Below are 121,896 nucleotides of genomic sequence, written 5' to 3'. Positions count from 1 at the left end.
AGTAAAAGGTATTGAATGCATAGTATTGGGAACACTTTATTTTGCTTTTTATCAAGTACAATTATGTTTCATGTGATAGCTAACATCACAAGAGAATAAGATGGGTTGCCTATATTTCACGATCCTCTCATTCCTATGAGTCCAGTTTTAATTTGTCCCAATAAAGATTCCTCCATTATAACTTAATGCACTGACCTTTTAACATAGAATCATTTTGCATTTTAATCTTAAAACATCTGAGATGTATTTATTAAATTTGAATTTAATGCCTGGTATTATTTCCTTGAAAGTTATTCTTAAAGATAGATTCCTTTTAAGGTTTTGATAAAATATAAATACTTGCTTCTTATTAGATCTTCATCTTCCTTGAAGTTTTATAAGTCAAGTGAGTAACAAATGCTTCCCATTTTAGCCTCTCTTGAGAAATATGCTAACAATATCACACATATACAAATAGGCTAAGATGTGAAGAAAGTAACAAGACCGGAATTAAATAAAAATTAAGTGCCTTTGGGATTCAGAACTCCTAAGAAACCTTAAAATCTAGGTTAAAAACATCAGGCAAAGATATATTTGAATTCCTACTTAGTTTATTAACAATCTCCAAGTTGGAGTGGTATGTGCTCAGCAAATTCTGACACAGAGAGCTATCTGTTTAGTTTATTTTGATTCATATGAACTTAAGTCAGCTTTTGTGAGTTTATAAGTCTCTTTGCAACTCTGCGGGAACTTAACAAACCTTATTTCTGCACTTAAACACAAACACATAAAATCTTGCATACAATTTCAGGTATTATGCAGACTTGCTGAAGCCTGTCCATTAACTGTGTCATTAGGACTTTAATATTGCAAGCATGAGAAAAACAGCTCGTGTTATCTTAAGGCAAAGATAAATACAGTGGTCCTTGTAGCTGGAAAGATGTTGAAATAACACACAAAAATGAATAAACGGCTATAGGAAGCAATACGTAGGGGAAGAAGTGGGCCTGGGAACTTAACATACTCTATCTACTGCTCTTTCCTGATGATCTACATTTCTCTTGGCACATTAATTTAATTTTCTCCTGCTGCAGAGATACCTTCTTCGTGTGATATAGAACATATCTGCCAGCAGATCCTGCTTAGCAACCCTAGGAAAAACAGTCTTCCTGCGTATCCAGGTACCAAAGTCAGAGAAGGAATCTATCTCTGCTTAGGTCACTGTCAATCCACTAATCAGTTGCTGAAACTAATCAAATCCAAACTCCATTGCCACCTCTGTGGCAAGGGGAACAGAGTCTGTAACTGAAAAATGAGGCTAGATCACCTTAAATACTGTGACCAATATCCATGAGTCCCTGCATCAAAAATCTAAGACAATAGAGATAGGGGCCAAGGAATTAGCTTTTTCAATCTCATCTGAGAACTTTTTCAAGTCTTAACCAATTAATTGTGAAATGGAGGCGAGGGGAATAAGCTGACAACCGATGGGTAAATTGAGGCTATGTGAGGGAGTGTTCATGGTAGACGGTGGTGAACTGGTAAACTGGCTCTCTGGAAAAATAGTGCATGCAACTATTTATAGATGCATATAAAATTATTATAGATTTTACTGATATAAAGAATGAGTGGCACACAATTTATTAAAATGATACAATCTACACTAATAAAAGAGAAAAATGGTAATTGGCGTACGGCAATACCTTTTTCATTGGCTAATCAGGGCTATATGCAAATTAACTGCCAACTAAGATTGGCAGTTAACTGCCAACAAGATGGCGGCTAATTTGCATATGTAGGCACAATGCAGGGAGGCGAAAGGGAAAGCAGGAAGAAGCCCCCTGCCACTGACAGTGATCTGAAACCCAGGGGGGAGCTAAGAGCTGGGGGGCAGGGCAAAGGCGGCCCTGGGGCCCCCTTTGCCCTGCCCCCCAGCCATGATCAGAGAATCAGGCGCCTTTGCCGCCCTGGCCAGTGATAGCAGGAAGTAGGGGTGGAGCCAGCGATGGGAGCTGGGCATGGTCGAAGCTGGCAGTCCCAGGAGCTAGGGCTCCCTTGCCTGGGCCTAAAGCGAAGCCCACGATCGCGGCGCCCCCCGCTGCCACTGCAGGTCCCCGCTGCCTGGGCCGGACGCCTAGGCCAGAGGCGTTAGGCCTGGGCAGGGGCGGAGCCTGCAACCGTGGGGAGCTGGGGGTCCCCTGCCCAGGCCTGACACCTCTGCCGGAGGCCTCAGGCCTGGTCAAGGGGCCGATCTGGTGATTGGTGACCGGAGGGTGATGAGGGTCAACTCCTCTGGCTGAGGCATCAGGCCTGGGATTGGGGGGATATGATGGTCCCCTTGCCCAGGCCTGAAGCCTGGGTCAGAGGCGTCAGGCTTGGGCAGGGGGTGGAGCAAGCGATCAGAGGGAGATGGGAGTCCCCTGCCCAGGCATGATTCCTGGGCCAGAGGCCTCAGGCCTGGGCGGGGGCCAGAGCCAGTGATCGGGGGGAGATGGGGGTCCCCTGTCCAAGCCTGACACCTCTGGCGGAGGCGTCAGGCCTGGGCAAGGGGCCGATCAGGCGATCGGAGGGTGATGGGGGTCAACGCCTGAGGGCTCCCAGTATGTGAGAGGGGGCAGGCTGGGCTGAGGGACACTCCCCCCCCCCACACACACACACCCAGTGCACGAATTTCATGCACCGGGCCCCTAGTATTAAATATTTGCTTTCAGCCAATTGATTCTCTTCTAAATTTTTTGAAGTTTTTTTTAAATCCTCATCCGAGTTTTCCCATTTATTTTGTTTTTAGAGAGAGTGGAAGAGAGAGGGGAAGACAGATAGAAATATCGATGTGAGAGAAACACATCGATAGGTTGCCTCCCGCAAGTACCCAAACAGGGAGGAGCCTGCCTGTAACTGAGGTACATACCCTTGACCCGAATTGAACCTGGAACCCTTTGATCCACAGGCCAACGCTCTATCCACTGAGCCAAACCGGCTAGGGCATGTTTTTGAGTTTTGCTGAACTCTTATATCCTAGCTAAATGATGGTTGCAATTAACACAAGTGTCTGATAAATATGAATGTTGGTTGGTATTTACTTCTTCATTAATAATGAAGATGTTAGAACTTCATTGATTTGTTAATGGTGTGAACAATTTCTTGCTGAATTGGGTATTTGTTTTTTAATCCTCAAAGGATAATTCCAAACTATTTTGGTGTTATTCACAATGTAACAATTAGCCATGATGCCTTTTTAGTTTAATATGAATTATTAATATATTCTTGATCACTTTCTTAACTCTAGGAAATCAACAAGACAAAAATTCAAGCATTGGTTTGTAATATTTTTCAATGTCCATGGTATAAATACTGCCACCAGAGCTCATTTAAGCTACCAACACCATGTCACTGAACAGTCTGGAAGAGATGTGAACTAGCACAGTATTCTATGGTATCCTATATAATAAAAGGCTAATATTCAAATAGACTGAACAGCGGAACAACTGTACAACTGGTTGCTATGACGTGTGCTGACGACCAGGGGGCGCATGTGGAACAGGGCAGCATCGGCAGCAGGCAGCAGAACTTAGAACATGGCGGGCATCAGCCACAGCAGGATGGTGGAGCAGGTGAGTGGGGGCACCAGACCAAGCTGGGTGCCAATCACTGTCATCAGGGCAAGCCTCTGGTGGTTACTGAAATTTTTTTGTTCCCGCATGCCGCAGTCCCACCCAGCACTTGCCCCCGCTGCCCCCGCCGGCCCTGTTCACACCCGCTGCTGGCACCTAGCGGCAGTCCCCATCCGATCGCTCGGTGCCGTCAGGGGGTCCGAGCTGTGGCTGCCAGCCCCGATTGCCTCTGAAGTCTTCTCTATCTCCCCCTGCTCCAGAGGGGTGATTGGGGCAGCAGCCTCCGCTCACACCCACTGACAGCACTGGCCCGGCTTGCACCCACTGCTGGCATTGGGCCCAATCGCTCTGGGCTGCCAGCGGGTGTGAGCGGAGCCTGTGCCTTCAGCATGTGGGAGCAGCAGTGGTGGGAGCGGGGCTGCTGGCAGACAAGGGACCAGAGACCACGGCAGGCAGGGCCGGGCAGGGGCGTGGAGGATGGGCCGACACCCGCCCCTGTGCCTACCACAGCCTCACAGCCCACAGTTCCTTTCAAGATGCACGAATTTGTGAACTGGGTCCCTAGTTTTACTATAAACATAATCTCAAAAACAGATAATAGTAAAAAGCAGTACAATAACTAGAAAGTGAAGATTCTGATTATTTAACTCCTTTGTTTTATATATAACTTAATTATAAGTTTATAGACTTTAAACTTTTAATAACGACTATATCTGAAAAATGGCTAATAAAATTTCAAGAATTTTAAATATTGCCCTAGCTCATGAGCCAGTCTGAGCCAGCTCCAGCATCCCACTAGTGATCGTTTGCATGATGCCTGTGACGGAAAGGTAGTTAAGAAATAATGACTTGAAGTTATTGTAACATAGAGAGCTGACATGTGAAATCAAGGTTCTGTCATGGCATCAGTATGATTTATCTAAAACAATATGTACAATAAATAGAGCTAGCTGGATATTCAGCATCAGATACACTCAAATTTGAATGGCTTTACTTTATAGTTTGGCAAGTTTTAGATTATTCACCATTTTGGATTTTTCAAATCCACTCGTCTCTTTTATTAGTGCAAGTGATTGAGAGGTTATTTTATCACATTTACAAAAAGTGTAATTTCCATAAGCTTTATATTTTAGTCAGAAAAGGAAGCAAATGCTGAATCTCAGAAAGCCTTCTCTGCTCCTTCATTCATGTGTGTGATTAAAATCTGACTTCCATTTCTTCACATTATAAACTCTATCAGAATCTCTTTCACGCTTTAATAATCTTCTGAAAAACTATACTAGACAAAGTGGGACAGTGAACACTAGGAATATGCTGTTTATCTCAGATATACTGCTGTCTTTCAGTGAATATTGAATATGACTTGGCTAAGAAACAGGAATAAAGGAAATAACAGTGAAAAACGCTTTTGATATTTTTACTTTATGTATTTGGCATTGAATGCAGAAGTGTCTGCTTGTTGGCTTTCTGGTGACCCAAATTCTTACGTGCTTCAAACAATGAAGCTATGGATAAATGAGAGTAATTGCTGAACAAATTAAATTGAAAACTGTACAGTAATAGTGTCATTTAGTAATTATTTTGTCTTTGATGCTATGTTGAGTGCAGATTTGTTACTTTTAAACATTGCGCAGTTGTGAAGACCTATCAGTTTTCTCAGTATACATTTTCAATTGCAGTGTCTTAATCTCTTAAAATGAGCAAAGAAAAACATATGTGAGTTACAGTGCACCAAACGTGTTTCTAAGGAGTTGGCTCAAAAGAAAAGAAATAATGAGTGAGACTAATAAACAAGAAAAAGATAGTCTGGAGCTCAGGAGAAAAATCATTAGAATTGCCTGAAAATAATGAAAATAAATCTACATTAGTTGTCCGCAATGTCAAAAATGGAAGATTTTGCAATTAACTCTGGACTTAACTTCTTGCCAATGTCCAGGTGCTGCAGCAATATAGGCCTGCTGTTGAAGTTAGTGTAACATCTGTAGGTGGTGGTTTGTTCTTTTTGGTGATTACAGAGCACAGGGTCATCCCTTTTTGCTCTAATAGGGCTCAGAAGCAGCCTGTAACCATGGTCACAGAGGATACTTGAGGGACTAGGGATTAGCCTAAATGAGAAAGAGAAAGATTTGATTAATGCTAGACGTATCAATGTCAGGAGCAGATGAGGAGTGGGAGATGCAATTGGTCTAGAAAAAGAGGAAAGCATAATCCTTTGAGGGAGGAAAGTAAAGGAGAATAGAACTGCTACAGCTGGCAGCTCACATGGAAAGGGAAGCAGAATGAAAGAAATGGACCAGAGACCTTGGGTTACAGTCATAGGCATGGCCTGAGGCAGGGGCCAATAAGCATGAGGCAGGCATATGAAGTCATATTGATGTCAATGATAAAGACACCTTGAGTGGGCTCGGTAAGACTGGCTGAATGTATAATACATGTCGATCAAGGAGAAAAAATAAATAAATATGTGAGATTAGCATTTTGCAATCAGGATAGGTAAAATGTATTTATATCAGAGTAGAACTATGGTTAGATTTTGACAAATTAACAGAAGAAATCATGAAACTGTTGGACTCATACTCTTTTCTTATATAAGATGTGGGATGTGGGGGTAGGGAGGCAAGTGGGTAAATGGGAAAAAACAAGTCATCATGACAGTTTATTTCAAGAGACCCTCATGAGACCTGGACTGTAAAAAGCAGGAAATGCTTGGGGAAAAGCGATAAACTTTTATTGGCTATGCAAAAAGTAGATTAACTCCTAGGTCTGAGGCTGAGCTTGTGAGAGGAATAGTAGGGGAAAAAAGTGAGTTTCAAAGTCAGGAAAGTCTAGACTCGAATTGATTTGCTATTTATTAGCAGAGAACTCTTAGGAAAATTAAATAATCTGAGCATTGATATCCTCATTTTAAAAATGGGACTAAAAATAAAAGTACTTACCATGAGGATTAAAGGTAACCAGATATGCAGTGCACCTGGCACAGAGGAGGAGTTTAATAAACAGTTCCCTTGTTCCTGAGTGGACTGCTCCGTGTGGGAGACTCTCTCCATCAGAGGTGAGGAGCACTTTTAAGACATCCCCAGGGCAAAACCTGCCCCACAGTCCAGGTGATCAGAAATTCCTGAGCCGAACACCTGACCGTACTCCCTTTTTAGTTCCCAATTTGGGCCCTTCCTTTTGTAATGGCTATTAAATTCTAGAAAGGCTCAGGATTTTCAGAGCAACTGGTCCTTGATTCTGGTTCATGCCTGTCTTATTCACTCTTTTTCCTATTCCATTAATTTCCCTAGTTTTCTTCTCAGAGTTCACTGGATGAAATGAGATCTTTGGCCTGTCCCCTACCCCAGAAATCTTCAGGTGCTCTGTGAGTGTGTGTGTGTGCATGCATGTGTGTCTAATCTGTAACACTCAGGCCAGACTTATTAAAGCCGTTCTCTTTTATTTATTTTTTAAAAAATCTTTATGGGTGAGAGTATTACAGAGGTCCCTCTTACCTCCCCCCCATCACCCCATTCCCCCCTGCTCCTGCCTGCCCCAGGCTTCACCACCTTACTGTCTGTATTCATAGGTAATGCATATATGCATATAAGATTTTTAGTTAATCTTTTCCAGCCCCTCCCCCACGTTTTCCCTCTGAGATTTGTCAATCTGTTCCATGTCTCCATGCCTTTGATTCTATTTTTTTTTATCAGTTTATTTTTCATTAGATTTCTTGTTCACTTATTTTGATTTTTAGAGTCAACTAGAGGCCGGGTGCATGAATTCGTGCATGGGTGGGGTCCAGCCGGCCCGCACCAATCGGGGCGGATCAGGCGGGGCTGGCCGGGGGAAAAGGAATGTGGGAGATTGGCTGGCCGGCCCCACCACTGTTCAAACTCCCAGTTCAGGGGACAGTTTGCATATTAGCCTTTTATTATATAGGATTGTTGATAGATATGTATTTATTGCCATTTTATTGTTCATATTTTTATCTCTCCTTCTTCTTCGTCTTCATCTTCTTTTTCTTTCTCTTCTTAAAGAATACCTTTTGCCCTAGCTACTTTTGCTCAGTGGATAGAGCTTCGGCCTACAGACTGGAGATTCCCATGTTAGATTCCAGTCAAGGGCACATGCCGGATTGTGGGTTCAATCCCAGTAGGGGAGAATGCGGAAGGCAGCTGATTAATGATTCTCTCTCACCATTGATATTTCTATCTCTCCCTCTCCTGTCGCCATTGCCACTTGCCCGGCCCTGGCTCCTGTCTCCCTCCGGCGGCCACTGCCTCCCCACGGGCCGCTTCCTTCGTGGTTTCCCTTCCACGCTGCTCGGTGGCATCGTGGGTGTCTCCATCGTGGGTGGAGAGAGAGAATTGCTGCATTCCATGAATCTGAGCTAGTTATACTACTCCACCTAGATAGGCAGGATATGTAATCTCCCTCAATGCCCAGGAGGAAAATGAAATGACTAGGAAAGTGAAATGAAAGGTCAACACAGCATCATCATGCCACAAAATGATTCAGAGAAATATTCTGAAATATTCCCTCTTTCCCCAAAGCCAATGGCTTATAGCATAACAGCTTGCTTCTGAATACAAAATGAAATTTGGAAGACAGAAACTCTATTATATTTTCACAGCATAGTGTTCCAATGCACCCGAAATTTCTGGCATAACCATAAAATAAAAATTTGATGAATTACCCAGAGACACAGCTTCAAAAAAAAAAAAAATAAAAGCTCTTATTTAAGACATCAACACTATTTTGACACAATTAAGATGGAGAGAATATACAACTTAATTTCAGGTTAATAAAATTACATTAGAAATAATTCTGTAGTTCTTATTTTAAGCTTAGGATAGCCAGAATGGCCTTTTTTTTCCCCCCATGTAGTTTTAAGCGTAGAATATACTACAATAATCTTTTGTACAGATTTGCTTGCCTGTGATATTTCCTTCATCAGTCTCCTGGCCTAGACAGTGCAAACAATAATACATAAAGATGAAGAGCAAGATGGCTTGTATTGATCATAAGATTTGAAGGGAAAGCCAGATCTCATCTATCTGCACCCCGTTTTGAGGCTAAATTGTATCAGACAAAAACGTATTATATCAGACAAAAATATAAAGATGATCAATATCCTCTTTGTACCTTCTAACCACTAGAGGTTGAGTGGTAATAGAGGTTTCAACATGAATTCTGTAACCCTCTGATCTTTAAAATTTGAATAGTTAACCCATTTAGGGTTTAGTGAATAAAATAATGTGTAAACGAATGAGCAAATTTCGTGATTATATGAAAGGACTCTCTGGTAACTAGTCAATCATATGCATTTACCCAGAAGGAAATATCTAACTTACAGAAACACAGTTTTAAAAAAAAATGGCTCCCTTCATTCATCCTTCTACCACACCTATCTATAAAAACAAACACGTCCCATTCAAGGAAGAACATTTAGCTCTCTGTTAGCAACAGAAAGAACACTTCCCCAGCAACAGGAAAATCCGAAAAGGACATCTATTTTTAAAAATAAAATGTGAAGCCCTCAGCATTTTGCCGATTTAGTGAACAAGATAAATGTTATCCATTTAAATTAGGTGAATGTCCCATAGCTTTCAAGAATAAATAGCCTGATTTTACATACCTTGTATTTGATTATTTAGTTTGGTTTTTATACACTAGACCTTTTCCTGACATTTCTGCTGATTTCTCTGTTCATGTGTATTTACACACATGACCATGATTAGGTAGGAGGTGTTTCATTTTAAGTGGAAATGTGGTAAGTCAAGTTCATTACCATATGCAAAAATAGTTCACAGCAGTGCGTATCTGTGCTTGGTGGCAAGGTTTTTTAAAAAGGTGATGATGAATATACTCCTTGAAGGAAAGAGACAGGAAAATGATCTGCAACTTACTTACTATTATAAGCAACACAGTTTTAAAATTGAAAGAAACCTTAAGGATCATTTGATCTTGATCCACAAGGCATTGCCCAATGCTTCAAATAACAACCGACCTCTTAATGTATGTAGCATATTAGTGTTAATCTAATTACAAGTTTAAAGTTCTTAACTTTACAGAAAAAGACACTGCAGCTTAACCAATGATGAATTTTCACTGTAAGGTTTAATCCTATTTAACTGCAAAGACAGAACCAAAATGCAAATCTTCCCCAGCTTTTATTCTTTTCATTCCACAGTCAATATTACTGGGCATATATCTATTAGTTCTTCCACTTAATTGTGTGTACAGATATTACAAATAGTTTTAAATTAAAAATTTTTATTGAAAACAGAAAGATCGCTATATATGTAAGGATGAAGGCAGGTCAAAGTAACTTTGTTTTTTCTATTACCATTTAAAACCAATAGTGATTCTTAGAACAATCTCATTTTTTTGCCTTAGTCATTAAGTTTAGTAAAGTAGGAAGCAATATAACAACAGTCTTTGATTTCACCCTTATTCTGTAAAGATGGAACTAGCTGAGGTAAGCCTTAAATATGGGGATGTACTAGGTTTTGTCTTTGATTCCTTTTCTCATTTCCTCCTTTGGCTGAAGGCAAAAACAGGTCAAAAGCTCATTACAATTCTTTTGATTCACATTAGAAATTGGGGACAAGATCATTGAAAAATTTTAGTTTTTTAAAGTTAACTGATTCATTACACTTAAAGACACATTATATACATATATAATTCTGAATTATGTAACTATATAGCATATATATATATATATACATATATATGTATATATTTCTTTTTTTTCCATTCAATATTGACTCTACTACTAGTTGTGTTAACTTGGGCAAAAAAAAAATTAACTTTCTGAACCTGTTTTCTCATTTGTAAAATGGGAATAATAACAGTTCCTATCTTATAGGATTGTTATAAAGCACTTAGCACAGAGTCTGGCACATGGTTAAAACTTAATATTAGTTATTATAGAGAATTATATATGTACTAGTAGCCCTATGCACGAATCCATGCGCCAGTAGCTCGCCAGTAGCTTGCTGCAGCCCTCCAGTAGCTCTCAGCCTGCTGCCGCGCCCTCCTGTAGCTCCCCCTGCCTCCCTCCTCCCCGCCCCCCTCATAGCTTGCTGCCCTGACCCCTCCTGTAGCTCTCTGCTGCCTGCTTGTAGCTCGCTGCCCCACCCTCCTGCTGATCTGTGATCCTGTCGTTATGCGGTTGGTCATTATGCTTCATGGTGCAACAACCATTTGCATATTACATCTTTATTATATAGGATTATATATGTATATATATATGTGTGTGTATATATATATATATATATATATATATAATATCCTTATTTATATCTTTATATACAAGTGAAGTTTTTCTATAAAATCATCAGTTGTTTGGGTATGTAGATAAAAATGTAAAAGTAATTTTATTATGCATTTCCCTTTATGTTTTAGGGCTATGAAAATAGTCTGTATGATATAACATACATTTATCAAAAGTCAGCACAAAGAGTGACACAATTTTAAAAAATCAAATCATTTAGGAGGTTGGGGAATCTCAAGAAAGAAAGTGGACTGCAACAAGAGAATCTAACAGTATTACCAATTTATGAAACAACCTCCCTCACTCACAAGAGGGTGGGGGAAAAGGCGCTAAAGTAAGCAATTTTTGGAAATGATTTAAGTTTGTAAGACAAAAACAAAAGGAACTGTATATAGACATTGTACTCTGGTTGATGAAGTTGTTTTGCAAGGGGGTATTGGTTATCAATTCTATTACTCCTATATACGTGTATACTGAAATTGAACAATTAAGTAAATGGATGGCAGATGGTAGGAAACAGGTTTGTCACTGTTGGAGTAGGATTTTACAGATTAGCAAAGGGGAGGTGATACATCCTAGAATGATTCTTCTGGTAATGGGTTCAAGTTGGATACATCAGTAGAATGCATGTTTAGCCTAATATAGATCCAGATAGTTCCATACAGAAATATTCACAGATAGGTGTGTACATGTAGATTAGTGTACATCCATATATTTCCTTGTCAACTGCAAGGGCTGAAAAGAAAGGACACCCTGAGTAGTAAAGAACACATCTAATCCCTACTATAGCTTGATTTCTAATGCCATCTATATATATAAAAGACTAAGTAACCAACCATCCGTCTGTCTGACTGACCGGTACATATGATGCATGCTGACAATCTATATATACAAAAGCCTAAGCAATCATCCAACCATTCAACCATTTGACCATCTGACCAGTAGATTCACATGCAGTGACCATCAGGAGGCAGATGCTCAACTCAGAAGCTGCCAACCTGTGGTGATTTGGCAGTTGCGGTTCTCGGGTGATGCACCCAGAACCAGAGAGGAGGGAGCCCGATTCCAGGGTGCATCACTTGAGAACCGCCCTCTCACAATCCTGGACCCCTCAGGGGATGTCGGAGAGCCAGTTTTGGCCAGATCCCCACAGGCCAGGTCAAGGGAACCCACTGGTGCATGAATCCGTGCACCGGGCTTCTAGTTTAAAAATGAACGTTGACTCACTCATGCATGATACATATAAAGCTGTTGCTGGTGCCAATCGCACACACGTGTTTCAATTTGTCATTGTCGGTCATGAATTTGGTTGTTTTTGTTGACATTCTGAAGCTGAAAGAGTCATCATTGACAGAATATGTCTAAAGACCAACTATTGGCACAAAAGATTGAGAGCTAACATAATCGATGCTGAAGTATTAACAGGATCTGTGGGTGGAGAGGTGATTCTGATTCCAAGAATTGATTTCTCCCTGTCTTACATTGGTCTCCCATTTAAATTAATTCCAAGAAAGTTTCCCATGATGCCAGCATTTGCAATGACTATTAATAAATCACAAGAAAAACTCTAGACAGAGTAGGAATATTCCTACCTGAACCTGTTTTCAGACATGGTCAGTATGTGTTGCTTTCTCTCAAGTTCAAAGGGCGTGTGATGTTAAAATTAAAGTTGTAAATACTTCATCACAAGGGAAATCAGTCAAGCACTCTGAAAGTGTTTTTACTCTTAATGTGATATACAAGAAGATATCAGAATAAGTTTAATCAATTTATCAGTCATTGTTTTTATCAGTTGTTTTTATATTATTTTTTGTTGTTTTTGATCATGTCTTTGTTGTTATATCATGTTGTTATTGTTTATTTATTAATAAATTTATATATTATTTTCATATTCATTTTACTAATTTTCTTTCATCTCTGACACTTCTATTATAGAGAAGTGGCAAATAGCAATATTAAAATATTTTTTCTAATTCATTTCCTTTCAATGTGCATGAATCCATTCACCGGGCCACTGGTTTTCCAATAAAACAACCAAAGTGCCCTAGAGAAATGGTTGATTCTAGGATTAGGGCATGATGTATTACCAGAAAGTAAGGAAGTGCTCAAAAACCAAAACAAACAAAAAAGCACCTCACATAGATGGATATTTTAAAAATATAGGACAACTGAAAGAGCTCCCAATGTCCACAGCTGGGACAATTTGAGTAACAAAATAAAATAGTACTGGATTTAACCCAAAATCCTATATAATAAAAGGCTAATATGTAAATAGACTGAACTGCAGAATGACCAGTTGCTATGATGTGTACTGACCACCAGGGGGAAGGCACTCAATGCAGGAGTTGCCCCCTGGTGGTCATTGCCACTCAGCCAGAAGCCCTGAGCCGGGCTCACGGCTGGCAAGCACAGCAGCAGTGGCAGGAGCGTCTCCCACCTCTGCAGCAGTTGGACATCCCCCAAGGGCTCCCAGACTGTGAGAGGGCACAGGCTAGGCTGAGGGAGCCCCCTGAGTGCACGAATTTCATGCACCAGGCCTCTAGTATAAAATATCTATAAGTCCATACTCATATAAACAAATTATTGAATCCATGAAATGGAAAAGAAAATTTTCCTATGCAAAATAATTCCAAATAATTAATGTAGATTACCCTCAAGGAGGAGGAGCATAAATACCTGATTGTTAAGTGTGGGCTGCACAAAGTGAATTCCTTCCAAGTAGTATAGTATGGAAAGGGAGAAAAAAGAGTTAAGTTTGCAGTGGAGAAACCTGGCAAACACTACCTCAGCCAGGTGGTCTAAGCAGTGGTCAGCAAACTCATTAGTCAACAGAGCCAAATATCAACAGTACAATGATTGAAATTTCCTTTAGAGAGCTAAATTTTTTAAACTTAAACTATATAGGTAGGTACATTGTTATTAATTAGGGTACTCCTAAGGCTTAGGAAGAGCCACACTCAAGGGGCCAAAGAGCCGCATGTGGCTCGCGAGCCACAGTTTGCCTTAGCCTAAGGCAACATCAAGAGTGATAAATCATGTTGATAGTATGTATCCTTGATAGGTAACTTGGGGCAAGTTACTAAACCTCTCATGGCCTCTGAGGGTAACATCTACTGTGATGGTCTTTTTCAATTGTTAAGTATATGTAAAATGCCTCCCACAGCACCTGGAGCATAATAGATACTGAAAAATAATATTCATAATTGAGAATTGAATGTTTGAAAAGTGCTCTAATTTTTGTGATGTAATAATATTTTATAAACTATTGACTGAGGTTGCCAGTGATTTAGTAATACTTTTGAAATATACTACAGACCTCTACATACGTATATGTATATATATAAATAACATGGTCCTTTTGCTTTAGATCTTGGTATCGTTGTGGAGCTATTATTGAAGACACTTGTGAACATTATTATTATGGCTGCATCTGCTGTTAGCAAAACTTCATATTATTCATCTATGTCTTTTAGGCTTAACTTGCCTCAATATTTCCTCAAAAAATACAAGAAAAAAGTGCATGCTGGGCTATTTGAAGCTAGATATCAGATCACACATAAATGCCCTGAGATTTCTGCTTACTGTTGCCCTACTAAAGCAGTAACAAAGAATCGGGATGTCCTGCTGTTGTCTGTTCTCAGACAGTGTCTCCTCTGTTGGCAATGCATTACTTCAGTACTGCCTCACTGGCTTTGACACTGGACCTTGTCATTGGATGCATCCTACTATTTATGCTCAGTGTTCAGTAGAGGCGGTAAATGACTCTGCATTATGAGAAACTGGATTAATAATGTGGCTTAAGAAATCAAAATATTAACTGTGACAATTGTTTGATAGATGCAATTTGCTTGGAAGGTTGATTCTACACTTTTCCAGTTTCTCAAAATGAGTTACAGCAAATTTGTGACACTATGTAGAATTCTTTTGCTTTAAAACTAAAAAATTAGCAAACTGGACATTGTAAATTGTTCTTTGGAGGTTCAGAAATCACTGGCAGTGACCTATTTGAAAGCATCAGACGCTTGATCTTTGCCCCGACCTCTTTGTTAATCCTCACCCGAGTGAGGATTTTTCCCTTTGATTTCCAGAAAGTGGAGGAAGGGGGGAGAGACACAGAGAGAGAAACATCAGTGTGAGAGAGACACTCAATTAGTTGCCTCCTGCAAGGCCCTGGCCAGGGCTGAGAATTGAGCCTGCAGCTGAGGTATGTGCCCTTGACCAGAATTGAACTGGGGACCCTTCAGTCCACAGGCCGATGCTCTGTCCACTGCCCTTGACCTCTTTTGTTATCCTTTCCTGTGTTAATTGGACAGATTGGACACTCTGTTGGCGAATCAAACCTTTTGCAATGATAGACACAGATGTATCCTTATCATGTGTTTCTTTAAGATGGATTGTTTTGTTTTGTTTTAAATTTCTGATTGATAGCCAAAGAATCCAGCATCTCAGATCAGCCTGTCTCAGGTTTCCTCTATAACTGATATGATGTTTTTAAGACCACATAGAATAAAACTGCAATCTGTACCAAATTAGGTGCTTACTTTTTTTTTTTTAAAAAAAAAGCTGTTTCTGTGAGCATTCTTTCCCAACTATGTAACTCCTAAATTTCCATAACACTCTGAAATGACATTCCTTATTCACTTTGTTGCTTCCCTTGCTAGCAAATATCTTTGATGTGTGCTTAAAATAGGTTTGTTTTTAACATATTTTATCTTTATAATCTCCCACTCCTATTACCACCACTGAAAATAGATGCAGTGGATAAGGTGAAGGGAAAGGAATAGGTAACAAATGACATAAACTTTTCTCCAGCATTCTTAGTGACAATAAAAGTAATTCCCCCATAAGTGCAAGATAAAAACATGCAATGACAAATTTTTTTAAAAAATTAACCTTTCAACATTAGGACTTAAAAAAAATCAATATTAATTAGGTCTTTTCTTTTTGGGATCTTTTAGGAAGTGATTTACCCATTCATTTAATAAATATTTATTGTCTACTATATGCCATTGCACTATTCTTGAATTGTAGAAAGGTGCTGAGGAAATATCTTTGAACAAAACAGAAAAATCCTGACCTCATGGAACTTAACATTCCAATGGAAGGAAAACGGACAGTAAGAAAAACAGTATTTATGTTAGAAGATGTAAGTGCTAAGAAAAAAAAAAAACTGAAGGGAGTATGCTGGGGGAGGGGCAGCATTTTAAATGAGTTGGTCAGAGTAGGCTTCCTTGAAAAGGGTGACATTTGAGCAAAGATGGGGCAGAAGTGAGGGAGCTAGTCATGAGGGTACCTAGTGGCAAGATCTTTCCAGATAAAGAGAATATAGTCAGTGCAAAGACCCCAGGGCAAGAGGATTCCCTGTGGTTCTAGTCTAGGAGCAAGGTGCTGGAACAAAGTGCTTAGTAGAAATGAGGTCAGAGAGGTGACTGTAGGAACTCGGTAGGAATGTTTTTTAGGTCACAGAAAGGACTCTGGCGGAAAAAGCTGGGAGCTGATGATTTTGGCTTGATCTAAGGTCCACAGACACACTTCTAAATGCACATCCATGTCATGTTACAGGTTGATATAAACCTCAAGTGGTGTCTAGATCACCCTTAAAATAAGTGAAAATGCCTTGCTTGTGGAATTGGAAAAACATGTAGAAAATTAAATATCGGGTCAGACACCTAAATTACAGTTTTAATTCACTAGCTAGGAACTTAAATATTAATGCGCCTGCTGCTCTGTTTTATTTACAGGTTGGAAGAGTATCTTTTTCCAGGTTCCTGTTGTCTCTAGTGTCTCTTGGTTTCCCTTAATATCTTAATCCAGGTAGTATTTTCCAATCCAATTTCCTACTCATGGTTTTACTCTGTCACATTTTACCACTCACACATTTTACTGTGTTGCAGAGGCCAGCCTCTTTGCTGGCCCAGAAGTATGGAACTTATGGATCGGATGTAGAGCAAAACAACAAAGCCTACTTGTCCTCAATTAGTAGAATCAAGTAAAATCAGGACGTTCCTTTAATTTCTGGCTCACTACAGAACCATTTTGTTTCCTTGGTGAGGGCACAACAGCATAGCGATGACAGCCGTGTGTTAAGTAAATCTCGCTTTCCCAGTAGCACTGGTGTCAAGGAAGGGGGACTGAGGTGGGGAGACGCTGGCGCAGGGGAAGGAACCACCCGGCCTGAGTTTTGCAAAATGCCCTGTGCGTCCCTTGCAAATAGGGCCTGGAAAGGTTCTCCAGACCAACTCTGGACATGTACTTCCCAGTTCCTGGGGAAAAACGGTTTCCACAATCGGGTGACACGATCGGGCAGCAGGTCCAGGTCAACCACGCACATCGCAGCCAGAGGCAGGTCCAGATGGAGGGGCTCCTGGGCACACAGCGCTCCAGAGTCCAGCCCCGCAGCAGGTGGGAAAGCTCACGATGACACCTGCTGAAATCGGCTCGCCCTGGTAACTCAAAAGCATCCGGTGCGGAAGCCGGCGAGGCTGTAGAGACTGCTGGTAGGCAACAACAGCGTCTTTAACTTTTTTTCCAGAAGTCTGCAAGCCCCCACGGTCGGGCAGGTGCTGGCCAATCCCCTGATCGGCGACCGTGGGGATCCGGGTGAAGATGATACGCCCGTATCACTTCCACGACCTGCCGCGCACCCCAGCAGCGCGCTCGCCGAGGGCTGGGGAGGACACGGGAAAGTTTCTGTCCAAGTTCAGGAGAGCTTGGCGGAGCCGGGAGAAGTTTCGGGTCACGGGCCGTGGAGGGAGCCGAACCTCCCGCGCGCTCCTCGGTCGCCGCCCAGGGCAATGCGCAGGGGAAGCTTTTCGACAGGACACCTGCCGCCCGGTCCCCGAGACTCGCGGGCTCCGCAGCGCCGGCCGACCAGGGCTCGGCCTCTGCCGGGCTCGCTCCACCCCAGGGCCGGCCGACCCCGGCGAGCGGCGGAGGACGAGCGGCTCCCGCAGGCCTGCGCGCCGGCTCCCGGGCTAGCCTGGCGCGGGGCCCTCTCTCCGCTCCCCGCGGCCCCGAGTCGGCCCGAGCGCCCAGCTCCGGGGCCCCCGCCGCCGCCCCGCGGGCCTCCGGACGCCCGTCGCCGCTCCCCCCCGCGCCGGCGCTATGGAGACAGTCACGAGACGCCGGCGGCGCCCGCTCCCGCCAATGGGAGAGCACGTCGCGGGGAGACGCGGACGTCGCTCTTCCAAGATGGCGGCGCGTCCGTCGCGAGCAGCCGGGCCGGGGGGAAGCCAGCGAAGCCGAGTAAAGCCGCCGCCCGGGAAAGGACTGAAGGGGCTGTTGCCGCCGTCGGCGGCGGCTCGGGCAGTTTCCGCTGCTGCTACGGCTGCTGCCATGCGGCGAGGCTAGGGAGGAGCTCACTCCCCCGGGGTGTAATGATGTTAACGGAGGTAAGCGGCGGCGGCGGCGGCCGGTGTTTACCTGTGCAATGGGGAAGGGGCCGGGGCCGTCCGTCCGGAGGACAGCCTTGCCCGCGCCGGCCGGCCGGCCGGCCGACCCTCGGCCGCGGGCCGCGGGGCCGGAGGAGCCGCGGGGATCCTACAAGTGCCCCCCGATGGGAGCCGTGCTGACTCAACAGAGCCCCGCCGCCTCCCGCCGCCCGCGCGCTCCTGTCGCCGTTGCCACTTGCCCGGCCCCCGGCTCCGGTGTCCCTCCGGCGGCCGCTGCCTCCCCACTGGCCGCTTCCTTCGTGGTTTCCCTTTCACGCTGCTCGGTGGCATCGTGGGTGTCTGCGCGGCCGCCGGTCCCCGCTGCCCCCGGTTGGCCCGAGGTCTCCCTTCCCCTCCCCTCCCCTCCCCTGCCCTCCCCGGCCTCGGCCTCGGCCTCCTCCGCGGCCCTCCACCTCCCTCCGTGCGCGGTCAGCATCCTGGGCTGGTCCCTCGGCCCGGCGGGTTCGTGTCCCCCGCACCCTGGGCTGCTCCGTCCTCCGGCGCGAGGGAGCTGGGTCCCCCCGCCCCCGCCCCCGGGCGCCGCTCGCTCGCTCGGACCGTGGGAACGAGAAAGTTCTGCCGCACCTCCACCCTCTGGGTGGCTCTCTCGCCCTCGGGAACCCTTTCCTCGGACCCGGACGGGAAACGGGCAGCCCTCGCCAGCCAGCCAGCTTCCCCTCCTGGCGCCCAGTGTCCGTGGTAGAAAGACTTTTTGGAGAAGTCGAGTTTGCCTTTAACCAGCAGCAGTACGTTCAGGACGCCGTTGGCGTGACCAGGTCCTGGACAGTGGACACGGCTGTGTGCAGGGCGCGTGCTGGTGTGGGCGTCGCGGGAGAGGAATTCCCGAGCTTGGGGGGTTTTGCGGCGGTCGAACGACCCTTTCACAGGGGTCACCTAAGACCATCCTGCGTAGTCAGGTATTTACATGACGATTCATAGCAGCAACATTGCAGTTAGGAAGTAGCAACGAAAATAATTTTATGGTTGGGTCACAACCTGAGGAACTGTGTTTAAAGGGCCAGAAGGTTGAGAACCACTGGTAAGGAAATACCTTCAAAGCGTCTCAGTTGTGAGGATGCCGGGGTCAGCCCAAGGGGACTAGTTTGGGCTCTTTGGGGGCCGAACTAAGGGCAGGAAACGATTGAAATGGGCAACAGGAAGGATTTTTATTTGCGCCCCAAAAGGAAAATAAAAATATTGGTAGAGGCGTGTGAGAACTGGACAGTAAAGGACTTAACTTGCCTTTCCAACTTGGCTGACTCGGAGGAACTTCCTACGTTGGTGGTTATTGGTACCTAATCTATGCACAGACCCTGGCATATGATTTGTTTATGAAATACTTGCTGGTTGATTTTAACTCGTGAGCTACTTATTTCTAGTAGTTTCTAGTTCACTCTGTATTTCTAAATTCCACAGATTTTTCATTCCCGGAGTCTGTTTATTTCATTCCCGAACACTGGTATAGCATAAGCTTCCGTTGTCATTAGCAGTATCAGGTTAGAAAAAACACCTTAGAAGTAGCAGAAGTTCTGTTTTTACCTTCAGTGTGATATTTTGGTGGGCATAATTAGCCTTGTAAGTTTTCACTGTTGTCTCTAATGTACGATCTTTTATGAGATAACCTTTTGATTAAAGCTGGCTTAGGTTAGCACATGAACTCATTGCGTTTGCTAGTAAAATAGTGTCTTGATTTGGAAAGATTGAACTTTCTGAGCTTTTGTATTTTAAAATAATTTTGTTTCAGCGATATATTTTAAGCAGTAAGTCAGTGATAGTGGTAAGATGCACGATAGTGCCTTGTGTGTCCAGGGCATAACTTCTAGGAGGCAGTGCCAGGGTTCCAGCACTGGCAGTCTGTGCGAAGTCTGCTGACCACTACACTGGAGTGGCTCTCTAAAGTGAGGTCTAGAGTAAATGGTACTTGGGTCTTCTCTATGGTGTTAGTAGTCATTTTATAGATTATAAAACTGAAGTCCAGACACTTGTCCAAGGTCAAGCAATTACTAGTGGCCAAGGTGAAACTAGAATCCCATTACCTGACAGTACGGAACTCTGATGTCTCTCAATGAGTAGTTTTCAGCTCTTTTGATAGGTTTTAAAATAGGCTCCTTCCTTGTCTGAATATGGTTGGTAGATAAACTGGAAAGTTATCATTACTTGAGAAAAACTTTTTGCTTTACTTCTAGCTTTTTTTGTTTGTTTGAACAAGGCTCAGAAATAGTCCTACTTTGAAATATTTCAGATATAAAAACTTTACTCCTTGTTAGTTACTAAAAAATTAGTACTGTGGGACTCCTTTTTACTGCTATCTTTAGATAAGCAAATTTTAGGAGGTGTGATTTAATTTATGTTAGATATTAAAATGTATAATTAAAAACTATTTTTTGAAAGATTCTTATGTTCAACAAGCATATACTGTGCTCAGATTGTACCATCTGCTTGGTTCTTTTACATTTTGACATCAAAGTAGGTGATATTATCTCCATTAGCCTGATTAGAAGACCAAGATTGAGAGTTTAAAGTGGCTTGCTTGTAGCAAGTGGTGGAGCCAGCAGTCACACCTAAGTACTCTTCTTATTCCAGATTGTGTGGTGTTTTTGTGCTCAGTATGGAATGCATCATTAAATTTTCGTGGCTGATAAGCAGCAGTTTACTATTTTTAGTTGTTTTTCTTTTTAACCAAGGTGGGGATTCCAAGTATGTAGACAAATAATAACATAGTGATAAACATTTATATGAAACTTCAGTTTTGCTTTTTGTCAAAATTGATCTCTGAAACCTTTTCAGAAATGAGAAACCATGCAAGTGATTAACTAAGGGCTATTAAGTTAAAAGAGAAAATTAGTCAATTGAGCAAATATGTACAATGAACTTTGAAACTTGAAAATATGATAGATTAGCCCTAATGGGTTTGGCTCAGTGGATAGAACGTTGGCCTGCTGACTGACGGGTCCCAGGTTCCATTCCTGTCAAGGGCATGTACCTTGGCTGCGGGCACATCCCCAGTAGTGGGGGTGCAGGAGGCAGCTAATCGATGTTTCTCACTCATCGATGTTTCTAACTATCCCTCTCCCTTCCTCTCTGTAAAAAATCAATAAAATATATTATAAAAAAATACGAAGATTAGTGTGAATTGAAAATACAGCTCCAAAAGGTCATCTTGCTGCCCCCCCCACCTTTTTTTTTTTTTTAATGTCTGTTAAAATTTCCTACCCTACTGTCTTTGCCCCGTTAGGACTTCTTACTCTTAATGGTACTCTTATGACATTTGACAAAAAGTTTGTCACAGTATACTTGAAAGTTATTTGTTTAATCCCCACTCACCTTCTAAACCCTCATCCCCATTTTTAAAGTAAGAGTTAACTTCCACATATCAGAATTAGTTAGCTATGGGATATTTACCTGATAATTTGTTTCATCCTAATTTTCACAACGTTGAATATAATAAAATATTTATCAGTGAATTTTTGTTAAACACACTTTAAACTATTTTTTTAATGTTTCAAAAGCTATGAGGGTTATTCTGAGCATTTATTATCACAGAGAATGAAGGTATAGAAGATGTAGGAAAACATGCTAAATTTGTACTAATGCTCTGGAGGTTGTTTTTGCATAAAAACCAATTACCAGCCTATTGACACTTGCCTTGTGCTTTTAAAAATAGTGAATAAAAATTGTAGTTATTTAAACTTAATGGTTTGGGTTGTGTGCAAACGTGGGGCATTTAGTTAATGTTAAATAAAAATGGTTTATGTTTGTGCTACTTCTATCAGATTTAGTGATTTTTATATATTAGCACTAATTCTTGATTTTGTGGTTAACAAACATGATACAGATGGGAAAAGGTATAAACGGCAGCACTTTTATTTATTTTATTTTTCTTATGTGTCCAAAGACAGGAAACCACAGGCAAGCCCTTGTAGGAGGATTAAACTGCAGCTCTTATAGAAGTACCAGTTTAATAGTTGTTAAGGGGGTAACATTTTGTGGTTCAAATAAATTTGGAATATATTTGCCTGAAAGAAGTTAAATAGATTTCTTGTCTGGAGAAGCGCAGAGCTTTTGATAGGTGATTTACTTTCAAAGATGGTGATAGAATTTGCATTATGTTGCACAAGTTGTTTAACTTACTGGTTTTGGCAAACTCTGACTAACATGGAGAGTTACAGAATTTCTTGTATTTTATTTTAGGAAATCCCGAGTTTTGAAGAGTTGTTCATCAAGGAAGGGGCTCTGGACTTGGACACAGTGTCTCTGTCTCTCTCTCTCTCTCTCTCTCTCTCTCTCTCTCTCTCTCTCTCTCTCTCTCTCTCTCTTACACACACACACACACTTGCACACACCCCCAACAAGGAAAACACCTTAGGTCCATTGGCATTCAAAGGATGTTAAGAGCTAGAAAATGTTGTGAGGAGAGGGAACGCTTAATTAAAGCAAGTGGACAGCTCTTAACATACCATTCTTTAAAAAGTGGTTGAAATTGAGTAAATAAACTGGATTCATAGTAATGCATACTTATATCTATCAACATATGCTGCCTACCACAGTAGGAAGGTAACACACAAATGATCTATATGTTAAACATTATAAGGATGAGTCCCAACTTCACTTATTTATGATGTGACATTGGGGAAGTTGTTTGAACTTTGAGCCTTAGTTTCCTTCTGTGTAAAATTGGAATAATAATAACACCTTTCTAAGCTGTACTCTCATTGTTGTGAAGATCAAATAAAATGAATTAGGGTATATAATTCTTTGTAAACTGTCAGTCATTATACAAATATCAGTGGTTAGTACATCAGGTTTTTCTCTATATGTCTTGTACTAATGTGAATTCAAGTCCTAGGTTCTGTCTAGCTTTATGGCTTGCTAGCTTCTCAGTTGTGGATGGATCCCAGGAAAACGGTGTACCTTGACCATTGGTGTAATTACAGGGGAGGTGTTGTAGGCCTCAGGAATGGCAATAGAAGTAATTCCTAAAATAAATGAGCTTAGGAATCAAGTTATAGAGGTAAAGTATGGGCCCTTGGAGCTTGGGAGTGAGGAACCTAATGGTAACCTGTCTGGGTCAGGAAGCGGGTGGGGGAATGATAAGGGGAAAGGGAGAGGGAAAGAAAAAGGCACTGGTGTATTCCAGGGAAGGAGAGTACACTGGGTCCTTGTCCTAACGGTTTGAAAGGTGGAGATTTTAGGGGAGGTCCCAGGAGAAGATCCTAATAGAATATTCAGCAGTTTTCCAGGTGTGTCCTTCCAGGGTTGTGGTCTCCACTCATTGATTGGCTGGCACCGGGGTCCTGAGGTCAGCCTTGGCTGGTTTTGTTGCTTATCTGGGCCTGGACCTGAAATACAACGGAGGCCTAAAGGCCTAGATATTATCTCTAGCGAAGGAAGGTCAGAGGATCCAAACCACAAGTCCAATGATATGCTAGGGGAGGAAAAGTCACCTGGGGGTGAGGTCCCACCTACAATTGATAGTCCTTACTGGGCACCTGGCGCTTTCCACCCTAGTGACTTTCGGTACCTAGCCCATTGGTCCTTGCTCTGCTCATGTCTGTCTAACTGCCTACCTCAGGAGGCAGGGAATAGACTTCAAAAAGAAATGGGGGGAAAAAATAGACTGAGAGCATGCCCTGCAAACTAATAATGAGGGTAGTGTATTGTGTGGTTGGTAAACTGATGCCAAAGAATTTCTGAAAGGGAAATTCCAAAAAATATTTTGTAGAAGGTTACTTATTTGAATGTTAGCAATGATTTGTGTGTATATATTGAGAAATATTTGTAGGAAATCATTTATTTTTAACCAGTCCTGGTAATCCTAAAAATCCCGGTACCATTCTTAAAAGGAGAAGCTGTTGTTCAGGATAATTTTTATAAGGCTTTGGTTATGACTTGTACTGGACATTAATTTGTGTGCATTAATTTGTTCACCAAACACAAACACACCTACTGTGTGGTAGGCACATGCTAAGTTCTGCTGCTGAAGTGGTGAGTCAGACCTAAAACCTGTCCTCAGGTAAATTGTGCCAGTTTGGCCATCATTCTACTAAAGAGTTGAGGTCTTTTCTCAGAGTAAAACAAATAGCATAATTAAAAGGTGAAAAATGAAGAGGAAGAAAAGGTTGGAGAATGTAATTAAAAGGTAATTACTTGTATTAGTTATATAACTACAGGTAAAGCTACCAGTTTGGATGAGATGGCCACTTTGAGATGAGCTTCTTATTAAAACTGGAGTCAGCCCACCTCTGCTGTCTGTATTTGCCCCAAGCTAATTCACAGTGTGGCATGAAAGAAAAAGTGAGAACAGAGAAGAAAATCTGTGAATTTATCATTTTTTTTCCTAAAAAGATTTTTAAATCTTAAGAGGTCTACCAAATTTTACTGAAAAAAAGCAGCTGAATTCCATTTTTTCTGGTGAAAGTAATACTTGGTCCTGACCCACCTTTCATTTATTTGCTTATTTTTCACTTCTTCCCAACTTGAATGTTAACTCCTGAAGATTGGGCTTACAAGTTGTATTTCCAGTGCCTGGAACAGAGTTGCATGCTTAGTAGTCCTCACTCAGTATCTGTAGAATGAACATTGAGTATTTTCTGTAGTAAAATTAAGGTAAAAGTGAAAAATTACCAAGACAAACATTGTCTGTGGTAAATTTAAACTATCACATTAATTACCCTTCAGGGATTATTTATTATCAGTGTCCATTAGACATTTTTTAGTAGTGCACTGTGGTTTAATAATGTGTTTGGGATCACAAAACACAAAAACAAATTGACAGAAAAGAAAAGTTGAATATCAAACTTTTAGTTAAAATGGAAGTCTCTCAATTTTTCTATAGGAAAAAATCTGATTAGATTGATGTTATTATGTAACCAATTATAAATGCAAGAACAACTTGGATTTTGTCTTGTATCTTGTACTGTTTAAATTTTATTATGATTTCATGTGTACCACTTAAAAATGTATTCCTAAACTAGATAAACGGAAAGCTTTGTTTATAGTAATATTGCTTATTTTTGTGGCACTTTGTTGAATGTTTCACAGTTTGTAACCTTTTTTAAAAAAAATATATTTTTATTGATTTCAGAGAGAAAGGGAGAGGGAGAGAGAGAAATATCACTGATGAGAGAGAATCATCGAGTGGCTGCCTCCTGCACGTCCCCCACTGGAGATCGAGCCCTCAACCTGGGCATGTGCCCTTGACTGGAATCGAACCCAGGACCCTTCAGTCCGCAGGCTGACGCTCCATCCATTGAGCCAGGGCAACAGTTTGTAACCTTTAATGCTATTTTGAAAGTTGCAAGTATAAGTAAAAATTTGGTCCTGGATTTCAACAAGTTGGAAAATTTGGAGGCACATTTTTAAGGAGTGCAGCTGCTACCACAATCTCTCCACTAAAACGCCTTTCAATGTGGCATTATTAGGTCATTTCACCGACATCCATAATCCCATTGCATATTTAAAAATAATGTGAGCTGGAAAAGTTCAGTAGTAATTTCTCTGTTCAACTGTGAAAATTAAATTGTTCTAATGATCTTTAAATTAGTTCCAGAGACTCATATATATCAAGTGGAGTAATTCACAGTTGTGGGCTTATTACACTTTCTCCAGTTTCCTGAGGGACCTTTTTATTCCGATGCCTCTGTGAAATCCCTAAAGTGAATGCTGCTTTGCTTTTGACCTTAGCCCTGCATTGTTGAAAGACTACTTGGATGTTACTCTATTTAATCCTGAATTCCTTTGCTCCTGGAACCCTGGGACTATTTTTAGCCTGGCTGTGGTTTGGCACATGAGTATGTGATTCTTTGTATTGTCACTTATTTTCAGGCTAGAGTTGTGTGACAGCATGCATGTGTGGAGAATGGCTTTTAGATTCACTATCATAATTTCAGGCTTGGAAATTATAGAACTGATTGAAGTTGTACAATTTTAATGAACGAGTTAAGTATGAAGTAAAATTTCATCTCATTTTAGTTATCACATAAATTTTGGGAAATAAAGGTCTGATTTTAAGGTCTTATTTGTTCTCCAGTATTTCTTTAAATCATAATATTGTAGTTTAGAATTTGTTCTTGATTTCTCTTCTTGAGTTTGAGATGACATTTTGTTCTCAGAATTTTTCTCAGGGTGTTTAATCAGTTTGCAACTATTAATAAAATCAGCTATTTTTATATCCAGTGTTATTTTACTTACTAACATCTGATGCTTTTTCTTGGCTAATAGTACCTAAGTGCTCAACACTTAAACTGTTGGAATATTCTAGTCCTCGTAAAAGTTAGCAGAGTAAGAGTGTTGTAGGTGGTGGGAATGGCACCCGTTGTCTGACTGGTAAGGGGTCAGACCAAACCTGGGTTCAGCAACCTAGGTATTTGGGTTCTGGCTAGGAAAGAATTCAAAGTCCAGACCCAAACTGTAAGAGAACATTTATTTGGTGAATTATAGAAGTAGAAAAAGTAATTCCTAGGATAGGCTAGAGGTAAAGGAAGGGCCCTTGGAGCTTGGGAGTGAGGAAGCTAATGGTAATGTGCCTAGGGGGGAAGGGGAGGGAAAAGAAAGGGAAAAGCAATATTCCAGGGAGAGAGAAAGAATGCACTGGGTCCTCCATCCTAAGGATTTTAAGAGCAGAAATTTTAGGGGAGGTGCCAGGGGAAGGTCCCAATAGAATATTCAGCAGTTTTCCAGGTGTGTCCATTCAGGGTTGTGGTCTGATTGATTGGCAGGCACCAGGGCAGAGGGGACATTATTCAATGGAGCTGGTCCTGATGTCGGCCATGGCTGGTATTGTTGCTTATCTGGGCGTGGAGCTGAAATACAACCGAGGCTTAGATGTTATCTCTAGGGAGGAAAGATCAGGGGGTCCAAACCTCAGGACCAGGGATATGCTAGGGGAGTAAAAGTCACCCAGGAGACAAGGTCCCACTCTATAATTGATTATCCATTGCTAGGCACCTGGGGCTTTCCACGCTGATGACCTGTACCTAGGAGAGAGAGAGAGAAACATCAGTGATGAGAGAGAATCATTGATTGGCTGCTCCTGCACGTCCCCTACTGGGGATTGAGCTAGCAACCCAGGTTTGTAACTGGTCAGGGTACCTGCCAGGGTTATAGGCTAGATCCCCAATAGGGAGGGTGGACATGCAGGAGGCAACCTATGGATGTTTTCTCTCATCCATGTTTCTATCTCTCTCTCCCTGTCCCTTCCCCTCTCTCTGAAATCAATAAAAATATATCTTAAAAAAAAAATAGTCGAGCTGGTGTGGCTCACTGGTTGAGTGTCAACCAGGAGGTCATGGTTCGATTCCTGGTCAGGGCACATGCCTGGATTGTGGGCTTGACCCCAGTGTGGGGCGTGCAGGAAGCAGATTATCTATAATTTTCTCTCTTCGTTGATGTTTCTATCTATTTCTCCCTCTCCCTTCCTCTCTGAAATCAATAAAAATATATTTAAAAATAAATACATAAAAATAAAGTATTTTTAATAGTTTTTCTTAAAAATATTACAAGCTTCTTGGAAAGCAAATCAGTGCAGAAGTGTATTTAGTGAAAAGTAAAAGTATGATTTGCTTTCTACATTTTAAAAACAGTCTGGGTACTTCCATACCATTCTTTTTTAAACACATATGAGAGAATTTTCATTCAATTTAAAAAAATTACTCTTAAAAATAGTGATATGAATTATCTTTTCCTACTTTGATAAGTTTCTCAATTGTTTACTTAACTTTTACAATAGTTTTTATTTATTCTTATATTTCATACTCTTCTCCCCGTCTCTGTCCTGTGAATAGTAGTTGCCCAATGAGTTGATTTGACACAGACCAAGGGCATGTGGAATTTGAGTGTTAAGATGCCAATTAATTAATGATCAAAAAGGAAGATAAACTGGTGAAGATTATCACTGGGAAAAAAATCTTGATTTACATAACATTGATTTAGATCAGTGGTTCTCAACCTTCCTATTGCTGCGACCCTTTAATACAGTTCCTCATGTTGTGGTGACCCCCAAACATAAAATTACTTTCGTTGCTACTTCATAACTGTAATTTTGCTACTGTTATGAATCATAATGTAAATATCTGATATGCAGGATGTATTTTCATTGTTACAAATTGAACATAATTAAAGCATAGTGATTTATTACAAAAACAACATGTAATTATATATGTGTTTTCCGGTGGTCTTAGGTGACCCCTGTGAAAGGGTCGTTCAACCCCCAGGTTGGCAACCCACAGGTTGAGAACCGATGATTTAGATGATGATTCCAAAGATCTGTGTATTCAATAATACTTACTGTATGTGTCATATGTTATATTTGGTACTAAGAATACACCATTGAACAAAGCATATACAATTTATGTCCTCATGTGACTTAAGGCATATAGTATATGCAGGAAAATAAACAGGCAATTACAATATAATGTGATAAATGAGGATATTGGCAGTGATGAACCATGGAGTCCAGTCTCATTAGGGAAGTGAATATACTAGTAGAAGTGGGTAAAGTAAGGAGAAAGTAGAAGAATCTAGTGCAGGGGTGGGCAACCTTTTTGTGAGTGCGTGCCAAAACCAACAGAATCTCTGACTCAAAATTCTTCTGCATGCCAACCCTAATTTTTTGAGAACATGTTACGCCTACTTGATATCTCTTAAGGTGTACATATGTGAAGAACCTTGAAGAAATAATAAAATTCATTCGAGCGACAAAAGCACAGTATATGACGATGAAAAATACATTTATTTTTTAATGTATACATGTACACTGATAGTGCGACAGAAAACTTTATGACTCCATTTGATATTATCAGTGGGACTTTTTTTTTTTAATATATTTTATTGATTTTTTTACAGAGAGGAAGGGAGAGAGAGAGAGAGAGAGCTAGAAACATCGATGAGAGAGAAATGTCAATCAGCTGCCTCCTGCATACCCCCCACTGGGGATGTGCCCGCAACCGAGGTACATGTCCTTGACCGGAATCGAACCCGGGACCCCTCGGTCTGCAGGCCACCCCTTTATCCACTGAGCCAAACGGGTCAGGGCATCAGTGGGACTTTTGCTGCTGCATCACTGATGACAGAGATTTTACATCAGGTTTATATTTCGTGACCTTCAGAGAGATGCACGAGCTACTACTTTCGTCCGTCAGGCTACTCCTGTTACGAGACTTAACAAACTTCATCACTGAGAACAAAGATTCACAAGCGTATGTGGATGAAACCAAAACACTGGTCGGATCTAGGAAGGCAGGAAGAGTTAAGACAGAGGCATAGAAATTGCTCTTCCCCTCTCTCGTCAATCCATGCCTATGGTCTTTAAGATAACTTATTATGTAAAATTATTTGTTTATCTAAGATGCACCTACACTGAATTTATCTGAAAAATAAAGAAGTCAATATTAAGAAAAAAATTGTAAATGGAAGATTATAAGAGAGGGTTTCGTGTGCCAGCAAAAGTTACTAGTGTGCCATGTTTGGCACGCGTGCCAGGGATTGTCCACCCCTGATCTAGTGTCTACAACTGTGAATGTATATGAAAAATAGAGGCAGTTGGTGTAACTAATGTAGAACTGGAAGATTGTGGCCAGGGAAAAAAGATTTTAATTTTCCAACTTCTCATTCAGAAGAATATAAGGTGGTGATGAAGTTAGAGGGTGGTCTATAGTGCCTAAAGTGGAATTGCATGAAAGATGGTGGAGGCGAAATGCTTTATGATATTATAAATAGACTGTTGGATGTATTACCCTTATATATGTTCAAGTAATTCAAGGTATGTAGTACTCGGGATAGAGAAGAATGTTGTGTGCCACATGTCAAGAGTTTTGAGTCCTTTGGGGTTTTCACAATGACTGCATATTGGAATTACCTGGAGAACTTTACACACTACTAATGCTCCATTCTAACTTTGCTGCACAGTGGGAATTCTAGTGGTTAGCTCCCATCCCCAGCTATTCTGATTTACTTTGTATAGAGTGTAACCTGGGCAGTGGGATTTTAAAATGCTCCCAGGTAGTTCTACTGTGTAGGAATTGCACATGGAGGACTTTTTTACAGGAAACTGGCTGGGAGCTATATTTGGGACTGTGATCCTGCATCATGAAGTTGAGAGGATTGCAGGAGAAGCAGCTTTTACTTAAAGTAAACTGAAAAATTTGAGGATACTAATGTGTTTGTTTTTTATGGAACATAGTAAACCTAGAGGGAAGCTTTGGTAGGGAGGGAAACAGTGGAAAATTAGAGGAGGAAAAACAAGAACAGTATAGTGATTAGAGTACATGAGAAGACTAATAAATTTAGCTCTTGGGGGTGACCAAAGATAACAGGGCATATTAGGTTCAGAGTTAGCCTGGAAAATAGTTTTAGCAATCCCATAGTGGTTGATAGACCTTAATGGGTTGAACTTCATTGAAAGTACTCTTCTCTTTGTTAAGGGATTTGGCTTCAATGTGAAGGTGGTTGGATCTTCAAGACCCATGGACAGGCCCAGAGTTCCAGGCTGAAGTGGTTAGAGGCCCATCTGTTTTGACACCAGCAGGCAGAGACTAGACTCGCAGGGGTGGGCAAACTTTTTGACTCGAGGGCCACAGTGGGTTCTTAAACTGGACGGGAGGGCCGGAACAAAAGCATGGATGGAGTGTTTGTGTGAACTAATATAAATTCAAAGTAAACATCATTACATAACAGGGTACGGTCTTTTTTTTTTTTTTTTTTTAGTTTTATTCATTTCAAACGGGCCGGATCCGGCCCGCGGCTGTAGTTTGCCCACGGCTGGACTAGAGTGTCAAGGCTTGGTCAGTTTAGCATAGCATTGCTCTGCTCACTTTGACATGCTGCTTGTGAGAGTTTGACACTGCTGTACCTAACAAAGCCTTTACTATTTCTTTACTTTTCCACTACATGCTTTTTAGGAACATTTTTAATTCAGTTTCAGATTTCTAAGCTACGACTGATAGGTGTCATTTTTTTTAATGTATAAGAATTGTTATAAATTTAGAAAAGTGAAAAGGGACCTTATATATTACCTAAGCAAACTTATTTATTTATACATTAGAAATTCATGCATAGAGAATCAAAATGAGTTTCACAATGAAACCACTCAGCCTAGATTAGAGTATAAACTGTATCTGAGCCTAGAAATTTATAATTGTTAAACTGATTCAAATTTGTTTTAAGAATAAATTGATTAACTCATTTTATTAATTTGACATGTAACTCAATTTTTTTGAACTTATAAACTTGGAAAATGAGAAGAACATCAGACATCACTCAACAATGTACAACAAATTTAATTTTCTTTTAAAATTAAAACAAGGTATTTGAAGTATAATACTATCTTCAAGAGCTACCTTAGTTATGCAAATAAGCTTTGAAATCACCTTTGAATGAAGAATTAAAAATTTTTCAATATATTTTTGGTCAGGATAAATAAATAGTTAAGTAGTAAATTTGGTAACAGCTTAATATAGAAATACAAATTATATGCTAAGTGGAAAATAAGACTTTTGCATGATTAAAGTATATCTTGTTAACTAGTAATTAAAACCCACTGCTTTTACTAAGCAAATATATGCTATTTTTTTTCAAGTATTTTTTATTGATTTCAGAGAGGAAGGGAAAGAGAGATAGAAACATCAATTATGAGAAAGAATCATCGATCCGCTGCCTCCTGCATGTTCCCCACTGGGGATCGAGCCCGCAACCCAGGCACTGGCCCTTGCCTTGACTGGAATCAAACTTGGGACCCTTCAGTCTGCTGATGCTCTATCCACTGAGCCAAACCAGCCAGGGCAAAGCTCTTATACTTTTTAAAATTTGTATGCAGTGGCCTTATTTCATGTGTTTGAATTACGAAACTAAAGGTAACTTTTCTAGGCTCTGACACCAAGTAGATGAAGCCTATGATGGGTCATGGGGATTTAGGCTATATCAAAAGGGTGCTTTAAAAAAAATTTGTCTATCGATCTATCTATCTATCTATCTATCTATCTATCTATCTATCTATTTGAGAGAGAGTAAGGGAGAGAGCATTGGGGAGACGGAGGGAGGGAGGGGGAGAGAGAGAGACAGACATCAATTTGTTGTTCTACCCTTTTATGCATTCATTGGTTGATTCTTGTATGTACCCTGACTGGAGATCAAACCCGAAACCTTGGCACATCCAGACAACACTCAAATCAACTGGTTTACCTAGCCAGGGCCAGCGTACTTTTAACAGCTGGGTTAAGACCTGCATTTTTGTATGTATCTTAATTTCTCGTCAAGCTAGGAATAATAATAGTAATTAGCCTAACATTGATCATTGCATCATGGACTCGTTTACTCCCCACAACAACCACATGACAGAGGTGAGCAAATCATACAGTGGCTACACGGCTAATAAATAAATATCAGAGGTGAGATTTGCACTCTGATAACTCTAACTCCAGAGTCCATGCTTTTTGAGCACTATGCTATACTAACTTTATTTCTTAAGTTTTGAGAAGTAAATGAGAATAGGATATGTAGTTTGCCCACGGCTGATCTAGAACACCTGCCAGTGTGGATATTTCAGTATTAAGTATTATATTTAGAGAAGAAAATGGTAATCTATCAAGAATTACTTTAATGTAAATCATTGTAATGTAGATTTATTCCTGTTTTGGTTGGGTTTTTTTTGGCTTTCATTTTAAGTCCGCTCCTGGAGTAATACCTGTTTGAATTTGTAAAAGGTTTCTGATATAGTACCAAATTGTCCTAAATTTTATCCTGTATTATCTGAGGAAATAATTATAACTTAAGCTTTTTAAATGGTATTAATACAAATGTTTTTTTTTTTAAATATACTTTTATTGATTTCAGAGAGGAAGGGAGAGGGAGAGATAGATAGAAACATCAATAATGACAGAGAATCATTGATAGGCTGCCTCCTGCATGCCCCTTACTGGGGATTGAGCCCACAACCAGGCATGTGCCCTTGACTGGCATTGAACCCAGGACCCTTTAGTCTGAAGGCCAACACTCTTATCTACTGAGCCAAACCAGGCAAGCATTTAAATAAATGAGGCATGCACCTGCTGGCCACGAGTTTGACATGCTTGGGGGCAAGGCAAATGTTTTTCTTAATCTCACCAAATAAGATTATAATTTCAGGCAATTATATATATGCTAGAGGCCTGGTGCATGAAATTCGTGCACGGGGGTAGGGGGTCCTTCAGCCCAGCCTGCACCCTCTCCAATCTGGGACCCCTCGGGGGGTGTCGACTGTCGGTTTAGGCCCAATCCTTCAGGTATTGCCCCTAACTTGCCCCCCTGTGGGCCTGAAAAGAGTTTGCCCCTACCTTGCCCCCCTGCCAGCCTGATCGCCCCTAACTTGCCCCCTTGCCGGCCTGATCGCCCCTAACTTGCTCCACTGCTGGCCTGATCACCCCTAACCACCTCTGCCTCGCCCCCGGCCTAAGCCGCAGTCTGGCCTCTCTTTGTAGAAGGCGACCTGGCCAATCGGGAAGGCACCGCTGCCCCCATCACCCCGCTGCTGCTGCCACTGCTGGCCACCATGGCTGCCTGAGCCCAGGCCCTCGCAGCTGCTGTGGCTGCCTAAGCTGCGGCCTACCTCTCCTTTGTCCAGATGGATGCCCGGATGGACGTCTGGAAGATGTCTGCTCTAATTAGCATATTACCCTTTTATTAGTATAGATATACTATATATTCGGCTGGTGCACGAATTCATGCATGGGTGGGGTCCCTCGGCCTGGCCCGGTGATCAGGGCCAATCGAGACCAGTCAGCTGCGGGGAGAGGACTGTGAGAGCGCACTGACCAGCAGGGTGCAGCTTCTGCATTGAGCATCTGTTCCCTGGTGGTCAGTGCGTTGTCATAGTGACTGGTAAACCGGTCATAACAGTCACTTAGGCTTTTATATATATAGACTAGAGGCCCGGTGCACAAAAATTTGTGCACTCGGGGGGGAGAGGGGGTCCCTCAGCCGGGCCTGTGCCCTCTCGCAGTCTGGGACCCCTCGGGAGATAACGACCTGCTGGCTTAGGCCTGCTCCCGGGTGGCAGAGGGCAGGCCCAATCCCTAGGTGCAGCCCCTGGTCGGGCTCAGAGCAGGGCCGATTGGGTAGTTGGGGTGCCGCCCCCTGTCATGAACAGAGCAGGGTGGATCGGGAGGTTGCGATGCCACCCCTAGTCACGCTTAGGGTAGGGCCGATTGGGGGGTTGGGGCACCGCCCCCTGTCACACTCAAGGCAAGGTCAATAGGGAGGTTGCGGCGCCACCCCCTGTCATACACAGAGCAGGGCTGATCAGGGGGTTGGGGCGCTGCCCCCTATCATGCACAGAGCAGGGCCCATCAGGGGGGTTGGTGCTCCGTACCCTTTCACACACAGAGCAGGGCCGATCAGTGGGTTGAGGAGCTCCCCTCTGTCACGCACAGAGCAGGGCCGATCAGGGGGTTGAGGAGCTCCCCCGTCACGCACAGAGCAGGGCCCATCAGGGGGTTGGGGAGCTCCCCCCTGTCATGCACAGAGCAGGGCCCATCAGGGGGTTGGGGAGCTCCCCCCTGTCACGCACAGAGCAGGGCCGATCAGGGGGTTGAGGAGCTCCCCCCTGTCACTCACAGAGCAGGGCCGATAGGGGAGTTGGGGCACCGCCCCCTGTCACACACAGAGCAAGGGGGATCAGGGGGGTGGGGTGCTGCCACTGTCACACTCAGGGCAGGGCCGATGGTGGTGGTTGGGGCGCCGCACCCTGTCACACACAGAGCCGCAGGACAATCAGGGGGTTGGGGAGCTCCCCCCTGTCACGCACAGAGCAGGGCTGATCAGGGGGTTGAGGAGCTCTCCCCTGTCACGAACAGAGCAGGGCGGATAGGGAGGTTGTGGCCCCACCCCCTGTCACACACAGAGCCACAGGGCAATCAGGGCGTTTGGTCGCTGCCCCCTGTCACGCTGATCCCGGTGCTGGGCGGTATATTACCCTTTTACTATATAGGATAGAAGCCTGGTGCACGGGTTGGGGCCGGCTGGTTTGCCCTGAAGGGTGTCCTGGATCAGGATGGGGGTCCTGCTTGGGTGCCTGGCCAGCCTGGGTGAGGGGCTGAGGGCTGTTTTCAGGCTGGCGGGTGACTGAAGCTCCCAACCTGTCCATTTTTCCTTTTTTTTTTTTTTTTTTTATTCCCAGCGTTAGCTCTGAGGCTTGGCTCCAGCTATGAGACCTCCGCTGCTGAAAGCAGGTTTCTGGCCTTTGTTTACCTTCTGTGTTTGAAACAATGTTGCGGTCCTGCTGGCTGAAGCCCGGGTTTTGTTTAGCTTCGATATTTGTTACAGTGTTGCTTAGAATGCAGCTGAGAGGCCCGCAAGGCAGGCGGGGAAGCTTGGCTTCCTCCATCACTGAAGCAAGCAAGCCTCCCTGTTCGGGTCAGCTGCCTGGCTGCTGGCCGCCATCTTGGCTGCCAGTTAATTTGCATATCGCCCTGATTAGCCAGTCGGAAGGGTAGCGGTCGTACGCTAATTACCATGTTTCTCTTTTATTAGATAGGATAGGTGGGAACACTAAGAATAACATAAAGCTTTCTTATTTTTGAACAGTTCCCTATTCTGATGTTTCAATGAGCAGGTTACCTGATTAAATGAGCACCACACTTGCTTGATTGGAATTGTTTAATTTTATTAGTCTCTAGAATATGAAAATTTCTTTCAAACTTACTTAAGGAAAGGGTTGTTTCAAGATTTAAAAGAAATGTGACTGTAGTGTCTGTTTTGTTTACTGTTAAATCACTACCATGGTAGGTATTTACAAATATTTGTTCAGCGAATGAATAAGAGTTTGTTTTTGGTGAATTTGCCACTGTTTTCAAGTGCATAACATACTTATAAGATTCTGAAAAGGAATTTTTAGACAGTTGAGCATCTCCATATTAACTAATTGTTGCATTAAATAATCTTCCCCGCATTAACTTAATTGTGGTTCTTTTTTGATAAGTTTTTTAATTGTGGAAGATATGATTCAAATAGAAGAACAAAACATTTATGTAGTTTAACCAGTTAACTGCCATAAGCGTCTATAGATGCAAGAGGCAAAACTTATTTAATTAAATTCAAAATATCATGGCAGTTAACTGGTTAAAAAGCAAGCACTTGGTTAAGAAGCAGAATACTATGAGTATTTGAAAAGCCCCCAGGTGTTGTCCTCCCATTGCAAGCGCTCTTCCTTTATCCCCAGATAGCCACTTTGCTTGGTTTTATTTTGAAGACCTTTGAATATATCAAAATTTATCCTTAATTAGTTAATTTTGAGAAACGGACTAGCAAGCATAAATCTTAACTGTAAAGAAAGAGTAATATTGCTACTATGAGATGAAGTCTCACTGAAGGAGGTAGGTGAATAGTCTCATTTCTGATTTCTTGAGAGTTGACAAGAACTCTTTTCAGGGAAGTCCATGGATAAGACTTTGAGTGAATCCTGGAAAATAGCATCTGTTTCCCATAGTTGGACATCTGGCAGTACTGTGGTACCAGTACTACATAGAAAAAGTAAAAAAAACAAAAACAAAAAACACTGAGTGACATAAATGGAAAAATAGGAAGAATCAATATTATAATTTCTCTTTAAATCCTGTCTAAGATTTCTGTTCATGTATCATCTAATCTTTGAGAGCTTCTTAGATCAACCAGATAAAATTGCTTTATTTTTCACTATAATGCTTATTCCCATCTAATAGAAATATATAGTTATTTACTTATTTGTCTTTTTTCCCTTTCTGGTGTGTAAACTTAAAAAGATATGTATATATCCTACACCCAGAGTGGAGGATGGCAGAGCCCTAACTGTCCCAACCCACTTCTGCCTCCATTCCCTTTTTCCAGAAGATTGGGGGGAAAAACACATCAAAATGATATGCCTGTGAAGAAAGTGCAACATGTTTAGAAACACTGGTAAGAAAAGCTTTGAAAAACACCATCAAGGGGATCCCACTATAAGGTAATCAGATTCCCCTTTTCTGGAACTCCTGTAGCACAAAGGAGGTCACTTTCTGTTTCCCTTTCTAACAGAACAGACTTCTGGATTAGGCATTTTGGCTGCATATGGACTAATAATTGCAAGACCACAACACAGGGCCCAATTCCAGCTACAAAATTACTCAGTGCCAATGAATGATGTGATGGTACCTTATAATCCTCCAGGAAAATTTTTCCATCTAACCCCAGAGGTGGGAGATGCAGGTCTAGGACATATCCAGGCCCAGACCAAATGGCAGTGCTTGGACTGCAACCAAGTAATCACTGCAAAGTAGTTCCAAGTAGCAAGAAATTACATCCAGATTCTCATGGAGACTACTGTAGGATATAGAGTAGGAGCATGAGAGCAGTCAAACCTCGTGTAAATAATGTTGCTTTGCTTTTTAAAAAAATTAATGAGGGTCTGCTCATCTTTCTCCCCTTATTGAATGTAGACTTACAGGATATGTTTTATGCACTGGTTTCCCCAGCACATAGGAAGCATTCAATGATTGTGAATGAATGAATGAAAATGAATAAATAAATACTTGTACAACTGTCCTTTCTCTCATAATTCACAGCACTTACTGTCTATTCCATAGTTTTTTGGTCATTAATTTTGTTCAGTTTAGCATCTTATAATGCTTTGTATTATTTTCTTTTGGTTCAGTGTCTAATTGTTTCATTCCTATAAGACAGTCTTCTCTGTGCTCCTTGATGGAAAGAGACAAATGCTTCCCTGTATACCTCACAGTGCAAGGCAGATGGATATAACTTGTTGAATTGAATACATGTATTTATTCATAATGACTTAAATTGCTAAAGTCCAGTTTGCCTTCAACAAAAGTATTTTTATTGGATTCTAAATGAAATAGGGTTTTTTTGTTGTTTTTTAAATTATGGATAAATTTTGGAGATGTTTTGTTGCGCTCATGATAAATTTTGCTAAGTGGAAGTTGGAAGTTTAGTGATTATAATTTTACAAATTTCTACACACAGTTTTAATTGAAAATAGCACAATTTTCAGTGAGATACTGATTTCTTACCTGGAAATGTTAATTTAAAAAATAAGTTATACTATAGTTATATTTCAACTTAGCTTTGAAATGAAGCATTGAAAATAAGCACAAATTTAGTCTACATTTTACATATGCTTTTGCATATATAAATACACAAATGTTTTTATAAATACTTTATCATTTCTCATTCCAGCATATTATTTAACAATGTGTATAACTATTTATTTTTGCACCTTTACATTTTCACCAGATTTTAAAAAATCATTACTGATGTTCTATGAATAAATCTCTTCCTACATTCAGGTTTTGTATATCATTTCTTGGAGATAAATTTCCAACAGTGTACTTAACACTTTCAAAAGTAAATATTTTAACAGTAATTAAAACAGTACTATAAATGTACAAAAGGAGAAATTTAAAACTATATAAAAGTTTTGTTGGTTCCTTTATAATTCATATTTATTTTTCAAAACTTTTTTTTTTTTTTTGCTTTATTTCAGACCAGTCTGTCCATATGGGGATGGGGAAGCCTTGGCGTTGTCCTTTCTCTGATAACCTTTGGACCCTTTGTAATATTTTATTTGGCATTTTATATCCTCTGCTTTGTGGGTGGGTAAGTATAATCAGTGATAATTTTGCAATTCATATGTCATGTTCTGTTTTTCAAAATTGAAAAAAATAACCAAGAGAAATGGAAGTATAGTTTATTATGAATGCTATTTTTACAAATTGTTTTTACCAAAGTTTAAAAATAAAATTGACACACTTATAGAAATAAAATGGTAATGGTCATTATTTGTGCCAGAAATATGGTTAGTCATCTTCAAAAATAAAATAGTTGATACAAACTTCTTTGTGATAAAGGAAAATTTTTACGATTTTTAAAAATTCCTTTTGGTTTTATTACTCCTTTAAGGTTGAAATTACTTTATTATAATAGTAACAAGATAAGTTATATGGATAACACATCAAGTTTTACATGGAGATAGTGTGTTATTGATTAGACTTCTAACAATGTTAATTGTTTTGTTAAGAAAATTCAACCGGGGCGGGGGGGGCGGGGGGGGGGGGGGGAGAAGGACACATGTAAAAAAAAAAAAAGAAAATTCAAACACCTGAATTTGCAGTTTTTTCCTTCATGGTTATTTGGTTTGCAGTTTATACTTTTTACCTTGCCTTGATAAACCTTTACAAGAGAGGTTTCAGTCATGATTTTGTATAGCTTCCCATGCAGAATATTTGATATCAGACATGTAAGAGAGTGTATAGATGAGAGATTCTTATTTTAGGTATTCTAATCAGCTTAGCTGAAATGTGCATTTTGTTGTTAACACATATGTGTGTGTGTGTGTGTGTATATATATGTACACATATATATATACACACACACATATATATATAGATGATACATTTCTGTAATTGTGAAATAAATACCTATGAGTTCTTTTAAAATATATTTTGAGAATTCCCAGGTTTAACGGACTTCACTGAATTGAATAGCATATATAAACCGTGGCCTGAAAGAATGTATAAGACACTAAAGGGGTGGCTTCTGAATATATCAACTACCTATTACCTCTTTCACGATATGGGTTTGAAAGTAATGCATAGCCATTTTTATAGGGAGTGCATTGACTGTTGAACAAGTGAGAATTAAAGGACTATTCATACAATTAATTTTTATTTTAGTTTTAGTATTTTTATTAGAATTGCTTAGATACTATAACTGTGTATTGAACAATTAAGAAATAAGTGATAGGAATCAGATAAATGGAGTCCTGAATATCTTTACTGACTATAAAGATGATTGAAGACTATAGATCTGTAGCCATTTGGCTTCTAAATTACATTCCTTAATCGTAAGCTAAGGCCAGAGCTGCATGGTTGCACCTTTCCCGTGTAGGGTTATAACTGATTTTACGTATTGGAAAGGAGATTGTCTTGAGGTATTTCTTTGAAAGAATAGATTTCTTCTATTTCACTAATTGAATAAGCGCTTGGCAAAAGTGAAGGAGAAGGATTTTCCAATACTTCAGAGAAGAAGGAAATTTTAGGTTTATAGAGGAAGGTAGGATCCCTAGGAACCCTTGGAAGATGGAGAGGTGGAGAATTACTTCTTTTTGACTAAACTATTTTACATAAAATTTAGGAAAGAGAAAAGGGTGATGAGTGCATTCATTTTAAAGTCACGGGAGCCTCTGCTGTTTCCTCTTTGCATCTGCTAATTTTTTAAGGAATAATTTTCAAAAACATTTTTGGATACTTGTAAAGTATGTAAACATCCTATATAATAAAAGCTTAATATGCAAATTGACCAAATGGTGGAACAACTGGTCACTATGATGTACACTTACCACCAGGGGCAGACGCTCAACACAGGAGCTGCCTTCAGCCTGCAGTCCCCAGGCCAGCCAAGGCGGGTGCCAGCAGGGGCTTCCCCCCCCTCCCCCCCCCCCCCCCCGATCGCCCTGCCAGTCGCCTTGCAGAGGGAGGCGACTGGTGGCAGTGGTGGGGGGCAGGGCTAGCAAGTAGGTGGTGCCAGGTTGGCCAAGGTGGATGCCAGCAGGGGCCCCCCAATTGCCCTGTCTGTTGCCCCACAGATTGGCCCTGATGACTGGCCAGGCCTAGGGACCCTACCTGTGCATGAATTTTGTGCACTGGGCCTCTAGTTTTTAGATAAGATGGGACATTGGAAAGTGTGGGAGAGCCACTAAAAACTCTCTAGATAATATTAAGTCACATGGTAGGGTGTGAAATTTCAAGTTCATGCTGTTACATAAATTGATGTTCTGTTCCAGATCCCAGTGAAACTCACTGCCACAATAGGGGACTTTTACTTACATATTAGCAATCCTCTCAGAAGGAGATTAGTTAACTATGCACTTCTAGGTTATTCAGTTATGGGCACTGGGTACCATAATTCCTGAAGGAAGTCTTTCTTATTTTGGCAGTAGTTATGAAGAATATTGTCTCTTCTTTAACTTAGTATAGTTTAATGGCTATGAATTTTAAAAGCAAAAATATGCTTTCAAATAACAATCTCAAGTAAAAACATTTCATATAATTAAAATAATTTCTTAATTTTAGTAGGTTTATTGTGTAAGTTTTTAAAAATACGTTTTTGTTCTTTTTTTACTTAAAATGCAAACTTGAGAGGAATTAATACATTTTTCTGTGAAAACCACTATTTTATTTTTTGCTAAAAGCACTTAAGTTTTTAAGTTCTGCAGTTTATTTATAATGTTGTTGAAAATGTATATATTTTGCATATAGTTAGAGCTAATCCCTTATTTTCTAGTTATAAGAATACTTTTGGAAAGAAAAGCACTGATGAATTTGTTTTGTTTTTGATTGTTACTTTGGCATACCATTTATACTGTATTATAGGTTATTTAATGGCATTCTATTATGTTTGTTTGGTTATGCAATCATTTGTTCTACCTGTTTTTACTTAACCTCAGTGCTAAAGCTATTAGGTTCTTTGTAAGATCAGACTTTGCTTTAGCCTACTTCCCTAATTTCATACTCTGGGCAAAGGTTTATATTTTATTAGTCTGTTCCAAGATGATGTTTTTAGAAGTACATTGTTTACTTTATATAGTGTCTGTAACTGTGCTTATAACCAGGTAAAACTGAAATACAGAGCCAATGTGAGTCTTAATATTAACATCAGTTACAACACAGATGAAATTTACTGGTAATTCTGAGACCAGCCTTTTAAAATGAAACAAAAACAGAATTGATGACAAAAGCTGATGTTATTTTATTTATGCTTTCCACTTTCCCCCCCGCTTTTGTGATGCCAGTACTGAAGCGCAGTGAAGTGGCAGGTAGCCACAAAAAGCAGAGAGCCTTGAGAATCTTCAGTAGTTGAATCTGCCTATATATGATTTTTCACTGTTCCCTTCTTGTCCCTACAATCTTTGAATCACTGTAAGATTATTGTATGATTATTACAAAATTAAAATTCAGTTTTCTTTCTGATGGAATTTCTGTCTACTTAGTAGTGCTTAGAGTTAATTGGTAAATTTTAAATATAGAAAATATTGATAGCAGTTAGTCAATACTTGAGTTTAACTTGAGTTTAATTTTCCTTTATTAATTCCAGGCTTATTTAAATAAATAATAAATTGGGTCACTATTTTACATGTAGCCTTTGTGTTTTAGTCATACTGACAAGTTATTAAATCTCATGTTAATTAGCAATACAACGAGGTGTTTTAACTATAGATTTAGATCTCATTTGTTTTTGTCTTTGGTTATTAGCTAGCCTACTTATTTAATGAGGGCTGATTTTCCTACAGTTTGAAAATGTTGCCTGAGATTTTTTTATTTTTTTATTCTGGATGAAAACTTGGAAAGGCATTATTGTGTAAATTTACAAATGTTGATAGTTAATTTAAGTCTCAGAGCATAGCAAAATCTGTCAATTCCTTGCCTTGTCAAAGTCACAAACTGATATTTTAGTGAATGATAACCTATTAAATCTGAAAAAATAGATGTGTTAGAGTATAGTAAAATTTTGTTTTCATATCTATAATTAAATTTTTTTCAGGGGTTTTGTGGTTACTCTTCTGTTTGGAAAAACAAACTCAGAGAAGTACCTAGAGCAGTGTGAACACTCATTTCTTCCTCCAACATCAACTGGAATTCCTAAGGTAAATAGTGTAAAGGAATGTGAAACCTCAGTCCTCTTCTACATAATGATAACTACAAATGTGATCATCCATTTATGGCTTAGCAGATTTTTCTATAATTCATTCATATTCATTATAAATTTATGGGAGACTTTCTGATTGTGCCTAGAAAAATGCATTTTAACAAGTTACCTTTTAAACTTTGTCAGATGTTAAAAGTGCGAATATAAATTTTGGGGAAAAACAGAAAATTGGAGTGTTTTCTTCTATCCTTTAACTAGACTTTAAAAGTATCACATATATGATTTGTGTCAATGAATATAATGTTTTGAATGAAATAAATAACAAAGGAACCAGAGGGAGAAAAGGTATACTTTTTATTTAACTCACTTGAAAACTGTAGCTTGCAATTAGGCTATGCATTATTTATAATTTTAATAAGTTAGGGCCAATTTTATATCATCTTGAATGTTCTTTTTTAAATTCTTTTTTCAATCCTATATAATGAAAGCCTAATATGCTAAGTGTCTAGTCATTCGGTTGTCTGTTCAACCAATCAAAGCATAATATGCTAATGATATGCTAGGGCCGCTCAACCACTCGCTATGATGTGCACTGACCACCAGGGGGCAGACAGTTGACCAGTCGCTATGATGTGCACTGACCACCAGGGGGCAGACACTCTGACCAGTAGGTTAGCTTGCTGCTGGGGTCCAGCTGATTGGAACTAAGCAAGACAGGCCAGACACGTTCTGGAGCCCTCCTGTAGTCCCTCCCCGGCTGGCCAACCTCCCACGTCCCTCCCCGGCCCCGATTGTGCACTGGTGGGGTCCCTCAGCCTGGCCTGTGCCCTCTCGCAATCTGGGATGCCTCGGGGGATGTCAGAGAGCCAGTTTCGGCCCAATACCTCAGGCCGGGCCAAGGGACCCCACTCGTGCACAAATTCGTGTACTAGGCCTCTAGTGTCATATAAATAAAATTGGAATTGAGTAAGATAGATAGGCTTCAGTTTTGCATTGTCTCAATTTTTATTGTAGGATGGGGATAGTTTCACCTTTTATAAAGAGAGACAATTTGTCTGGAGCTGCTGCTAGGAATTTAACTTTCAATTATTATTTTGTTCAATTTGTGCTAAGGTGTAGGAGATGCAGAGAAAGTAATATATAAAGTATTATTTTACATTACTGAAATAACCCTATCCCACTGATTTTCATATTAATAATTTTTTCTAATACTGTAACTTTTAAAATAATCTGAAACTTTTTTGTCCTTCTTTATGACTCCTTTTAATGTGTTCTTTGAGTTTGCTCATAAATCTTTCTGAGGAAATGAACCTTTTCTTTTTTTGAATCAATTCTCAGCCATTTGTAGTTTCCATTCATTTGAGTGATAAATAGAAGATGGGAATATTTTATAATTAAGATCCCAGCCTTGGCCCCTGTGGTTGGGCATCATTCCAAGCACTGAAAGGTTGATTCAATCCCCTGTCAGGTCACATGCCAAGGTTGCAGGCTCCATTACCTCTGGGGGGTGTGCTGGAGGCAGCCAATTGATATTTCCTTCTCACATTGATGTTTCTCTCTCTCCCTCCCTTTCCCTTCAACTCTCTAAAAGTCAATTAAAAAGTAAGATCCCAAACAGTAATATATCATAGTCAAGACTGGTATTCATAATATATTTTAGTAGATGGTCTAAAAAATAGTGATTTTGATTTGCTTTTTCTAAAATGCTTTATAAGCATGTTTTATGAGAAATTCTTAGAGGTTTTATAAACATGAACCATATGTTTTATATGTATAAATATATATATATATATATATAAAAGCCTAAGCAAACAAACCACCATTCGACCAGTTGCTATGACGTGCACTGACCACCAGAGGGCAGATGCTCAACACAGGATCTCACCCTGGTGGTCAGTGCACTCCCACAGCCAACCTCCTGTGGCCGGCCATCGTTCCGCGGTCCCTCCCCCTGGTAGCCGACCCCAATCTCAGGTTAGGCCAAAGGATCCCACCCGTGCACGAATTTATGCACTGGGCCTCTAGTAAATATATATAAGTAGGCTTTGGTTTTTATTTTTAATTGAAGAGTGAACCACTACTTTTCATCTTGTTTCCAGACAACTGATCTTTCTGAAGACGACAGAGAAATGAACAAATTAATTTTCTTTAGTTGTTAAAAAATCATCCCTAAGTAAAATTAACTTAATGGATATTGTTGCCAACTATTTTGGGCTGGGAGGGGAAAAAGGGAAGAGGAAAATTAATAATTTAACTCAGTTAAACTAACTTATGGTTTAAAGTTTCATTGAAATATGTCAACATTATCTCTGTATATTTTCAGTTTTCTCAAATTCTAAATAATGTTTTCAGATTTTATTACATTTTTGAAATTAAGAGTAGAATTTTATTTTTGGTTAGTAGTTTTGCTAACTTGAGAAGTAGTGTTTGGTTTTTACTAGAGTATCAAGAAATGAGGTTATTTATGTACTTGAAGATAATGACAGGAAAGTTACAATGAATATTCAGTTAGAAGTAAACCACAGAGATTTTAAATCAAGAAACTATGCAGTAAGATGTGATGGTTTCCTTTAAGTGTTTAGAAGAAATGAAACGTGAAGCCGGGACTATAAAGATCGATAGAAGATTAACTGGTGCCAATATAATTGATGAACCTCTCCAGCAAGTGAGTTTCAGTATGTGGTATTTGAATTCCATATATTGTGTGCTAGGTGTATTTCTTTTGAAAATAATTTTGCTATTTATGTAACATGCTAGAAATATAATTTTACCCTTGGTTCTAAATTTAAAGATGCTGCCTTATTTATGAACTAATTTATAATGAGCTACTGTATTTAATAGTAAGCCTTTTGATTGATTTTGCATTTAGAAAAAAAGTTTTTACTGACATATTTGATAATGTTTTTAGTTATTTTATAGTTAAAGTATAATCTTTAGCTAGTGAACAAACTTAGTGCTTTGGTAAATCAGACATAATTCCCTACTAGTTTTATTACTTGGTAAAGTGCATATACTTTCTTCAATTCAACAACATTCAAAAGATAGAATTAAGCACTGACTGGTTTGGCTCAGTGGATAGAGCATTGGCCTGCGGACTGAAGTGTCACAGGTTCGATTCCGGTCAAGGGCATGTGCCTCTGTTGCAGGCTCAGTCCCCAACCCTGGCTGGGGCCTGTGCGGGAGGCAACCAATCGATGTGTGTGTCTCTCATCAATATTTCTGTCTTTCCTTCTCTCATCCATTCTCTCTAAAAATCCATGGGAAAATATCCTCAGGTGAGGATTAACAAAGACAAACAAACAATAAACAAATAAAGGTGATTAAATGTTTTTAAAAAAAGTTAGAATTAAAAATATTCTCCTCCCCAAATATTTTTCATTGATTTTTTTAAAATTACATGATTATTATAAGTAATGTGTATCTTAAAATTCTAACAGTCATTTGATAGATAAACCCATGTTTAGTTTATCTGAATTACAAAAATGTTATAAATTAAGTGGTATTATGTGCTATTTATTGGCTAACTTAATACTGCTGGCAGTATAGAAGGTGTTAGAATTAAGTGAACTATGTCATTTTTGTAATTTGAAAGGAATCTGAAGATATAATCTTGGAAAAATTGTGGGGTTTTTTTGGAGAATTAGGGTCCATTGGCATTACTTTTCATCTTATTAAATCAAACTGCTTAAAACTCTTCATTATATAATAACATTGAAAGTTTACTTTTTTGCAGGCACCGTCTTTGTGAATTTGGAGTGGGCTTTGCCATAGATAGCTAATTAAAAAAAAATTGGGAAGCTAATGAATTGGGATACCAAAATAATTTTAAAATTTTGGAAATAGTTTTTGGCATATTGATGCTTTTAAAATAAAAGCAGTTATTTACCACCACAATTTAGTGTATAGAGAATAATTATCAATTGGCAAATAATCCTTTAGGTTTTAGTTTGCCTGTTACTTTTAAAATCCTAAATAGTTGTATTTTCCCCCCAATATTCTTGTTTTAGGTTATCCAGTTTTCCTTGAGGGATTATGTCCAGTATTGGTATTATACACTAAGTGATGATGAATCTTTTCTTCTTGAAATTAGACAGACTCTTCAAAATGCACTCATTCAGTTTGCTACTAGGTAAGGTCACTGCTTTTTTTTTTTTTTTTTTTTTTTTTTCTGAAAAATTTATATTGTTCGTACCAATAGTGAAATAACTTAAGTAGGAGGGGAAACTTAATTATAGTTGACCCTTTAATAGCTTGGGGGTTAGGCATGCTGACTCCTGCACAATTGAAAATTCACATGTGACTTGACTCCCCCAACCTGTAAGCCTTACCAAGAACAAGCAGTCAATTGACACATGTTTTGTTTGTTATATATTACTAGTGGCCCAGTGCATGAAATTCGTGCGTGGGGTGGGGGGGTGTTCCTCAGCCCGGCTTGCACCCTCTCCAATCTGGGATCCCTCTCGCAATCCGGGACTGCTGGCTTCTAACCATTCATCTGCCTGATTGCCCCTAACCACTCTGCATGCCGGCTTGCTTGCCTCTGACTGCCCCCCCCCCCGCCTGCTCGCTTGCCCCAACTTTCCCCCTGCTAGCCTGCTCGCCCTCACCTGCCCTCCCCGCTGGCCTGCTCGTCCCCAACTACCCCCTGCCGGTCTCCTCACCCCCAGTTGCCCCCCTGCTGGCCTGATCGCCCCCAACTGACCACTGATGGCCTGCTCACCCCAACTGCCCCCCTGCCAGCCTGATCACCCATAATTGCCCTCCCCTCTTGGCCCCTAATCACCTCTACCTTGGCCCGCCACCATGGCTTTGTCCAGATGAACATCCGGAAGGTCTCCTGGAAGGTCTCCCAGTCTAATTAGCATATTACCCTTTTATTAGTATAAATAGAGGCCTGCTGCATGGATGGGGGCCAGCTGGTTTGCCCTGAAGGGTGTCCCAGATCAGGGTGGGGGTTCCGTTAGGCAGTGGCATGGCCTGGGCGAGGGGCCTGTGGTGGTTTGCAGGACAGCCATGCCCCCATTGGGGTGGGGGTCCCCACTGGGGACACGTGGCCAGCCTGGGTGAGGGGTTGAGGGCTGATTTCAAGCTGGCCATGCCCCCCATCGGGGACCCTCACCCCATGGGGGCGTGGCCAGCCTGGGTGAGGGGCTGAGGGTCGTGTGCAGGCCCCTCCTTCAGTGGCTGGCCCAGGCTACCCAAGCCTCCTGTGCGCTCAGGCTGGCTCCGTGGCCGCCGCCCACAAGCCCCTCCTTCAGCGGCCAGCCAGGGCAGACAGGAAGCTTGGGTTGCCAGGGGCAACCCAAGCCTCCAGCCCACTCCGGCTGGCTCCGTGGCCACCACCATCTTTGTCTTGCTAATTTGCATATTCCCTCCTGATTGGCTGTGGGCATTGTGGGGGTACAGTAAATTTACATATTTATCTGTTATTGTAGATATTTTTATAATAAAACTATAGAAAAGAGATGTTATTAAGAAAATCATAATACAGAGAAAATATATTATTAGTACTATACAGTTTTTTAAAAAATCTGCATATCAGTAGGCTTGTGCAATTCAAACCCATGTTGTTTAAGGGTCCACTATATTAAAAGGTAAGTTGAAAAGTAGATTATAGATAACTTGGATTATAGAATTAGAACCCTAAAAACCTTTAAATTATTCCTTTAAATTTAATCTTTACATTTACAGAATGTTTATTTTGATTAAGCCCTGTTCTCTTAGTCTCTAGGTCTGTTTCTTCCTGGGGTCCAGTCATGTTTCAAAGTCTTTCAACCCCCTTATTGATAATTTGTTCCTCCTTACCCAGATACTCTGTTTTATTTGAGTGCTGAGGAAATTAGTTTTTCTTACTTTTGGTATATACCTAATGGAAGTCCTCTTAATGAAAGAAGAAACCAAAAGAACGTAAGTTATTGGAGACTATTCAGTTTATTATTTGTTTATAGGAGAGAAGTGTGTTTTGGTGATTTTGCTTTAAGATACAGCCACTTGTATAGTATCTCCCATATAACAAAATATTTTGGTTTATATCCTTGTACTTGATTCTTTGAGGGGGCCATTTCATACCCAGAAATTACTTATTTTTGAAAGAAAGGATTTGTTTTTCTTTGAGTTTACAGTCTTTTTATTTTTTTATTTTTATCAAAGATTTTGCTTCCCAATACACATAAAGATTTTCTTACTAACCAGTATCATCAAGGCCTTAGGCTGCATGTCATGGCCATGAGTACACTCAAATCTGAAAGTTATTTTCTAGCCAATCCTTCTTTTTCTCACTTAGATTCTTGAAATACATTCTTCTATTCTTCTATGCTATCAAGCTAAATAATTGGGCGATTACAGGCTAAGAGCCAGATTTCTTCCATCCTAGATTGATCTGAATTTATCTTTTGCTTTTTCATTGGCCTTAAGCTTTGGGCAAATTAATCAGCTTCTTATAAGCCGTGGTTTTGTCTTCTAAAAGACTGATAATAACTACTTTAGAGGCTATTTTCAGGCTAAAAATAATATGAAGTAAAGCTCCTAGCATACAGTAAGGCTCTGCAGTTGTTTGTGCCTTCTCTCTGAATAGTTTTATTTTTTTATAATATATTTTTATTCAGAGAGGGGAGAGAAACGATCAGTGATGAGTGAGAATCATTGATTAGCTGCCCTCTGCATGCCCCCTATTGGAAATTGAACCTGAAACACAAGCATGTGCCCTGATCAGGAATTGAACTGTGACCTCCTGGTTCATAGGTCAATGCTCAACCAGTGAGCCACACTGGTTGGGCTGAATTACTTTATATTTGTCTATCATTTGTCCTTTCTTCTTTTCATCATTTTTTTATTACTGCTAAAATGTTCATCTTAATAGAAACTCTTGACTTTTTCCAATGTCAATATCAAGAAAATGGACTTTTTACAATCATTCCAATATTTCTTAATCTTGTTCTGTGCTTTCTGCCATGCACTGGGAAGCATACAACAAGAGCATAAGTTATCACCCCTATCCTTCACGAAATAATCTTCTATAGGGTTATTAATCAGGGCTCATGAAGATCTGAAAATGTATGCAAAACTTTTTTTACCCTATTGAGTGCTTCCATAGATTTCATTTTTTAAAAAGGGCTTATACTTAGAAAAAATTTAGAACTTAATATTTATATTTATTCATCACCTTGGAGAAACAATTACAGAATATCAGCACAAATTGAAATGCTAATTTTGAGACAACAGGAAGAAGAGGACATACTTAAAGTTTAAAGTCTTGATTGTGAGCTTTAGCTCTATTATTTATTAAGCTCTATAGCCTTGACTAGGCAAAACACATAAATTATTTGAATCTGATGATCACCCATAGTATTTATCAGGTTGTTAGGATTAAATTACATCACATTTGAGATAGTACTTTGGAATGATAATATCTTAAGTTAGCATTAGTATAGCACCTGTTATTCTAGTAGCAGTTTGAGGAAGAAGTCCTTTCTAGAGCACTTTTTTGTTGTTGCTAATCCTTACCCAAGGATATTTTACCTTTGCCTTTTAGAGAGAGTGGAAGGGGAGAGAGAAAGAGAGAAACATCAATTGGTTGCCTTCCATATGTGCCCCGATGAGAGAATCGAACTCAACCTAGATATGTGCCCTGACCTGACTGGGAATTGAACCTGCAATCTTTTTTGGTGTATGGTACGATGTTGCAACCAATTTAACCACTCAGCCAGGGCTATCTTGGTTACTATTTTTGTTACGTTTTATGTTCCTAGGATATATATAAAGATTCTTTGACCCTATCTTAGCTTTCATTCCTTTTTTTTGTGTGTGTGTGGCGCTGTGGGGAGATAAAATTAAGGTACATGAAATGGAGAGAAATAAAGTCATCATTTGTTTGGTACTGAGAGCAAATTTTCATCTGGAGATAGAGTAGACCAGGGTAACTGACGAAGACCTCATGTGGATTGAAGTCAAAACTGGTCTTCAAGAATGGATATATTGAGGTAGACAGGGATAAAGGAAATGCTAGAAAAGAGACAAAGTATGAGCAAAGTTCTATGAAGGGGCGTAAGATTAGGTGGTAGAAACAGTAAGGAGCTACAAATGAATAAGGAACCTTATTGCTCTTAAAAGTGAAAAGTGGTTTCTAACTCCCTCCATTTTTATTCCCCTTAACCCCAAGATTAGCAGAAAGAAGATATATTCTAATGCCACTGTGTTCCATCCTGAAGGGTTTTTCCTTGGGGGAAGAAGTATGGATATGATGTATGTCCCAAGATTCATGGTTATGGTAGTAATTGTAACATTGTTTCTGGAATGAGAGGGGGTATGTTCTGAAAGTTTTGCCATTTCTCTCACTACCTTTTGCCTGGAACAGTGCATATATTTGGCCCTCTGAATCATCGATGAGAAACCCAGGGATATGGAGGGCCAACTGTGTATTTATTGAAAAAAATCTGCGTATTCAGAGTTGTGCAGCCTTCATCACATTTTAATGACCTTTGTCCACTATCAGTTCCTTCCCCATTCCTCCAAAACTTCTGGCTCTAGGCAACCACTGATCTACATTTTATCTCTATGGATTTGCCTATTTTGGACTTTTTATATGAATGAAATAATACAATATGTGGTCTTTTGGGATTGTCTTCTTTCACTTAACATAGTGCTTTCAAGGTTTATCCATGTTGTAGTATATATTAGTAGTTATTCATAAGAATAACAGCTTATTGCATGGATATACCACATTTTGTTTATCTGTTCATCACTTGGTGGGCTTTTCAGTTGTCTCCACCTTTTGGGAACGTTATGAGGAATGCTGCTATGAGCATTTGTGCACAAGTTTTTGTGTGGACATATGTTTTCATTTTTCTTGGTAGTATACCTATAAGTGGAGTTTCTGGGTCATATTGTAACTTTGTTTAACCTTTTGAGAAACTACAAACTGTTTTTCAAAGTGTGCTACATTCCCACCAACAATGTATGAGGGTTTCAATTTCTCCATATCCTCATCTGCGCTTGTTATTTTCTGTCTCTTTTATTTTAGCCCTCCTACTGAGTATAAAGTGGTATTTCATTATAGTTTTTATTTGTATTTCCACGACAGCAAATGGTATTAAGCATTTTATTTTGTGCTTATTAGTCACCTGTATATCTTCTTTAGGGAATGCCTATTCATATGACCTGTATCCACTATCAGTCACTTTTCCCCATTTTCAAATTATTTTTCATTTTATTATTGAGTATACTGCTGCCTTTTTTGTAAATAGTTTTATTGGACACTCATACTATAACTTTGCACTTTGTCCATGGCTGTTTTATACAACAAGTAGAGGCCCGATGCATGAAATTTGTGCAAGAGTAAGCCTTCCTTCCCCTGGCTGCAGGCACTGGCTTCCCTCTCGCACCCGGGACCTGGGCTTCCCTGGCAACCCTGTCTTCATCTGGAAGGTCATCCAAAGGACATCAGTCTAATTAGCATAGTACGCTTTATTATTATAGATGACAAAGTTGACTGTTGTTGCTGAGATGATGTGGCCTGCAAAACCTAAAATAGTTGCTATTTGGCTCTTTAGAGAAAAAGTTTGCTGGCCTTTGGACTAGATTAATTTTGTAGCCATTAAAACACTTAAGAAGCATTATTAAACAAATAGTAAGTAAATTAGAATGAAAGTAATACAAAATAGTGTATACTCTATGATTTCAGCTCTAAAATGTTGTAACTGTATGCGTGGCAGAGACTAAAAGTTAGGACACTAAAATATTAACAGCAATCTCTGGATTGTGGATTTATGATTGATTATAACTGATGCAGAAAATCTAAAGAAAGAAAATTACATTTTACAAAATGGGCTTGTATTAGAAACATTTGGTAATCAGCAATAAATATATCTAAGATGACTTTTAAAAAATAAATTCATGTTCCTGTTTCTCTGCTTTTTATGTTCTATGAAGACATAAACATGAGAATCATTATTTTTCAGCTCTAGATGCCATGTTTGGAATAGGCGGCCTTTAAATCTTTTTCTTTAGGAAGTGATCTTGAAACTAATGCTTAATATAGTGTTTTGTTTGTGATGGAATAGTGAATACGTAATACATTTTTGTTAATTAAATTCCCGTTTATGATTTCCATGTTAAATTTTTCCACAAAATTTTAATATATTTCACTGTTGGGCCTAGGAATGTTTCATTTATTAGAAAAATTTATTAAAAACCTTATTTATTAAACTTCTTAGCATTATTTTAATATTTTAAAAATATTTTTTATTTTTTTACAGAGAGGAAGGGAGAGGGATAGAGAGTTAAAAACATCGATGAGAGAGAAACATCGATCAGCTGCGTCCGGTACACCCCCTACTGGGGATATGTCCACAACCAACGTACATGCCCTTGACCGGAATCAAACCTGGGACCTTCCAGTCCACAGGCCGATGCTCTATCCACTGAGCCAAACCAGTTAGGGCTAATTCAATTTTTTAATACTTTTATATGTTATACTGAAGAGGATGCACCCTTAGCCCCAGGTTATTTTTTCCTTTTCTTGTAGCTCATGTATGGCTTTCAGCTGTGTGTTCTTTATATTCAACCCCTAAAGTAGGGAGTGTGCTTCATGTGTTTCCTCTACCTAAGTTGTTCATTATATACTGAGATCCAGGTCGTCTAGGTATTTGACTTCTTTGAAGCATTGGGACATAGAACTAGACTTTTTATGTGGTGCTGTAGAGCGCTAAGTACCATTTCTTTAATGTGTTTAGCTAAAGCTGCATGCTTACATTTTTCTGCATTTCCACCATTTAAAAGAAAAATTATGAGTCAGTAAGTTTCATGTTGTTGAGGTGTTAGTAGAGAAAACACTAAATTGAAAATTAGGAACCCTGTTGGTTGTTTATTTTTTTTTTAATTTTCTTTATTGATTAAGGTATTACATATGTGTCCTTACCCCCCATTACCCCTCCCCCTCAATACCCCCTTTTTCCCCTCTCTCATGCCCTCACCCCCCTGGTTTCTGAGTCCATTGGTTATGCTTATATGCATGCATACAAGTCCTTTGGTTGATCTCTCTCCCTTACCCCCACCCTCCCCTGCCTTCCCTCTGAGGTTTGACGGTCTGATCTATGCTTCTGTGACTCTGGATCTGTTTTTGTTCATCAGTTTATGTTGTTCATTATTTTCCACAAATTCATGAGATCATATGATATTTATCTTTCTCCAACTGACTTATTTCGCTTAGCATAATGCTACCAGGTCCATCCATGCTGTTGCAAATGGTAGGAGTTCTTTCCTTTTTACAGCAGCATAGTATTCCATTGTGTAAATGTACCACAGTTTTTTAATCCACTCATCTGCTGTTGGGCACTTAGGCTGTTTCCAAATCTTAGCTATGGTAAATTGTGCTGCTATGAACATACGGGTGCATATATCCTTTCTGATTGGTGTTTCTAGCTTCTTGGGATATATTCCTAGAAGTGGGATCACTGGGTCAAATGGGAGTTCCATTTTTAGTTTTTTGAGGAAACTCCATACTGTTCTTCACAGTGGCTGCACCATTCTGCATTCCCACCAGCAGTGTGAGGGTTCTTTTTTCTCCACATCCTCACCAGCAATTGTCATTTGTTGATTTGTTGATGATAGCCATTCGGATAGGTGTGAGCTGGTACCTCATTGTCGTTTTGATTTGCATCTCTCAGATGCTTAGTGACTTTGAGCATGTTTTCATGTCTCTTGGCCTTCCTTGTGTCCTCTTTCAAAAAGTCTTAATCTCACTATGTAATCTAGACTAAGTAAATTAACTTCTGGCTCTGCACTAATCGGGGTTTATGGTAATTATTACAGATCCCATTCAGTTCTAACATACTAAAGATTCCCAGGTCAGGTGGGTACTGATCTTGATTTGTTTGTTTTTATTCATACCTCCTACTCAAAACACTCACATATCCTGTCACACCCCACATTTTGAATACCATTTGGGGAGTTATTTCTTTCTTTAATTTTTAATTATTTTTTTATTGTTTAAAGTATTACATATGTCTCCTTTTTCCCAGTTGGTCCCCCCCCACCCCCGCTATTCCCACCCCTGAGAATAAGCCCCCACCGCCCCAGTGTCCGTGTCCATTGGTTATGCTAATATGCATGCATACAAGTCCTTTGGTTGATCTCTAACCACCCTGTCTCCCCTGCCTTCTCTCTGAGGTTAGACAGTCTGTTCAGTGGTGGGAGTTAGTGGGGGGGAGGTCAGTCTCTGGATCTATTTTTGTTCATCAGTTTATGTTGATCATTATATCCCACATATGAGTGAGATCATGATATTTATCTTTCTCGGACTCGCTTATTTCACTTAGCACAGTGATGGCGAATCTTTTGAGCTCAGCGTGTCAGCATTTTGAAAAACCCTAACTTAACTCTGGTGTCGTGTCACATATAGAAATTTTTTGATATTTGCAACCATAGTAAAACAAAGATTTATATTTTTGATATTTATTTTATATATTTAAATGCCATTTAACAAAGAAAAATCAACCAAAAAAATGAGTTCGCGTGTTACCTCTGACACGCGTGTCATAGGTTCACCATCACTGACTTAGCATAATGCTCTCCAATTCCATCCATGCTGTTGCAAATAGTAAAAGTTTCTTCTTTTTATAGCAGCATAGTATTCCATTGTGTAGATGTACCACAGTTTTCTAATCCACTCATCTGCTATTGGGCACTTAGGCTGTTTCCAAATCTTAGCTATTGTAAATTGTGCTGCTATGAACATAGGGGTGCATATATCCTTTCTGATTGGTGTTTCTGGTTTCTTGGGATATAGTTCTAGAAGTGGGATCTTTCTGATTGGTGTTTCTGGTTTCTTGGGATATAGTTCTAGAAGTGGGATTACTGGGTCACATGGGAGTTCTATTTTTAACTTTTTGAGGAAACTGGGGAGTTATTTTTTATAGTGTATAGCAGGGGTCCTCAGACTTTTTAAACAGGGGGCCAGTTCACTGTCCCTCAGACCGTTGGAGGGCTGGACTATAGTTTAAAAAAAACTATGAACAAATTCCTATGCACACTGCACATATCTTATTTTAAAGTAAAAAAACAAAATGGGAACAAATACAATATTTGTATTTGCATGTGGCCCGTGGGCCATAGTTTGAGGACCCCTGGTGTATAGGGTTGATAATTAGATTTAATTGACTTTGGGATTAAGCACTCCTCTAGTCTATTTTATTAGGAGACCTTAAAGTAGGATGATAAAGTTTATTTAAACATTTCATTATATTCCTATATGGTCAGATAGTATGCTTGACCTCAAACATAGAAGACATAGTACACTAATCTTTGTTTTTTTCTTTGGGAAATAAAAGCATTTTATTAAAAGTATTGAATTGGCAAAAGTGTCTTAAAATTAATATTTCTGTTTTCCAGTCCTTACTGAGTATATCATATTCAACAAGGTCCCTAAAAGTAAAGAATAATGGGTATAAATAATGACTCCATAACAAATCCAGTTGGAAGTCAGGTGGTTTTCATTCCTTAATTTCAACAAAATTAGAGGAGGACCTAATCAGATTATCAGCTCATATATTACTAAAACTAAATTTTGATGAAATATAACTGTGATTTGGATTCGTAAGTTGAAAGGAGTTCAAAAACTCATTGTTAGTGATACAACAAAACTTCTTCTACTCTTGTATACTTATTTTGTGGGAACATGGCTTTGGTGGTTTTATTTAGAAAACAAAAAATATAGCCCAACCAATATGGCTCAGTGGTTGAGCATCCACCTATGGACCAGGAGGTCATGGTTCGATTCCAGGTAAGGGCACATGTCAGGGTTATGGGCTCAATTCCCAGTAGGGGACATCCATGAGGCAGCCAATCAATGATTCTTATCATTGATGTTTCTATCTCTCCCTCTCCCTTCCTCTCTGAAATCAATAAAAACATATTTTAAAAAAAGAAAACAAAAATATAAATAAAAATGATCTTCAGCTCTATTTCTTTTTTATTCACTATTATTTTGTATTAGTTTCAGGTGTACAGCATAGTGGTTAGACTATCATATACATTATAGTGCTGTGAAAAAATCAGTTTATTTTATAACTAAATCCTTATAGGTTTTAAAAGGGAAACAAAGGTACTCTAGAGATATGTAACATAGTATTTATGAGTGAATTGAGGTGTTGGAAGAAGGGGTATTCTTTTAATTTAGCAGCAAGCTTATAATTCTGTGCCTTTAAAATTTGACTCAAATTGAATTTCAGGTTGACGCTTTTGACATTGTAACAAAGTAGTTTCTCAAGTACTCTATAAGGATGGAAATAAAGGTTTCTGTATTTTATTTTCTTATTTATTTTTTAGGTTTATGTATATACTTTCTTATAGTGAATTATGAGGGGGAAGTTGCTGCCTGATTCACTGGCTCAAGGAGGAAGAAATTTCTTCTTTCATAGATAGGCCACTGCTTTCCACGAAACATGCCTGTAGGTCAATTGATTCAAAAATCTTTTAGTGGAATTAAACTTCTATCAACATCTCCTCAAAAATACTTGTTGAAATCTACTCAGGAAAACTATGAATTTTACTACGCTAATGATATTTTTTAAAAAATATCTGATTTTTCTACATAAAAAAGCCTTATATAGGAAATTAATACATATTATTTTAATTTTATGTGATTGGTTATTATATCCTTTATTGATTAATGTATCTTTAAATCTCTCTCTCTCTCTCTCTCTCTCTCTCTATATATATATATATATATATATATATATATCTACACACACACACACATACACATACACTGTTCAGTAAATAGTGCACTGTGACATTCTTAACTGTTTTTAAATAAGGTCTTGTAGTCATTTCTCTGAAAAAATATGTAGCATTAGGAACATGGTTTATAATAGGATTGTTTCTATGGGAAAGTCAGTATTTACTTTTATCATTTTGACAAAAGGACCTTTCCCAGGAAAGTATTCTGCCAAGAATGTGAAGATTGCCTTTACTGCCAAACGGTCACCCACTTCTCTAGTCAGGCAAGTCTACACAATGACTCTTCCATATACCGTGTTCATTCCATCGCCTTTGCTCATTCCTATACTGTTTCTTTCTCCAATTAAATACTGTTTATTATTTAATCCTATTTAAATTACAATACTAGAGGCCCGGTGCATGGGGCGCGGGGTCCCCTTAGCCCAGCCTGCACCCTCTCCAATCCGGGACCCATTGGGGGATGTCTGACTGCCGGTGTCCCGATATCCCTCTCACAATCCAGGACCACTGGCTCCTACCTGCTCGCCTACCTGCCTGATCTCCCCTAACTGGCCCCCCTTCCAGCCTGATCACCCCAAAACGCCTCTGCCTGCCAACCTGATTGCCCCTAACTGCCCCCTCACTCGCCAGCCTGGTCACCCCTAACTGCCCCCCCCCAGCCAGCCTGGTTGCCCCTAACTATGCCCCCACCAGCATGGTTGCCCCTTACTTCCCTCCCCCCGCCAGCCTGGTCACCCCCAAGTGTGCCCCCTGCTGTCCAGGTCACCCCCAACTGCCCCCCCTGCTGGCCTGGTCGCCCCTCACTGTCCCCTTTGCCAGCCTGGTCACCCCTTATAGCTCCCCCTTCCGGCCTGGTTGTCGCCAACTGCGCCCCCTGCCGGCCTGATTGCCCCTCACTGCCCCTCCTGCTGGCTTGGTCGCCCCATACAGCCTGCTGCTCAGTCATTTGGTCGTCCCTCACTAACCCCCCTTCCAGACTTGTTGCCCTACTCACCCTGTTCAGTCATCCGTTCGGTTGTTTCGGATGTGACGGCCCCTGGTTCTTTATATATATAGATTGCTTGATTAACCTCTTATTTTTGTGTATGGTTATCGTCAATGAACTTTTAAGCTATCTTTGGAATGGTACCAATTCTATACTACTATCATTCTTTTAACTTACATTTAGTTAGCCAATATTCTTCATTCTCTTTGTAGGATATACTGACTTATATCCCTAGCAATAAAGCTAGGCTAATAGACCACTTTCTAGTATTTCTGTCTACTTCTGTTCCCATCTTTTGAGTTTTAAGCTTATCAAAAGTCAGTTGTATGATGCCTGGTTTATGTATTTTAGGGAGAGGATCAACAAAGGCTGACCTGCGGGATTGATGGTTTAGATTAAGTATAAGTGAGAATTGTCAAGTGAATGTGGGAGAAAGAAGGAAAAGTTGATACAGTTGGTCTGTGGTGCAAGCTGAACATTTGTGACTTAGAGGAGAAAGATAAGTGTGTTAAAAAAGAAAGTTGTATTTGCTTCTGAACCTGTATTATAATCATATAATTTACTCCTGTCCAGATGGAAGGAATAGGAGTATGGCAAGGTAGTCCCTATGAAAACGAAGTCACTTGCTTTGGAATTTTACTCATAGCTAGTTGCTAGATAGATTGCAGTTGAATTAGGTGTGCAAAAGACAACTATGAAATACTGGTGAAGACTTTTGAAGGACTCTTTGGAAGGATTCAGATTTGTTCACAAATGTTAGTTGCCATGCCACTTAAAAGAAAAGCATAACTTTTGCAGTGTGGGAATGATTTTTCCATGACAAAGACTACATTAATATCACGAAGCAAAACATTATTCAAATAAAAGGTCTTAGCCTAATTTTGAGAGATTTATATGATTGAAGTTAAATGAAATGTATTCATAACTCCCTCTTCTGATCAAGTATTTTGATTTACAAGTATATGCCAGTTACCGGTTTTCCATTTACTGTGTGTGTGTGTGTGTGTGTGTGTGTGTGTGTGTGTATTTAGATAATACAATCATAGATTCTTAAAACCCTGAATGTCCTTAGAGAAAACAAACCTTGGGGAGTTATGTGACTTGCTGAATTTCACAACTAATGAAATGATGAATCTTTCTTTAATTAAGGATATGTGTGTGGGTGTGTGTACATGTATGTGTTTGTATATGTCCAGTGCTTTTTACATAAATTTGTTGATTTTGGAAGTGTGTTTTTTTATGTGTGGTTGTGGGATGATAAACTGTACACTGCTTAGAATAGATAGAACCAGTGAAGTAATTTATATCAGCTCAATTGCAGCCCACATATTTGGGACATTCATTGCCCTTTTTAGGCATTAGCATGAAGTAGCTTAGGGATTTCGAGAGGCAAAAAAAGCTTAGTTTATGTTTTATTTCAGAACTGTAAGGAGTAAAGAAGCAAGTGTTGTATGTGTCTTGTGCTATTTTTAAGCACCTGACCCTGAAAAGACAGATTTGACCTTGAAAGAGGGATCATTAAATCAATATGTACTGAGTGTCTCCAGATGTTCAATACATTACTTAGCCATCAGTGATACCATTGTGAATAAAATGAACACAGAATAGAAGTCCCTGACTTTCCTAGATTTTTACCTCAGTAATTGAATTTATTTCAAGCAATTGAGTTCTTTAACTGCAGTTTAGTCAAGCATGCCAAACTCAAAGGCTAACACGGGCCAAATAAACAAGGTTTAAGTCTATGTGGGCCACACACAAAAAAAAGATTCAATTTTTAGAGAAATGTAGGTTTATTTCGATAGAGACATGCTGAATAAAATGAATAATTGGCTGAAATAAATGATCGTTAACAAAATAATAGAACATTTTAATAAAAATTAATATTTTTTTAAAAATATATTTTATTGATTTTTTACAGAGAGGAAGGGAGAGAGATAGAGAGTTAGAAACATCGATGAGAGAGGAACATCGATCAGCTGCCTCCTGCACATCCCCCACTGGGGATGTGCCCACAACCCAGGTACATGCCCTTGACCGGAATCGAACCTGGGACCTTTCAGTCCGCAAGCCGATGCTCTATCCACCGAGCCAAACCGGTTTCAGCAATATTTTTTTCTTGAACATTAACTTACCAGACACTGAATAACTGCACAGATTAATAAGCATAATGCAAATAAACCTATTTTTTTGTTCTCCAAAAGTGAAATACTTCCTGTGGCGCACACCAAACAAGTCAGTACAAGACTAATGACATGGCAATCAGCTGCTAGTATTAGTGGAAATGGTGAACCTGCGCATAGGCACGTAAGGGAAATGAATGCAACACGATTATAGTAATCAGTCATTAGCGAACTTTGTAGTTTGTTATTAATAATTATGTATAACAGGATATTGTAAAAATTAAGTTACGAAATTTTCTTATATACTGTTATAGTGGCTGGGCCACAAAAATATTTGTTGTGGGCCACATGCTGCGAATTTGACATGCTTGTTGTAAGTGCTATAAAAAATGAAAATTTCTGTGCTATAAGGAACCGGGTAGAGGGGAGCTGTGGAGGGGGGGGGGGGAAGAGGAACATCTGAAATAATCTGAAATAAAGATTTTTTTTTTTAAAAAGAAAAGAATGTATCACCAGAGATCCAGACCTGATCTGAAGGAATAAAGCAAAGGGAGAGGGTCAACAAAGGCTGACATGTGGAATTGATGTTTTAGATGAATTAAGTAAAAGTGAGAATTGTCAGTTGAATGTGTGAGAAAGAAGGGGAATTTGTGGAGAGTGGGCAGGGATGAGCAAACCTGTCAGAGGGGATAGATTGTCCAGAGGCACTGAGATAAGAAAAGGCATACTCAAGTTTGAGAAATGGAAAGAAAGCCGGAGAGTGTGCAGAACAGAAGGGAAGAAAGAGGGTGGAACAGGTGATGATAAGGGAGTAAGCAGTGTTCCGGGTATGTAAGATTTTAGAGAAGGAATTTGTGCTCAGGCCTAAGATCAATGGAGTTATTGAAAGATATTTAAAGCTTTTATTTTGTACTATCACATTTGTATTTTTAAAAAATCACTCTGGCTGCTCTATGGAAAATAGAATGGAGGGGAGACAAGAGTGGATGTGGGAGACCAATTAAAAGTAAGGAGATGATGCTGGTGTTAGAGATGGAGATATAGGCATGCAAAATATATGGTCAGAGAGGTACACATTACAGCTTGGCTTTTGCTTGTATGCTTAAATTATAACTTCATTGCTTCTTTTCATTCCTCATTAAACTGAGTAATTTTTGCACCCATTCTGTCAGGTATATAAGCTTCAGGACCCTGCTATAAATTTTATATTTTTAGGGTAGGGTTGAATACATTACTTGTACTTTTGAACGTATGGGAAATATGCTCTCTTATTTTTAAACTAGAGGCCCGATGCACAGAATTCATGCAAGATTAGGCCTTCCTTCCCCTGGCTGCTGGCTCCGCTTCCCTCTGGCACCCAGGACCCCGGGCTTCCCTCCCAGCCCCGGCTTTGTCTGGTCTAATTAGCATATTAAGCGTTTGTAATTATAAATTCACATGTAAGTAATAATAAAATGGAAGTGTAGATAATAGGATTCATTGTGTAATCCTTTTGTTTTTATTAGAATAGGAAGCGTATGGGGAAATATTTTAAACAAAGTGAAAAGAGCTTTGAACTTAGGCATAACTTAAAAGTAATGGATATTAAGAACTTTAATAGAGAATTATATGTGGATCAATAGAACGAAGTATGGTGGTTACATAAGTTGAATGATTTTAAAAATTTATTACATATTTACCATATACCATAAATTTAGAAAGCACTGTCATCAAAATAGTTTCAAATTTTGTTATTATAAATACTACTAGAAATTGTTAGTAGATATTTTCCTAATTTATAAATGGGAAGCAATGTATTACTGTTGTTCTTATCTTTCTAACCTAGAAAAGTCCCTTTTAGTTGAGATTTACATTAGGGTTTCATGTATTCAGTGGAAATGAGTCAAGAAGAGGGAAACAAATGAACTTGGATAGAGATGCAGAATACTGTATTCCCTGTTCTCCCCACCCTACTCATATTTGTATATTGAAAGTAAAAAATCTATATTTAAAATTATTTTTATGTAGTTGCATTGCTTTTTGATTTTCACTAATTTTATTTTTTACTTTTTTGATTTTCACTAATTTTAAATGTCATTACCTCCTCTATAGTGATGGTTTATAGAATTGAATTGGGTTTAAAATACCTTTGTAAATTTTATTTTGTTTGAAAATGTCACTGTTTTATATATATTGTACCATGAAATGGAACAGCTCTAACTTTGAAAGATTACAGCTCTAACTTGAAAGATTACTTTCTTCTAAATTTGCTAGAAGGAACCTTTTATGGGTTAAATGAACTAATGCAATGGCTTATACCAACCAAGTAAATTCTGTTTTCATAAAATTTTCAGTGTATAATTTTGTAGAAATATTCATTTTAAAGTTTATTTTGAAAGATGCTTATATAGATTGTGATTTTTTTTAAAAGAGACTCTAGAGATTCCTAGATTTAAATTTTTATGTTGAAGCTGAATGTTGTTACCAAGGTTAATATGTGCTTATATACATGGTTCTTGTATTCTAAATAATGGTAACCCTCCTCAGGTTCCTGAGTTTAGGTTACCCTTAAATGTTACTCTTCCTTTCCATATATATAACAAAATCATAGTTGTATAAATTTTAAAAAATAGTATATGAGTGATAATAACTTATGTTTTTTATTTTAAAACAGCCATTTGTTATATTCTTCAATGCCATTATCTTTTGAATGTTTTCTGTAAAAAAAATGACAGTGTAATCAGTTTCTTCACTAGCTTCTTTATTATACATATGTGGGTAATTAACATAATGAGTTAGGGTACACTTTTTATGGCCCCTCCATTGCCTAGCATCTTCATGAATAAACACCTAAAAGAGTAAATTAATTTTAGTACTAATTTAAGGAAAACAGAGTTAAAAACATTTGTTTAAAACTAACACTTAATTTGCCCTGGCCAGTTTTGCACAGTGGTCAGAATCTCGGCCTGCAGACTGAAGGGTCTCAGATTTGATTCCTGGTTAAGGGCAAGTACCTCAGTTGCAGGTTCTCCAGCCCTGGTACGGGCACATGTGGGAGGCAACCAACCAATGTGTCTCTCTCACATCAATGTTTCTCTCTCTCTCTTTCTCACCCTTCTCCCTCCCTTCTATTATTTCTAGAAATCAATGGAAAAAATATCCTCAAGGATTGAAAAACAAAACAAACTGTTACTTAATTCAAGGAGAGGTGTAAACTGTTTTTGGTTTATCTGTTGTCTTTATTATTTGCTCCACTTGCATACTAAATTAGCAGTGTCTCTTGTGGTGTTTTGCTTTTGAGATAGAGTACTGCATATATAATTAGTAATCACCTTTTTCATGGCTAAGTGTAGCCACATTCTTTGAACCATTTTTTGTTGTTATTTTGAATACACTAGTTTTTAAGTGCTAGTATATGCAAGCAGAAACCAATCAGGCTCATACCAAAGGTATTTAGTTTAGAACTTGGCCTATATAACTAAAAGAAGAATGTGAAGATTTCAGAAATGATTGAAAAAGAACCAAGAAATATTTCAAATGTTCTTTTCTTTTTTTAATTGAATTTATTGGGGTAGCATCTATATATATAAAAGCCTAATGTGCAAAGTGTCCCCTTGGGAGTTTGACCAACTGGGAGTTCGATCTCTTGCTATGCTGTGTGCTGACCACCAGGGGGTGGCGCAGAACGAAGGGAGGCCCCTGCTGGCGGCCCACAGCTGGGGAAGGGAGGACCCGGCCCACAGCTGGCAGCCGCTAGGGACCCTACCCATGCACACATTTCGTCTGGGCCTCTAGTTGGTTAATAAAACCATACAAGTTTCAGGTATACATCTCAATAAAATATCATCTGCATACTGCATTGTATGCTCACCACCCAAAGTCAAGTTTCTTTCTATCCCTATTTATCCCCCTTTTGCCTATTTTCACTTCCCCCAAACCCCCTCCCCTCTGACAGCTCTTAGTCCGATCTTTCAAAATCAGGCAAAGTTCTGAATTTCTAATGTATTCTTAGGTCTGGGATGAGAATTTGCATGATCTGTCTGTTAGATTCACTTCAGATTTAACTGGAAAAAATACCATTTTTTTCTATTATAATCTTTAAGCTTTGGCACATAAAATGCTTAGTATGCTTAAAGTCTTAGTCAAATAGATTTGATATACCTTGGGTCTTATGAATGAAAGATAGTGTTAAGATGTAATAGTAATTAAATGAACAAAACCTCAGTATAAATAAATTCAGTCTCTGATAATGATGTCTTTTAGTAGTCATTAAAATGAATTTATATTTCTTGATTAAAAAGCATTTACATATGCTTCTATGTAATATGTTTTTTATAAGGTCAAAAGAAATAGACTGGCAACCTTATTTTACAACACGCATTGTAGATGATTTTGGCACACACCTACGAGTATTTAGGAAGGCTCAACAGAAGATAACAGAAAAAGATGATCAAGTAACAGGTAATATCTTTATTCCTGAAAATTATGATTTTAAAATCTGTTTTGTGTATATCATTCAGTATAGATAGCTTCAATTGTTCTTTTCTTTCTGCAGGTACAGCAGAAGATCTTGTAGAAACCTTCTTTGAAGTTGAAGTTGAAATGGAGAAGGACGTTTGCCGTGATCTAGTGTGCACTTCTCCCAAAGATGAAGAAGGTTTTGTTTTCAATTTCACACTTTTGAGAACAGTAACTGTTCAAGTTGATCAGAGATGAGTTAGTAGGACCAGTGAACAAATATAAGGGTGAAATTATTCTTTTAAGACAGGTAGCATAGTGAAGATACTGTTACTATTCACTTTATTTTATTTTTTAATTCCTAAAAGTAATTTCCAGTTGTTTTTTCTGTTTTGAAGATTACCTTTAAAAGTTAAAGATGGTAATTAAAGATTACCCCTCACGTCTTCTTGGAAAATATAATAAGCATAAACATTTTGTAATGGAAATTTAGTTTTTTGATCGATAGTAATTTTATCTTCACCTTGATTTATTATTTCTAATTCAAGAATATATCTGGTACCCTAAAATATTTTCTAAGATAATGCTTATAATAATTTTAAATACAATTTTTAGGGTAGAACGAGCTTGCCTTCTTTTTGGGAGGTTATATCAGATAAGCTTTAGTTGAGGGTGTTGTGATTTTCCCTAGATTTGCAATGACTAAGAGTCTTTTCTACTTGGCACATTTTTTTATTAATAGTATCAGGTGTATAATATATTCCTGTGAAGTGTCAGTATGTAACAACTACAGTAAAGCATTTCTAGTTGTGGAAATTGTTTTATTTTTATAATGCTTAACATTTTTATTTACTTTGCTTTGCTTTCCTTTCCTCTTCTTTTTATATATATTGTGCAATTCAGTTTTTAATCACCATTATATTAGCACTGATCTGAAATAATTAAATGTAAGAAATAGATATAGTGATGTGCAGTACTTTTATGTAAACTGAGCTCTCAAATATGTAAATTAGAAGAGCATATTCTTTTTTCTGCCAAAATAGTGGAAGTTCTTTTTGGAAAGAATAATTACAGGTAATTTTTAAATGTGCAAATAATTTTTAAGTATGCAAACATAATTAGTGTGGTAGAGTACAGAATACATGGTACAACAAAAGTTGTTTGGGGAGCACCTTTGTAATTGACATTTTTCAGTCATTCAAAGAGTGGGATGTTACTGAGCAGACTTAAAAATACCATTTTGATTATTGGGTAGTTACTATTTGGAGAAGAATGAAGAAGTGTTTTGTTTCTTTGTTATATTTTTATTCATTTCAGAGAGGAAGGGAAGAGGGAGAGAGAGATAGAAACATCAATGATGAGAATCATTGATCAGCTGCTTCCTGCACACCCCCTACTGGGGATCGAGCCCGCAACCTAGGCATGCCCTTGACTGGAATTGAACCTGGCACCCTTTAGTCCTCAGGCTGACGCTCTATCCACTGAGCCAAACCAGCTAGGGCAGAATGAAGAAGTTTTTAATGAATACTGATATGTACTAATTACTAAAATAATAAGCCAATATATTCAGAAAACTGGTTATTTCTACCTTTATGTGTTTTATATCAAGAGTAGATGTGGATTTCATATTTTCTAATGTTATTATAGCTACCTTTTTTTTCTAGGATTCCTAAGGGATTTGTGTGAGGTCTTATTATACTTATTGCTACCTCCTGGAGATTTCCAGAACAAGACCATGCGATACTTTGTCAGGGTAAGCTTAAACTCATACCAAATAAATGGCTGTAAAGAAACTTGGAATAGTACTTCCCAAAAGTTTTGGTCTCGGGTCGCTGTGACTCTCTTAAAAATTATTGAAGACCTCAAAGAGCTTTTTTTTTTTTTAATGTGGGTTTTATCTATCAATATTTACCATATTATAAATTAAAACTAAGAAATTTAGAAACAGAAGAATATACAAACCCACATTCCATTAGTATAGCGAATAATATAATAGACATGTATGTACCAACTACTCAGAGTCAACCAGTGTTATATTTTAGTATAGTTGCTCTGTTCCTCCCTTGAAGATAATCACTATCCTAAAATTGGTGTGTATCTTTTCCTTTTCTTCTTTGTTATTATTCTTTAAATATAGATATAGGAATCCATAAATAGTTATACTGCAATGTTTTGCCATTTAAAAATTAACAGAAATACGTACACAGTAGAGCTATATTTTTGCTTTTCTCCTTTGAACTCTAGGTGTTATTGCGGACATGTATCCATATAGATCTAGGTAGCTGCATCTCAGTTTATTTAATTTATTTATTTTAACTGTGGCAAACTAGTTCATCTAGCTTATGGTGGTTATTAAGTTTTAGTTTTATGTGTATTGTACTTTTCTTAATTAACAGGTTATGTTAGGGAATTTTTATTATGCTATTGATTTGAACAGTGTATTAGATTAAATTTGTTTGTGTTTTTTTTAATTTTGTCCAGGAAATCCTTGCACAAGGAATTCTTCTTCCATTAATAAATCAACTCAGTGATCCTGATTATATTAATCAGTATATCATATGGATGGTATGTACTTTCTAAATTACAACTCTTTAAAACAATTTTTTTAAATATAGAAATAGTACTTGGAGATTAGGATGATTAAGCAACAATTTATTAAATAAAAATGTATCTAGAGATAATCTTTATATTTTCAATATTTCTGTTTGCTATATGTGTTAGTCAAGTTCTCTTTAAGAGATAAAATAATCTTGACAAGTTTGGTGTTGTTACTACTTATTTAAATTTAAAAAAGGATGTTTTACTCCCATGTGTATAGACGGATGACCAGTATTTTTTAAAGTTAGACCCTTTCATGGGGGCCACAGAACCTGATTATTCTTTTCTTTTGTTAACTGTTATAGATCCCTACTAGGTTCTCTACCAAGAGTTTTAAAAATATGCAAATCCACATCATTAAAAATTTTTTAAATGTATATCCCTTGGTTAGGAATTCTCCTGAAATTTATTCTAAAATGATGATAAGCAGATTTGCAACAACATTTAAGGCCACTAATGCAAACATTGCATATAATACTAAAAAACTGAAAGCAATTTAAGTGTTTCATATAGAGGATTAGTTTAATAAATTATGCATATTAATTCAATAGAATACTATGCAGCCATTAAAAATGATGATGGTATATCCTTAGTCTGCTACCTTTGCATAGCTCCCTTTACTGCATTACTTGGTTTAAATTTAATTGGCAGTCATAATGATTAGTTCCTTCACATCTTCATATACTGTTTCTCTCTCTCTCATTGTACTTGCTTGGTGAAATGACACTCTAGTTAAATTCAACTTAACCGTCCATCTACTCTATTTTTATTCTTAAACAGCAAGTGACTGGAAAAAAAGACAAAATAATAGTGTTCATATAATCATAGTGATTCTGTTAAATTTAGGTTGGAGAATCCCACTCTTCTGTTTAAAATCCTCTAGTAACTTTCATTCCACATAGAATGAAAGTCGAAACATTTATTGTAACCTACTGGTTTGCTCTTCATCACCACTGATCTTGTTGTCTACTCTTCTACCTTTCTTTGATATAGCTCAACTGTCATGGCTTCCTTGTTATCATCCATCAAACATTCTGAGCATGCTTTTCTACTTTCTAGCCTATTGTATACTTTATTTCCATAGTTTAGTTTGTGACCCATGAGAATTTAAGTACTCTGAGTACAGAGATTTTCATTTTGTTTTGTTATAAGCATTAGGAATATGTTAAGTTGTGCCTTTCACATGGTAGTCACTCAAGATTCTGTTTTCCCTTAATAAGTGAGTCCCGCTCCCATCTGTTTTTTAAACTTTATTTTTTAGATCCGTGAGTCTAATTGCAACTATGAGGCCTTTATGAACATTATTAAATTGAGTGACAATATTGGAGAGTTAGAAGCAGTCAGAGATAAGGCAATAGAAGAATTACAGTATCTTCGATCTTTAGATACAGCTGGTGATGGTAAGTAATTTAAGTGAAAGAATGTTTTACTTCTTTATTGTTTACTGTATCTTCAAACAAAATTGGAATTTACCTAAATGTCATTTTATGCTATTAGTTATTTTTGCCTTAACTAAATTGAAATCTAGCTTATTGTGTTATAACATGTATTAAGAATACATTATAGCTGTGGCCATTTGCTCAGTGGTTAGAGTGTCAGCCCACAGGCCCAAAAGTCACAAGAAAGGGCACATACCTCAGTTGCAGGTTCCCCAACCCTGGTAGGAGTGTTGTGGGAGGCAACCAATCGATGTGTCTCTCTCACTTCCCTCCTCTCTCCCATCTTTATAGAAATCAATGGAAAAAATATCCTCTGGTGAGGATTAAAAGAAACACAAAAACAAAAAACAAAGAATAAGCTATTATAATTTTGAATGTGAGATTATTATTGCAGTTATCTCTAAAGTAAAGAGAATTGGTAAGGCCGAAACCGGTTTGGCTCAGTGGATAGAGCGTCGGCCTGCGGACTGAAAGGTCCCAGGTTCGATTCCGGTCAAGGGCATGTACCTGGGTTGCGGGCAGATCCCCAGTGGGAGATGTGCAGGAGGCAGCTGATCGGTGTATCTCTCACATCGATGTTTCTAACTCTCTATCTCTCTCCCTTCCTCTCTGTAAAAAAATCAATAAAATATATATATAAAAAAAGAGAATTGGTAAGGTTTAATATTAACTAAATAATTTCATTATATAATTTTAGGTTATTTCATTATTAACTATAATAATTTTTTTATGCATTGGCTATTATATTAAACTAGGGGCCCAGTGCACAAATTTGTGCACCTTGAAAGGAACTGTGGGCCACGAAGCTGGGGTGGGCACAGGGGAAGGTCTTGGCCTATCCTCCACGCCCCACCCAGCCCCTCCTGCCATGGCCCCACTCCCGCTGCCCCCACACACTGACGGCGCTGGCCCCGCTTGCACCTGCTGACAGTGCAGAGCAATTGGGGCCAGCCGTGGGTACAAACGGGTCTGGTGCTGGCAGCAGGTGTGAGTGCCGGGTGGGACCGCGGTTCGTCGGAGCAAAGAATTTTCAGTAACCACCAAAGGCTCGCCCCGATGACAGCGACCGGCATCCCACCTTGGTCTGGCTCCCCTGCTTACCTGCTCCACCATACTGCTGCGGCCAATGCCCACCATATTCCACACGTGCCCTCGGGTAGTCAGTGCATGTCATAGCAACTGGTTGTTTGGTTGTTTCACCATTCTATTTGCATATTAGCCTTTTATTATATAGGATAACAGAAAGGGCATGTTTAAAGTATTTCACATATAACTATCACTTTCTAGTTCATAATCAATTTGTTTGTTTTTAGATATCAACACTATCAAAAATCAAATAAATAGCTTATTATTTGTAAAGAAAGTATGTGACTCAAGAATACAACGGTTGCAGTCAGGCAAAGTAAGTAAAGTACTTTTGAGTTAACATTTAGTTATAAATATTCTTTATTTATTAAAATGTTTAGCAGGGTGGGGGCATAGGTGAAAAAGGTGAAGGGGATTGAGAAGTACAAACTGTGGCCCGGACAGCCTGGCTCAGTGGTTAAGCGTCAACCTATGAATCAGGAGGTCTTGGTTTGATTCCTGGTCAGGCTGTATGCCCCGGTTGCAGGCTCAATCCCAGATTCTTTCTCATTGTTGATGTTTCTATTTCTCTCTCCTCCCTTCCTCTCTTAAAATAAATAAAATAAATTATATATATATATATATATATATATATATATAGCCAGTTATAAAATATGTGGTGGAGAAGTAATGTATAGTACAAGAAATATAGATAATAATATTGTAATAACTGTGTAGGGGCAGATAATTGCTAGACTTATTGTGGTGATCACATCATAAGGTATATAAATGTCTAGTCACTATAATTATACATCTGAAACTAATGTATGTCTAATATAAAAGTAAATTTTTAAAATGTCTAGCAAATAACAAAAAGTATATTCACCAGTGCACTATGCTACAAAAGAACTTTAAGAAAAAAATTTCTCTGATATAATGTAGTATAAATATTTGTGAAATCAAGCTAAAGAGATTGAAATACTGCCTAAAAAATGCTAAAGTAATTAAAGATATTTTATTCCTTAATTTATTCATCTAGCCGTGGGCAAACTACGGCCAGCGGGCCGGATCCGGCCCGTTTGAAATGAATAAAACTAAAAAAAAAAAAAAAGACCGTACCCTTTTATGTAATGATGTTTACTTTGAATTTATATTAGTTCACACAAACACTCCATGCTTTTGTTCCGGCCCTCTGGTCCAGTTTAAGAACCCATTGTTGCCCTCGAGTCAAAAAGTTTGCCCACCCCTGTATCCACTTTTACTTATTAAAAAATCTATTTATTGAATTTTATGCATGGGACACCATGGTAGATTGACTAATAGACAAAATATCTACTATCATGGAGCTTACATTTTAGTTGCAATCAGAAAATAAGCCAATAAATAAATTGATATATAATGTGAAAAAAAAGTAGAAAATAAGTAAAAGTGTGGGGGGAAAAGAAGTAAAGCAAAATACAGGGATAGAGAATGTCCAACAGTATTTTGTATAGGTGCTGAGAGATCTGGTGACATTTAAGCATAGGAAGGCGTAACATGAGAGAGTCCTATGACTTTTTTTTTTTTTAGATTATTTTTTAAAGAGTCTTACAGGCAAGGTGAAAGCAAAGGCAAAGGTCTAGAGATAGGAAAATGGTGAGTTCATGGAGGTCAGTGTGGCTGCTATGGAGTGAATGAGAGGAATTGTCAATAGGAATGAAATTGAAGAGGAACCTTGGGGTTAGATTATATATGGTTTTACCTGCCATAGTAGGATTTTTTTTAAAGATTCTAATTGTAATGTGAATCCATTAGATATTTTTCTTGGTGAGTGATGTAATCTGATTTGAGAATTAAAATATTTACTTTGATTCTTCGTGATGAATAAATTGCGAACTGGTGGGGGCAAGAATGGAAACTAAGATCATTTACAAGACAATTGCAGTACAGTAATAGATGTCTGTAGGGGTTGTCAGAAGTAGAGACTGGATATAGGGCGAATAGGATTTACTAGTGGATTAAATATGGTGTGATAGCCGAAACCGGTTTGGCTCGGTGGATGGAGCGTCGGCCTGCGGACTGAAGGGTTCCAGGTTCGATTCCGGTCAGGGGCATGTGCCTTGGTTGCGGGCACATCCCCAGTGGGGGGGAGTGTGCAGGAGGCAGCTGATCGATGTTCCTCTCTCATCGATGTTTCTGACTCTCTATCTCTCTCCTTTCCTCTCTGTAAAAACTAAATAAAATTAAAAAAAAAATATGGTGTGATAAACTAAAAAGGCACTTGGATGAGTTGAGCAACTGTATGAATAGTGTCACTTTTTACTTAAATGGATAAAACTGAGGGAGGAGGAGATTTGGAGGAGTGAATCTAACTTTGGATGTTTCAGTTGAGTTCCCTGTTCAGTAGTCAAGTAGACATGCTAATTAGTAAACTCCAATTCAAGGGAAAGTTTAGTGGTGGAAATATCTTTGAGAATTCTAAAGGTTATCAGATGTTTACCTAAAGTTAAGAGACTGGATGAGGTTACCTAAAAGAGTGAGTGTAAGAAGATACCAAGAACTCAGTCCTGAGGCACTTCAGTTACTAGTGTTTAAGACAAAGTAGAAAATCAAAGGTACAGAGTTAAGTGGCTGGTGAGATTGAGGGAAAACCTGAGAGAGAGATCCTAGAAGCCATGTAAAGAAAGTGTTTAAAGAAGTGAGAGATCAGGTATGTCAAAGGCTACTAATAAGTTGAGTAAGATGAAACTTTGAATTGCCCTTGGATATGCCACCAAGGGGATTATTGGTGATCTGATGATAAACAATTTTGGTGGAATAGAGAAACCTTAATGAGGGGAGTCAGTCCAGGAGGAAATGGGAAGAGATGAATTAGAAATAGTGATTATTGTTAGTTGTTTAGAAGAGTTTTACTATAAAATAGAGCAGAGATTTGGGGCTGTCAGAGAGGAAAAAGCATTTTTAATTAAATTTAGTTTTTAGTGTAGTCACTTTTTTGGGCTGGTTTTCTATTTTGGAAATTTATTTGTGACTCTGATCATGTAATTTTGCAATTTTTCTTAAGGAATACAAGACATTTTAAAATAACTTTAGTTTGCTAGATTAATTTTAGCTCACAGTACTTGGGGTCCACATTTCATATACGCAGGTGCGTGCATTTGTGTGTATGCCTGTCTTTGTTTTATCTGTGTTAAAATTAGTTTAATATACCCATGCAAATTCAGAATAGAAAAATGATATGGTTTCACTAGTGCTTATTGTTTCTTTTAAGTAGTTGCACTATCTAGATCAGGGGTGGGCAACCCCTGGCACCCGTGCCAAACATGGCATGCCAGTAACTTTCGCTGGCACGCGAAACCCTCTCTTATAATCTTCCATTTACAATTTTTTTCTTAATATTGACTTTTTAATTTTTCAGATAAATTCATTGTAGGTGCATCTTAGATAAATAAATAATTTTACATAACAAGTTTTCTTAAAGACCATAGACATGGCTGACTTTGAAATGCAGTTGGTTGAATTTCAGAGTAGTTCAATTTGGAAGCAGAAATTTATTGACCTAAGAGTAGACTTGGAAAACATTGAAAAAAAGCGATTAGAGACAGGAGTACCAGAGAGAAGTGTCGAAAACGAACTATTGAGGATTTGGAATGCCATTCCAGAAAATTGTTTCTGTTTAAAAAACTTTGCAACAGCGTTACTCTTCATGTTTTCATCCGCATAAGCTTGTGAATCTTTGTGCTCAGTGATGAATTTTGTTAAGTCTCCTAATAGGAGTAGCCTGACGGATGAAAGTAGTAGCTCGTGCATATCTCTGAAGGTCACGAAATATAAACCTGATGTAAAATCTCTGTCATCAGTGATGCAGCAGCAAAAGTCCCACTGATAATATCAAATGGAGTCATAAAGTTTTCTGTCGCACTATCAGTGTATATGTATACATTAAAAAATAAATGTATTTTTCATCATCATATACTGTGCTTTTGTCGCTCGAATGAATTTTATTATTTCTTCAAGGTTCTTCACATACGCACACCTTAAGAGATATCAAGTAGGCGTAACACGTTCTCAAAAAATTATCGTTGGCACGCAGAAGAATTTTGAGTCAGAGATTTTGCTGGTTTTGGCACGCACTCACAAAAAGGTTGCCCACCCCTGATCTAGATCTTAGAGTTAGTGGTCCATCATCATTATTTAAAGTCTTCTTGCCCAGATGCTTTTTGATATTGAATCCTTTAACAATCTCAATGTCTTGTTTGGAAACCTGTCAGTTCTGTTTTGAATATCAAACTTTATCTCTTTAATAGCTCTGGTCATGCATCATTCCTTTGGAAATAACCTCAGAATCTCCACAGAGATGTTTTTTTTAAACATGCTACTCATCTTGAAATCTTAGAAGATCTTTTATCATACCTTTTTATTACAAATAAAGTTATAGTGAACACTCTTCCCCATCCCATTCTTTGTGGAGCTGCTGCTGGGCAGGAGAAATATAGGAGAGAAATCATGTGCTGACACTGGGTTGTTTTATGCCAGATATTTTAAGTCAATTACTCTTACTTTCAGTACTTATATGAAGGGATACTAATTATACAAGAAGTTATTTTCCTCCAAATTATCTTCCTTCTCCTTTATGTATCACTATGCCTAATTTAGTATCTGTCCCTGAATAATAGAGCCTATTTAACTTCTAGAGAATGTCTGTCTTTTAAAATCGAGGGTTGTGAGATATGGATTTGGGAATATATACAGAGAAGCTGGTTAAAATAGTTCACAGAAATATTGTGGGTTTTAGAAGAAAGGACAGCAGGCTTTAAAAACAAACTCATTCTTACTTGCTTTATGGTCATAGGTAAACTTTTTGGTATTTAGCTTTCTTATATGTTAAACTAGAGGCTTGGTGCACGAATTCATGCACAAGGACATGCGGCCGACCAGGGGGAGGGGCCACGGGCAGTTGGCTGGCCATCCCTATCCCCTGGTCAAATTTGCATATTAGACTTTTATTATATAGGATGGCTTTGGTGGTACTTAATCCAATAGAATTGTTGTAGAAATTAAATGAAGTAATGTGTGTAATGTACCTAGCATAGTGCTTGAAAGGTAGATTTTGAACCTTTTTTTTCTCTTCATTTGTTTTATATGTAGGTAGTTATCTTGCTTTTATAACTCCAAAAAGCATACATAATTTATTGTTTACATAGTCTGAGAAGAAATACATTTTCTATATTTATATTTCTATAAAATACTTTATAGAAATTTTACTCTCTTGGGAGCAAAATTATTCTTTTGGGAATATTTTCTGTTTTCCCAGTAGATAGACTTCAATCTATACTTAAAAATGTTGGGATTTGTTTATTCTTGGACATATTAAGCATTCTAAATATCCTCTTGAGCCTCTAAAATGTCCGTTTTCATTTGGAGTATGTAGAAAGAGGGAGAGAATTTGAAAACACAGTAATTTAGAATTATTTTGTATTGGAAGAAATTAGTGCTTATCATATTTAATATATATTTACTAAGCAACTCCTGAAAATAACATTCACTGAGCCAAGACTATTCTATTGGGAACTCACATGTATGAGAAGGGAAATACTTTATTTTTATTCTATTTTAATTTGTAATTTGATTTTTTACACCTATATAAAAATCTTTAACCTAATGAGTGAATAGATGAAATATTAACCTACATTCGCTTTTATCTATAGGAAATAAATACTGTGAAACTGGCAGCAAACTTTGGGAAACTTTGCACAGTCCCTCTGGCCAGCATCCTTATAGACAATGTTGCACTACAATTTTTTATGGGTAGGTAAATCCATTTTATGAAAATAATATAATCCTTGAAATTTTTAATAATTGTAACTATTATTAAATTTTAAGTACTCAGTATTAAGTATGCCAGATCTGTCTCACGTCTTTCTCTTATTCTCCGAAATGTTCGTTTTTTTTCCACTGGAAAACAGAGGTAGAGATTTATTTTGTTTTGAAGAAACAAATGCTTATTATAACTCTGATGTGCATTTGCTAAACTTCTTTTAAAATAAACCTTGGAAGAGTCTACTGTGAATTTAAATTATTTGAGGAAGAGTATTTTATGAGGAATACGTGGCATATATAACTGGTTTGTATCACTTTTTTGTGTGAATGGGGAGGGAATTTTATTACAATTACAGCATAATTCCTTTTATTTGGAGAACATTTTTACCACAACTTTCTGATTCTTAATTTTCATGATAAAAAATATAGATACATGATTTGTTGAAAAGTTTAATTTTTACTCTTACTATTTATGTAAATATTAATACATATTATGATTATTAATGTTTATTGAGGAAAAAGCTGAATGCTAACAAAATGGTTTATTTCTGAGGAAACTTTGTGTAGCAATTTTATCCCCTAAAGATTTTATTATGAATGGTAGATTTTTTTTTAAATGTGCTTTTATTTATGTTTCCTACATAACTGGTCTTTTTTAGCTTAACTAATTAATGATATAACTATATTTTCACTTCAGACACTTTTTATACATTTTAAAATGTCAAATTTTAAGTATTTGAAACTTTAATTTTTCTTAACTTATGAAACAGCTGCATGCACCCAGAAATGTGTGACACTAATATCTATGGTATGGATTTTATTTGGTAGATTACATGCAGCAAACTGGAGGTCAAGCACATCTCTTCTTCTGGATGACAGTGGAAGGGTACCGGGTTACAGCCCAACAACAACTAGAAGTTTTATTAAGCCGTCAGAAAGATGGAAAACATCAAACCAACCAAACCAAAGGTCTTTTAAGAGCAGCTGCTGTTGGAATTTATGAACAATATTTATCAGAAAAGGTGAGGATATATTTTGGTTAATGTGCTCTTATCTTCTTTGGCAGTATCATTAATAATAATTTTTATAGTGCTTATAAATATCTATTACTTAGGCTAGGCACAACTTTTTCACAAATATTGTCTCATTTAATCCTGATCACAGTCTTATTTTGTATATTATCTTTATTTTGAAGGGAAGAAACTAATGTTTAGGAAATTGAATTAACTTGGCCAAGGTCATGAAAATACTAAATCAATATTTCTCAACCTTCCTAATGCCGCGACCCTTTAATACAGTTCCTCATGTTGTGGTGACCCCCAATTTCATTGTTACAACTTGAACATAATTAAAGCATAGTGATTAACCACAAAAACAATATGTAATTATATATGTGTTTTCCAATGGTCTTAGGTGACCCATGTGAAAGGGTCGTTTGACCCCCAAAGGGGTCGCGATCCACAGGTTGAGAACCGCTGTACTAAATGATAAAGTCACACACACTGTAGATTCAAAGACACAATAGTTGCAGGTAAAGAATGAAAAAGGTAAATTATGCAAACAGTAACCAAAACAGAGCAGGAATGTGTATGCTAATAGATTTTAGTATAGACAATAGATTAAGATAAAAATTGTTAATGAGAAAAGAGGAACATCTATATAATAAAAGCCTAATATGTTAAGTGTCCAACCATTTGTTCGACCAGTCGCTATGATGCACACTGACCACCAGGGGGCAGACGCTCGACTGGTAGGTTAGCTTGCTGCTGGGGTCCAGCTGATTGGGACTGGGTGAGACAGGCTGGACATGCCCTGGAGCCCTCCCGCGGTTCCTCCCTGGCCCTGATCATGCACCACTGGGGTCCCTTGGCCTGGCCTGCCCCCTCTCCCAATCCAGAACTCCTCGGGGTATGTTGGAGAGCCGGTTTTGGTCTGATTCCACAGGCCAGGCCAAGGGACTCCAGGGCCTCTAGTCTATCCTATCTAATAACAGACAAACATGGTAATTGACCATACCTTCGCTACACCTCCCATTGGCTAATCAGCAAGATGTGCAAATTAACCGCCAATGAAGATTGCGGTTTATTTGCATACGTAGGCACAAAGCGGCGCAGTGAAGACTGAAGGCGACTCCGGCTGGAGCGAAGGCCTGGGTCCCAGGTGCCGGAGGAAAACCGGTGCCGGCAGCCAGGGGAAGGGAAGGCCTATCTAATAAAAGACAAAAAGGGTAATTAACCGTACCTCCGCTATGCTTCCCATTGGCTAGTCAGCGAGGTATGCAAATTAACTGCCAACAAAGATGGCGGCCAGCAGCCATGCAGCTGAAGCGAGCAGGAGGCTTGCTTGCTCCAGTGATGGAGGAAGCCAAGGTTCCCTGCCTGCCGCGGCCTGCTCTAAGCTCCGAAAGCATCAATGTTTCAATTATAGAAGCTAAACAAACTCCAGATACCTGCTTTCAGCCAGCCGCAGCCTGAGAGCTGGGAGCGCCAGTGACGGCAACAAAGTTTCAATTATAGAAGGTAAATCCCAGAATAAAAGAAAAAAAGGAGTGGCTGGGAGCTTCAGTCGCCGGTCAGCCTAAAAACGGCCCTCAGCCCCTCACCCAAACTGGCCAGGCACCCCAGTGGGCACCCCCACCCTGAAGGAGGTGTGACCAGCTGCAAACAGCCATCAGCCCCTCACACAGGCTGGCCAGGCACCCAAGCGGGATCCCCACCCTGATCCGGGACACCCTTCAGGGCAAACCAGCCGGCCCCCACCCATACACCAGGCCTCTATCCTATATAGTAAAAGGGTTATATGCAAATTGACCCTAACAGCAGAAAGACTGGGAATGACTGACTGGTCACTATGACACACACTGACCACCAGGGGGCAGATGCTCAATGCAGGAGCTGCCCTCTGGTGGTCAGTGCGCTCCCACATTGGGGAGCTCTGCTCAGTCACAAGCCAGGCTGATGGTTGCCAGTACAGCGGTGGTGGGGGGAGCCTCTCCTGCCTCCTCAGCAGTGCTAAGGATGTCCAACTGCAGTTTAGGTCTGCTCCCCGCTGGCAAGTGGACATCCCCCAAGGGCTGCCGGGCTGCCAATGGGATGTCTGATTGCCAGCTTAGGCCCAATCCCCTGGGGAGCAGGCCTAAGCCAGCAGGTGGTCATTCCCTGAGGGGTCCCAGACTGCGAGAGGGCACAGGCCTGGCTGAGGGCCGCCCCCCCCCCCCCCAGTGCACAAATTTTTGTGCCCCGGGCCTCTAGTATATATATAAAAGGCTAATATGGTAAGTGTCCATCCCACTGGTAACTATGACGCATACTGACCACCAGGGGGCTGACACTCAACACAGGAGCTGCTGAGCTGCAGTGACTTGGCAGTGGTGGTTCTTGGGTGATGCACCCCTGAAACCAGAGAGGAGGAAGCCCTATTCTTCGTAGGGTTGCACAATTCTACCTTCGGCCGTGGGTTGTTGTTGTTGCTGGGGCACTGTTGGCTCCGAATCTGGTTTACTGCACCCTTGTGTTTGCATTCCACATCCTGTATGACAGCAACTTTGCAGAGTGTCCTCTCGCACTGTGGAACCCCTCGGGGGATGTTGGAGAGCCGGTTTCGGCCCAATCCTTACAGGCTAAGCCGAGGGACCCCACCTGTCAGAGGGAACTTCACTTCGCAGATGCCCTTCGAGCCACAGCACCACCCCAGATGCGGCCGGCTGGGCAGGGATAGAGGGAGGTTACCTCCAGGATGTGTCCGGCCCATCTCACCTAGTCCCGCCCTGCCGGCCACCTTTTAAGTAATTTCCTTTCAATGTGCACAAATCTGTGCACTGGGTCACTAGTTTTCTAATAAAAGGGATAATTGATCAGGGTGATAAAACAATCAGAAACATAAAAAGCCCCCACATTCATGGGGAAAAAAACACAACCTTACAAAATTGAAGAGAAATAGATAATTTAGCAATAATAGTTTAAGACTTCAGTACCCACTCTCATTAATTGATAGAACAATACGATAGAATTGTTAAATTGATGAGAGAAATAAGTGAGATGTAGGCTTAAGAGTAGAGCTGAAAATCAAAGTGAATTTTACATTTTGATTGTGCTGTTTTACCACTATGTAAAAGAAAAGGATATTCTAAAGGCTGTAGGCAGATCAGAGAAGTTTTACTAAAAAGAGAAACACACAAAGTAAAAATATCCTATGGGTTCATGGAATAAAAAGAAAAGTAATTTTTTAAATTAAATATAGATAATATCCTATTATATGTATAATCTCATTTTTACATCATCTTTATGTATATTAAGAATATACAATAATATAACCTATAATTTAAATAATACTTAAAAAGTTAAAATTAATTGCTGTAACAGAGGACAGAAACATAAGTACTTTATTATATATTTTTAATAATACTTGTATTATTAGTTCTATTAATACTAATTGCCATTGTTTACTAGTCCTGTTATTTAGTTTAACCACATTTGTGTAATAGAAAAGTAAAGAATACAGATTAATAGATAATTTTGGAAAACAATCACTTTTGTATTATTAAGGCAGTAACAAATGTGTAAACTTATTTTTTCTATATTACTTTTCTGAGTGGGGCAGTCTGGTAAGTTGTGACCTATGATAGCTCTCCAGAAGTGTTGGTCACCCTATACCAGGGAGCCTTAATCCAATTCTCTGTACCAGAGTTTATAGGAAAAATTAAATAAATATAAAATGTTATTTTTAAATTTGCCTCTTATTATTTTCTAGAAACTGAGTTCAGAGAGCTTAGAGGATAAATGAAAGGACAGAACCAACTAACATCATGTTCCTCTCTAATCTTTGTCACATACTCGGAGTTGTTTAGCTCTCCTATTCCTGTTTCAGGGGAAAACATAAACACACACACTACACCACACAAACAACAGATAAACACCCTTCTCTCCCCAAAAATGAAAATCACTATATGACCTGCTTGGACTTACTAACAATAATGTTGAATTAACAAGGGATCATTATAAGTCCTATAGCCCTTTTTCTACAAAATTATACCCTGCTGTATAGTTTTTCTTCTTTTATCCCTTTTCTTGATTTATTCATTCTGTTCCTTAGATACTTTATTGGATAGCGTGGAGAAATTATTTAAACTATGCATTCTTTTGCTAGTTTTCTATGAGTTACCATCCTGATCACTTGATCTCTGGAGCTTTCTGAACTAAAACTTTGAAGTTGACATCATAAAGATGACCATATTCCTAGATTTCAGCATTTTTTTTTTTTTCAGTAAAGTAGTTTTTCACATTGAACATCAGATTTTGGAAGTTGTTGGAACAGATGAACTTTTCAGATAAATTTCCTCTCATATCACAATGGAACTTTGCTGCAGTTTTATAAAACCAACTTTAGGATAAAGATAGTCTCTTTTAAAGGGCATTCAAAGGGTCATTTCTATTGTTAAGTGGTAAGTAACAAATGGCTTATTATTTTGGCAGTTGTAATAAATACACACCCAGCAGGACTAGTGAATGTTCAGAACCATCTCCTAATGAAAGTATTTCCTATGTGCCAGATATTGTGTTTGTATGGTTTACATAAATCTCTCTTAATCCTTGTAACAACTTTAGTAGTATTTCCATTTTGCAGATTGAGTAAATGTTTGTCTACCAGGCTACTATTTTACGCAATGACGAGGAAATTCTAGCTCTTATATCAGCCTTCTTAAACATCAAGTTATCATTTACAAACTAAGCATTTTCTGGCAGTTACTTTGAGTAATATCAAAGGTTTAAATTGTATTTAGAAATTCCAAAGATACTTATTACTGTAATTTTTGTGTTAGGCATCTCCACGGGTTACTGTTGATGATTATTTGGTAGCGAAATTAGCAGATACCTTGAATCATGAAGATCCAACTCCTGAAATCTTTGATGACATTCAAAGAAAGGTATTCTATACAACATTTATTATTATATCTTTCTTGAAAAATATGTATATTTCCACATGCATGTAATTTGTTTTTAAAAAACTTACTGAAAATTGTAAAAAATTGCTTGGCTGGAGTGGCTCAGTTGATTGGAGCATCATCTCATGTACTTAAGTTGCCTGTTTGATCCCGGTCAGGGCATGTACCTGACTGTACGTTCAATCCCTGGTCGGGCATGCACTGAAGGCAGTCGATCCATGTTTCTTTCTCACATCAATGTTTCTCTTTCTGTCTCTCCCTTTCTCTCTCTAACCATGTCCTCAGGTGAGGATTTAAAAAAGAGAGAGGGGAAACTAATGAGTTATGGTAATAATACTTCTCAATTACAAAAAAGATGGGCCACTTTTGCTAGTTTATTTATTTATTTAACAAGTGAGGGAAATCCTTTTTTTTTTTTTTTTTTTTTTTTTTTTTTTTAAATATATTTTATTGATTTTTTTACAGAGAGGAAGGGAGAGAGATAGAGAGTTAGAAACATCGATGAGAGAGAAACATCGATCAGCTGCCTCCTGCACATCTCCTACTGGGGATGTGCCCGCAACCCAGGTACATGCCCTTGACCGGAATCGAACCTGGGACCTTTCAGTCCGCAGGCCGACGCTCTGTCCACTGAGCCAAACCGGTTTTGGCGGGAAATCCTTATTTTAGGCTGTTTTATATCGGTTTGACTGCAGAGCCAGATATACAATCTTAGAATTTCATGAATTGATGATGTAAATAAATAATGTCACTCATTTATTTGAATGTGTTTGAGTCTTTGGGTGGACTTGTTTCTTAGAGAATACCACTTCCTATAACATCTTCTATAATAATAAAAGTGTAATATGCTAATTAGACTGGGCGTCCTTCTGGACGACCTTCTGGATGAAGCTGGGGCTGCGAGGGTCAAGCCCCTTGCACGAATTTCATGCATCGGGCCTCTAGTTATGTATAATCTGCTATCATGTGACATATGTTGTAGTGGGACCCTTTTCAGTGCAATTTCAGTACTGATAGACCAGAGAAATCATTAGTTGTGACAACATCTTGTAAATATGGAGCCTGCGATTCATTACAGCAAGACCATTTTCTTTGTTAATGATTGAATATCTTCATTTATTCAATAGGTGTATGAATTGATGCTACGAGATGAAAGATTTTATCCTTCCTTCAGACAGAATGCACTTTATGTGCGCATGTTAGCTGAGCTGGACATGTTAAAAGATCCTAGTTTCAGAGGATCAGATGATGGTGATGGAGGTATGTGGCACACATTGCACATTTATATGTGGATGTATTTCTATATGCTCTTTGGTGTTGTTAATCTTTTCCCGAGGATATGTTTCCGTTGACTTTTAGAGAGAGTGGAAGGGATGGGGAGCGGCAGACAGAGGGAAACATCAATGTGAGAGAGACATATTGATTGCTTCCTGCATGCTCCCCGACCAGTTCCAGTGATCAAGCATGCAATTGGGGTACATGCTCTTGACAGGAATTAAACCCAGGACCCTTCAGTCCACAGGTTGATGCTCTATCCACTGAGCCAAACTGGTTATGGCTGTATTCCTATATATTCTGCATACCAAATAAAGGACCTTTCAGACAAGATAAATTTTCTTAAAGGCCAAATATAAATTGTAATATATTTAAAAACCTACAAATGAGTGACAATGTTTAGTTACCATACTAAATTAAAATGTTGAAAATACAACAGTAGATTAAAATGTGAACCTGTAGAAGCCTTGAATTCTTAAATAAAATTTTTTTGCGTTTTTTCATGCAAATACTTTTATGATAAATAATATTTATGACTAAGATGTAACAGTAGGATTAGTGAGAAGATTAAATGAGAATTACAAGTAATGATTCTAGAGTATACCATAAACTATAAAACTTTATTTTAAAAAAATAGTTTTTTTCTCTCTTTAATTATACTGTTTTTTCCAAATCCTGTACAGTTCAAGCTAGAAAAGCTATAGCAGTCATTTATTGTATTCTTACAGTTTTTTCAAATGAGGTTACTATCAGCTTGGTATAGTGAGAAAAGCAGATTGTAAGAGTCAGAATAGTTATATTTTACTCCTGTTCTGCTACTTATTACCTGTGTGATGTTGGCTAAACAATTTCTTTAAGCCTCATTTTTCAAAATGGTGAGTCTGGATTAATAGTTTTCTCATAATAAATGTCTTACCTCTGACTTATTGTCAGATTTAAATGGAATTATATGTATGAAAATTATAAATTAAAACATGTCAATTTTTATTGGTAGTAAATAGTCAGTTATTTACTAATAGTGGGAGAGGCAGCCCTTAGAGCACAAGGTTCCAGATTCTTAGGCCCAGTGTTTATTTCACTTGTGATCCCGTTCAGAAGTTCTTGTTAAACTCTGGTTAAATATCTAGGGTTTGATAAACTTTCTAGTATGTTCTAAGCAAATAAATAATGTAAATAAAAAGTAAATGGGAAAGATTTGACTAAGTAATAGTTTAAGAGAGTACTTTAATTATAATCATTTACTTATGAATAAGTTTATGAATAGGACCATATGAGGTCCTATATTAGTGAGATTTTACTTTTCAAGTAATCTAAGAAATCTATTTACAGATGTTTGCATTTGAGTTTTAATACCTTTTGTCTTAATTATTGACCTGATATCTTGGGTTTTTAATTTGCTACTCTTTTTTGTCTTATTTGTAAAATTAGAATAATATTTAACTGAATTTTATTGCATAATTAAGGAAGTTTTTTTTCTTTTTTTTCTCACCCAAGGAATGAGGATATTTTCATTGATTTTTTTTTTTTAATCAGAGTAAAGAGGGTTTGGGGAGAAGAGATAGAAACATTGATGTGAGAGAGACACATCAATTGGTTGCCTCCCACACACTCTGACTGGGGACGGGTATCAAACCTACAATCCAGGTATACACCCTTGACCAGGAATCGAACCCACGACCCTCTGGGGAGAGCAGGCTGACACTCTAACCATGGCGCCACGCTGGCTAGAGCCAGAAAGGTTTTTTTTAAGGAGTACTTCTATGGGAGCTGAATAGTAAAATTCAGTTTACCTCAGGTTTACTGTGTGATATATCTGTATGTAGTGTGTGTTGGAAAGTCTTATAGAGCCGCTGTGAAATGTGCAGTAGCAACTCTGCTTCCAGAACGATTGCTATAAGTATTTTAATTTTATGGACTTTAGAAATTTCTCAGTGTTGTGAAATGTATTTGTTATATTACTCAGAATGAAGGGAGATAACCTCTATCATAATGCTATCATTTAAAATGATGATAGTAACAATATATCCTATGGGAGTAGTTTTTGATGCTGTAGTGTAAGAACTCTTTCAAAGTCATCTTGACTTTTAGCTTCCATGTAGATCTTTTATAACCAGTCTATCCTCTTTTATGCAACTAACAGAAAAAAATTTATAAGCCATTTGAAACTTCTTCAAAACCTTATATTTACTTAAAACATAAAGTGTATTTTTAAAAAGTTTTTCTGCAACTGGTTTTGACCTGAAGTAAACGTACTTCTCTTATACATCAGTTATTGAGTAATCCCTTGCATTGGAATCATTGATTGTAGTTGGAATTGCATACATATGTATCTTTTGTCTTTCTAGACATTGCTTTTTAACATTCCATGTTCTAATTAATGAGCTTTTATATATTTTATCACAAATAAATTGCCCCTCCCTTTTCTTTTGAAATCATTTGAAAAAATCATGTGGAATAGTGTGTACAATACAAACTATTATAAAAATAGCTGTCAGACCCTGGCTGGTGTGGCTCAGTTGGTTGCAGGTTCAATTCCTGGTCAGGGCACATACACAGGTTTTGGGTTCCATCCCTGGTCTAGACTTGTACACAGTGGGGTAACTGATTGATGTTTCTCACATTAATGTTTCTTTTCTCTATCCTTCCACCCTCTCTAAAATAAACATATCCTGGGGTGGGGATTTGAATGAATGAATGAATGAATGAATGTTAGGTGTATTGTCCTTGTCAGTGTTTAGGTTTTAGGCAGTTGCAACTTTTTCAAATAATAATGCTTATCTTTTCTTGTCTTTATAAGATTATTTAATAAAAAATAGGCCTTCCCCAATTTTTTGTTTCAAAGTTATTTCCTGACTTTAAATTTAAGTGCACTCACATTTGGTGTATATTATACATTCTGAAATTTTGGCTACTTGTCTCAAATTAATAGAAATTTTATTTTAAGCTCTCTTTAGAGATCTAAATTCATACTCTCTTAAGTGCTAGAAACCATACATATTAACTTTAAACTATAAATGAATATTGCTTTATCATATATTTACTTGGTAACTTAATTTGCTGAGATGTAGATAAAGCCTGAGGCAAAAGACATTAGCCTGTTAACTGCCACGTATCCAAAACGAAACCATACCCACACACCATGATATTTTGAATTTAATTTTAAAAAAATCATCTAACTCTGGAGTTGAATAAAGGATGGCATTTTTTTTGTGTGAGGTGCTTGGTTCAATTATTTCTTCATCTGATGCCATTTATGGGGATTGAATTTTATTTGCACAGTATGATATATTACAGCGATAAATTCAGTAACAAAATAATAATTTTCAGTTCTACGGAAATATCAACAAAAGTGAGCTCGAAATAAAAATAAACCATCAACACAGAAAGCCTCGAAAACACTAAATTTTGTTGATGCTCCAAAGAAGAATGCACACCCTATTTACCATTTTAGGCATTTAATTCATGACTAGAGGCCTGATGCACGAAGATTCGTGCAAGAATGGGCCTTCCTTCCCCTGGCTGCCGGCACCGCCTTTGCTCCAGCCGGAGCCACCTTTCCACCTTCCCACACTGCCCAGAGGCCCAGAGTGGCTGGTGCTGAACGCCTGCGTTGTTGCCATGGTGACGACGCAAGTGTCCCGCCCCAGCCGCTTGGCACTGCGTATGCAAATTAACCCGCCATCTTTGTTGGGTTAATTCACATACCCACTCCTGAATAGCTGGTGGGCGTCTCAAAGGTATGGTCAATTTACATCTTTTTTTAAAAAAATATATTTTATTGATTTTTTACAGAGAGGAAGGGAGAGGGATAGAGAGTTAGAAACATCTGTGAGAGAGAAACATCGATCAGCTGCCTCCTGCACACTCCCCACTGGGGATGTGCCCGCAACCAAGGTACATGCCCTTGACCAGAATCGAAGCCGGGACCCTTGAGTCCGCAGGCTGACGCTCTATCCACTGAGCCAAACCAGCCAGGGCCATCTTTCTTTTTTATTAGTGTAGATAACACAAACAAATTTTAAGTGTCACAGTGAACAAAAGAAATCTCAAGTGTCGCAGCGTTTATCTCTCATGTGTCTGAGTGGCAGCCCTATATGTTGATATTGGAATTTCTTCCATATGTGCTGGAATATCTACAAATTTAAGTTACCATAATTTTCTTGACAAAACCAGAGATGTCACTAACAAGTCTGATTTTAAAATTGACCAGTGGGGGGGGCCATGAGGGGTGACCAGGCCGGCGGGGTGGGGGGGCAGTTAGTAGGAGCGACCGGACCGGCAGGGAGTGGGCAGTTGGGGGCGACATGGCCGGCAGCGGGGGGCAGTTAGGACCAATCAGGCCAGCGGGGGGTGGGGGTGGGTAGTTAGGGGCAATAAGGCCAGCACATCAAGGCAATTAGGGGCGGCCAGGCAGGCAAGCAGGTGAGCAATTAGGAGCCAGCGATCCAGGATTGTGAGAAGGCTGTCCGACTGCTGGCAGTCGGACATCCCCCAAGGTGTCCAGGATCAGAGAGCGTGCAGGCTGGGGTGAGGGGATACCCCCACCCCCACCACCATGCACGAATTTCATACACCGGCCTCTAGTATATATATATATATATATATATTCACTGAAATTCCTGGCTGGGAAAACCATAGGGCTTAGAGGAACAGGTGTATGGGAGTAGTATATGACAGTTTTCTTTTATCTTCTGTTATGTCTTTGGCTTGGCTAACTTTCATTCTTGGTGTTTGAACCTTAGATAAAGCAACCGTTTCAAAAGTCTTTTACTCTATACTAAGTTGAATTTTCTTTCCCACAGAATCTTTCAATGGGTCCCCTACAGGAAGCATAAATTTGGTACGTACTGTTATGGGTACTTAATTATTAAAGTGGCTTGAAAATAATATGAGCTTTAACATGAAAATGAATAATATATTTAGAAGCCTCCAAATCATCCATTAGTGTTAATAGGAAATTGTACTTTTAAAGAAATGTTAAATTCAGATATAAGACATCTGTGAATTAGAATTTGAAAATGAAACATTTTCATTTAGTATTTCTAAATTACTCTACTTAGTACAATGATAGGTAGTAAATTTGTGACATAAATAATTTACATTGGAATTAGTTTTCTTTTTTTGTATTTAGAAAAGAAATATAAAACTAGTTGGGATACCTGAAAACTTCTAGATATTTCTTAAAGTCTACACTATAATAGATTCAGGTGGTTGTAAATTTTTTTAATTGTAAAGAGTTTTATAGTGAATTAGGGAAGTATTCTATGATTATAGGTTTAAGAATGACAGGTTTTTAGCATATGAGCTCTCATTGATGTTTCAAGTTATACAAGGTGAGCTGTGAAGTAATGAACATTTCAGTACTTTTATAGTATTTCCATTGAATAACTTAATTCATAAAATGCTAGTAGGAAGAAATATCAGTGTTCTCTAAAGTTTCAGTCCAGAGTTTGCAGGGTGTCCTGGGAGATTGCTTGGTTTTTCCTTCCACCTACATAACTTTCTCTCAGACTTTTTGCAATAGTTAAGTGGTATAGAGGTCCATTATCTTATGTTGTTTTCTATACTATACACGTATTTCTAAAATAACCTCACTGAGTAACTTCTCTATTACCATACAAAGTATAACCTTCAACAAAATATTGCAACAAATCAGCCAGAGCGTTATGTCAGATATTTTGTAACATTGAAAATGTTTTCCTAAATCATTTAGTATCATTATCATTTACTTGTTATATTCTATAGCTTTATAACAAAAAAGAATAGCTCCTAGAGCAAGAAGAAAATGTTAGCAAAATTTTCATTATATAGAATAAGTTTCCAATATAACAAAACCTTTGGTTGGTTTTAGAGAGTGGAAGGGAGGGAGGGAGGGGGAGAGAGAGAGAGAAGCATCGATGTGAGAGAGACACATGGATTGGTTGCCTTCTGTACATGCATGGACCAGGTTGGGGATGGAACCTGCAACCCAGATATGTGCCTTTGACCAGGAGTTGAACTGGGACCCTTAGGTGTGCAGGACAACACTCTATTCCCTGAGCCACACCAGCCAGTTTTATGTTCCCTGTGCTGGTTTGTAATTTGAAGATAGCATAGATAATCTAAATTTTGTAGAATACTCTGTTTCCTCTGCGTCTTTTCTTTTTCATATAAGGGTAATATTAAAGCAAAGATTGTGCTATTTCTACTGCAATATTTTATTATAGGTCATATGAGCACTTAAAAATAAATTCTATTTCTTTTTAAAGTATTTTCATTCATATTCTATCCTAGTGGTCGGCAAACTGCAGCTCGCGAGCCACATGCAGCTCTTTGGCCCCTTGAGTGTGGCTCTTCCTAAGACTTAGGAGTACTCTAATTAAGTTAGTAACAGTGTACCTACCTATATAGTTTAAGTTTAAAAAATGTGGCTCTCAAAAGAAATTTCAGTCGTTGCACTGTTGATATTTGGCTCTGTTGACTAATGTGTTTGCTGACCACTGTTCTATCCTGACAGAGTTTAGAGCTGGCATTATATTATTGGGAAAAGTAGATTCGGGAGAGACTAGGTGATATGGCTAAAGTCTCTTATGGTATCAGTGGTGAAGCTGGACTAGACCTGATTTAATTTGATGATCCTCCCACTTGACTTGACCAGGGGAGTGCAGTGATATCTGTATGGATTTATCACATTTGCCTCTCTTAATGATCGGTCTTTAGTAGATACACTTTGGCTGTCTAAGAGTGCAATTGCCTTAATTTAAATGGTTTTATGTCATCGATATGGCACATTCTAATTATTTAGGTGACTCTTTTACTAATAATTGGTAATATCACATTAGGACTTCAAAGTTCATTCAGTTCATTTGGTTATTGAAGTGTAAAATATGTCACAACCATATGTTTGTGTGTCAGAGGTCCCCAGCACCACTTCTATGATCAGTGATTTACTAAGAGGTGTCACAGACCATGACATAGTCATACTCATGGCTAGGATTTATGACAGTAGGTCCTTGGGTTACGTGGGAGATCCATTCCTACGGCGTGGCGTAAGGCGATTTTCTCCGTAAGTTGGAACCCACCTACATAAGCACCTACCTCACTCACATGGAGCACATACACAGCAGTAATGAAGTGAAACAGTAAAAAAAAATTTAAAAGAAAGATAACAATTCTTGACCTTTACTTGTGGTAAATAAATAATAAAAAATATAAAGCACATATGTACATACGTCAAAATGACGGAACTTTTTTTATATAAATAAATGGGAGATGGCAACGTAACCACGGAGCGACATACGTCAAGTCTGACGTAACCCGAGGACTGCCTGTAGTGAAATGATATAACCCAAAATCAGCCAAGGGAAAAGCTGCATGGAGTTAAGCCTAGAGTAAACCTGGCACAAATTTCCAAGAATCCTTTCCCATGGAAATCCCATGGCACAAACTTAATTCCCCCATGATGAATGTTACAGCACAGGTGAAATGCTGCCACTAGGAAAGCTACCAAACTAAGTGCCTAGGGTTTTTATTGGAGGCAGGTCATATACACACACTCTGCCTAGCATATGCCAAAATTCCAGATTTCCAGAAGGAAAGCAGGTGTTCAAGATAAAGCACATCCTTGTATAAACAACTCGTGTAGTGTGAGCCACTCTCAGCAGTTAGGGAATGGCAGGAACCTTCCCTAAATCAAATTCCCAGATGCCATCCAAGGGCCAAGATTGCAAGCAGTCTCACGCAGTTTCAACCCTGCTCTATTAACTCTTTTCTGTACAGTCTGTCTTCATTATATGTTTATTTTCTTTTCTCTGTATGTGTGGAGACTATGAATATATATATAATTTTAAATTTAGACCCAAAAGCCATAGTTATAAAAGATCTCGATCAATTAGTAATAATTTTTGTTTGTGAAATTAATTTTGAAAATTAATTATTTAAAATCCATCTTGGGCTATGGATTCAGTCCATTTAATACATAATCTTAATAATAGTTAACATTTTTTGGGTTAGGCAGTCTTCTAAATGTTTTACATGTCTTCTCATTTAATCCTCACATAATCCTGTGACGTAGGTGCCTTTATTTTATTTTATAAAGAATCTAAATTAACTAAAATTATTTTTAAATTAACAAAAGTGCAGTTAAATAATACAGAGTTGGCTGTAGTATATTTCAACATTTTAAAAAAATCAAAACATTTAATTAAAATATGTCCACTTATTTTTATCCACATTTTTTCTTGCCATGTATTGAATATAACAGACAGGTAGCAAATTTTAGCATATGGACAAGCAATGAAGGAAGAAATAATCTGATTGATTTGATTAAGAGTATTTCTAAATTACTTTGTTTTATAGTTTCTTAATCTTGGCTTTTCTTTTTCCTGTTGGTGTAAAAGTGAGGATTATTGTTGAAGGGGTGGGTTTACAAATAATATAAAGATTATATGGGGCAAAGGTGAGTAATGCATATGTGATGTGGAATTCTTTAACACTTTTTTCCTATGAAATTAAAATCTTTTTTCTTGATTCCCCCTCTTCCCCAAGTCTTTAGATGACCTTTCAAGTGTATCTTCTGATGATTTAATACAACTTCATGCTTACATTTCAGACACAGGTAAGAAACTTAAAAATTTGATTATTATTACCCTTATATTATTTTCCACATTTATTTTTATAAGCCATTCTTCTATAGTCATATTTTTAAGTTAGTTTTTCCCCTGCAGCATGTTCCTCATTAAATTCTTTGAAATTTACTTACTTGTGTATATAGGTATTTTCTTTCTGTAAGGTTGTCACTGTTAACATTTTAAAAAGCTCAAATTCTAAGTATTTTGTCATTGCTAATAAACTCGAACCAATCTTTCTCTCTTTTTATTTGCATCTAGCTGATATTTGTCCGCATAATTCTCATTAAGTCATTTGGGAGACAGATTTTAGTTCAAAATTTGTTTTCATGAATACAAAGCCAATTAGATAACTGAATAAATGAAGCTTGTAGAGGTATAGGAGTTTACAGAAGTTCAAGACATGCTTGGATTAGGTGAGAAACCTCTAAGATTTTGTATCTCAGTCAGCAATATGGTTAGTGAACTGAGAAAAAAATCAATATTCATCATTGCCATTAGGTTATTAGATAAAGTCAGTAAGTAGTCGATAATGTCATTTTCTTACGTGGTCTCTCCCTGGTCCTAGAATATAGGAGTATTATGATAGATTACATATTAAAGTATAGACATACTGAGATATAAATCTCAGTTCAATTTAATGCTTACATTTTAGATACTGAAATGAAATTTATAGTATAAGTGCAGTTTAAAAGATAATTGGCATTTTTTTTAAAATCTGTTTTCTTTTGCTTTTACTGGAGCTGGAATCTCATTTTGCATTCTGTTCTCTGCTAAATTTCTGTAATAACTTATCTATAATTTCTGTCTCAGTTCCTTTTTTTTTTTTTTTTACAAGTAGTTGATGTACACATTACTTTGCTCTTAAAGGTCTTAGATAAAAACCTTGTCAATAAAACCATGTTGCTTTTCTTTCTAGCTTTTGCTAGAGTTGTCCCACCTTTTCGTTCATTAAAATTTTAAATTATTTTATAAACCTGTATTTTCTTGGTTGGCTTGTCTTCCAAATATGAAAGCCTTTGTTAAAGTGCAAACATTTAGTATTTGTGCTTTTACTTCTTTCTTGAAGACCTTAAGCTTTCATGTCTAGAGGAAGATGCTCATGCCCATATTTCTTTTGTGGATCTTTCTCTTCTCTGAGAGTTCTGATTTTCCAGCTGCATTGTCCATTTATTTAGCAAGTATTTATTAGCTTCTTGTAGGAAGCACAATGCTAAGCATTTTTAATAAATTGTTATTCTTGTCAGACAAACATTTAAATACTAAAAAAGCAGCATACATAGTAGTTAGGAGCACTGCGTTTTATCCAGATTGCTTGGGTTGAAACCCGAGCCTTGCCACTTAATACTTGGGTGAAATTGGGTGGGTTCTTTAACTTCTGTTCTTCAATTTCCTTATATGTAAAATAGGATAATAATACTAATTATTAGTATGCTTATCTCATAGGGTTATTATAAGACTAATGAACTCATTACAATAGTAATAACCTGATGGGGATTTTATATTAGTTCTTGTTCTATAAATATTTATTCTATCAACTAGAGGCCTGAGTGTGGTCCGGCCGGCCCACCCCAATTGGGGCCCATTGGGCCAGGCTGACGGTGGGGAGGGGCTGCGGGCATCCGGGGAGAGGGGCCCGGGGTGGTTGGCAGTCGGCCCCGCCCCTGATCGGGGTGTTGGGGCAGATCAGGGGCAGGGCCAGCTGGAGTGGGGGGGTGGACAATAGGGGCCTGGATCAGGCTGGTTGGCTGCCACAGTGCGTGGCACTGCCACTGGTGGTTCTGGTTGTTTTGCCATTCCGGCCGCTGGGCTTTTATATATATAGATTGGCCTCCTGAGTCTCTCTGAATCTAGATCTTCACACTCTTAACATCTTTATTATAGGAAGAACTGATAGTATAGTGTAGTGCTACTCAAAGAGTGGTCCATAGACAATTGCTTACTGCTTCCTTCATTGCAAAATCTTGCTTTAAAAAATATTGGCTAAATTAAGCAATATGCTTAGTGATGAGATTGATTTATATTCTGGTCCTACATTTTTATCTCGCTATAGATTTATAACAGTTTTCACATCTCCTGCTATGAGTAACATGGTCCTAATGAAAACAAAACCTATTTCCACTGTTATATCTTACCATCATCCCAAAATCAATATATGTAACCTCATTTATCTTCTTTAAAACCAAATTACCTTCTGTCTTCTGTGCTGAACCTCATTTTATAATAACCTCATTGTTTTTCCTGTGGTGCAAACATCCTGGCCATGATCTCTGTGCCTATTAATTTGTGTTAAATCTGATTATTCTTTTGTAGAATGCTTTCTTACATTTCTCTTTCTTTTTCTATTCCTTGCTATTCTCCTTGCTGTTATTAACTCCTAACTGGTTATGGTTTGGTGCCTAATTGACTTCTGTTTTCTATTTTCCTTTCCCAAACCTATCTTAAACACAACAGATAAAGCCATTCCCTTATTTATATGCTAACTCTCTTGAATGAGGGCCGGTTCTCACATGATGAAAAAGTGTATAGCAGTTTGTTATGCATAGGTCTCTGAGAGAAGGATGATCGGAAGAGGAGAGCAGTGAAATATAGTGTTACCTACAGTTTAAGCTCCTGAGAGCAACATAACCAGCCTTTCTCCAGTTTTATATTTTGTCAAATTATATCTTATATCCCAACATAGGTATGTCTAGATTCATCTATCCTGAAGTGATTGTGTACCACAGCATCTCCTAGCCTGAGAGTATGTATAAAATATAAGTAGAGATAAGAATACAACACGATGAAATAAGAACCAAGTAAATTATAGAAATTAAAATATAGTGATTGGAATTAAGGTCAATGGTGGAATAAGACTAAATACAGATGAGGAGAGACTCAGTAAACTTTTTGGAGACCTCAAGAAATAATCTAGAAGAGCATATAATGCAGAGAAATAAGAAAGTGGAAACTAGGAAATACAAAGAAAAGGATTGAAAGGGCATCTCTTTTCATAAGATTAGTACAAAATGTGAACAGGTTTTGATTTTAAAGACTGCTGGACTTGGATAGTTTGTGGGAAATTAGTAGGAAAATGCCTTTAAAAAGTCTCCAAAATAACTACACTTGTGAATTGTTGATTAGAAATGAGTTGCCAAAATAGCAGATAAGTCTTATTCCATTGCTTTTGCTTTCTGTTTAGCTGAGGAGATTTTAATTGACATATAACTAAATAGTGAAGGCTAGTACAAAAGGTTATTATTTTGTTTCTGTTATTTTTTCCTCTATTAAATTTCAGGCTCTAATGCTATGCTGTGAAGTTGTATTGTGGTATCCTAACTATAATATAGGTAAAAGTCCTTGGGGAGATTGTTCAAAGTAGACATTACTGTATGGTTGGTTGTGTGGTTGGTCATGGTTGGTCATGTCATCATAAACTTGTAGCTTGTTTTGCAGTGTAGCCATCTATATATATAAAAGCCTTAAGTGACCATTACGACCGGAACGACCAGTCAACCAGTTGCTATGATGCACACTGACCACCAGGGGGCAGACACTCAATGCTGGAGCTGCCCCCTGGTGGTCAGTGCGCTTCCACAGCCAACCTCCCACAGTCCCTCACCCCATCCAGCAGGTTCCAACTGGCAGGCCCTGTCTGGCAGGCCCCCAGGCCCCATCCAGCAGCTGGTAGGCCCCCAGGCCCTGTCCAACAGCCAGCAGGCCCTGGCTGGCCCGGCCCCGATCGGACTGGGAGAGATGGCCCTGCTAGGCCCTGATCACCAGCCAGGCCTAGGGACCCCACTTGTGCACAAATATCGTGCACCGGGCCTCTAGTCATATATAATACCTTATGGGTGCGAGTACAGATGATGGGATTCTATTTTATCCCCTGGTGACATCCTTTTGTCTCAGTCTGTCATTTCAAATTCTTCATTTCATGTTGTCCTTTTTGTTTTTGTTCTTCATCTTCCTCCTTTTTTTGTGTCTTTTGTTCCTCTTCATTTTGTTTTAAATGACTAGTATATGCTGACTATGACCCATATGCTGTGGCAGGCGTTTGTAATGATCATGGCAAGACATATGCATTGTATGCCATCACTGTGCACCGACGCAATCTAAACAGTGAGGAGATGTGGAAAACCTATCGTCGTTACAGTGACTTCCATGACTTCCACATGAGAATCACTGAACAGGTAATGAGGTTTTAAAGTGTGTGCTTTAAATTGTTTCCTGAGTCAATGTTTAATTCTAAATAGTTCTGAGGATGTTAAGGTATTGACCAAAGCCAATGAAAGAAAACACAGTGAGAATTTGTGTATAATCAGTATAAACGTTAGAATGATTTTGAACATTTAACCAATAAATCAGACTTTAATTATAGCCACTGTTGACTAGACAAAATATTCATGGTATACCTTGGGAAATTAAAATGAGTGTATATTTCTCATTTTGAGTCGTGTGTATGTGTGTGTGTGTGTGTGTGTGTGTATGTGCGCGCACTTATCAGAGGTATTTGGTTTAAAGTAAGGAAGGAGATCACTATAGAGTATTTTTTAATTTTCAAAGCTATAGTCATTTTATTTTATTTTTTAAATCGCTTTTCACACACCTTTAATCTTTTTTTTTTTAATATATTTTTTACAGAGAGGAAGGGAGAGAGAGAGTTAGAAACATCGATGAGAGAGAAACATCGATCAGCTGCCTACTGCACATCTCCTACTGGGGATGTGCCCGCAACCCAGGTACATGCCCTTGACCGGAATCGAACCCGGGACCTTTCAGTCTGCAGGCTGACGCTCTATCCACTGAGCCAAACCGGTTTCAGCTATTTTATTTTTTAAAATATATTTTATTGATTTTTTACAGAGAGGAAGGGAGAGAGATAGAGAGTTAGAAACATCGGTGTGAGAGAGAAATGTCGATCAGCTGCCTCCTGCACACCCCCTACTGGGGATGTGCCTGCAACTAAGGTACATGCCCTTGACCGGAATCGAACCTGGGATCCTTCAGTCCGCAGGTTGACGCTCTATCCACCGAGCCAAACCGGCTAGGGCAGCTATAATCATTTTAGATGACATCCTTATTTTAATAGTTTAACAGTTAAATCTTTGATCCAATACATTATTTTAAGAACCATAACCTAAATTAAATTTAACATTAACCAAATTTGTATTAAATACAACCCTCTTGTTTTATGGAAATATAAGGACTCTTAAAGATAACAAATTATTTCTGTTCTACTTTTTATTAAATATTTTTTTCTTATCCTTAATTTAGAAGAAAATAAACTGTCACCAGATGGATGGAGTAGGTTATCTATGAAATTTATTTTAACTCTTGAGAGTCTTTGATTTCATTCAAGGCTTATAAATATACAACTAGTATTAAGCCAATACAAATTATACTGATTAATGGTGACATTTGATTGGGTGGACTAAAGCTTTGAAATGGCATTGTACTAGTTTAGTAATCAGAAAATGCCGTTTTCATTTAAGAGAGTAGAGGGAAAATGGTTGGCATTGGTAACCTCATTAAAATATTTTTTTAATGAGAGTGAGATAAACTACTAATAACTTTAAAAATGATTAAAAACAGGTTAGTGTTGACTCCAGAAGCCCATATTAAAAAGACTATTTTGAATGTATTTAGATGAAATTAATAACTTAGGACATGTTTACTTTTTCTGTTCATGTTGAGTACATCTTTATGAATAAAGATGTATAAAAATAAAAGGAAATAATTAAAATGTTAAATGTCATATTATTTTAGAAATGGGCTGAACTCCCCATTCATTTATTTAACAAATATTTATTGAACTTTTCTTATATGCCTGGCGCAGTTCTCAATGCTGCAAATATAATTGTGAACAAGACAGGTCCTTGCCTCTAGGAGTTTATATTCCAGTAGATACTATGCATGTCTTTTTCACTGGGTGAGCTGTAACTAAGTACAGATAAAAGTAGTGATTTAAAAGATATTAAGTGTGCATTAAAGTAACTGAGTGAATGTATTTTTGTGCCTGGATATAAACACATTTTGAATCCTGATATAAAATTTCAAGAATGTTTTTTAAATTTTCCAGTAATGTGTCTGGAATCTAAACATGACATATTCGATGTAGAAAAATAAAATCTTTGATTTTGGAATGTCTATGATTTACATATAGTATTTGAGTTTTTTGTGAGCATTATAATACTTTTTATTATTGTGAGTTCTTTAGGTAAATTTCCAATTTCTTTTACATGCCTTTAAAAATATTTTATGAATTTCTGGCATAGAATTATATTACTTTTCAGGAATGGCCCACCTTGTACTTATAAATAATTTTTCAAATACCAAGTTTATAATAAGTCAATATGAAGTATAAAATTTTCCCATTTTTTCCTTTTATAATAATAATACTTTAAAAAGCTATTAATCATCAGTGCCTCTGTTCCAGACAGATAATTTTAAAAAGAGTTTGATAATTTAGACTTTGAGAAAATAACTGTTATTGTAACATTTATTTTTTTTCTTTTTATTAATAATGTTTAATATTTTAAAGTTTCTGAAATAAATTGTTTTCTTGGATACTGTTATATTCCCGTGGTGTATTTCATCCTAATGAAATACTACAATATGGGTGGCTTAAACAACAGACACTTACTTTCTCATGGAAGGCCAGATCTCAGTTTTGGGCTTATTTATCCCTGAGGCGCCTCTTTTTGGCTTTCAGTGACTGCCCTTCTCATTGTGTCCTCACATGGCCTCTTCTTTGTGGGCTCTCATTCCTGGTGGCATTTTGTAGGTCCAAATTTCATCCTCTTAGAAGCACAACAGCCAGATTAGATAAGGACCTGCCCGCCCTAATAACTTGTTTTAATTTTATCACCTCTCTAAAGGCTCTTTCTTCACACATAGTCACATTCTGACCTGGAGGTTAGGGCTTCATGTTGGGGAACTACAGTTCAGTCCATACCATATTGGTAATGCCAGAGTAAACTGTGTTCTGTAAAATTGAGTCCATAGTTTAAGATAATGTAGGTAATATTCCAGGAAATGAAATATTTTAGGACTCCTTGAAAACTTTGATTTACTTCTATTAGGTGTGATTAAAAAATTTAATCCATTGGCCATTTGATATCCAAGAAGGACATATTCTAATAGTTTTGTGAATCGCCAAATTCATGAATATTACTACAGCATAACTTCTCCCCTGTAAATTGCCTCTCCACTTTCCCCCCTACCTTGCCTGGGGCAAAATAACTGCTTTTAACTTTCATGTGTAACATACAATCAACTTGTTCACATTATAGCTCCAAGCAACCATCTGATTTGCCATTCCATTTAATAATTTATCAGAATCTTCCAGTTTGTGGATGAAAATTATCCTACACCTTTTCATTCCTCTTCTCTTTAATCTCTGCTCCAGAAATGAATGGGTTTTTGAACATAGAATGGTTTTAGAAAATGGTTTCACTTCAGAATATGTATCACATGGGAAAAGCAATGAGGCTGCTTGAAGTTTCAGATGCTAGGCTGTTGGCCGGGCACAATCACTAGCTAAATGACTTCCATCTTAAAATGTTTGTTAGTAGCTAGTGTGGTTAAAACTGCTTCAGTGAGGCACAGCAGCGTACTGCGTAGCTGGGGCTTTGAAGGTGCACCCACATGTTAAGTAGTCTAGCACTTTACTTTTCATGTGGTTGGAGGGAAAGTATCAGTGTAGTGCTCCAGCTGTGTATATACAGAATTGTAATATAGCTGTAAGCAATATTTAAAAATTTCCTTTTCTCCTCTTAATAATTAGCCATTACAAGACTTAATTTATTTGAAGTCATCAATATAAAAATATTTCTTTATAAGATTTTTTAACAAGCCAGAAACACATAACTTTGATCACTAAAAACTTATTTGCTAATACTTTATTTACAAGTCAAAGGATTATTATAGATAATATTTTTAAAACTTTTTATTATAAAAAATTTGAACAATCTCAAAATTAGAGAAAGTATTAAAATGACACCCCATGTGAATATTGCCCATCTTCATCAGCTGTCCATGTTTGTCATTCTTTATTGAAATTACTTTGTAATATATAACATTAGAACTGTGGTTTGCCTTTGCAACAGCGTGGATGGACCTGGAGGACATTATGCTAAGTGAAATAGGCCAGTCAGAGAAAGACAAGTACCATATGATTTCACTCATATGTGGAATTTAAGAAATTTCCAAGCAAAATGGAGACAGACTCATACTAGAGACCAGGCAGATGGGGGTGGGATGGGAGAGTGGAGGGATTGAGCAAAAAAGAAAAAAAAGAGGGAACTCATGGACAACAACAGTGTGATGGTTGTGGGGGTGATAGGGGATGGATGGAGGTGGAAAAAGGCATAGAGGGGATAAATGGTGATGAGAAAACTAAAATAAATTTAAAAAAGAACTGTGATTTGGACATATTTGGAAAATAATTTTCTATTTTCTGATTTTTGCTTAATAAAATACATTGCAAAATGATCTGTTTCAAGATGTTTTTAATATATAGAGAAATTGTTACTAGGAAAATTCTTTTCTCTTTTATTAAAAAATTAAGATTACTGAATGTATTTTATCTTCCAGTTTGAAAATCTGTCAAGTATTTTGAAGCTTCCTGGGAAAAAGACTTTTAATAATATGGATAGGGATTTTTTAGAAAAGAGAAAAAAGGATCTTAATGCATATTTGCAGGTAAGTGTATGTTTATTTTTGCCCATAGATTTTCATTTTAATATAGCTAATGAACTCAGTATGTCAAAACGTGTTTCATTGAAGGAATTAAGCTAGAGTGATAGGTTATATCATGAAATATTGTTGGTGAAAACAGTATTTAAAAGTTTTTGCCTGGATTTTTTAGTGTACTTTTATTAATGTTAAATTTGAAATTAGTACGTGAATAACATAATAATTTACTAATGTGAATTTTAGGGTTATCTGTAAAACCTGAAAATGGAATAGTAAATATATTTGGTCAACTTTCATATTAGATGCACTGAAAGTCAAAATAGCAGATGGAGAGAATAGTATATATCCTAATGTTAATAATCATAGAATTATTGATGACTTTAACTGCATAATTGTTTTTTAAATGTAAAATTAAAATTTTTACCCTTTTTTTCTGTTAGTTACTATTAACTCCTGAAATGATGAAAGCATCCCCAGTTTTGGCTCACTATGTGTATGATTTCCTTGAGAATAAAGCCTACAGTAAAGGGAAGGGGGATTTTGCTCGCAAGGTAAGCAGACTATTGCATTGATTTTCTTACAGATCTATTTTCATACTTTATTTTCAATGTAAGGAAATAAATTTATACTTATGTTTTAAAACTAGAAAATGTTATTAAATGTAAAATGGCATGTTTATCTTCTGTGCTTTACTAAGCCTATCAGTAGGTGTACCTAATAAGCATAAAGTCCTATCTTTACATGTGGATTAAAGCCAGCAGTAGCTTCAAAGAAAGGGGGGAAAAACTTAGAAATGATGCATTGATGAAGATTTGCCTAAAACAGGTCACAAGCTTTTCATTAGTTTCAGAAGGAACTGTTTCTTACTAAGAGGAAATGTCTTAACTTGGAGTAAGAATAAGAAAAGTGTTAAATAGGATATGTTTTTTATGCTTAAGTGAAATCCTTATTATTTAAAATTTATTTTTGGATGCAAGACCTATACTTGGAATAAGATACTAGGTTAAAGCAATAAATGATTAAGTGCTAAAATTGGGCAAGATGCAGCGGTTCTCAACCTGTGGGTCGCGACCCCTTCGGGGGTCAAACGACTCTTTCACAGGGGTCGCCTAAATACATCCTGCATTTCAGATATTTACATTAAGATTCATAACAGTAGCAAAATTACAGTTATGAAGTAGCAACAAAAATAATTTTATGGTTGGGGGTCACCACACATGAGGAACTGTATTAAAAGGTCGCGGGCATTAGGAAGGTTGAGAACCACTGGCTTAGTGGGTGAGAACACAAACTTTGGGATCAGATAGTCTTTGGTTCAAATCCCTGCTCTTCCATTTGCTAGCTGTGACCTGCAGCTTAACCTTTTTGGTCTTTTATTTTTCTCAAAAATGAAGATGTTAATCTTCACTTTAGAGCATTATGTGAATCAGATGAGATAATCTGTGTAGTAATTACAGTGCCTGGCAAATAACTAACCTGAATAAATGTTGGGTCTTAGTAGTAGCAAAAGCAATAACAGCAGTTGGGGAAGCTTGGCGAAGGAACTCTGTGTATTATTTTTTGCTACTTTTTAGAAGTGTGAAATTATATGAAAATGAAAATTCACAAGAAAAAAAGACTTCCTTGCCACTCCCTCTGCCCTGCCTATTGAAAATACTAACTTTCAAAACATTAAGGATTACCTCAAAAAATTAAAGATGGAACTGCCTTATGACCCAGTGATTCTATTTCTGGGTATATATCCGAAGAAAACTGAAACACTAATTCAAAAGAAAGTATATGCATCCCTATGTTCATTGCAGTATTATTTACAATAGCCAAGATTTGGAAGCAAGCCCACATGCTGTGCCCATCAGATCAGTGATTTTCAACAGTGTGCCACAGCACACAGGTATGCCAAAGAATTTTAAAACATGCAACACCTGACTATTTAGTTAGGGGCACTTACCTCTTTTCCCTTAAATTGCCAGATTTAAAAAAAAAAGACTAGCCGTCCAGTGTGAATGAATCAAAATTCTACCTATTATGATAGTTTATGTGAGCCATGAGATGAAAAAGGTTGAAAATCGCTGAGTTAGATGAGTGGATATAAAGCTGTGGTACATTTACACAATGGAATACTACACTGTAGTAATAAGAAGGAAATCTTACTTTTTGCAACAGCATGGATGGACCTGGAGAGTATTATGCTAAGTGAAATAACCCATTTTTATGTGGGATCTAGTGAACAAAAGATATTGCTTTAATAATAACTTCCCGGTCATGTACCTTATGTTAGGAAAAACACGGGGTGGTCTTATCTTTGTATTTCATGATTGAAGTGATTGAGTTTAAATTCCAACTCTTAAGTGGTTTTATTATCAATAGAGATTCATTCATGTACTTCATCTTTTTCATGTTTACCTTACTTTCTCTCTCATAAAATTGTATCAGTTTAAGCTCTGGCCAGGTAGCTCAGTTGGTTAGAGCATTGTCATGATATGCCAAGGTTGCGGGTTTGATCCCTGGTCAGAGCACATACAAGACTCAGTGAATGCATAATTAAGCGAAACAACAAAACAATGTTTCTTTCTCCCTTCCTCTCTCTCTCTCTCTAAAAATCAATCAATAAATTTTTTTTTAAAGGATTGCATCAATTTTAGGATGCTAAGTTGATAACAGCTTTTTGAAATAAAAGAATCATTATATTAAATGTATATAATTTCTTTTTACTAACAAACTGTTTTTATATATCCAAGCAGTTATATATCAGTTTAAAAAATATTACCACTGCAATCTAAAGATCCTTCTGATTCATTTTTGGAAATCCACAACACATACTTATAAAAATAATAAATCATTGCAGTAATTACCAGGGTCATTTTGATGTCCTTTAGATTGTCAGAATAATTTTTATGCCTATCAAGAATTAGGGGCACCCGTCTGGTGTGCCTCAGTGGTTGAGCATCAACCTATGAATCAGGAGGTTAGGTCACATGTCTGATTTTCAGGCTTGATCCCCAGTAGGGTGTATTCAGGAGGCAGCCAATCAATGATTCTCTCTCATTGATGTTTCTGTCTGTCCTTCTCCTTTCCTCTCTGAAATCAATAAAAATATATTAAAAAATAAAAAGAATTAGGAGTTTTCAGCTGCCTTTTTTTTTGGCTAAATTATAGTTTAATATTTTTCTTAATTATATTTTACTAGAAATTAAGTAGCTATTAGAGAAAATTATTTGTAAACATTTTATTGACTATTTAGAGCTTGAAGTAATATTTTATAACACATTAACTTGATCATACAGTTTGTCTAGCTTTGCAAAATATATGGGCCAGTTTGCTAGAAAAACTAACTTTCAACCAGTCTTCTCTGTGCACACACAATGTCCTTCTGTCCAGTTTTATATCATGGTGTGAAGGCGTTTCAAGCTATAGTTAGAGACCTAAATTTAAGTTAAAATTACTTTGTGTTGTTACCAGTACAAAAAGCTCAACCTAGGTGATAATTAAATGACTAGGTAACTTCTTTGTAAGGTAGGCTAAGTGCCATTAACCCATAATTTACTCCTCTGCTGGGTAATTTTCAAGTTTCTTTTTCTGTTTTAAGCATCTGATTTAAGGCAAATCCTGTTGTTAGAAATGTTATTATATGGTGATGGACTCCATTTTATGTATCTAAATTCAACTTACTTTAAGGTTAGGCATCACAATCTTAAGTGTTTTTTCTATCATGCTTGGCTCTCCCAGTCTCCATCACAAAACAGATGCTTGGGATTTACCCTCAGAAACTGAGTGAAGAAAAAGGGGGTGGGAGGTGATGAGAGAAAGAGAAATGGATTCTGTAGGTCTGGGATGGTACACAAGCAACTATTTTAAATAATATTCTAATTGATGATATAGAATTAGGTTCTGTCAGTGACAGTTTATCCTCATGTCTAGATAGCATGTGAGATTATATTTATGTAATCAACTCTAAAGGTTGTATTAGTTGAATCCACATTTCTCCTAAACCTACATTTCTAAACTGTAAGATATATAAAATTCTAAAATGTTCTTGAGGATATTCAAATAGTTTTTTTACACATATGTGTATGTTTATTTTTATTATTTTATTTTTTATTTTATTTTTTTAAAATATATTTTATTGATTTTTTACAGAGAGGAAGGGAGAGAGATAGAGAGTTAGAAACATCGATGAGAGAGAATCATCGATCAGCTGCCTCCTGCACATCTCCTACTGGGGATATGCCCGCAACCCAGGTACATGCCCCCGACCGGAATCGAACCTGGGACCTCTCAGTCCGCAGGCCGACGCTCTATCCACTGAGCCAAACCGGTTTCGGCTATTATTTTATTTTTCAACTAGAGTTGATACCCAATATTAGTGTCAGATGTACAGCATAGTGGTTATACATTTATATATCTTACAAAGTGATCTCCCAGATAAGTCTAGTACCCACTTGACACCATGCATAGTTATTATAATACTAGAGGCCTGGTGCACGAAATTTGTGCACGGAGGGGGAGGTTCCCCTCAGCCTGGCCTGCACCCTCTTGCAATCTCGGACCCCTCAGGGGATGTCTGACTGCCCACAGGGATTGGGCCTAAACCGGCAGTTAGACATCCCTCTCACAATCCAGGACTGCTGGCTCCTAACCGCTCTGCCTGCCTGCCTCATCGCCCCTAACCACTCTGCCTGCCTCATCACCCCTAATGCCCCTGCCTGCCTGATCATCCCTAACTGCTCTCCTGCCTGCCTGATCACTCCTAACCGCCTCTGCCTCAGCCCCTGCCGCAGCGGCTTCATCCGGAAGGTCATTCAACTGTCTGGTCTAATTAACATATTATGCTTTTATTATTATAGATTATTGACTATATTCCCTGTGCTGTACTTTATATCCCCATGACTATTTTGTAACTGCTAATTTGTACTTTTTTTTGTTAATCCTCACCTGAGGATATTTTTTCTATTGATTTTTAGAGAGATAGGAAGGGAAGGGGAAGGGTGAGAGAGAGAGAGAGAGAGAGAGAGAGAGAGAGAGAGAGAGAGAGAGAGAGAGGAACATCAATGTGAGAGAGACACATCGATTGGTTATGTCTTGCATGCTCCCTGGGCCCTGTCCTGCAGCTGAGGTACTTGCCCTTGATTGGAATTGAACCTGCAACCCTTTAGTGCAAATCCATGAGCCAACGATCTAAGCACAGCAAAACCATCTGTGGCTAATTTGTACTTCTTAATCCCTTCACCTTTTTCAACCAGCCTCCAAGTGCCCCTCTGGCAACCATCAGTTTGTTCCTTGACAATATTTTTTCATCTTTATTATTGAAAGTATTACAGGTGTCCCTTTTTTTCCCTCCATTACCCCTCCTCTTCATTCCTCCCCCTTCCCAGGCCTTCACTGCCTCACTTACATGTGGAATCTGATGAACAAAATAAACTGACAAACAAAATAGATGTGGAGACATGGAAGTGTGCAACAGACTGATGATTCTGGGGGGTGGAGAGGGATGGGAAGATAGATTAATCAAATAGTTTTTAATGTAGGTTGTGGAGTAAAGTGAAATTCATGCCTTCTATGCTTCTGAAATTCTACCTCTTCTGTGAATATTAAAACTTAGTAGACAGGTGACAATTTTCCCTCAAGCTGTGCATTTTAAATGTGGTAGTCTTATGTTTATCTCTCTTAACTCTGCTTGTGCTCTTATAATAGTAGTTCATTTATAATGTCATTCCAGTTAAACAAAAATTCCTGGCAATAATGTCAGTATTGGAAATAACATTCTGATTGATTTGAGTACTCTCATGGTTAACCAAAAATTACTGTGTATAGAATTAGAATTACAAACAGACACACACACACTTGATCTTTTATCCTTTTTACTTCCATTTTTCTTTTCACCAGTGGTAGTGTTGTTCATACCCTTTCTTCATGCTCATTTCTGTCCTTTATTTCTACTCTAAATTGCTGTACTTTGACAATATCCCCCTATAGGTTGTATATTCTATGAAACGTGTTTATAGCTCTATTGACTCCACTTAAACTGGGTAGTAACCAAAACTCTACCCCTTTTACAGCTATTTTTGAAATTCAGTTCTTTGTTGTTATTGCTGTCTTGTTCTACCTTTCCAGAGTGCTCTTCTTGATGGAAACTACAAAAGTATATTAGAGTGATTTTGTTTTCTTTATATCCTGTACTAGAAGCCCAGTGCACGAAATTCATGCGGGGGGGGTGGGGGTGGGGGGCGGGGGGGCCGGGGTGTGTCCCTCAGCCAGGCCTGCACCCTCTCCAATCTGGGACCCCTTGGGGGATATTCCTCTCACAATCCAGAACCACTGGCTCCTAACTGCTCCCCTGCCAGCCTGATCACCCCCAACTGCCCTCACCTGCCAGCCCGGTTGCCCCCAGCTGCCCTCCCCTGCCAGCCTGATCGGCTTCCTTCACACGAGGTGGTGGAGATGCCCAGGTGGTGGAGATGCCGGGACTGGCCTCCATCGCACCGCGAGGCGCTGTGGGACCCCCAGGCCTCAATGTGCAGAGCGGCCGCTGGGCCCCGCCTTCGCTGTGTGCGCGGCCACCTTGTGGTGGCGTCACGCGTGAGGACCACCTAGGCTTTTATTAGTATAGATTAACATTATGCCATGTTTCTTAAACAGTGGGGTTCAGTTTTTCTACCATTTGCTTTTTTATTTATGCATGGCACATAATTTGTTTCTGTGGTAGTTTTTATGAGACTCAGCATTTTCTGAAAAATATTCTTGTAATTTGGTATGACTAGTTGTATGTCCAACACCCCCCCCCTTTTTTTTTTAACCTCAGATAGTTCCATATTCAGCTGCTTTGGTTCTTTAGATGTTGCTCTCTTTCTTCATTGAAATTATTTAACATTTGTACAACAACATATCTATTTACTGATCCAAATCCTCTGGAGATTATTCCATTTTATATCTCTGATTATAATTTCTTTTATAGTTTTTCTTTCTTTTTTTTTTTTTATGTTTGTGATACAAGTGTATTAGTAAAATCCAATGATCTTGTTATATCTGTAAAGTGTTTTTTGTTTTGTTTTGTTTTTTTTGGTGTTGAATTTTATTTTTTTATTTTTTTATTTTTATTTTTTATTGCTTAAAGTAATACAAAGGGTATTACATATGTGTCCATTTTTCCCCCTCGCCCTAGACAGTCCCCTAGCCTCCCCTATCCCCCAGTGTCTTATATCTATTGGTTATGCTTATATGCATGCATACAAATCCTTTGGTTGATCTCTTACCCCCCTCCCTCCTGCCCCCCAACTCTCCCCGGCCTTCCCGCTGCAGTTTGACAGTCTGTTTGAGGCAGCTCTGCCTCTGTATCTATTATTGTTCAAAAGTTTATAATGGTCTCTATTATCCATGAATGAGTGAGATCATGTGGTATTTTTCCTTCATTGACTGGCTTATTTCACTTAGCATAATGCTCTCCAGTTCCATCCATGCCGTTGCAAATGGTAAGAGTTCCTTCCTTTTTAGAGCAGCATAGTATTCCATCGTGTAGATGTACCACAGTTTTCTAATCCATTCATCTACTGGTGGGCACTTAGGCTGTTTCCAAATCTTAGCTATGGTGAATTGTGCTGCTATGAACATAGGGGTGCATGTATCCTTTCTGATTGGTGTTTCTGGTTTCTTGGGCATTTTATATCTCTGATTATAATTTCTTTTATAGTTTTTCTGTTCTCCTTATTAAAATATCGTTTACATGTCTGGTTTGCAACTTCTTTTTTTCTTCTTCATAATGGATTTCAAATTCCCTACATAGAATGTATATATCCTAAAAATTATTTTTAAAAATTAAATTTAAATAGTCACTTGTTAGTTATTTCAGCTTTTGGTTTATCTTACCAGCTTGTTTACTTTTCAGTATCTCCTCAAAATATCTGTCATTGTTGCCTTGAATTGTGGCAGAAGGATGTGATAGCTAATTCCAATTGCATCAGTTTTTGTTTTGAAAAACTTTATTTTGAGAATTTATTAAATAAGGCAGCCACAGTTTATATTGATTTTCTATCAATAACATTTTCATTCAAATTTTTTAGTTATACATTTGTGTGTGAACATACATTTTTAAGACACATCGAAGACACAGTTACATACTTTTTAAATGAAATGAGCTATTATAGACTGGAAAATTATTGCATCTTTCATACGTTACACTCTGTTTTCACAGACTTCTCAGTTGAATAGCAGATCTGATACAATAAAGTCATGGTATAACATCTTTTCCTCTTTAGATGGACACTTTTGTGAATCCACTTCGAAATTCTATGAGGAATGTTTCCAATGCAGTTAAATCCCTTCCTGATAGCTTGGCAGAGGGAATGACTAAAATGTCAGACAACATGGGCAGAATGTCAGAAAGACTAGGTCAAGACATAAAGCAATCATTTTTCAAGGTAAGATAATTTGCATTAATGTCTAAAGCAAATTATTTTTAAGTCACCTAAGATTTATTGAGCCCCTGCTTAGATTCACCTATTTCTTTCAGAAGTTCAAAGCCTCTAACATATAGTCTCATAAATAATTAAAAAAAACAAAACTAAACTAAAAAGAATACATTCTTACCAGAAATGTATACTATAAAATCCAGTCACTTCTCAGTTTCTGCTATGGTAGAATTTTAAAATCTATGTAAAACAAATATTTTAAATTGGTAAAGTACAGTAGTGGACCAAGTAGTTTGTTGTTTCATAATTTGTACCTTCAAATTTTGATCTAGATGTTTAAGGTTATAATTAAGATTATGGAATAAAACATATAGCTATTACAGTTTTCATTAGATCAGTTTGAATGAAGAGGAAATATACAGAAACACAGAATTTTTTTTTACTGTAAGAGCCAACTCCTAAAATAGTGTGTGTCAATCATACGTCTCGGTTAATTCTCATACTTTCTCTGATGCTTCACCTTTATTTCTAATCATGGGAAGTACACTCACTGAAATGAGGATTTCCAGTGCCACTTCGGTGACTTCATACAAAGTCACTGAACTATTCCAGGCTTCTTTTCCCACATCAATAACATGAAAGGGTTATAATAAGTGATATTGATGGTTCCTCCTGTGATGATAAATGATTATCGGCTAGCACTGTTCTTTCTGTCCTTTTTTATCACAATTTGTCCAACAGGGCTAGTTTTTTTTTACCTTATTAACATACTACCAAGCTCTCTGTGGTAAAAGAAAGAAGATTGGAGTTTTATTTCCTGTCTGTGTTACTAACTTTTGGTCTTTAAATCATTTAACCTTTCTTAGCTTTAAATTCTTCAAAAAGGTACGGGATTTTGACTTAAGTAATCTCCCCTTCCAACTAAAAAGTTAAGCATTAAAAAATATATATATTTTAATAATGAAATAATCACCCTTGGTTTCTAATTATAGATTGTGAATACTTTTTAAATACTATATATCAAATCAAATGCAATTTATTATGTTTGGTAATTGTTTTATTATTATATTTTGTTCTTGCACTGTCTATGGGTTTACTTTGTTTTTTTTCTCTCTTTTTTTATGTTAGATGCCTCCTTTAATTCCAAAGACTGATTCAGATCCTGAACATTGTCGAGTTTCAGCTCAACTTGATGATACTGTGAGTTAGTTTTATTTTGGGTAGTATTCAGTTGTGATTCAAATCACACTTGACAGATCTTTTTAACTTTTAATGAAGTATAGTAACATATAGCTACCATTAATGTGCATTTATTGTAAGTGTTGAGTTTGATGAATTCTCACAAGCTGAACATGCCCATGTAATCAGCACTCTAAACAAGAAACAGATTGTTTTCAGTACCCCAGAAAGCCCCTAATGCTCTCTTCCTGTCACTATGCTCTCCCCCACCAAGGGTAATCACTATCCTGACTTCCACCCTGCTTTTATACTTTATGTAAATGAAACTATGAGGTACGTACTTCTTTAAGTCTGGCTTCTTTTTGCTCAATATTGTGATATTTGTTCATGTTGTTTTGTGTGATTGTAATTTCTTCATTCTTGTGTCCTTACAGTACCCCATTTTGTAAATATAGTACAATTTATTTGTTGTATTATGAATAGTATTCCAATGAATGTTCTGGTACATGTCTTTTGATTAAAAAAATAAAACATATTTCTGTTGGGGCTATACCTAGGAATAGAATTGCTTGGTTAGAGGGTATGCAAAAGTTCAGTTTTAATGGACACTGTCCCATAGTTTCCCAAAGTGTTTTTTCCACTTTCACTGCAACCAGCAATGCATGAGAATTCCAGTGGTCCGAGCCTGCCAGTGTGTGTCTTTTTATCTTTTACCGTTCTGGTTTTTGTATCTCAAGTGGATTTTCATTTCTCTTATGAGTGAAATGTTGAACCCCATTTCATATGTTCATTGGCCTTTTAGGTGTCTTGTCTTTTGTGTCTAGTGCTTTTCCTTATTTTTCTGTTGGCTTGGCTATCTTTGATTAGTAAGAGTGCTTTATATGATCTAAATATTAATTCTTTGTCAGATTGTGTATTGCTTTGTGTGCTTTTGTTTACTGTATATACAATCGTACCTGCTGCAAGGTCACAAAGATATGTGGTTTTCTTTAATACTTCTTTTGTTTTGCCATGCTGAAACTTATATTTGGCATTCATCTAAGATTGATTTTTGTGTATGGATGAGGTAGGGGTCCAGTTGACCCAAGCACCAGTACTGAGAAGGCCTTCTTTTCCCCAGTTTCTGTGCTTCTCCTTTGTCCTAAATCAGATTATTGTATATACTTGGGTCTGGGCTCTGTATTCTATTGTATTAGACAGATTTATTTTACAGTTATAATTATTTTCCGATTAAACTTCTTTATGATAAACTATCTTTAAAAATATAATATTTTAATCTGTTTTTAATACTATTTCAGAATAATTTATATTATGGTATAATATCCATAACATCATACCTCTTGTTAAGGGTTTTTACAGTTTAACCTTTTATTAGAATTGTCATGTGGCACCAAACTTGAATATACTTGATCAGAGAACAGTTTTTATTTTGCCTCTATAATGAAATGTGTCTCTCCTCACCTCCCCCACTACCATGTGCCCCTCCCCTTGGTTAAACTATGGGCTTTTAGTGTGTCGTGAAAGGAAAGATACACTAAGAAAATGTTTACAGCACAACAGTGAAAAATATATAATTCATGCTGTTTTCTTATTGTTTAGATTACAGCACTGATGAAGAAATCATTAGAGAGAGTATCTTAGTGATGAAAGAGTTATAAGTTTAACTGGCAATTATATGCAATTCTGTCGCATTTCTAAATCTGCACCTGTTTTGGCTTTGTATATATTTTTTCACATCAAAGCGTCCTAATTGTCTTCCTTTACTTTTTACATTGTTAATCAAATATTCCCATTATAAGTGTTCACATTTTTACTGGTTAAATGTTAAAATTCTCGTAGTTTAGAGAAATATGTCTTAGTACTGTTAGCTGTGTACTAGATTTTATTCAGTTCTTTTCCCTGAAAATACCTAAATACATAAAACTCACTAATCAAGCACAACACATTATTTTGTGTAGATTGTATTTTATTATATTGAACTAGAGGCCTGGTGCACAAATTCATGCACAGTGGGGTTCCTTGGCCTGGCCAGGATTGGGCCAAAATCGGCTCTCCAACATCCCTTGAGGAGTCCCAGAATGTGAGAGGACGCAGGCCAGGCTGAAGGACCCCACCGGTGCACGATCAGGGCCAGGAAGGGACCATGGGAGGGCTCCAGGGCATGTCCGGCCTGTCTTGCTCAGTTCCCATCAGCCAGACCCCAGCAGCAAGCTAACCTACCGGTTGGAGCAACTGCCCCCTGGTGGTCAGTGCACATCATACCAACTGGTCAACTGGTCGACTCTCTGTCACCTGGTGGTCAGTGCATGTCATAGCGAGTAGTTGAGTGGCCTTAGCATATCATTAGCATATTACGCTTTGCTTGGTTGAATGAACAACCGGACACTTAGCATATTAGGCTTTTATTATATAGGATGAGGAATGTTGAGACTATTCTTTTGAAAGAGATGCTTCAGGAAATAGGCAATGGGGCTAGCATTTGCCTTATCCAACTAGTACAGACTCTACTGAAAGTAAAAGAGCCACTAATCTTTTCCCAAGACCATTATTATAGCCATGGAATTTACTCATTATTATAGGGCTGTAAAATTCTGTATTTGTCTGTTAAAAATGTCTTTTCTAAATTAAAATGAAATGCCAGGTTATGCAAGCTATAATATAACTTGTTCTCTGACCTGTGAAATGGTAGCAATAATTTTGTAAAGTGTCCATTTATGGTAGATAGGTAACTCAATTAAACATGCTTATTTCTTCTCATACATTGTCAGGTGGATGACAATATTCCGCTTAGGGTAATGCTGCTTCTCATGGATGAAGTGTTCGACTTAAAAGAGAGAAATCAGTGGTTGCGAAGAAATATCAAAAACCTACTTCAACAGCTTATTAGAGCCACATATGGTGATACTATTAATAGGTACCACATTTTTTTTATTCTTCTTCCTTCATTTATTACTTAGCTTTTAAACTTTTACTCCTAGAAGTAAATTGTTCAGCCTTCTTAGGAGAATTTCCTTCTCTGGGCCCTTTAAGAAGATTATTAAAGCAGTCTATTTCTCTCAGAGATTATTTATATGCAAATTAAGTTGCTTATTACTCCATGAAAGTAGTTTTATTTTATTCACCTAAAATTTTGACTGTATATAAATTTCTTTACTTTCAGAAAAATAGTCGACCATGTTGATTGGATGACCTCACCTGAGCAAGTAGCGGACTTAGTGAAACGTTTCAGGTATATCTAAGACACGGTCACTTCTTTCAGGTAGTACAGAGTTTAGCATTGTTATCACTAATTAACTCTGATTGCTTTTCTTTTCTTCCTGGCCATAAAGTTGTTTTTAGTTATCACTGATGAGCCAAAAGACTTGTAAGAATTGTAATAAACATTTTTTACATGGGTATGTTGATCTTTGTTTTCTTTAAAACCAGAATAGAAAAAAGCATAAAAGAAAATTCTTAAGATGTTAGGCTGCATTTTAAAGTGGCTTTAAAATAATTGAAATACCAGTGTGGACAAGGCATGGCCATATAATCCAGTACCTAGTGTTGGGGATTTCTTTTTCTTGCTTGTTTGCTAACCTTGATTTTAAATGAAAACTTTAAAAAGTATGTATGTCTCTGGCCATAGTCTAATTTTTTAACTATTTGAACCTCTGAAAAGAATACACATTAGGAACAGTGATACTCCAGTGTATATGTTCATTTTATAAAAATATTCCGAGCCCCTCCTCTATGCCTAGTGCTTTGCCAATCACCAGGGACTCAGATGCAGTTTCTTCAAGAAAAGCATGGTGTACCAGAGAAATGGACCTCTTTTCTAGGAGTGAAAGATAAGCAAGACATCAATATTCATGGCATTGTGTATTTCAAAATAATGGAAGCAAGAAGGGAGCTATCAGTATTAAGCACTATTTGCTTGGTACTATGCCAACTACTTTATGTACACTTTCTGGTTTTATCACGTTTCACGAGATAGGCATTTTGTCTCCGTTTTGTTAGGAGGAAATTGAGGATTAGACAAGTTAGGCAGCTTGCCCATGGCTTGTGTGCTGGAAACAGGGAACTGGGTTTCTCTAATCTGAGGCTGCATTTCCCTCTGTACCATACTGTTTCCAAAAGTTGGACCACTGCCCTGGCACATTGATTCTGTTTCGGGGTAGGTAAATGGTGTTCCTCAGGAGCAGTGATTCTCAGCCTTAGCTGCACAGTGAAATCGCTTGGAAAGCTTTACAAAGTGCTGGTGCATGGGCCCCTCTCCAGAGTCTGACTTAATTAATCTGTTGGAAGGCCTACGCATTAAGAGTTTTAAAGCTCCCAGGTGTTTCTAACGTGTAAAGTTAAGAACGACCGCTCTGGGGATTCTCTCTCCCTTAGACCAGATTCCCTGACGGAAGCTTAGTTATTGTGCTTGAATTCCTGCTTTAGGCCTCATAAATAAGGAACAGGAATTACGCATGTTGTGACAGTGAAGGAGAACGGGTTATATGTGTGAAAGGAACATTGTACTCAATCCAGCTGTAAGGTGTGGGTGCAGAGTTCGTTTTATGTTGGCTTAGTGATAAGGGACCTGAGGGAGATTAACTCTACCCAAATTCAGGATGTTGTACGTTGTATTTAGATGAGATGTTCAATCTCAATGAGAGGAGAGGCCTACTTTGAATTTTAATGCTGTGTATGTATTCCGTTTATGTATTCCGTTTTGCTATCTTTATCATTTGTCAGTGTTTATAAGTTATATCAGGGCAGAATTCATCTGTATCTTTCTTGTGTATATCCTTTTATAACTAAAATTGAACCTGTACTTAGTTTCTATTTGTTGAATATCATACTTTTATAAAATTTCAGAAACGTTTCCTATTTGTGTTTTCTATAGAAAATTGGAATAATTGTACCAACTTGTATTTTAGAAAATAAAAATAGTTATAAATTTAATCTTTTTAAATAGAGATGCCTTTTGGCCAAATGGCATTTTAGCAGAAGCTGTTCCATGCAGAGATAAAGCTATCCGAATGAGAACAAGAATTGCAGGAAAAACTAAACTACTTTCAATTATGCCAGGTGAGTGAACATGTTGGGTAAAAAACTCACTAATTGTAGTTTTTCTGAATTTTTGGCATTAAGCATGCTAGTTTGATATCAACTACCATTTGATTACTTACCATATATGAGGCACTGTTCTGGCAGCCCTCATTTTTTCTTAACCAGTCCTTACGACAATCTTATGAAGGTAGGCACTGTTAATGTTGCAACTTTATTCGTGAGGAAACCGAAGCTCAAAGAGATTAAGTAAGGTACGCAAAGTTTATAGCTGGTAAGCAAGTGTTGGGATTCTGAATCAGCTCTGAATGACATGAAAGCCAGTTCTTTCAACCACTTGAAAAAAAGTGCTGCTTTCAAACCCCTTCACTTTGCTGCCTTGAAACATTATGAGGATAATTTGATGATAAATAAAATATGTAACAGACTTAAGGGCTAATGAGGGAATCTGAAGTTTGAGATTTTACAAAGAATATTGAAGAGAACAAACCAATTTTTTCAAAGAATCCCTTTATATAGGAACAACTGATTGATCCAATATTAATCTTTATTAAAACATGATCTCAAAGAGAGTCCACATAATGGCATTCTGTTGGTCTAATTTGAGTTACTTCTTTAGAACACTGCTGTTCACTAAGTTAAATTCACTTTATCCCTTGTCTTCTCTCAGTAAGAGAAGGTATGTAATATGACAGGCAGTATGTGTGGCTGCGTGGTTATTTGGTCCCTTCTTTGGTTTATGACTATCTCTGAAATACCTAGGTATCTTCTCTTCACATTTAAATTATGGATGTAGAGAATCTAGAAGATATATTTGTTAAGTTGTTTAATATCATAGAAATACCTATTTTTCTATAATTTAAAACTAAATTTCCATCATAGATTTTAATAATCAACTTTCTCTTTTGTCAGTTAAGTTGGAAACTTGCCACATGGCTGTTAATTCTGCCCTATAGACTATACTGTTGCATTTGGATATAAAAAGCAAATTATAGAAATAACATTTCAAAAAAAATAAAAAGACACAATAATTTAAAATATTATGTTATAAACTACTAGAATACATTAGGTCTTGCTCTAGACTGACTCAGTTATGCAGCTGAAAGAATCCTTAGTGCATTTATTCAGTATTTTTTGAGAGCGTATCATGTGCCGTACACTATTCTTTGCACTAATGTTTGCCTACTTGGAGTAACACTCTAGTGAAGGGACACAGAAAACAGACAAAACAGTAAATATAACATAGTATGTTCCATAGTGGAAAGTGCTGAGACAACAGAGAGTGCAGGACAAGGGAGGTGTCAGGTGAGTTGCAGACGTAGGTGGGGTGACCCGGGAAGGCCCTGAGAAGATGACACTTGTGTGAAGATTTGCAGGAAGTGAAGGTAGATATAAAAATATATGTACATAATCCCTCACTTATTTTAAATTATATTGTACCCCTAGTTAGAAACATACCTTTTGAAGTTGCGTGTTTCTTTCACAAGCACCAGAGTAATATTTACTACTATTAGGGTCCTAATTATGAATAACTAAGAATAATCATGTGTGTTGTTCCCATACCCAGATATCTCTAGTGACCTCATGTTGCCTGTGAGTAAACTCCAAACTCGCTCATCCTGACAGTCACAGCACTATCAGTCCCATTCAGTTCTCCACTTTCTCAAGGGAAACCCTAGATTCAGCCAATGGCACCACCCCTGCTCCTGGCATCTTCCTGGTTTTGTGCCCTTAGTGCTCACTCACTGATGTTTCTCCACCAAAGCCAGTCCTTCATCTGATTGTATCTGTCAAATTCCTGCCCAGGTAGCAACATCCACTTCATTTGTTACTTCCTAGAACAGACCTTGCCTTATATTCTCATGTAGAATTCTACCCTCCATATACATTTTTATATTTTTTGTATTTTGATGGCACTGTTACTGTGTCTTTAGGTTTTTTTGAGAACATATGTCAGCTTTCACACATGATTTCCTTATAGTGTATTTCTCACTGTGCATTACACATAGTAAGAATATGTTTTTGAGGTTACAGGTCACTTTTCACATTATCTAATTAAAGCCTTATAAATCCTTAGAGTTATAAGGATATTGGTTATTATAAATCCCCATTTTATAGATAAACAAACTCAGGGTAGGTGAGTATCATATAGTATATGTGTTAAGGATTGTAATTCTCATTGGGGTTTCTGAGCTGGGTCCTACTTCTTTCTCATGTGCTGTCGTATCTCCCAGTATCCATTGCATCAGTGATTGGAGGCATGCATGCACATGTATAAATTTTAAATCTCAGTTACAATACATGGCTAAACGCATTAACTGAACACCTACTACATTTTACTTACTCTGCTGTGTTCTTTGCATACTTGGTTTAACGTAGAGCATAGTTTAGGCCTTGTGCTTCCTTTATTTGAGTAATGAATTGTGTTTCTTTTCCCCCCTGTGTAGATGAACTGAAGCACATTATTGGGGCTGAGACAACACGGAAAGGTATTCTTCGTGTTTTTGAAATGTTTCAGCACAACCAGTTAAATAGGAGAATGGTTTATGTCTTCTTGGAAGGCTTTTTGGAAACCTTATTTCCGCAGTATAAATTCCGTGAACTTTTCAACAAACTGCATTCACGGTCAATGCAGATGCAGAAATATAAACAGAAACTTCAAACATCTCAAGCGCCTTCTTTACAGAAAAGGTGACACTCCAATCTGTGAAGCTGGTGTTCCTTTTGTCCAGAACTAAAGTGTGGACAGATCTTCTGGGGCTTAACTCATATACTGTTGTGCCTGCACCAGTCTCTTAATGTCTCAAATAGATTATTAATACATCCACAAAACTGTGGTATTTTTTCATCCTTGTCTGTAATCCATCACTACAAGAGAGTTGCCGTGTCTTAAATGATTTGGTGCATATTTTTGCAACATTGAGAGGATACTGCCCCCATCTCAAGCAAGAACGACATCCATTTTTGTTCATTTTAAATTAATCAGCGTTCTGCAGCAGTGACACAGTGCCAGAGTGTGTGTATGAGAGCCAAGGAAAGCACAAAGCAACGGTTCACAGATATATTCGCTAATTTGTCTAAAGTGGGAGACTGTGCAGTGTATGATTTGGAGGGATTTGTTTTGCATAATGATTTTATAGGTTTCTTGGAATTTTGATATATTGTGGGTTAGCCAGATGAATGATCTTTGGAACATCTATTTTGGGTCTGGGGAAAGTGACAGGATGCCCTTAAGGTATGAACTAACCTTATACCCAAATTTATAGTTCTATGACATAAAATAAAACCTAGTATAAAATAAAACCAATCAGAAACAGAATGATTGGATTTGTTCACTGGTATAAAACTAGCTTTAATTGATTCTAATGTGCTTTAAGGTCTCTCTTTTGCTCTTAGAGTACTCAATCCACGTTTTCTTTTGGTATTCTGTACGCAAAAAAAAAGCATATGGTGGCTCTCACTTAAGTTTCAAAATTATTGCAGTTTTATTTACCTTTAAGAGATTACAATTATAAAGTAGGGGTATAATTTGGTGAAAGACTGCCAAAAAATTCTGTCCCTCTAAAATTAATGAAAATGTGAAAGGAAACAGCACTCTTTTGAAAGTTACCATTTGATAATTTTAAATTGTGTGATCTAGACATACCTTAGGTGATTTTAAAAATATCAAATAAAAGGATTAAATGAGTTTATTAGTCATGTAAACATACAAATTCCTAATTCTATTATAGTGTACATATATGAATATAATGAAAACAGAACTATAATATTTTTTAAAATATGCTTTTATTTATATTTTGCATAATGTAAAATTCTACTAAGTAAAACAAGTTGACAAAACCCCTCAGTGTATACATTTAAGTCCCTCAAATAATTTTATACCAACAATAAAGTACCTTTTCCAGTTTTGGAGCCTCTGCATTTCCCATAGTTTTCTCTTCCTTGTGTCCCTCTTGGAAGTCTTTCTATCCTTTGTATGCAGGATTTCTGCATAGTTTTAAACACTTCCACTGACTAAGGGTTTGAGTGTGTCAGCATTTTTTGTTTTAAAAATATTTAACACTAAAACCTTAAAATAGTGAAGCTACTTATTGGGCCACTGAGCCAAGATCCTGGTATTAAAAGAACACCCGGGTGCTTAAGATAGAGGGACAGAGTATTGGTATCCCAGTTATTTGGGAGCTTTGAGAATGGAACAAGATATTATCGTCTTGTTTTCACTGAGGTCCTACTTAAAGAGTGAAGCCTAATAGCAGAATAAAGCCTTCCTGTAAAGCTTTATAATAATAATCGTATTTATATTAATGATGCTGGTGTGCATACTTGTATGCATCTATTCATCGTGTGTTGCATGTCTTCAGAATTACATAAATGAAATCCCTTTCATTTGCAACTTAACAAAAGAGAAAAGATCCTTATTAACTCTAGTGGAAGAAACAATATTTCTTCTCGGTGTATCTCCCTGCCCTGGTCCCTCCCCATGCCCCAGGCTTTAAAAATGAGGCTGTTTGAAACATGTCTGTCAAAAGCATCAGCATGGCCACAAGTGCAGTGATTTTCAAATATACCCCTGCCCAGTTCAAGGATATTTTTGACATAAATCTAAGGGTAAACAAGAATTCATGTAAGTCTAGTGTGTACATGTGAAAAAACATTTCTAGATAATGCGAGGAGCGCTGGCCATCAACCAGGGAAAGAAATGTCGTGCAAGACTGCAAATTTTCTTAACAGAGCCCTGCAAGGTAACTGCATTATACCAAAAAAATGTTTGAGTAAATGGGTTTTTAAAATAATTTTTGTTAAGAGAGTTTATATTTCAAAAGCAGGAATGTCAAATGGTAGTCTATGTAAACAGTTGTGCATCTTCTCCATGCTCATCTATCTTTTACATCAGAGAGAGCTGTGGTCATGCTAAAATTAGAGATATTCTTTGAATGACTTGGTCAAGCTGGGTGTAAAATATTTAACCCATAAGTACAGTGTACTATGTTTAATGAAGTTATTACATTTAATGCATTTATTGCATATATGAATATACATGAAGAGGCTTTATGTCTTCTGATATTTGATTTTTGAATGTTTGTTAAGTCAGTGGTGCCTGTAGGCAAAAATCATAAAAGTTAATCATTCTTTGGGTTTTCTGATTTTTCAGGTAACAAACTATTTAGAAACCATCATTATTAACTTTTAATAGTTTATTCACCTAAAAAAATTGATTGTATGATTTAAATATAGCAGTTAGACGGGCATTTCCTATAATTTGGGTGTACTGAATAGTTGCTGAAAACAGTTGTGCCATTGACCAGTGGATGCACTTGGTTAGCCTTAATTTTTTTTAAACAAACATTAAAACTTTTTTTGTATTTCAGTTTGCTCATTTTAAGTTGTATTGCTGGTGTTTGGGGAAAACAAACAGTTAAGTGCTACCAGAAAGTGTACCAATTTTTAAAAAACTAAGAACAATATAAATTTCACAATCTGAAATTTTAATTTTGTGCAGTATTTTCATTTAATGCATGTGTATTTGAGTAATTGTAAAATAAATGAATTTTTAATGTTTTGAGATCTGTTTAAACTAATGTCTTCTTAACCCAACAACTTACATTCCGTTGTTGCTGCATCCTTTTATTTAAGGACTTGTTTTAAAAGTCTTTTTGTCACTCCTTGTAAATTCTTTTGTTAATAGTAAATTTTGCTTATAGGAGCATGGCTCCTGTATTACAAGGGAAAAATATAAAGAGCACATCTTAGGATTATAATTGTTAAAAGATAACTTGTGCATATCATTGTACAGCAAGTGTCAACTGTGTGCCTAACTACTCTATCAATACTTTCCTTCTTTAACAAAGAAGAAACAACAATCAGAATGTCAGTTATTTTTATTGAACTTAAAAGAAGAGTAAAAATTTTATTTGGTTTGTGTTATGTTCTGTCCATTAGAAAATACTAATAAAGTATTAACAAACCTTTTTGTTGAATTTATTTAGTAGTAATGCATTTTTGTTACTTTAAGAAATGCTTGCTCGGTGGTCTTATTTTTAGTATCTCTGTGTATTTTTTTTTCTTTTCATTTTGGAAATCAAGCAATGCAAGATCCAGGTTGCTAGATGAGCTATTGAGTGATTGACTTACAACTAACTGAATTTAATTTTCCTTTTATGGGACAAGTATCTTACTACCACTGTGTTAAAGCAACTTCATACTTCCCAGTCATTCAGAATTATAAAGTAATTTCCCATAGATCTATAATAACCTATTAACAATTTTTACTTTATCTTGTTTTTAATTTATAGTTTGCCTAATGTTTTAGATATTTCAGTTCTAAAAGCAGTTGTTTCATTACTCAGCAATGTAGCTGTATCTGGTTGGTCATAATATTTGCAGCCTCCCTGGATCTGTATCCACAGACTTCCCAGACATCAGGTGTGATTACTTCCACCTTACCAGGGACAGGCACAATATTTCTCAAAATACATATTGTAAAATATTAATCCTTCTGTGATGTTCTTGGGAGAATAATTTTATACTTTTATATAACTTATGCAGATCTACATGCTAGCCAAAATCCTAAAATGTTCACAATTCAAACGATTATATCAAAGGTTCTGAAAAGTTTTATAGTAAGTAAATCTGTTTAACCTTATTTCCCCAACTTCCCAAACTTAGTTATCCATAGGATCT

The 121,896-nt window shown here is 37.8% G+C and overlaps 1 protein-coding gene across 3 annotated transcripts; it reads left to right on the top strand.

The window, feature by feature from the left end:
• The first annotated feature begins 17,439 nt into the window (after nt 1–17,439).
• On the top strand, nt 17,440–119,611 carry SNX13 (sorting nexin 13). 3 transcript variants are annotated; one of them, XM_081101884.1, is made up of 26 exons: nt 17,440–18,239; nt 38,761–38,873; nt 42,816–42,918; nt 45,496–45,585; nt 46,928–47,049; nt 65,080–65,201; nt 65,296–65,397; nt 66,863–66,951; nt 67,680–67,763; nt 69,058–69,196; nt 70,549–70,637; nt 75,988–76,087; nt 76,928–77,121; nt 81,918–82,022; nt 83,168–83,300; nt 88,118–88,155; nt 91,842–91,911; nt 95,921–96,093; nt 100,499–100,606; nt 101,041–101,151; nt 108,850–109,011; nt 110,131–110,202; nt 112,950–113,095; nt 113,342–113,410; nt 115,124–115,236; nt 117,663–119,611. In XM_081101884.1, exons 1-26 carry the CDS (start codon nt 17,643–17,645, stop codon nt 117,908–117,910), a joined length of 3,492 nt encoding a protein of 1,163 aa, XP_080958010.1. In that variant the 5' UTR covers nt 17,440–17,642; the 3' UTR covers nt 117,911–119,611. The 3 variants fall into 3 exon arrangements, 2 of the variants coding, with proteins under 2 accessions (XP_080958010.1, XP_080958011.1); XM_081101885.1 differs by lacking the exons at nt 17,440–18,239; nt 38,761–38,873; nt 42,816–42,918; nt 45,496–45,585 and adding an exon at nt 57,853–57,919 and having other exon boundaries at nt 46,874–47,049; nt 95,954–96,093; XR_013996567.1 differs by lacking the exons at nt 95,921–96,093; nt 108,850–109,011; nt 115,124–115,236; nt 117,663–119,611 and having other exon boundaries at nt 18,018–18,239; nt 113,342–113,612.
• Nucleotides 119,612–121,896: the final 2,285 nt, after the last annotated feature.

The sequence above is a fragment of the Myotis nattereri genome (assembly GCF_964212035.1).
Source record: "Myotis nattereri genome assembly, chromosome: 11".
NCBI classification, from domain to species: Eukaryota; Metazoa; Chordata; class Mammalia; order Chiroptera; family Vespertilionidae; genus Myotis; species Myotis nattereri.
The sequence above is the reverse complement of the archived record's forward strand: the minus strand, read 5'-3'. Positions and strand labels throughout refer to the sequence as shown.

What these genes read in the sequence shown, in the direction of transcription:
- SNX13 (XM_081101884.1), top strand. Translation starts at nt 17,643, where the DNA reads ATGCGCAGGGGAAGCTTTTCGACAGGACACCTGCCGCCCGGTCCCCGA. An exon ending in TTGATGAACCTCTCCAGCAA is followed by an intron (nt 45,586 to 46,927) that starts GTGAGTTTCAGT and finishes TTCTTGTTTTAG; the next exon opens with GTTATCCAGTTTTCCTTGAG. An exon ending in ACTACTTTCAATTATGCCAG is followed by an intron (nt 115,237 to 117,662) that starts GTGAGTGAACAT and finishes CCCCCTGTGTAG; the next exon opens with ATGAACTGAAGCACATTATT.